This window comes from Anopheles arabiensis, chromosome 3 (assembly GCF_016920715.1).
Source record: "Anopheles arabiensis isolate DONGOLA chromosome 3, AaraD3, whole genome shotgun sequence".
NCBI lineage: Eukaryota > Metazoa > Arthropoda > Insecta > Diptera > Culicidae > Anopheles > Anopheles arabiensis.
The window spans coordinates 20,057,905-20,167,655 of record NC_053518.1 but is presented as its reverse complement, the minus strand read 5'-3'; the positions used below and the strand labels follow the sequence as shown (position 1 = coordinate 20,167,655).

The 109,751-nt window shown below is 44.3% G+C and overlaps 11 protein-coding genes and 1 long non-coding RNA gene across 23 annotated transcripts; 5 read left to right on the top strand and 7 right to left on the bottom strand.

The window, feature by feature from the left end:
• Positions 1-4,370: 4,370 nt before the first annotated feature.
• Positions 4,371-43,254, bottom strand: LOC120902437. 7 transcript variants are annotated; one of them, XM_040311162.1, is made up of 9 exons: positions 42,108-43,254; positions 37,835-39,153; positions 17,270-18,222; positions 9,385-9,556; positions 7,749-9,283; positions 7,284-7,585; positions 6,739-7,209; positions 6,501-6,661; positions 4,371-6,440 (listed from the first exon to the last, which is right to left on the bottom strand). In XM_040311162.1, the coding sequence occupies exons 2-9, from the start codon at positions 38,022-38,024 to the stop codon at positions 5,479-5,481; spliced, it is 4,746 nt and encodes a 1,581-aa protein (XP_040167096.1). In that variant the 5' UTR covers positions 38,025-39,153; positions 42,108-43,254; the 3' UTR covers positions 4,371-5,478. The 7 variants fall into 7 exon arrangements, with proteins under 7 accessions (XP_040167096.1, XP_040167098.1, XP_040167099.1 ...); XM_040311164.1 differs by having other exon boundaries at positions 17,270-18,219; XM_040311165.1 differs by having other exon boundaries at positions 17,270-18,216.
• A 2,608-nt stretch (positions 43,255-45,862) lies between these two features.
• Positions 45,863-46,396, top strand: LOC120904588 (cuticle protein 18.6-like). Its single transcript, XM_040314682.1, has one exon. The coding sequence runs from the start codon at positions 45,928-45,930 to the stop codon at positions 46,285-46,287; it is 360 nt and encodes a 119-aa protein (XP_040170616.1). The 5' UTR covers positions 45,863-45,927; the 3' UTR covers positions 46,288-46,396.
• Positions 46,397-54,036: 7,640 nt separating this feature from the next.
• On the top strand, positions 54,037-56,684 carry LOC120904589. Of its 3 annotated transcripts, XR_005739796.1 has the most exons (5): positions 54,037-54,127; positions 54,212-54,431; positions 54,615-54,772; positions 54,870-55,108; positions 56,375-56,684. It is a non-coding gene; the product is annotated as an uncharacterized LOC120904589 (long non-coding RNA). The 3 variants fall into 3 exon arrangements; XR_005739795.1 differs by lacking the exon at positions 56,375-56,684 and having other exon boundaries at positions 54,870-55,158; XR_005739797.1 differs by lacking the exon at positions 56,375-56,684 and having other exon boundaries at positions 54,212-54,435; positions 54,870-55,158.
• A 2,592-nt stretch (positions 56,685-59,276) lies between these two features.
• On the bottom strand, positions 59,277-60,271 carry LOC120904587 (ATPase inhibitor mai-2, mitochondrial-like). The gene is made up of 3 exons (XM_040314681.1): positions 60,120-60,271; positions 59,756-59,891; positions 59,277-59,674 (listed from the first exon to the last, which is right to left on the bottom strand). The coding sequence occupies exons 1-3, from the start codon at positions 60,167-60,169 to the stop codon at positions 59,546-59,548; spliced, it is 315 nt and encodes a 104-aa protein (XP_040170615.1). The 5' UTR covers positions 60,170-60,271; the 3' UTR covers positions 59,277-59,545.
• A 274-nt stretch (positions 60,272-60,545) lies between these two features.
• Positions 60,546-64,026, bottom strand: LOC120904577 (nucleolar transcription factor 1-like). Its single transcript, XM_040314669.1, has 6 exons — positions 63,617-64,026; positions 63,145-63,551; positions 62,940-63,061; positions 61,885-62,829; positions 61,700-61,804; positions 60,546-61,610 (listed from the first exon to the last, which is right to left on the bottom strand). The coding sequence occupies exons 1-6, from the start codon at positions 63,690-63,692 to the stop codon at positions 61,181-61,183; spliced, it is 2,085 nt and encodes a 694-aa protein (XP_040170603.1). The 5' UTR covers positions 63,693-64,026; the 3' UTR covers positions 60,546-61,180.
• Positions 64,027-72,750: 8,724 nt separating this feature from the next.
• On the top strand, positions 72,751-78,406 carry LOC120904576 (dynamin-1-like protein). Of its 2 annotated transcripts, XM_040314667.1 has the most exons (5): positions 72,751-73,130; positions 73,452-75,279; positions 76,474-76,685; positions 76,759-76,811; positions 77,650-78,406. In XM_040314667.1, the coding sequence occupies exons 1-5, from the start codon at positions 73,029-73,031 to the stop codon at positions 77,753-77,755; spliced, it is 2,301 nt and encodes a 766-aa protein (XP_040170601.1). In that variant the 5' UTR covers positions 72,751-73,028; the 3' UTR covers positions 77,756-78,406. The 2 variants fall into 2 exon arrangements, with proteins under 2 accessions (XP_040170601.1, XP_040170602.1); XM_040314668.1 differs by having other exon boundaries at positions 72,752-73,130; positions 76,759-78,406.
• A 189-nt stretch (positions 78,407-78,595) lies between these two features.
• Positions 78,596-79,631, bottom strand: LOC120904586 (actin-related protein 2/3 complex subunit 5-C). 2 transcript variants are annotated; one of them, XM_040314679.1, is made up of 3 exons: positions 79,521-79,631; positions 79,294-79,453; positions 78,596-79,187 (listed from the first exon to the last, which is right to left on the bottom strand). In XM_040314679.1, exons 2-3 carry the CDS (start codon positions 79,437-79,439, stop codon positions 78,872-78,874), a joined length of 462 nt encoding a protein of 153 aa, XP_040170613.1. In that variant the 5' UTR covers positions 79,440-79,453; positions 79,521-79,631; the 3' UTR covers positions 78,596-78,871. The 2 variants fall into 2 exon arrangements, with proteins under 2 accessions (XP_040170613.1, XP_040170614.1); XM_040314680.1 differs by having other exon boundaries at positions 79,294-79,450.
• Positions 79,632-81,928: 2,297 nt separating this feature from the next.
• Positions 81,929-83,731, top strand: LOC120904585. 2 transcript variants are annotated; one of them, XM_040314677.1, is made up of 3 exons: positions 81,929-82,053; positions 82,911-83,184; positions 83,279-83,731. In XM_040314677.1, exons 2-3 carry the CDS (start codon positions 82,996-82,998, stop codon positions 83,576-83,578), a joined length of 489 nt encoding a protein of 162 aa, XP_040170611.1. In that variant the 5' UTR covers positions 81,929-82,053; positions 82,911-82,995; the 3' UTR covers positions 83,579-83,731. The 2 variants fall into 2 exon arrangements, with proteins under 2 accessions (XP_040170611.1, XP_040170612.1); XM_040314678.1 differs by having other exon boundaries at positions 82,698-83,184.
• Positions 83,732-85,390: 1,659 nt separating this feature from the next.
• Positions 85,391-87,335, bottom strand: LOC120905235 (odorant receptor Or1-like). The gene is made up of 6 exons (XM_040316125.1): positions 87,304-87,335; positions 86,994-87,225; positions 86,784-86,935; positions 86,395-86,697; positions 85,879-86,083; positions 85,391-85,444 (listed from the first exon to the last, which is right to left on the bottom strand). The coding sequence occupies exons 1-6, from the start codon at positions 87,333-87,335 to the stop codon at positions 85,391-85,393; spliced, it is 978 nt and encodes a 325-aa protein (XP_040172059.1).
• Positions 87,336-91,095: 3,760 nt separating this feature from the next.
• On the top strand, positions 91,096-93,230 carry LOC120904580 (colicin-E9-like). The gene is made up of 2 exons (XM_040314672.1): positions 91,096-91,217; positions 91,819-93,230. Exons 1-2 carry the CDS (start codon positions 91,194-91,196, stop codon positions 93,031-93,033), a joined length of 1,239 nt encoding a protein of 412 aa, XP_040170606.1. The 5' UTR covers positions 91,096-91,193; the 3' UTR covers positions 93,034-93,230.
• A 1,872-nt stretch (positions 93,231-95,102) lies between these two features.
• LOC120904575 (AT-rich interactive domain-containing protein 1B-like) lies at positions 95,103-99,261 on the bottom strand. The gene is made up of 2 exons (XM_040314666.1): positions 98,924-99,261; positions 95,103-98,633 (listed from the first exon to the last, which is right to left on the bottom strand). Exons 1-2 carry the CDS (start codon positions 98,933-98,935, stop codon positions 96,042-96,044), a joined length of 2,604 nt encoding a protein of 867 aa, XP_040170600.1. The 5' UTR covers positions 98,936-99,261; the 3' UTR covers positions 95,103-96,041.
• Positions 99,262-106,574: 7,313 nt separating this feature from the next.
• Positions 106,575-108,024, bottom strand: LOC120904583 (zinc finger protein 512B-like). The gene is made up of 2 exons (XM_040314674.1): positions 107,899-108,024; positions 106,575-107,718 (listed from the first exon to the last, which is right to left on the bottom strand). The coding sequence occupies exons 1-2, from the start codon at positions 107,902-107,904 to the stop codon at positions 107,143-107,145; spliced, it is 582 nt and encodes a 193-aa protein (XP_040170608.1). The 5' UTR covers positions 107,905-108,024; the 3' UTR covers positions 106,575-107,142.
• Between the last annotated feature and the right edge of the window lie 1,727 nt (positions 108,025-109,751).

Here is a 109,751-nt window from a genome sequence, read left to right as displayed (position 1 = left end):
GAACAACTTCACTTAATACGTCCATACTGTTAACATTGGGTGCCTGAATATCAGACAAGCGTCATCTTCATTTCATGTATCAGATGAACTCATTGTTCATCAACAGCAGCAGCAGCGGTAGTCTATTTTTTTTAAATAAATATTATCATAAGCGCACATAGATAAATATTTAAAGGGAATGTTCAAACATCTAAATAAGGAAGATGCAATATTTACTACACGACACACACACACGCACTATTTGAAAGCCGAAACAAACCGGGCTACATTTGTAGCTGTATATGTATGATCTTCAAGCCAATTCAAGCCAATTTTGAAACCCCTGTAATCACTATTTCTATGTCTATTTATAGTTGATTTCGGTAGGTGTAATAATCATCAGCAAGTTCAGCATCAACTACACATTTTGGAAAAAAACGCTGTGTCATCAGCAGTTAAACACGTGTTGTACTTCTTCAGCGATTAAAAAAAAACATTTATGCGTCCGTATAATCTTACCATGGTCAGATTACAGTGATGGTGGAATGTGACGATAAACACTGTTTAGGTGACAAACACTCAACTCAAAAAGTTGTAGATCACATTTAAATTGGCTGAAAATGGCCCGTAAGTCGAAAGAACTGAAACTTTCAGCAAGAAGTAAAGGATTTTCCATCATGATCGGATCTATTGCAATCGTTTCATGCTCTCACAATCTCACTCAGTCAGCGAGCGACATACTCTTCAAGGTCGTACAGTTAGCACTACCAAGCCTCAGAAATGGCTCAGCATTTTTGTCTCTTTTAACACCCTACCATGTGCTTTAAAAAGGCCATTTACCGCAATGAAAGAATGCTTTCGGCCACCTCACTTTGTTAACCGGTCTATTCAGTCCAAAGATATTACCCAGAGAAAACTGAACCCTGAAGAATGATCGTTACAGATTAGGGCGTTAAAGCTTGCCAATAAGGAAAGGCCATGATCGATAGACGAGCTCGTACTTGACATATCATGTATTGATCTAATAACACTTCGTCATCTGACGGTTAAGACCACGATAGAACTTTTAAAACAGTCTCCTTCCCAGAAGCTTCCCAACAGAGCTCGGAACATGTTTGTAGACTTCTGTAAATGCTAGGACAACCTGAAAGATCCATTTAAGTTTCGTGGTTCTTCGTTTGAAAATGCGTGAAATGCGCTATATTTGCTCATCAATTAACCTACTTTCGATTTACTTATCAAACATGTTAACTCTAACGCGAATGGTAATTTGTAAGTCCTATAAATCCGTGCTTGAAGCGCTTGAAAGCTTGGGCGATCTAACCCCAATTCCAGCTCTCCATTTAGCCACCCCTATTATCTGCCAACTGTAATTGTTGCTCCACTTACAATTGCCAATTAAAATCACACTTTTGCACTACTGACAGTATCAACAATAAACGGGTTAGTGGGTCGTAGGGCGGTTCCGTGCGACACTTCAGCAAAGCATCAAAAGATAGTTCCTCTCTAAAACCAAAGGCAACGGCCATCGTCATCGTCTTCGGCCAAAACCTCTAATTAGCCGCCCCGTTTATACTAATCAAAGCCTACTACTAAAAAGCCACCTTCGTTCGCATCGCGCTTCACATTTGACCGAGACAGTGAAAAAAGGTGTCCACCAAAACCAAACAGCCAACAAAGCAAGCGCGTCCTCAGCGCGCGACGGTGCGCACGACGCAAGTCCTTTCAAGGATTGTTGCGCCTCAATTGGCTGCGTATTGTTGTTGTGGCGTTGATTGAAGGAGAGACAGATATAGAGCCGCCGCACTGGCATTATCTACGCGCGGGTTAAGGAACTAACCGTTTGTAGGGAGTTTTGTGGAAGAGGTAGAGTGACAAAAGAGGGTGCTGAGTGCAAACTAAACTAAGGTTCCCTCTCTCCTCTCCTGTTCTTATCCCCTTTTCCGACCATTCCCATGATAATAATGGGCGATATCCTTCTTCTAGCTCTGGTAATTGCGCCTGCAACCGGACTCGGCAAGCGTGGGGCGGCGGTGCGTGGAATTTAATCAAACAATTTTGCGCCCGAGCACCGGTTTCGAGTGGCCCCCCGTTCCGGTAAGTGTACTTCGTCGTCGTCGTGCGGCTGCTACCACTGCTGTAAAAAGCGTGACGTATTCGAGAGTGCCGGTTTGGCGCGCAGTGCCCTACGGGCGCGCGTAATGTCGGTTTGCGCGACCTTGCAAGAGAGGCAAGCAATGCAAACCACAAACAAGCCGCCACACAATGTGCGCGGTGCGTATCTAAGTATCGAGTAGGTGGGGGGAAAACACCGGCAAAGCGATGAACCGCGTGCTTCCGGATTGGTTTCCAAAAGAGGTGTCCCCTTCGGCGTGAACCATGCCAGCCAAAGCAGACTGATTGGTTATTCTTGGCGAGTTTTATTTTCGGTTACTTTTGCCATCCTTTAACGGGAAAGGGGGGAAGTGTCCGTTATTTCGGAAGTGTCTTGGCAGGTTGACCTTCTCACGGGGTGGAAAAACACTTTCGGTTACGATGTGGAACCGGTTCGTGTTCGCGCGCGCGCACGCTTACGCTCACGCTCACGCCAACCGGTTCATATGCGCTCAAGTGTTCCGTTTCGTTTGATTTGCGTTTATGTTCGTTTGATTAGGGGGCGACCGTTTGATTAGATGGCGCTCCAGCAAAGGTCAGCCGATCGAAGGCACGGCTGACGATGAAAAAACATTGTTTTGCGTATAATTAACATCCAATTTGCCAACCGGCGGCGTGTCTCCAGATGCCGCACGAGCAGTGCAAACGCAATCAGCTGATGGGGAGTTTAGCCGGCCGCGTTCACGACGGTGTTTCTTACGGTACATGTTGCGGAAGAAACATAACTCACCCACACTTCACACCGCTCTTCACAGTGATATGTTGTTTGCTTTGCGCGTATTCCACGCATGTCCGGCTGCACGCTGCACGCATTCGCATATATGCGCAACGCACGACGACTTGCATTCTGTCGATCAGTTTAAGTACGATGATACGCTTTAAAATAAAACACACACATGCACTCACTGATCGTAACGTGGGAGGACGAGGCGAACGAGACCAAATTTGCATGCGGCCGCTGGTAGAAATTGTTTACGGTCGACACTTTATCGCTTCCTGGGCACGGAACGCAGGTTTTGCTCTAGCTCTTGCTTGCATTGTCATAATTTAAATGACGACCAGAGAGGCATCGTGACAGCAATTTCTTTCCCCCCTCATCCTCCGTTTTCATTAGTGAACTTTGTATCCGTTCTTGAGTGAAGGTTAGAAACGGTTTTATTTTATGATGGAGCCTCTTTCTTCCGCTTACCGTTTATTTTGCACTTTGGCGAGCGAGAATTGGATTTGTCGCATCGGATTGAAAGTGAGTTTTTTATGATGCGTTTATAAATAGATGCTAATTTGCTGGCTGCTGCAAATAAATGCACGCTTTTAATTCATTTTAATGGTCACCGAAACCCCGTTATTGAAAATTTAAAATTTATATTAGAACATTGAAGTTTTTTTTTTAATTTTCTTTTTTTCACACCAGGCATGGTTTTTTTTTAAAAGAAAAAAAGGTAAATTTCCAAATTATTTATAGAAACATTATTTTACTGTTTTCAAACAGTTTTGATTGTATAATTTTCATTCAAAGGACAAATTATAACGTAAAAATATATAAATAATAATAATAATAAAATATGTAATAATCTGAAAAATAAATTTCATTTCCGCTCCATTGATTCTCATCCATTATATGCAGTCTTTTCAATGAGGATCTTAGCTGGAGCTGTCCGCTATGTTCATTTTTTTCTCAAAAGTTAATTTAAGGGCTTTTCAGTGCCTTTTGTTTAAACAAACATATTGTTTTACAAAGAATAATAGTTCATCTTTGTTAAGATCTTGATTGGGGCTCGTGGGCCTAACCATTGATATGGAAATTTAATTTAGGAAGGACGAAAACAGTATTTGAAAAACTTATATAAAAAAACATTTAAATTTTTAAAGAAAAACGAAATAAACAAAAAAGCGTTTTGTACTTTTCAAAACATTCAACCCATTAAAACAAAAAAAAATGATGCAAAATATGACCAGGTAATCGAGTCGATTGAGTCCATTGTGATCTGAAGCATTTATCCAAGACAACAACCACACAGACCGCACTTTTAGCCGCTTCATGCAATAGAGATAAAAGCTGCTTGAAAAGTAGATACGTGTAATACATTTATTCATTTTATAAACTGAAGATTATTCATAAATGATGATTGTATAAAAAAAATATACTTGTTTGAAATTTAAAAAAAAGTATATGATTATTTTCGGACAGTAAATATTTCACGAGCATTCTTCCGGGAGGAGCGTTTTTGTGTTTGGTCTTTTGTGGTTGTTTTGTGTCCATATATTTTTTCGCTAGAATATTTTTATGAATATATTTAAATAGCACATTATCCGTTCATAGTAATAGTAATAATAATAATATATATGTGTTACCTTTGTTTTCTTTCTGCATGGTTTTCTACCATTTCTTCTTCACCCTTGGGACGACAGAGTTTAGGCGTGTGCCAAAACACGTGTTGGCTAGCGCGAGCCCGACGATGCCGACGAGGGCTAAATTCTACATTACTTAATGGCACTAAAATCAGAATGGTTTTGTCACGTTCTTTGGTTGCGGGGGCAGCAGAGCAAGGTTATGCATTAGCTGACTAACGTTTTAGAGATGTAAATTATTTCGAGAGTAACAAATAAAGGGCGAAATGGGTGACTTATTTGCATGACTTAATAGGATAGTGGATTCTTTTCTATCTCTTCCCGAGAGGTTTCGATCGAACATTGAATTTTATTTTCTCCGTAACACTTCCCTATCATTTTTCCATCACCGTATTTCATCTGAAGGCAACTGTTAATAAACGCTAAGGGAATTGGTAATTCATTCTTGGAATAAATTGATGCCTTAATACAAATGTTGGACAAGGTTTAACATAATTCGCGTTCAAATATGTTAGAAAGGAAAGATAGTATAGGAAAAGAAAAAAAAAAAGGAGACGCAAAGGAAGCACACCATCTAGGTGCGCTTCAATTATCAATTCCCAGCCTGATAATTCATCACTTACTACTACGGTTTGCACGTTTTAGCAAAACACGAAAAATAGATTCGTAATCATAAATTATCGTCCTTATTGGATAAAGCATAAATAAATACTTAGCTGGAAGTTGTACATTGGAGTAAGACATCCATTTGGTTTGTTTGGTCGTAGATAGCATCTATCTATCATCTTCAAGGCGGTTATTTCACCACGAACAACTGTGTGCAGCGACCTAAACTTGGCTCTCTTTCTGATCTCTTGCATAACACAGACAACTGATGGCAATGGGGAAGGGCTTGGAGTCGCGGTAACAGTTACAAATACAATTGTAAAACTTGTAAAAATATCCCTCGCGCCCTAAACAACCCTTTTGCGAGCGAGGGCAGCTTTTTCCCCGAGCTTAAACCGTCGAGGTAAGCGTTAGCCCTATCTGTTCCGCTCCTTGGCCTCCTCCTCCTCCTCCTCCTGCCGAATGCGTTTTCACCACCTCCGTGTACTCTACCACTGCAGGTGGAGCAGCCGCCACTGGCCCAGCAGCGGCGGCGCAGGTTTTGCTATCCACGTTGTTCTGCTTCTGCTGCAGCAGCACGTCCGATTCGATCGGAATGTTCTTCCCGTACGGTGTGCTGTGGGCGATCGGTTCCACCAGCACCAGCTGCAGCTCGTTATCGACGGTCGAAAATCGTAAGGCAATATCTTTGGACTGTTTCTTGTCGATCATGTGATTGATCTCGAGGTTCGCGTTCAGCTGGCGGCTGTTTTTGTTCATGTCCACGTACGAAACGACCCGCCGTGGCTGTCGGCTGGGTGAATCGTACTCGCCGCTACTGTTGCCACAACAACCACTGGCACCACCGGCACCACCACCACCACCACTGGTGCTACTGCTGCTGCTACTGCTACAACAAGCCGTATCGCGATCAGCATTGTGTCTCGTGATGAAGGACGTTTCCTCGAAATGGTTTCGCAGGCAGCGCGGTGGACTGATCGAGGACGAGCGTACCGCATTCGTGCACGGACGGGAGTGCTGCCGATCGTCGTTCTCACCCGGAGAGGACGATCCGCTACCATTGCTAAGCTTTTTCGGCCTCAAGCGCACATCGTTTTCGTACCGCAGCTTCTGCTCGATCGTGGCCGTTTCGATGAGCGGGCGCGGCGTGTCGTAGCTTTGCAGTAGCAGCTGCTTCTTGTCCTCGTTTAGCTCCGATATGACGGCAGCCACGGCCATCGCGGAGGGCGTTTGGTAGCGTCCGGTCATTTCAGCGCTCGTCGTGTCCACCGTTTCGTACTGCGGTGGTGTCCAGAGGCTTTCCAGCCGGTCCTGTTCCTCCTTGCAGATGGCAAGCTTCGCACAATCGGTTTCTGAAAAGACAAAGGACGTTTGAAATTTGCCAATTTTTAAGACGAAAACGCCAAACTTACCATCAACGTTAACGCAATAGACCGGATTGGAGATGGAGTTCTGCTCCATATCGAGATACTTTGCACTGCGCCCCAGCAGCAGCTCAAACTGACCGGCCAAATGCTTGAAGCTGGGACGCTGCTTAGGATCATCGGCCCAACACAAACGCACGATGCCGTAACTGTTAAAAACAAGAGGAAAATTTAGAACATCAAACCCGTTTTAAAAGCCCTTTCTCCTCCCCTTGCTGCCACTTACATTTCTTCGGAACAGTTCTTCGGACACTCCATCCGGTAGCCCTGCTTCAGCAGATTGTACAGATTCTGGGGCGGTATGCCCGGGTAGGGCGACGCCCCGAGCGTGATCAGCTCCCAGCACAGCACCCCGAACGCCCACACGTCGCTCTTGGTCGTGTAGATGTGATCGGCCAGCGATTCCGGGGCCATCCACTTGACCGGCACCCGGTCCTTGCTCTTCTTCAGATACGCATCGTCCTCGTACACGTCGCGCGTCAGACCGAAGTCGGAAATCTTGCACACCTTACCCTCGGCCAGCAGCACGTTGCGGGCGGCCAGATCCCGGTGCACCAGCTTGATGTCGGTCAGGTAGGCCATCCCTTTGCTGATCTGCCAGGCGAACGATAGGATGTCCTTGACCGTGATCGGTTCGACCGCGTTCTCGTAGTCCGCGTTCAGCACCTCCAGCTTGCGGCTAAGGCGAAGGTAGTTTCTGTGGGGGGAGAAAAATGAGCATCGGAAAATTACGCTCCAATTCTACCAAAACTGCACACGTTCAACACTTACTTCAACGATCCATACTGACAGTACTCAATGATTAGCAGTGGCGTATCCCCTTTGGTGCACGCACCGAGCAGCCGGATCACATTGGGATGGTTCACCTCCTGCAGAAGCTGATACTCGGACAGTAACGCGAGCAGTTCGACGGAATTGGCGCCCGTTTTGAGCATCTTCACCGCCACGGTCGTGATGCCCGGCTTTTCGGGCAGATCCGTGGCAAACCCCTTCAGCACCTTGCCAAACTCGCCCTCGCCGAGCGTTGCGTCGAGTATTAGATTCGTGCGGGGAAATTCCCACTTTGAGTCGTACTGTGAGAAGGTGAAATGAAAATGAAAATCAATCCATAAAATTATGATGGAGGCGCCTAATCTTTTTCACATTTTGGTATACATTTTTTGAACCCGTTACTCTATACCACCTCCAAAAGCTTTCCAATTCACAAGCTTTCCAAACACACAATGCTCAACTTACATCGATTTTAAAGTTGATCTCATTGATGCGCGTCGTCAGCGGCAGTTCCACGTTGAAAATCTCCGTATCGTTGCTGACCAGGTTCATGCTGATGCTGTTCATGCCCCCGATCGTGCCGTTTGCACCGCTGCTCCCATCCAGCAGCTTGTTTTTCACCGTCAACTTCCGACTGAAGCAGTACAGCACGATCATCACGGCCACCACCATCGGTATCAGCACGATCGCGATCAGATAGATCGATGCGTGCGGTCCAGTGATCAGCCCCGGCTCGTACAGGCTGCCATCCCGTACCGCTGCCGGTGGGGCATCCTCCGACCGATCGCGGTGTCGCGTTCCGGCTTCGTTTTCGGTGCCATTTTTCGCACCAACAGAAAACACTTCCACCTCACCACCACCTCCCGTCGATGCGCCCTCAACGTACGACGGCGTTGTCGTGGTGGAGGTAGTAGTGGTCGTTGTAGTTGAGCTGGATGTTGTCGTTTTGCTACGCTTAAACGACGCCGGTATGCGCAACGTGTCGATGCAGCTACAGTGCCCCGACGCACGGCAGCTGCAGTGCCCCGATGCGGTCTGAATGCCACGCGCCTTGTCCGAATGGTGCAGCCCCACGATGTCCTGCTTGTACACACAATCCTGCGGACAGATGTGAATCTTCTCCCGGTGGCCCATCTCCTCCAGCGGATCGCACACCCCGTCCGGACAGTGGGACAGCCCGGACGAGCAGGTCGGATAGTCTTCAGTCCACAGGCCGGGCAGATCCGTCTGCGAACGATACTCGCACGGACCCTTAAGGCTGCCCAGCCCGCACGCACCCTCACAGCTGGTACGGTTCGGATGGGCGGCACAGAAATCTTCTGCCGAGTCTGGCCCGAGCGGCACCGCTGCACAGTGCACACCGTCCGGGTTTTTGCGCAACCGAACCAGTATGCTGACGGTGTAGTTTTTCCACGCCACCGTTAGCTCGTGCCGGCTTTCCGGCTTGTTCTGGAAGGCGGTCTCGTTCTTCAGATAGATTATGCCCGCAATCTTCGTGATGCCGAACGCGTTCAGTGGATTGCTCACGAGCCGGAAGTTTAGGTCGGCACTGTTCTCCTGGATCAGCTGCGCGAGCGCGTTCGGTTCCGCGATGCGAGCAAACTTGCGCGACGTGTCGTACACTATCGCTTCCTTCGGGTAGACAATCCTGGCCGGGTTCGCTGCTTCCTTTTTGCTCTTACCTCCGCCCCGGCCACTTCTGCCTTGCTTCGGTGCTTCGGCACGGAAGCCACTACCTTCAGCGTAAAAGGAAGGTGGCGCTGCTGCTGCTGCCTGGTGAACGTTCCCGCTGCTCGTCAGTGCTGCTGGCTGTGGCAGGTCGTACTCATGAATGCGATTCAGGTTGGTCGTCAGACAGATGGACGCATTTGCTGCCGTGTCCCGGGTGGTGGCGGAAGCCTCGTAGTGGTACGGAGAATACTCTACCGTTTGATCCACCGCCTGCAGCGTGACACAGTAGGGAGTTTTTCGCAGAATTCCGGACCGAGCGAAAATTAGCTCTGTGAATGAAAATACCATATCAAAGCAGGCGAGACGAGTATTAGAGTAAGTAGCGTGGGGATTTGTGAGTGTGAGAGAGACAACAGACGGTTTCACTTACTGCATCCAAAGACGGTCTGCTTCAAGCCTCCGTTGTGCTCATTTTCGTACATCGCACAGTCCGGATGGAACAGATCCATCGCGTCGCCGTGCAGTTTGTAGTGGACGCGGGTGTTGACCGGGATGGAGTCGTCGTCGGTGAATACGATCCGGAAGTAGCCTACACTATCGCCCTGCGGGGTGAAAGAGTGAAACAGTGAGAGTGATGTTATTAAAACAAGGCCAGTGTTCTAGGAAATGTTCATTTAATTGCTATTTTATCTACGGATGCGTGGTATCGGGCAAGGTACACCTTCAACGTTGAACGCATGGCGGCGGACCGAGAAGAAGACTCGACCATTCAACAATTCCACGAACGCAAATTTCTATTTGTTCCATTTTTTGCAGTGGAAATAACAGAACAACGTAAGTACAATGTTTTCCGATAATTAAAATGCATTTTTTTGTTATTCTAGTGAAACTTTTCAAATGAATTTATTACCGTCAAAATAGAAAGTCTGCACTCTATGGCGGCGGTGGATCAAAAATTGGATATTCATCGTATTCGGTTCAATTTAATGGCATTTCACGCGATGGGACCACATTTCCCACACACAATCACCAGCGTGTGTGTTGATGAGATGTGTTAAATTGTGCGATTCTGATAAGCGGAATAATAGATAAATACATTCAAACAAACGAAAAAAACCCCGTTCCATTTAATGATTGATGCATGAGTTTGTATAAAATGAAGCATCGCCAAAGCTTCGGCTGCGCGCAGCAGAGACTTCCATCGAAATCGAATTACAACAATATGCAACATCATCGGTGGAAGGTGCAAACAGTGGTGGTGGTGATGGTGTCGTCCCGCGGGAAATAAATTAATTTTTGCTAACGCTTACATCATGACAATGTCAATTGGAACACGCAGCAGCATTTTTCGCCTTTTCTTCTCATCGTCTTTTTAGCAGCAGCTTTTTCCTCGTATGTTTTGTTCACACGTTTATTGTGAGACATTTTATTGGCAAATTTGCTCACATGTGCGGGTGCTTTTATCGTGACTGATCACATTCTTTTGTGATAAGTAATGTCATGGAAAGCTTTTTAAAAACACATTACGATGGATCTCTCCTTTTTATATGAGTATAATTTGAAGGAGGGAGAACGAAGGGAGCTCGGCTTCTCGAGGATGCTCCATTTTAGCAGCTATTTTATGCTTAAAAGAATGTTTTCAACAGTATCCGAGTGTTTCAAAATACTGAAACTGAACTTAAACAAATACTTTTTATTAATTATTAAAATAAAAAATTATCTTAATGAACCGGGGAAAACAACTTATTATGTGCTATTAGATTTGGTAGATGGAATTGGAATTCGGCTGTCAAAATCGATTCCAGCGAGCTTTATGACTTTTGAGTCCCTTGTCCCTAGTGTAATAACGCGCAGGGAATCTGAAATGGAATTTGTTTCATTTTTTCTGTTCTGTTTTTGTTCAGCCATACTTTTAATTGAAAATAGGGTTTAGTTTTCGTTTTTTAGCTCTCTGACAATTAAATTCATCTCGGTAAAGAATCTACATAGGGCAATCCGAATTCATTTTTTGAGCCATGGTAACTTCTGTCAAACGTGCTTTGACGCAACGATTCCAATTCCATCTACCAAATCTAATAGCACCATTATCGTTTGATGCAGAAAATCTTATATTTTAGCCAGTCCTGCAAAATGTCATGAAACAAGATATTCACCAACGTAAACAATGAACATATCCGTGAGTAGCTTGATGCCGATACGCAATGCCGATACGCAATTGACAAGCATAATCATGGCTTTTTCTGGCTGTGAACAATGCTGCCAAATGCCACTGTTTCAGTCACTAACACTCATGATTGAAATGAAGCTCAAATCAGCTCACGTACACAACTAAAATGATCAGAGGTGAGACTCAAACAGTTGGTGGACCAATCACCAATACTTGGTGACATTTTTTTAGCACTCAACTCTTGATCACTCATGACATTTTGTGTCGATGAAAATCACGACATTCTTCGAATATATTTGACGTGTGGTTGCTTTCTCGCTCTGTCTGCTTTGATGGTCCGTCGGGCCAATCAGAGCGAGAAAACATGCTCATTTTGTTGCTAGGGACCCCTCGCACGCACCGCATTTGTCCCATGACTATAGTCATGCTCACCGAGTGAAAATGTCGTGACCAAGTGACTGACCAAAAGTTGGTTGCACAAAATGTCACCAAGGATGTAACGGTCTCAACTACTCTTTGAATCTCACCTCTGATCATCACAATAGAGCTCGTAATGCTGACATAATATTGTTTCAGTCGGAATTTGTCATGACTATATCAGTGACATTTTGTAGAACTGATCACAGTAAAAAAAATTCATGACATAGTGACTGATCAAGCACTGGTTGCAAAAATGGGCACGAAGCATGCATTTGCCACACTAATCGTTTTGAGTATCACCTCTGAGTACGTGACGCTGTCATGGATTATGATCAGATTTTTGTATGACATTGACAGTGACATTTTGCAGCACTGGTTTACGCACGTTTATAAACAATTATAATTGAAACCCTTAAAACATATTTGATGTGGTACTGGAAAGAAGCATACTACTCTGATTTTACAAGGATTTAAAATAAAATTTAATATAAATTTGTTTTTTCACTCTCTCCTAGGAATCCTTTTAAATCAGTTTAGAAGGTAAAACCAACTGCTCGAGTCAATACTACAAATATTAAAGAGTATTTTTGACTTAAAATAGCTCGAAATTCAAATTAAGAAGATACCTACAGATCCTTCTCCGGCTGATTCTGCTATCTCGAGTTTAGTAGAAATACAGTCCGATGAGTGTGAAAAATTCCCCAAATCTATTAAATCTTTTTCACTTGAATTAATAAGACTATTCTCATTCCACAGGATGGTGCTTTTCTCCAAAAAATCCATTAACAACTGAAATTCACAACCCCCTACCGCTACGTTCACCACAATCGAATGCTTTGTGAGCACAGTTTTTACTGAAGTAGATTTCCCGCAGGATTAGATTGTTGTGCAAAACCCGTCTGCCTCTCGAGACGGTAACACTCTTTCTTAGGAATATTTCGGTTTAGATGCAAACCATCTTGCTCTTGATGCGGGTTGGGTAAGTGAGTGAGCCGCACAACGTCTCAGTTTCATTGCGGTTGACAACATCGGAGGAGGAGAATACAGGGAGACCGGCTTGGCCAATGCTCGCGGCAAACAAATCGCACATAAAAAGGTCGTGTATAACAAATGAGCTCACTTTATAACCCTTGCTAACAACAATGATCCTTTCGCATCTTTCGCGACTTTTCCCGGGAAGGGGGAAGGAGGCAGGAAGGAAACAGAACACACACACACATCGAAGATGTTAGTTTTTATGAGTTCTTTGTTCTTGCTGTTTGTACCAAAACAACGCACACAGGGCAAACGATTTCTTCTGTCCCTTCCAATTTGGATGTTTACGTTCCTGAATCATTCCAATTTCCTTATATGAAGCGATCGTTGCATGCCTTGCTGTCTGTTTGCGCGCCACAGACGCAGGAAATATGCAAATTCATTTGCTCAAAATCCGAAAAGCGCACATGGGGCGATGGTCGCGCGTCTTTTGGAACGTGGCGGTGGAAACCTATAATGGACGGAATTGAGCGGCACGACGTTTATTCTTCCGACGGAAAGCATACCCACACCATCGCTTGATTCCGGTGTGTGCGTTTACTGCCACAGACAGGCGGGAGCGGCATGAATGGTCAAGTATGGTAAGTTATATTGCGCACACATTAAAAGATGTCCTTTTAAAAGTTTGCCCTATGGAAAGCATTGTCTGCAAGGACTGACTCCGTCTCAAATGCTTAAAGTCATCGAACTTAGTGCAAGGCTTACAGTGTGCCGGGAGTGTCCCCGAATGGTCAGCTTCTTGGGAATTAATCTAATACTGCCCCGGTCTGGAATACTGCACGAAAGGATTTGTGTGTGGTCGATCCCGTGCAAGCAGCAGTATGAGTATGCTCGTCCTCATCTCTCCGTCTGCCTGTCTGTTGGCCAGCCAAGAGGAACAAACCATACACGCTCTCTCCCTGTATCTCTAAAGAGGGAGGTCCTCAGTGGAGGTTATTGCCGGTTAGTTTGTTAATCCAAATGTCCCAACAAGCACTATCTCGGCTCTTTTCGAAGGTTCCTTTTCCCATTGCTGCTTCTATCTTTGCTTTGCGCGTTGCGTGATTAGCTTGCATTAATCAGCGTGATGGGTAAATAGACACAAGCACACACACACACACATGAGCGCCGAAAAAAAACGCAATGCTGTCTGGCACACGGGGAGAGAACAAGGACGATGTGGATGGACCTGTGTGCTGCTGCCTCACCCCAGTAGTAGTGTTGTGGTGGTCATAAAATCCATCCACCCACCCACCGTCCGACCATCATCATCAACATTAGCAACGGCAGTAGGTGTTGCTTCGGGTGTTCCGGTGATTGTTTTCGTCATACTGCCTGCTACGGCTACGCCACAAGTATCCCTGTAACTTGTGGCCACTTGAGTGGGTTTCAGCTGACTGGGGTGTCATGGTACTACTTTTGCCACACGACCGACCGACCAACTCCTACTCCGCAAAGTGGATAAATCTCGACGCAAATGAACATCCCTGTTGAGCTCGTGCGAGTATGTGGACGTTCTTTGACGGATGATGATGATGATGATGATGGTGACGGGCGGTGATGATAGTCGACAGCCGGCTTGGACTGGGGCTGTTGTTGAAGGATGAGTGATTAGTTTCTTTTTCAGAAGGTTCACGGTCAAAGTCAGGGTAATTTCACCCAAGCCTATAGAGGCGCACATGTGACCAATGTATATATACACACAAACAAACACACACGTTGTGAAATCTTTTGGACAAATATGCTTTAATGCTTGTCGAATTTGATATTTTGAAGAGATTTATCAAAATGGTCAGAAGCATTATACAAAATACTCAGTAGGGCTCAAAGAAATACTTCGTGCAACACACGCTACAGAGTCGTGGAAGGACCGGCTATTCAATTTCGTGATTTAAATCAAAGCCTTGAACTGCAGCACAAAGCTTTCTTGTTGATGCTCTGTATCTTAACATGAACGTTTTCCCATAACCGGGGCCATTTTAAAGGAAATTCTTCCCACATCACTTTCTTCTATCGAGAACGATTGATGCCTTTCATGCTTCCTGAGCCATGTAAAACGATTCAAATGGTCAATTTGGACGGTTTCCTCCTCCTCACCCTGATTTTGGTTACGCTTCTTTGGTTGCAAGCAATTTTTAAAGCTAATATTGATACAAGCAATACGGGGACACGGTTCTCGGTAACATCGGTCCCTCCTCGGCTCGGCTGCTACGGGAACTGTCGAGAGAGATTCCCCCTGTGTTCTCTTCTACACGAACCGAACACGAACCAAACCCTTTCCGACATGAAACCGGCAGCGTCGTCGTCGTCCTGCGATCGCTCACCGTGCCATTTGTCAACACAATTGTCAAACGCGGCATGCCACCACTGCACCCGTCGCATGAAATTCAATCACCATAGAGTTTTTGGCGGAGGCGGGCGCATAGGTAAGCATCTCATACCGCGCTCTCTCCACCAGCGCGCGATTGGTGCCGTAAGCGCGTGTGTTGTAAGTGGCGACATTTTCGTGGAAACCAGTCCGTACCAGTGAAGTCACGGAGCACAACAAACAACAAGCAAAACCAGGGGGGAATGGGAATATTTTATAAGGTATTTTTAAAAAAATGTATTGAGTTTCCAACGCCAGCCCCCACGAAGGTAACGAATCGGAAAATGGTCTTAAAATGGCAGCATTAAGGCGTATCGCGCGAAATTCTTACCGAATCGAGTACTCGAGTGGCACATGTCGGTTGGCGACGCTTTTGTAATGCTGTTGATTGACTGTTAGAGCTTAGAATGGGCTCAATGATATTTCCCAGTTACGAGAGCTTTCATCAATTTATGAGAAGATTCAAAGAATGACGAAAGAATAAGAGCTTCTCTGCACGATTAGGGCACAATGGCATTACATATTTAATGTATCTACTCAATTAATTTTAATTTGGTGAGTTTTCCACTAACGCTATTAATATTCCAACTGTTCAAATGCAATTGTTTAGTGAAAAATGTATTGGATTTTCCGCAAACTTGCTTGACCAATGAATAATAATAATAATAATAATAATGATGCACATTGACAAACAAAAATATTATTCAACAGAAGTTATACATTGACTGCCGTGCTATGTACTTTGCGGTGTATCTTGTCCTATCTATCAGCAGCACTGCCATCATTGCAACCGACGTGGCCATCTTTGTGGCTTGAGTAAGTAAAGGCGCGCTTTTTATCCCTTTTGTGTGCCATTTTCTACGTGTCGCTGTTTATACAACCGATGTCACTTTGCGGCATCAGCATCAGGCATCGGATGGCGATCACAAACGAGTAAGCCACCGTGTCCTCTCCCTCCCACCTTTGACCGCTTTGCTTTCACCGTCATAAAATGCTCCACACTCTCTCACACAACGGGCACAAGCAGATAGAGTCGCGGGACCACCAGTCATTAAACTCCAGTTTTCTTCAGTTTCCGCACCAGGATGCTCTATCGCCGGCACCCATTGACATCCATCCTTCCATCACTTATTTGTTTGATAAAGTCATTAAATTTTCATCACCCTCGGGACGCTAATCACCCTCGAACGACGACGACGACGGAAAACAATCCAATCTTTCCTTTTTTTCTACACCCACCGGACTGGTGGTTTCGATTGCTTTGGGCCTCGCGCTTAGGACACGGCGTTCGCGAGGCGCATCCTTTTTGGGGTCAACTCAAACGCAGCTAATTGAATACACACGGCCCGGCACCCGCCACAACACACAGCAGGGGGAGTTGTTATGGTGTAGTGGTGTGTTTCGTTCCGTACCGTCATCGCTAAACCGGGATGGTTAGAAAGGAGCATCGCTCATTACGAGCCAGCGCTTACTCGTACGGGGGCTTTGTTTTTTAGGGGCCGCTCGCACCCTAAGTTTATGATCCCTCGTCATGCCGTCGGCCGTCGGCGATGATGGAGTCGTCCCCCGCGCTACTATCTACTATCCGAGAATGACAAGAATTCGATACATTCTTAATTACGTTAGCCTGTCGCCGAGGCGTTCCATGGCAGTCTTTTACACGCTTTCTACCCCGTGGGCCTATGGCACAGTGGTGTCACCCTTCTAATTTAGTTTTACTTATAAACTTAACAGCCGCGCTTAAGGGAGAGTAGGTTTGGATCCGGCGTCGTGTATTAAAGGTTCCCCTACCAAGGTTGAGATTATAAAGAAATGGGTTTTATAGAGCTACGGCTATTAAGCAAAGTATAGGCACGAGAATGAGAAATTGACCGTTGTTGTCCGAGCAAATATAATAAACTTCAGGTTCGCTTCATTCTACGGGGCCAATCCGTTGCTGCAATGGGATAATATACCGTATCTTCAGGTAATACGTTTCAATTACGCAAATGGACAGCGAAAGTGCCTGTGCCAGATTGCACAGCCAGAGCATTTAGCTTCGTTCATGTGAGAGATTGTAAAAAAAACCCCACAAAGCAGTAAAAAAAGTATCTGAGCAGAGATTAGCATTATGTGCACCGGCGCCGTCATGATGGAAAGGAAGGTTGCATCTGGACAAATCGATTTTACGTTTGCACTTGAAGCTTCAAACTCAGCATGTATTAGAATCCAAAAATATCCATAGTATCATTCGTTGCTGATAGTGTTCAATCCAATATTTTAGTTATATCTGACGTGCATTGATTGGATAAAGCTAAAAATTAAAATAAAAAACTAAAACTGTTATCAACATTATCAACAACTTACCTGTTGAACATGTGGATCATCAATGTAAACCTGATAGCTGTCGTCTCTGGCATCGGCGTGGTTTAACTCATCCGTCCCATTCGCCACCTCCAGCCGGGGGAAGTTATCGTTCCGATCCAGCACATTCACCGTGATTGTTCGATCAACCGTTTGCGATGCGGCAGCCAAAATGGATCCACCATCCGCAGCTACCTGTTGCAGCGTGCACCGCACACCCGTCTGCACAATCGGTCCCGGTGCGTGTTTATCGTGATCGTACGAAACCTTAGTTCGCAGTGTTCCATCTTGCGGGTCTAGCAGCAAATACTCGCTGCTGCTACTGCTTCTGTTGCTGCTGCTGCTGCTGCTGCCAGCAATCGCCTCAGTCAGTAACTCGTACCGGGGACGATGCTGTGGACAAAGCCGCCGATAGAACGAAGGACCGACGGCACCGATCGTCCACCCCGGCGGTCCATTCTCAGCCACCCGATACTGGGCCGTGTCCCAGAAGCATGCCCGCTCGGGATGATGCTCACAGAAGCGGTCGAGTGTATCCTCCGCCACCGGCACCGGCACAATCGTAAGCGTTAGCCGGGCGGCCGGTACAACGCCATGGGCGAAGGGTGAACCACCACCGCCACCGCTCGCGTTGACCGCCACGATGACAAACTCGGTGACGTTCGACAGGGTGTAGATTTGGGACGTTAGCCACAGTCCGCCCGTGTGCGCGTCCACCTTCAGGTAGTCGGTGTCGGGCGGGCTCTCGATGGCGTAACTGTAACCGGTCACAACAGGTTGGTCGATGGCATTTGCGGTTCGCTGCAGTTCGCTACCCGTCACGGACAGCAGCCGCAAGTTGACGATCGGTTCGTTGCGTAGGATGATGTACGACTCCTTCGAGATGGGCAGCGTAACACGGAGTTTCGAGACGGAGAAGTAAAACCCGGTCGATGGTGATGCTGCTGCTGCTGCTGCTGAAAATCAGAACAGAAAGTGGTATATGAATGAAAAGGTTTTGACAGGAAAAGGTAACAAGAAATGGCATTTAAATCAAACATTAAACAAGACCCAACTTCTACGGAAAGAAGCCTAAATTAGTAACCGATTCGGATGGTTCGTTTTACGCTTTATACACACAGTCCTTGAAAAGCACTTAATGCTGCACGAACGAGCACTTACACGCCTTTGCTTATTGATTTGCCCTAGTTAAGGGTAAAGAGGAGTTCTTTTGCAAATAAAATGCTCCAAAAATCGAACGCGTATCCTGTTAAAGAGAACGCACACATACAGATATCTGTTTACTTAGGCCACGTGCGGCTGCAAACACATCGAATGAGGGTGAGCGGTCTTTTAATTACAAACATTTTAAGGCTTTTCTCTTCCCCACTTATGAATTATTTCATCATTGGAAACCGTAGAAACTCACGGTCCAGAACGTGCCGAAGGGCGGTAGAGAGAGAGAGTGCGCTGAGAATTAATTACACTTTACGCACAAGTGCGATAAATACACCTAAACAAGCAATTAACCTTTAACAAAGTGAGCCCAAGCAACGACTAGCGGCGGTGAATCGGGTCTATTTTCATATCATTTGCGTGTGTTTCAGTTTTCACGCAGTTAGATTGGATTTTTTTCTTCAATTTTCACGGTAGACTGAAATCCGATCACCTAGCAGCAGCAGCAGCAGCAGACGCAGCAGTTGATGGAGCGGTAAGCTTTCTCATCAATTAGAGTGTACCTTTATCGTTACATGGGGCAACTTCTTCCCGCCCAGTCGCTAGCTAGTTTTCTTATACGTGCTAGTGTAGTTACCGTGAAAAGCATTAAATGGGGGAACAACTGCGATATGATGTGCTAATGAGAATGTGACCCGAGATAAGAGAAAGGGAACTTTTCTCCCGCGGAGACGTGGTAATGGCACTGGTAAAGATGATGGAAGCTCAACACAGCAGGCGGCCTGCTTAGCCTTCATTAACACCTGCGAATGTGGAGAAAGGTTAGCGCAATATGCTCGTTTCAGTTGGCGTTGGAAAAGCGTTGCTAGAAAGCACATTACTCGGCGGCCATCACGCTAATGACGGGAAGCTGACCACTGTTTGCCATTCTTGCTTTTTTTGTTGTTCGCAAAATTGCTACGACCTACGTCCTCTGATTAGAAACTCATTGCATTAGATTAGCCATTTGCGTGGCGTCCCGGTGGGTAATGAGAGTCCTTTCCATACGGAAAGGTGTTGGCGTGAAGCGGAAAACCACCTTCAGAATACAACAAAGAGCGGACAAAAGATGCGCCCATTGTTTGAGCGTACAACAAACGAACCTTTACTCTCGGGCAGGAAGTAATAATGTGAGGCAGGGCACTAAAAGGATGATTTTTCCCCATTCCGAGATGGAGGAGCTGCAGGATGTTTGATGGAAATATCAATTAGCGTTACGCTTCTCGTCTGACAACCCGCTCTTCTGGGCATACCAAGCCCATCACCTTCCGTTCGCTTGTTCCTTTTGTTACGCTAGCAAACAGAGTAAGAGGGCTTGGGTACATCAGGCTTGAGTCAGGCCACAACCACCCAACAACAACTGACGCAGATAGGAGATGCCGTGCGGACGCTCCGTTATTAGGTAGAGGGGCAGCAGCAGGGGGTAATGTTCGTATAAGATTTCTAACCTCACAACCTCACCCACCTCAGCAAAAAGAAAGGGGTTTTCGGTGGAAAAAGGTGAACTTACACATGCAAAGAAAGGAAAAAGAGCACTAACACGTTTTCGTTGTCCGTTCGTCGAAATTTAATACACATGGCGACCGCACCACAGCATGCTTTACCACCTTTGGAATCATTTACATCACACATCGAAGCGCAAGCACAGAGTTGAGGTGTCAAAGTGTCAATGTGGGTTCTTTTTTTCGATATCAAAAACCCACAAAATGACTGTTGGGTGTGAGGTAGTGAGAAGGTAAGGGGGGAGAGAAGGTGCCAACAACTGTAACATACCATCAGCGTTTCCAGCGAGACTCTGGTGCAATCGAATGAAATGACGATGAATTCTTTCGTGGAACTTTGGTATCCATTTATGCGATTCGGGTGAATTTTGTCTGAATTCGTCGGCTGTCGTTAGAGGAGGACGGAGCAGTAAGGTCTCTTGATTCGAGCAAACAACGCATGCGATGTCCTTTAGTTTTCATATATTTTATAAGACTATTTTAGACATATTTGAGTTCGTCAGGGATTTAGAGCTAAACAGAACTACACGTCTACTTGTAATGAATTACCCATACACGAATATCTCGATAGCTCGCGAATAGACTTACGCCATATCTTGACAATTATCCATAACAGTTCAGGACCAGAAGTCATACTGTAATAAAGTTCAAAAAACGCTATCACACACTAACCTTAAAACACAAGACAAATTCTAAACAAGTTTTAAGTATAGAAGCGAAAAAAGAGTCTCAGAATTGAGTCTCGGATAATTAGTGATGACTAAATTGATAACTGATTATTGAATTGAAAGCGGTTGTAGCGCCGGATAAGTACAATAAATATAAAAAAAGAAGTTTCAGAAGCGAAATCAGCCGGGGAATCTCCTGATTCCATTCCGCAGTCCATTCCGGAGTCGATTTCCGAGTCAATTTCGGAGGCGATTCCGGAATCGATACCGGAAACTGATTCCGGACCTACTATCCGGAATCGATTCCAAAAAACTTTAGAGTTAGCCGAAGTCGACTGCGACGAAAACTTCATTTTTTCCAAACACTACTCTGAAGATTTATTTAGATTCATGGATCTAAATCTGAGATGCCCATCTCCACTCTGAATGAGTCACAATTGGACAGGAATTAACCTGTTTCAATGTTGTAATTTCACAAATCATATCATATTTTCTTAGTCATATAAAATTGTGTAGAAAGTAATGAAAAGCAATGTCAATGAAGTACTATTTTTCTTCCAATTTTTGGAAACTGCTATTATTGACCCTCCTTTTGATCCCGTCTTTCGCTATAAATGATGTTTTTCCTACCTAATAATGACCTCAACGCATCGTGTGCTGCGCGCGTGGTCTAGCGAACAGTGCTTCTTAATGTTCTTGTGGTTTCATTTCGCATGAAAAATAAGTTTGTAATTTGGGATTTAGATCCAGAGCGAGCGCTCGCGCCCGCACCTGGGCGTGTATCCTTCCTTTTTGTGCCTAATTTTTCGCTTACGCTCCCAGGAGGCTGACGTGCCTTCGGTTGGTTGGCGTGATGTAAATAAATAAGGTGCCACCACAGCGTGTCCTCGCCGTGTGTTGCGAAACAAGTTTGACCTATGACACGTCCTATGGTGGGCTAGTGGCACATGGGAACCATGGGCGAAAAAAGATACATCATGGCACCATGCTCCGGTTTATTCGTTTTTGCGTTCATCAACACCTCGAGATGGTTCGATGAAGAATGAATGGACACAATGAACAGGTGGGACGACGGACTATGGTGGTTCCCATCGGTGAGGTGATTAAAAAAGCTTTACCATTGCACTATTGCAGTTCTCGTTTCTAACGTAACGTACACTTTTTGTTCCTAGAACCACGAGAGCTTGGCAGACAAAAGAGTTTGCAGCGATTTTTTTCCATTTTTTTTTTCTTTCATATTCAAATCAATCAATTCCGTTACGGTGTGTGTTCTGCTGAATAGAAAAACCTGGCGTATAGTTGGTGAGGCTCACTAGAACGTGTAGGATGAAATAGCGATTGCGCTCATAGGTACATCTGTTGATGAAGCGTTGTTTTTCCCAAACATTCATATGGATGCATTCCGGAAAATCGAGCAACTTGTTTTATAATCTCTGTTCCTGGAAGGTTTCACATACAAGCAATTAAAACCATCATATGCCGATGATGAAAAGAGTGCCAGCGGAGGGTTGTGTTAACAGTGTTCGGCAAAAGTTTTTTTTTTTCGTATTTCCGCTACGTTTCCAATTATTTCTAATTAATAATTATTTCACAGAAGTGTCCCGAGCAAATAATAAACCACATATACAGCGTTTATCAAAGTAGAGTAAGCGTAGGCATATGAATTTGAAGGCAAATGTTGCAATTGTACGTGATATGCATGTGATCTCTGCTAACATTATGTTAACATAATGATTATATTAACATCAAGGCTGGAATACGAACACATTATTAGAATGATTATAACGAAGTAACCAAATAGTTCAAAACATTGACAACACCAATTAGGACGCATCTTTGGCAATTACGGTTGTTCAGTTCGATGTTTAAGTATAATAATAATGCCTTTGACTAAAATAGTTAAACCATGAAACGTAGTTCCTATATTTTTAGTTAGATTTTAGAATTGAAACTATAGTTTGATTGAACTTCAATTGACAGCAATACCCAATACCTGGGACTAGTTCATTACATCTGAATGAATCATCATCTCCAACTTCCTTATCTAACATTCGTTTTATTATTACTGTAATTATCATTAATTCGGTCACTAATGTCATTTCTGCGACAGCTGCTACAGAATGTGTCCTCAGATATGGCAGAAGTCGGTGCTGATAGCTCAAACACATGACGTGTCAGTTACAGGAGTCAATTCAGAAGACCAGCGAGCAATCTCGTCATACTGAAACCCAATGATAAACGATACTATAACCACATAGCTGTTTGTTCCTATGAAGTCTTTAAGAACGATACTAAAAATATCATTTCCGAAATATAGGGTAAATGTACCAATCACTGTGTCAGGAAGGACAATTTCTGAATATTTTAACACATAGCAATTGGAATATGTTTTATCCTCGCAATCACAATCATTTTTACCATGAAATACATCAAATTTACGAAAAAATACATATTTTTGTGACTGCTTCGTTGTACCTATAATGGTGGTATGGTTCCTATAGTCGTCGTTTTGTGTTCCTATAGTGGTGGTAAACAAAGATGCATCAAAAACAGCATATAATATCAAATATCACTTAGTTTCGAAGCTGTTTTCGTATGAATAGCAAGGTTTACTGCCATAATATAGGTTTCTTGCGTAATTTGATCGTAAAAAATGTATAAATTTGATCGATGAAACTATTGACTAAAGTACTGCATCACACCTGTCGTCAACCTACACCCGGAAGAGTGTGCTTGATTTGAAGTCAATTTTTCATTCAGCCATATAAGCGAATTTTGGCCTGTTTTTGATAAATTACCTATATAAAACTCATTTCTGTTGATTTTGGTGACAACAGTACGACATGTCAAAAATATCCTCGAAAAAATATAAATCGACCTGTTTTTATTGATTTTATAACTATAACCACTATAGGAACATGCCTCTTTTGTGTACCTATAATGGCACTATGGTAAAAAACACTTAAAAATGCATAAATATGGTCAAAAGGCAAATAATTTTAGTAAAACAATAACATTTCATAACAGTTATGTTGAAAAACTAGTAATTGCGTGGTTATGTGGTCATTTAGAATGTTAACAGAAAAATGAGTTTCGCTATGAAATCCTAAGGATTTTGGAAAAATGTTGACACGTTTCACAAAATAATGGATTTTTCGGTCACTAAGTAACGGAATGGCCCCATTTAACTTTTAAACCCTTTGTAAAAGGCTAAAGAACATTTCACACTAGCGTAAATCACTTAATTACTTTTAATTTGCCGTATGAACCGCATTTTAGTGCAATACCACCACTATTGGTACTAACACCACTATAGATACATTTCCCCTATCTGCTAGAATTCCAGGTCATGAAGAATTAAGATGGGAATGGGCGCTCGCTGCGCGTAGAGTGAAGAGATTAAATAACAAAGAGGTGTCATTTAGTGTACATTTACTTAGAGAAGATCCACAAAAGATTTGAGTACAACTGGTATGTTGAGAAATGACTTTACTACTTTTAATCAAAAACAGTCATCTTCAGTACATTCAGCTTCAAGCAGATGCGACCTGTTGCAACCAGAATTATGCAGAAACCGAAGAGACATGCCCTCTCCTCACTGCACGTCATAATTACAATAATTAACCCATCAAACTATAAATAGTGTGATCGACCCCTGCTGAAGGCATCAATCTTCCCACGAGTCGTTCAAAAGGGCAACCGAAAACTGTGCCAACAGGAAGCAGGTACGGTACAAAACGACCCGTTTACAGCTTAAGCTATAAAAGCCATAGCGATAGGTCTCACAGGGACCCGGGAGAAGAGTGCAGCATCGATCGATTATCGTTAACGGGACATGCACGCACATGATATGGAGCAAGCGTTCACATATCGCACAGGCAACAATAATATCGTACAGTAGAGGTTATCAATCATATCCCAACATCCATGCAAACACACACATCATAGCATAGCGCAGCGGTTTGCGCGTTTGTTTGGTTTGGACACGCGTCTTCTGCAAGCACTGTGTGTGTGGTGATAGGGTATGGTAATTCGATAATATATTTATTGATGATAACGATAATTGTCTTATCTCCTCTGGTACGGTTCCTCCACCAGTCGGTGGACAAAAAGTCGATCAATAATGAGCTGCATGAGGCTAGTAGTATTGTAGCTATACATTCGGTCTTGCTTTTTATCTCGATGTTTGTCTCTCCTGCTAGTTGACACGATTCCCCACTTTACCGGTCAAACTTTGAAACGCATTTGCTGATGCTTGTCGCCGGCACACCAACTCTATCATTTCGTGCAAGAAAAGTTTCTTTTATTTCGTTCCACTCCCACCCCAAACGCGCTATAACGTTTTGCGTCACTTTGCGCGACTCTCTTATTGCAGCAGCAGCAGCAGCACAAGCGTAACATGAGCGTCGTACACGTGTGTCATGGTGTGTTGTGATACAGGGGTTTTTGATGATTTTCCTAAAACGAGAGGATAAAGATGTGCTCCAGTGCTGGGAAATGCCAAACAAGAGCATAGTAGCATATAAAAAGCTTGTGCAAAGCGTGTTGGTGGTGGTGGTGGTAGTGGAATAATATTCAGAGCGGCACCACATTCCTTGAAATTGGTTTAACGAACTGTGCGCGAAATAAAGTTGTTTACAAGTGGGACCTTATTCTGGGATTCTGATAGCAGAGCAGAAAAGAAAAAAATACTTAAACCTACAAACAAACCTACAAAAAAAAAAGTTCTGCTCTGGTTCCCCCGCATGAGCTTTGTTCGTAATTATGAAGTTTGTTTTTTTTTAATATTTTCCGGGAAATTTAATCACAAGACAAACGCACTTTTCTGAACTCCATCTGGCAAGACAAGACAGTGCCCGCCGCCCCGTTTACAATGGGAAATCTTTGGCTCAACGTTTTTTTTTCTTCTTTTTCTTCTTCAACCCAACCAGTGCGTGAAAACAAACGTCAAGGTGAAGTAAAAAATCGACAATCCTACGAAGCTTTGTGTGCTTTTCTACCTACCCGGAGGGGATGAAATTACTCTAGAGAAAACATAATTCATTCATAAGAAGCAGTAGAAAAGGAGCTTCAGCCTCTCTAGCTGAAGGGGAAATTGTAAGCAACATTTCTGCCAATAGAGCTTTAAGGTAGCAGTAAACTTTAACGATAAAAAAGCAGAGCATTTTTTAGGTAGAGCAAAACATAAAGTGTGAGACTACTACATTAAACAGCTAAGCCGTGTTTGGATTAGTAGTAGAACATTCGCTTTTATTTTGAATCGAGATTGTTTTCTCATCACAATTCCCTTTTTTGTGTGCGTGTGTGGTAGTAAAAAGTGGATAAACGGTTAACGAAACGTACGCGAAGCGAGGAGCGGAAAGAATCAAATCCTCCTGTATCAGTGAAAATTAATTTCTGCTGATGATGCTTTTTCACAGCAAAATTGCCCGAAAGTTGATGTTTGGGGTCTTATTCTTTCTCTCTCTCTCTCTCTTACAGCCAGCCAGAGTACAAGGGAATTGCTTTTTGAGTGCCTTTTCCGCTTCGCCGATGTACTTTTTTGGGCGCACGGACGGTGTTGTAATGTAATCTGTGAAGTTTTTGCTTGTGACGCTGCATGAACAACAAATCAGTTTCATCACTTTGACGCCTAAATAGGTTTGAAGCTGATGCTATTGCTCCAAAGAAAAGGCCGCTTGTTTCATCCTGCCTTCGCGAAGTTTTGTATATCAAAAACACATTTCTGGGTGGTGAATTAGGTTCGAAAAAGATCAAACAACGATTCAAAAGTACGTTACAATAAAGAAAAACACAAAACATCTCATCGAGAAACTCGATTCCCGGTTTTGTACGCCTAATCCACACACACACCACGTGGTTTATGCCTCGAGCAGAACCTCCTTCGTCTTGTGTTTGATTCTCGCTTTCTTCTTAAAGCCTCATAAAACGGAACAAAAAACGACAGAACCGATAGCGCGTTTTGGAGGTATTAATATTCATTTCGTGTTTCGCTTTTCATTGTTCCGTCACGGGGCGGAAATATCTAATATCCTTGTTGTGGTGGATTACTTCTTCAAACAACAATCGGATCGAGAAAATCCATCGACAAAGAGAAGACTGCGAGAGAGTGTATGACTTTAAATCCGAGGTAGAATTTAATACCGATCGCTAAGCTCTTTCCAATTGAATGAATTGGAATTTTTGAAAAAAAAATATGTATCAATTTTACAACAGACAAAACCGATAAAACGACCAGTAAGATTTTTTTCAGCTAAACGGCTCAACAGCTAAAGGCAAAGCATAGAGGCATAAGAAAGCGGATGATTGAAATTGATCGATTGTGATGGCATAATAATCGAGGCGAATCAATCGTTTAAGGCTATGATTTGATTTAATTTTAGCTAGTAATAACAATCTTGATGCATACATAATATGTAAGGAATTAAAGTAAATGATTGCCAATATCAATTGAACATTTACTTTGAAGAGATAAAAGAGCTACGAATCCAAAAATAGTTACAAAATTTGTGATCGGTATCCTAAGTTTGAGTATCATTTATACAGTACAGGGTTTTTCAGGGGTTCTCATAGTTGTGGTATGATGGGAATTGGACTATAAGGCACCCTTTTTGGACAGGATACTGGGAAATTTCCATTGGATTTGTCCAACAAGGGTGCTACACAGACCAATTCCCATCACATAAAGTTCATTTCGTATAAGAAAGAGTCAATAAAATGTCCCACAGCTATCAGAACTCCTAGAAAACTTTGTAAGGGTCATATTACAAGTAAAAACCTTTAACTTTTCTGCCATATTTAATGAAATATTTTCAATTATTTTTTCTAGAAGCAAATTTTATTGAATTTGATGCACTGAGAGCTGTGTACGGAGCACAAGAGCCACAGGGATGATTGTTGGAGCTGAAAAGTGAGGGCTGGAAAGTGAGAGCTGCCAGCTTGCGCAGTGCTCTGGCATGTACAACTCTGCTCATCGAACCAAAACCGTGCATTGCAACCTCGATCATGGTGAGCTACATTGAGCGTGTATAGAGCTATTTCAAGTGAGTGGAGCTCCGGAGCGCGTGGAGCGTACAAGAGCTACATTGAGCACAAGTGGAGCGGCGTTGAGCGTGTGGAGCTAAATACAGCGTATAGGAGCCTCTTGGATTTGAATAGAACTCTTGGAACACACGTTTGCAGAACTCGTTGAATCACTTGAAAATGTACGGAGAATTTTTCCTCCTTTGTACTTTTGTACCCAGTAATACTTGACATTTTGAGCTTCAAGAAATGGTGCAAGAGGGCCGTTATGTTCAATCCACTGTTTAATTTGATTGAATTTCAAACCAGAATTGTTACACCATTTTCTACACGCTTCATGTCGGGTGGAGAAGCAATCACTTCTTGCAAGAGAGAATTCCGATTGCTTAATTTTTATTTACATTAATTTTGCGTTGTTTATATTGTGCCGTGTGTGTGTGACAACCAAACCGAACCCACAATGGCTCGAGCCATGTGCGGGTCGACAAACACATTCATAAAGATTACCAAAACGCCAAGACAAATGAGTTAAAAAAATTGCAATCAAACACACTCAAAATCCAACAACCCCTCTTAATCCCTGAAACGGTACCAGATTAGGTTGAGAGGAACCGTGTTGCCTCATTGCGCGCACGTTTCTGCTTTATTTACAAAAGGCAAACATACAGCATAACGATTGCAAATTGATGAATATGAAATTTATCAAAACGATTGAAGGGATGGTGGCAGAAAAAGATGGATATGGAGAGAACATGGAGAAAAAAACACAAAACCACATCCCCAGCCACATAACGACACATACACCAGCGCTTTGCGATATGATTAAAATTTATTTCCATTAATTGGTTCCACAAACGCCACGCTCTCCGCCGCACGTTTCTACTACTTTCTTCGTGCCACCCCCCCAAACGGCCACCAAAGGCGACAGAGTGTGTGCATGCGGCGCGCGTGCGTTTTTGCTTATATTTGCAAATAACCCCGACAATGTACCACGTAACACACACGGCCGAAAATCTACAGCTTGGTTTGATTTTATCACTTGGCGCGTGAAATTGAGACGTAGCCCACCGTCGATGGGAATTATCAATAAAGCCTAAGGCAATAGGGCCGAGAGCAGCAAGGGAGCAAAAGCCGGCACAGTCTGTGTAAATGTGTGTAATCCCACAAGAGATGGTCAACGTTGAGAAAACGCCGGTGGTGGTCCCGCGATCATCGATGATGATGTTGATGATTGGTTAGCAACTGTCTCGTGTAAACACACAAACCAAGTCGCGGAATTTGATCGTACACAGGGCGATGAAGGAAGTGTAACCAACAGAAAGTGATAGCGAGAGGGGGAAAGAGATGGTGCGCCAACAAAGCTTTCTGGAGGTTCTACACAACAACCTGACAAACTCAGCCAACCAGCCAGCCAGTCAGCCAGCCAGACAGACACGCAAAACAACCCACATCGTCAACATGGTCCATGGACCTAAGGTTGGTCGGATGAATAGACCGGGAAGTACTTCACAGCAGCATCCCGCCGCTCGACGGCGCTCGGCCCTCCGCTTGTGGACCGACCGCCACACGCGCTCGAAGAAGGGAAAAGCAGCTTCTCACTTTCGAAAAGGAACTTCCTGGCAGCGAAACGCGTGTGCTGGAACCTACGGGAGAGGAACGCAAGAGGCCGCCAATGGTGATTCGTTTGCGGAAACTAAAGTGTATCCTTCACGAACGATACACAGTGCGCCTTCCCCACCCTTCTTCTTGACGCTTAAGAGCTGGCCGAGAGGAAAGGCCGGAGAGGCCGGGGCCTATAATTTATGTGATTTATATGCCAAATCGGGCGCTCTCCACCTCTATCCCCAGTCCGATTTTTGTTTACTCATCGCCCGACCGCCGTTCAAGATCGTTTATCGCGCGCAATCATCACACACTCCCGGGCTCCTCCTAGCGCGCGGCGTTTTGATGATGATGGATTTTCGTGGAATTGATTTGCTCTTTGTGTGTTTAATCGGGTTTTTTCGTTATTGCACTTTGCTAACGCAAGAGTGTGGTGGGCAAATTTCATGCAAAACCGATGAGGCGCGCACATTTAGCGAACCACCACAACAGTACAGTGGTGGCTATGCTGGTTTGTGTGGCGATGTTGTGGGCTGGCTGGTTGTTACTGGCATTGGTAGCAGCAGCAACAGCAGCAACAACAAAAGGAAAGCATACTTATTCCGGTGAATTATTTTTTCAACCACCCCGTCGTAAGCCTGCCTCGGAGGAAGAAGCGCTAAGCCGTTCTCGTTAATCGTTTCAACCAACAGGAGAAACCCAAGGGAGGCTAACTGTTTGCATCCGTCGGGATCTTTGTGCTTTTTTTTCTGAGGTACATTTTCGAGAACTGAGGCAGCAATTGTGGGAAATGCTTTCTATTCTTTCAAAGGCAAATGCAAACTGATGTGAGATAGTACATAGCGTAGAAGATTCGTCGAGAGTTTGGCGTATGGTTTGGAAACCACAACAAATTTCCAAACTATGGAATAAATATTGATAGTACACTCGTAAACAAATGTTTGGAATTTGCCACAAAAGCTGTGAAACATCTCTAACGCAACAAAACAACTGTTATCTTCTGAGGCCTGTTCATGAGTTTCCCAATTTTTCCCAAAGTTTAGAAATGTTTGTCTAGAAGCTCCCTATCAACACAGTTGTTTAGAAACAAGGCTAAACCACACAAAAATGCACTATTTGACAGGTGTAAACATCTGTCTGATAATGTCAACGGATAAGCGGATCAATGGGTTGGAGAAGATACAACATACGACCTTGGATAATCACTCCAAAACTAGTATCTTTTTACGTGGAACTTTCACGAAACGAAGTAATTGACGAAGGAATCGATGAATGTTTAATTCAATTCGTACAACTTTGTCTTTTTAGTTCGTCATTGGTTGTGTGAACTTTTTTTAAAGTATTCTTTGTTTTTTTTCTAATTTTGCGCAACGACCTCAGTCGATCTAGGCCTGTCTAATCCGCCAATGAGCTTGGCTAGCTGTGACTTGTTGGTGTACTCGCAAGCAGTGCTGTGGTATTGGGGCTCGATCCATACGGCCCTTGAACCTATATCACCATTTCCAGATTCACTCAATTAAAAAACGGTGCTTAATGATGAACTTGACAAACCGCAAAACCGGCCTCGTGGCACAGTCGTCAACTCCTACGACTTAACAACATGCCCGTCATGGACTCAAAGCCCCAAATAGACCGTGTTGCCATATGTAAAACTGACTATCCCGCTATGGAGGGTAATCCAAAAAGTCACCGTAAGCCAACCCCACAAGTGGTACAGGGTCAGGCCATGACCGACAACGGTTGTTGTGCCAAATGAGGAAGAAGAAGCAAAACAACTGTCAAGAAATCAGGATATTGGAATACAAAAGGCTCTAAATGATCAATTAAAACAGGATTTCATTAGATTAATTCCACATCCTGGCCACAAGTGGAACATTGGACTTTATGAAATTTATAGTTCACTTAGATTTTTATTTTGTTATTCTTATGAAGCCTGAGAAGATCAGCTGTTCTTGTTGCTTCTTAACTATAAATTAAGAGTTCAAAGGTGGTAAATTTAAAGTACCCTGCCGTATTACCTGTAAACCCATCCAAAGTTTGATATTATCAACAGATAAATAATAACAATATCTTCAACTTAAGCTTGAAAACTGCATAAAAAACTGAAAAAAATAATATACTACGAATCCAGTAAGCCACTGGGTAGAAGGTCGTCCAATCATTTAGAGCAGTGCTTTCCAACCTTTTTAGGATTGCGGACCACTTGGCTTTGAACCACTGATTTAGACCACTGATTTAGAGAATAATTTAGGAATCTCCCTATTGAAAGAAACACTTTCTGGACCATCGAAATCTCTAGCTCAGACAGCTCTTATTTTAAGACGCAATCTTACCGCCGCTTACAATATCAAAGAGCGAAGGTTGTTTTAAGCACGATGACGTTCTGAAAACAACTGATGCACTGGTCTTGTCAAATGCTGTGGTTGCGTTTAACATTGCTACGCTTGCGAAATCAAGTTAAAAAAAAACCTTGTAAGTATGAAATGGTTCAAAATAAACTAAAAGGTATATTTGACCATATAAAGGTCAATAAAACAAACGAGCATCAGAAACATTCCTACCAAAGCGTGTAAAAAATATAAATAATGCGAAAGAGTTAAGCTCACTCAAGTGAACATTCTCAGCACTAATATGATTGAATTCGCTTCTAAAAAAATTATTAACTAATTTTCCTTTTCACCGCCACAAATGACGCCATTCCGGGTCGGATTCCCAAACCAGAAAGCAATTAGTAATGAGTGAAACCAAATTTAATACAACCGCAAACACAACAACGAACATAACACTCTCGATCAGCATACTTAACATTGCCCTACGAAAGGGAAGTAGAAAAGTAACAGGACTAAAAAACCACCAAGTTATTGTGCACGTGGTCACGTTCCGTTCCGGCACCGCACCGGGAGTACGAATGTGCGCGCGTCCCCAAGGAGCCTCTTTTGCCGATGGCCTACATTATAGGGGCAAGAGTATTTCCACTTTCCTGGAAGGAAGGTCAATCTATCGGGACTTCACAAAAAAAGCCTGACAATATGCTTGGAACGTTTTTTCCGCTTTCTTTTAGAAAGCTTCCTCCCATCACAAGCAAAGCTCAACATTGACAGGGGCAAATCGGCGAAAATAATCTTGCAACGCGAGGGCCTGCAGTTGTACAGTTGTGTGGGTATTTGCGTTGTGAATGAATCAGAAGCTAATATTTGTGGGGGGTAGACTGTTGTGGGGAAGAAAGAAGACGAGAGGGACAACTTTCGACCCCCAAATCAACTCCACAAAGCCCCTGGTGTCTCGATTCGTAGAAGCAAGTATGAAAAAAAATGTCCTTCCAACCGAACAGGCTGCTGCGGGAATTCTGCGAGCACCGTGACAGGCACTGGACGGAATTCCCCGACATTCGTCTGACAAGGGTCATGTGATGGGGCTGGCAGGCATGGAAACCCGCCCAAAGCGAACCCAAATATACGGGAGCAGCGCGCAACAGCAGCAGCAGCAACATCGTCTTGTTTTTCTTTGCCCGCCTATTTCCCTGAAGGGGTTTTTCTTCTTTGTGCTAATCGAATGGAGCAATGCTACTCTCTCGAGCAGACATATACACACATACAGAATCACACACAAAGTGAGAGAGAGCGTCGGAAATGTTTCAGTGTATGTAACTGAATGTCCAAAAGGGGTTGCAGGGTCGACAACGACGGGCAGGCGAAAAAAACGCATTTTAATCGAAAGCACTCCGCTGCTTTTCTTAAACCGGCGAAGCAAGCAAATGGTGCCCCATAATATCCGTTCGCGCGTTTGCAAGGAAAAAGTTTCACCGGTAAGATGTGTCGTCGTCGTCGTCAGGGGAGATGCAAACAATGCTGGCCGTCGGCCAACAATGGTTCAGAGAAGGATAGAGAAGGAGGTACTCTTCTCAGGCTGTAGGTTCATAGAAAAAAAAAAACTAAAACAGCGCTCTGTCTGACTCATCGGGATCGGATGCAGGCATCGAGACGGATGCGTAAGCATTGGGGAGACAGTGGATTTGTGTGTGAGCCATAAAAAATCTGGGTCTTCCCAGATCCAGCCAGGGGTTCAGTCAACTTAGGGGGTAAAGTAATTGATGCACCTCTGCCCAATACGCAACCAGTGTCCTAAATACACAGCACTGCAGGAAGGATGTCCCCAAAAAAAGGGGAGATTAAAATGGGGTTGCAACATCCTTGAACATGGCTTTTGAAGCTGAAAAGTAAATGCAAAGATTGCACAAATTGACAAATATTTGACTTGTTTAATTTAAATGATGCACAAATTTTGACCTTTTCTGACCACTTCTGAGCAACTGGGCTGAGAGTCTGGTTTTTATATGATTGATATGTTTCTACAATCAATTCAAAGATTGTATGAAAACAAGCATCAACTCAACTCAACATAAAACCAAACGGGCAACGCGCAACCATCGATAGCATCGTTCTCGAATCATAAACTACCGGGAATCCCCCAGGCCTGGTATCAAATCAACGCCCCCCGTTCAAAAATCCCCCAAAATTCACAAATATGCTGTGGTCCATCTTGAACGGTTTATCTTGAACGCCCTGACACAAAAGCCCGCAAGCGAGATTGGCGTAAAGCTGGTGTTGTAGGGCTAAAAGAGTAAATAAAACCACCATTATGATTCATTGGAAGTTTATCTAATCCACCCGTTTTGCAGTGGTTTTTACTGGTCAAACCAACCAGAACTGTGCCGGAAACGGAAACCAAAGCAACCGGAAACGTGATAAAAAATATGTGTTTTAAAAAGATCTTGCTTAACCGCCTGAAGGTATGCAATTTGATGTTAAATTGTTTTATTCGCTCTTTTTGGTAAGAGATTAAGTTTTGACTGCTCATGTGATGAGTAAATGTTTAAAAAAAATCAATCTATATATTAAAAGAAAGCAATAAACCTTAAATTATGCACGCTTCATCCATTTCAGCTCTTGAGCACAATTCAACCTGCATTGCCGGACGATGTTTAATATTAAATTTTGCCCCAAAAGTTTGAATTTTCTTTTTTAATTTTAGCCATCTTTCCGTTCAATCAACCTCTTATCACGGATAGCTTAACACAGCTTGAAAATCCGCTTTTGGGTGAGATAATCAAATAGTTGTTATCATGGCTTCAATTTTACGACCACGCCACAGTGGTTTGCTTCAGAGCAATCGGCGGACATTGCTATTTACTGTCAGTGTTTGGCCTATTTCAGTATCGATTGACTTTAGTTTCACATCTAATACAATTACAAAGAATTTTGAATTATATTGGACATCCAGATGGCGCCACTAGTCAATCTTTTTTAAGCTTCAGTATAACCCTAGTAAAAAAATAAACTTAAATAATAATCTTGATCATGTAGTTTTAATTTGAGTACAGGTAAACATTTTTAATTATTATTATTTTAATGTTTCCTGTTGCTCGTGCCTACAACTATTTATTAGCAATGACATAAATTTCAAATTAAAAAAATATTTATAAAATAAGTAATTAATTCATTCTTTTAATTTCAATCGTCGATTTTCAAATGAAATCAATTGATTAAAAAATATTGAACATACTATTTTGATATGAAACATATTGAAACACTTGATTTAAATTTAAAAATTGTAGATAAAATATAACAAGGGTAGTTAATTTCATCGTATACTTCATATAAAATTACATTTTATTATGTAATTTATAATTACATTTATTATCAATTACAAGACATTACTTTAATATTAAATTATTAAAAGTGTAATTTATTTTATATACCTTGTTCTAAATTAAAACAAAGTCGATTCCTAATAAGATTTATTGTCCACCAACTTATAACATATAACTTTTAACTCATATCCTGTATGAGTGGCTCATTCAACTTTTCTGAAGTGTCCATAATATTCTCAAAGGACTCCTCAAGAGGAGGTACATTTTCATTTGAATTTAATTGCTCAAACTAAAAGAAAAGTTTGACTTCCTCGCTCATTTTTCTTTGCACACGATTCTGCAAAGAAAGTGAACTAATATAACTAATATAATATAATAATAATATATCCTGGTGCTGAGTTGTTTATTTGAGGAAAATATTGTAATAAACATGGGGACAGTTATTGTTCGGACTAGTAAACCCAGGATAGATAGTAGAGATTAACGAACCCTTCGTATGATTATTTGCAATACAATACTTATAGCAAGCAACAGATAGTGTTTGCTGTTGCTCAAACAGAAGAAAAAAATAGATAAATGTTATCACTTTAATTTTAAATTGTTGGTTATTTAAAAACAGTAAGAAAAAAGGGGAACTAAATTTATCAATACAAGCACAAAACTATTCAATTATAGGTGGTTGAAAACAATAAAAAAACTTCTTCTTCTTATTTCTTATTTCTTACTTCTGCTTACCTGTGTAAGCAACGTTGCGGCTAAAATGTCTTTGACTGATTTGTGAGCCCATAACAAATTGACCAGGTTTGCATATAGTGAAGCAGGAGGAAGGGAGCTCGAACTTTACGAGGTTTGAACCCATGCAGGGTATGTTGTTAGGTTGTAAAAATTGACAACTGTACCTCAAGAATAACCACAGTGTAGTTGATCGGAAAAAAGTCGTATGTTTAGCTCTGTTTGTTGCATTTATTATTTCAATCAATCAACTTTTAATTTTCTGCAGCGCTTAGAGGGGACAAAAGGGGACCGAAATTTTTTCACTGAAGTTGTAGAAAGTGTTAAACTTTAATTCAATGTAGTTAGCAACAACAGGAAGTTACAGGAAAAAAAATGGCGCTCTATAATATTGGCTTATTTGTATATTTTTCAGCTTTTTCTATATATAGTTTGTAGTAACTTTTTTATTCGTCACAGTAGCTTAAGTCTATTAACATATTCTTAAAGACGAAGAAAATACCTTTCTAACGATGTATTATTTAAATTTATAGGTAAAACACCAACGAAGTTTTAAGCAAATACATTATGTCAGTGGATACGGCTTAAAAACGGCCAATTAGCCAAGACTTTCAGGTTCAAAGCGTCATAACTTTTGAACAAATCAATGAAATTCTTTAAAATTTCAACTTTATACTAAACAACTATCCTAGTTTAAGTTAAAAATAAAAGGGATAGAAATAAACAGAAAAAATACTTTTCCATAAAGTCCGCCTTTAGACCACTGTGCACGCGCCGCCATTCACACACCAATAATCCATTATTTGTTGGCAATGTCGAGCGGGGTTTCCCTCCGGTGCGCGGTGCCACCTTCTCGGCACGCTTTCCGTCAATCGAACTGCAACAAGGGACAAAATACGCGACTCCAGGGGCAATTGAACTTGTGCAAAAAAAGAAAAGAAGGACATCCAGAGTTCACATTGTGCTAAAATGTGTTTAAGGGTTAGATTAGGGAGACGCGGAGCGTGTGATACTGGCAGGGAAAGTTTTCAGCTTTAATTTCACTTGTTCGATTTGATTCGAATTCGATCTTGTGTCCGTTTCATCTCCACTTGTGTCCCCCGTCAATGCACGCGCGCAAACATTTTTATGTGGTTCGAGGGAGCGACCATCGATACGGACCAAGTTTTCTCGCTTTTTTCAATACTCCAATATCCTCTGTCAGTCAGGTCCTGGCAGTGGAGAGTAAGATTGTAATGTGTGCATTTGGTCGCTACTTAAAGGGCGCAAAACTTTGTTACGATAAAACTCGCTTCTAATCGGTTTGGTCCCTTTGGAAGTGTGCATCGTGCATCCATCCCTCCCCCTAGGACTACGATGGGAAAGTAGTTAAAAGAATTACACCCTACCCTACACACACACAGTGGAGCCAACCCTTCTCATCCGAACAGGGAAGGTTCCATTTCCGGGATAGGGGTTTTTTGTATGTGTGTGTTGCTTTTCAGGATAATCAAATGCTTCTTTTCTATCACAACGATTCAACGAAGCGGTGTGTCTCCAATAAACCGAACCGGGTGAACGGGTTTTGGGCGAGGATGTTTTATTGATCCGCTTCGGGAAGTTGTTGAATGAATCTTTTCGTCATCCTCCTTTTTGCCGAGTACGGGGGGAGAGGAGCGCAATAATCAAATCAATTCGTAACCATGGGGTGCTGATTCATCGCGAAAACATCACGCTGCAGGGATGCTTTTGGCTAAATGTCGTCGCTGTCAGCATAATTAAACCTACAAAGAACATCAAATGTTTATTGCACCATTTTTACAGTTCACACATTTCAAATTCCTTTGGCAGGGAATTAATTGGAAACGAAATGAAAGCAATTTTGCTTGTGTAAAAAAACACCTCCAAACTCTTGGAAATGTTTCGACCCATTATTTGTAATAATAATATGGTTTGTTTACAATTGGAGAATGCGCGTGTAGAGCGCAGAATAATTCCCACGCGGAGGCGGAGAAAAAAAATGCTTTCTTAAATTCTCTTCATTGTTCCGCGAACCGTCTTCGAACGTACCCCAATTAGCCCAATTGCACCGTTCATAAAGGTGCACGGTACGTTATGCTAAAACGAAAACAAAAAAAAACCTTTCCAACCCAAAGAGTCCCCATCCTCCCCACGAGAAGTGTAAATATAGTAAAAGCGGAATGCTGTCATTACTCACCGTGCGTCTTGGTTGGGAGGAGCAGGCAGAGGGCAACCGCCAGCAACACCGTTCCCAGCATCATCTGGCGTCGTCTTTCGCGGGAACTCGTCCGCTTAGCTGAAGGCAATTGTTTCCGCCGAAGGATGCGGTGATGATGCTCGCTGTCCTGCTCACGGTGAGCGGTGAAATGTCCTAGCAACGGCAGCATGGTGTGCCGGTTACTACGATACGACGTTTCCTTTTTACGCTGGCAAATTTGTGTTCACTCGAGTAGAACGGACTGCTCACTGCCACACTACACTACACGCTACTACCCCCCACTTGCACACAGGTTGAATTTTCCTCGGGGTTTTGTCGGTCCGAGAGATGTCCCCGGCCGTTCACGACACAAAAAGGAAGTCTATATAATTTCACACCAACCTCGGTATGTTCTAGCGGATGACAATTTTGTTCTCCCCTGTTTTCCGCCTCAACATCCAGCCACCACACCGCGCGCTACGTCCAAAGGACGAACGAATGTACCGAGAGACGGCCTGTGCATGACATCGACGCCGTAAGAATGTCTCATTCCGGAACGAGCGCGACACGGGACCCGGAGAGCAATCATCAAGCAATTATGGTGGCGCACACGTCATGCTTTTACGATGCATCGAATGCAGCTAGTGTGTACGTGTGTGCCTGAATGACTGCTGGACGGATGGTCCTTATCCTTATCTGCTCACACGCAGTCCTGAAGAAGCGATGCAATGTTAAGCGTTTTTGCTGCCTCCTTGAGCGTGTGTGTGTGTGTCCTACATTCTTTTCTCCAGCACCAGCAATGTGGCACAAAAAGGGATATGAACTATTAGATCCTACAAAGCAAAAGTGTAATCGCAACCGCCACGTTTGCCGCCCTTTTGCCGCCCTTTGACTGTCCGACAGCTAAAGCAAATCGATTAATTGCACACTCGGACAATTATCGAATGGCACAGGAACGAGATTAGAAATCTTGGCGACTTTTTGACCCCCGCCGCCGCAGACCATCGGGGACTGTGATTCTGTCCAATTTAAAAACCATTCAAACTGACAGATCGGACACGCAGACGGTGGTGGTGGTGGTGCGGGGCTGGAATTTTTGAATGACACTGGACGGACGGCCGGTTCTTCCGCTTGTTGCGTATTTGTCTTTGCCGTTGGTCGTCCTCGTGTTTGCTGATGATTTGCTTTGCTCCGGCGCTTCGGGGGGAAGATAATTTAACTGACTGGCGCCTCGCTTTTTCTCTCTCTATCTCTTGTTTAGGGACGTGCGCTTCTTGTCTCGATGATGATGATGATTAAATTTGGTCAAACAGTAGAACCTGCAATGATAAGCGGAGATTTGGTGTTTGTTAAATGTGTTCGATGCTATTTGCACAGTGTGACGACGGAGGATGGTGGTGGTGTAGTTAGTGATTGGACGCTCTTCTTTGATTATTAGGACACAGGCCAGACAAGCCCGAAAGACAGTTTAAAGCGCCAGTCAAGTTGCTCGAGAAGGCAATAAGTAGCGAGATGATTGTACTGCCACAAGCGCCATGGCTTCAATTTCAAGATCATCATCAGCATCATCGCCATCGTCATGAATGTCGTAACTTTTCTATCGAGTGAAGTAGGGGGGGCGCGTTGGTGTCTCGACTCTTGAACTTGAGAAAGACGATGTTGGTGGAGGTGGTGGTGGTGATGGGTGATACATTATTGGTTTTGTGTAGGCGCTTTACTGGGAGAAATGTGAGTCCTATCGCAATTTCAATTTGTGCCATGATTGGAATCGAAACGGTTGAAACATGATAGATGTGAGGTGTTGTTCATTTCTGTATCTTCCCGTGATTGTACCTCTTGAGGTGTGAAGAAGCAGTGACGCTCAGAAGGATATGTTCTGAACAAGACCGATAATCGGTGAGGAATTAATCAACTAACTAATGAGCGAGCAAATGAAACGTTAATTGAACAGACTATCTAACTATAATAAAAATGCTTGTTGTTTGATGTGCTAGTACAGAATTAGGTATTTTTCCGCAGTTTTTCATTTTTTTGGGAAAACTTATTAAAAAGAAGCCAAGACATACATTTTCCTATTTTACCATTTTTTTATATAAAAAGAAAAAACTTATGTAACTCCTGAACTTCCTGAACAACGATATTATGGATATTTTTCAGTACGATCTAAAAATTGGTAATCTGTAAAAAACAGTGATACAAAAACCAAAAATGGGGCCCTTTACGATTCTAGTCAGTTTTTTGTATCGAGTTTGACAGTTGGAGGCTGAAATCATGTGAACACTCCGTACAAAACCACACACAAAACTAGCCTGCAATTTTCAGCCTAGATTATTCTAGCCTCAAAGCTAGAATTAGATTCAAGTACCTACTCGAAAAATGGCAAAACAAGGTGGTGTTTACATTTATCCCATGTATAAATAAATACAAATTAAAGAGAACAGGTGATGGAATCCACAATCAAAGTGTATGTAGTCCAGGTGATCTCATAGCAAGTTTTTTTATAACCAAATTTGAATATCACTTTTTGACAGGATGGTTGAAAACTTTTGTTCAAACAAGCTTTCTGGAGGCTTGACGAATACACAAAACACTCTTAAAATCTTCATTCAGAAACAAAAGCGATAAAAATCAGCCTTATGTATGTATTTATTTATAATATACCTTGGGATAAGCCCACCTGTATATTATACCCACTTAGATAGCTGCTCGAAAACTGCTATACAACAGCTGACAGGCTGAAAGTTCAGCCTACGAACTTAAAACGGAAAGGGAGCCAACATTAATATTTTAGATCTTCTAAAGCTTTCAATGTATGTAATTGTCTGATTTACGCGTTGGTATTGCATGAAAAATGGAATGCAAAATAAGTATTTTATTAATTTGATTGAGTATTACGGCCGTAAATATGTTATTAATAGTTTTAAAAAATCAGTATCTATGATCCAAACATGTGATTTTAGCTAACTGTAAAAAATAAATTAATTGTTGTTTAATATACATATTACTTATCAAACAATCTTTCTATTCCTCTCTTTCATTGCAGAAAACCCTTCAGGAGATAACAGGATGCCGCACATCACACACGCATGACTCACACGAGAAGCGATCGGGAACCTTTGAACCCTCGACCGCCTTCTTCCTGCTTATCGTTTCCAACCCCATTCACAAAAAGGCGTCAAGTGATCTTCGAACCGGCCACAACAATCCACACACCCACACACACACAGGTAGAGGCCCCGCTCATCCCCTCCCCATTGATAGGCGTGAAGGTAGATAAGCCGCTCACTGCGAAAGCCACTGTGACAGTGAAGACTATCAGCACAGCAGGCCGGGCAAGGACGTTGCAAAGCAGCTAGGTAAGATTGGCGGTGACAGGCGGTGTGTGTGTGTGGGTAGGCGGTGATAATAAGTTGAAAGGAAAATTTCAGTACATGGGCTCGACCCCCGTGGCCCATTAAATTGTGACGTCAGTGAGACGAGAGTGCTCAAAACGATAAAGAAAAAAACAAAACCGGGCAAGAAAAGAACAATCTACAGCGGGCGGTGTGTTGTTATCTGGCCGGGTGAAAACATTCGCGCTCGTTCCTTGTCTCGCTAAGAACGTCCGCATTACTCTCCCTCCTTCTCTCTCTCACACACACACACGCACGCACTTGTCCATTCATTTCGCAAAGGGAACCCTCTCTCCCGCCGTTGCCTCTAGATAACGACGGCAAACGACGTAGGGGGGTTCGGTAGGTTTGTGTAGAAAACAATCAGGTGGTCGTCGGCCGGTGTGACCTTTGGCCCCGAACGAGCGGCTCCGAAAACTTCCCAGCGAATGCAAAACGTGACCAGGCGTGCGTTACTATTAGCAACACACATTGCCAACCTGATAATGGACACATGACCAGTGCTGCCTTTTTTTTGGCAGGTAGTGGTTGCACTTATCTGTACAAGTGTCATATAATTCGGATGATACGCGGGATATGATTTATTTGTTTAGAGATAGACAAAAACAACAAAAACGGTTATGCAGAAGGTAGCAAAAACTTGTTGCAAAATGTTGAGAGTAAACCATCGCTTTTGATGGATTTTGGATGACATTTGACAGCAACACCAGTGCGTGTGTGTGTGTGGAACAGTAACACGGGCAACACAATATCATAGTTATAGTTGACTAGATTCGAACAAAGCTGTACTTTGACCCCTCGAAGGTGTATCGACAGGTGGGCCAAAGGAAAGGGCTGCGAAAGCAATTTCACGTCAATATAATCCTCCTCCACACACTTACCCAGCGATTGGCTGTTAGGCTGCTGCTTAAGCCGTTTCGCCAAATCAGTCAATGAAGCTATTCAAGAGCCTTCCGCGAACGAAAACTCCACTCACATTCGTCTCCAAAAATTCATTCAAAAAACCACTCCAACCAACACCAACACTCACCCAAGCGCCGCGGAGGTTTGTGGATCTCGCAAAGGACAACACGGTTAAGCCACCCACACGCGTACAGGATGGACACACATACACTCTGGAATAACGGATTGTACACACGGTTTTGGGAGTGTGTTGCCGCCGTCGCTTCTGACGTTGTTTGCAAATTACGCTGAAATGCGCCTCCTCTTTATGCCTTTTGCACGATTACTTCTCCTCCTTCACCATGTACAAGGTTTCGTTTTTTTCTTCTTCTTTTTCCGTTTTCTTCACAAAAGCACCCACAATGCGTGGGGGAGCAAGCACAGAGCGTATTGAAGCAATTTCATTTCATTTCGCTCCGTTTTTTTCAAATTCTTCCACACCACGCTCTACACGCACAGTATATCTCGTACCCGAAAAACAAACACCGGAATACAAAAGCTGAACCACATGCACACACACACACACACACAGACAGAGGGGACGCGGGAACCGCACTGGAACCCCAAACAAAATGGATTCGACGGTTTGGTTTTGCTTTCGCGGGACACAATTAGGACGCGTTTTCAAACTGGCAACGGCATCTCCTCAATACAGCCGTCGCACTACTACTACTACTACGGCACAATACAAAGTGCTTCGCTTGCTAGGATTAATCCAACAAATAGCAACAACGGAGCAGTCACACGTTTACCCTTTACAACATCAACGTTTACGCATTGCACACTACAAAACCACGGCAAATCATCAAACTGGAGCGTTATTTGAAAAGGGGCTCAATAACAAAGTGCATGTTTTATTTCCTTCTACTCTTTTGTTCAACGATTGTGCACTACTTTTTTTTTACTTGCACAGACGACGCGCGTTCACTGCGGTGTGATTCCTCGAGAAGCAATGTTTTCAGTACAGTGCAGCTTCGGGGAAGAACGATTCGAAAACCAGTCTCGCGCGTGTATCCTGGAAAACTAACCGCTCGACACAAAACACATCCGTGCGCTATCAGTGATAAAACTATTGTGCTCCCGTTGCTCTGCTTTGTGTGTGCGTGTTGTCTGCCCGAAGCCGTCGTCGCGCGGCGCGTGCTGTCGCGAACGAAGCTCGCTCTGTCTCTCTCTCTCTATCTCTCTCGCAATGCATAGTGGTGCGGGTAGCTGACATATAGCCGAATGTGGAGTTTTAGGTTGTAGAAAAAATATATTATAAATTGCAGAACCAACACAAATGATCCGTTTTAATTTTTTCCTGCGACGTTTTGGAATGATTTATTTATTAAAAATAATATCACCGCTCAACAACACAACAACAACACATATCTGTTTTATTTTTGTCCTACTCTACTCCACTGTGATTTACCGACTCTCTCGCTCTCTTGCTTACGCTCCCGTTGTGCATGTATGCATCGCAGTTCTCTCCACAGGTAATGAAAACAACGAAGGAAAGATGCGTGCCCACGCGTGTGTATGTGTGTGTGGTGCGTTTGCATGTGCCGAAAGAAGCGAAAAAGCGATCACAACAGAACACGCAAAATCAACGCACTCGTGGAACCGCGCGCACACACGCCGGCACAATTGGGTGATACGAAAAACGTTGTTTGCATTAGCTCAATTTAGGGGCTTTTGAAGTTTTAACTTTTTCTACGCTTGGGGCTCGATTTTTTTTTTGCTGAAGGAAATAAATACCCATACAACGTGTTTTATGTAGCAGCAAATACACTTTCAGAGCAAGTGTCCCTATTTACGCATACAGCTTTATCTGTTTATCGAACTTATCCAACTTTTCTTAGATTTCCATAAAATACAATCAAAACCGCGTTACAATAAAAACGATATAAGAAAATCATCAGTAAAAGTAAGACCAAACCGTATTACTTTGTAATATTTTAATGATGGTAGAACATTGTTGGGCCGTTCTGGTGGTTCAGTCATCAACTTGTACGCCTCAACAACACGCCTGTCATAGGATCAATCCCCGAATGGACCGTGCCACCATACGAGGCACTGACTATCCCGCAATGGGTAATCAATAAGTCACTGAAATACAAAACCCACTGGTGGCACAGGCAGGCCTTGATCGAAAACGGTTGTTGTGCCATACAAGAAGAAGAAGATTGCAACATTGACACTATTGATTCAGGTTAATGACTAATTGTTCCAAAAAGAACTGAAATAAAAAAGAAAAATAATTTTTATTTAATAAACCACTACCTCCCGTTTAAACAGAGCTAAAAAATGTTTGCTCTTTTAAAGAACATGCAAAACCGTGCCAATCTTTGCATCATAGTTCAATGCTTTATACGATTTTTTCAAAATTTAACTCCAATATTTGCAGCATTATTTCATCCTTTAAAATGATAGTCGAAACACTTCGGTCAAAAAATACAATTAAAAATCAAGTTACAAATCACTTATATTTTGTAAACTTTTAGCTGAGTCAACAATCAATGGTGAAGTCTCTTCTCTGGGTCTTCTTTTTCCTTCTATCTAGAACCTCCGGCATTATTTATTACTCAACGAACAATTTAACGAGCAGTTAGAACAGCAATAGAAGATAGCATCGTGTTAGTGATATCTAACATCTAGGAAAAGCCGAAAAGTCATCCGGCGATTGAAGAATAATAAAAAGACATCCAAAAACTAACACAATCGCAACTGAACTGGTGAAGAACGTAAGTGTACTACTAGAACTATATTCGGCCTAGCTCAGCTATCTGTGAGTTGTTAGTTTTAGGATATTCAGCCTTACATATGGAGGGCATGGTTCATACCAAGCTAGAACCCATGCCGGGAAAGTTGCTAGGATCCTCTACTTTACGACTTTATCCCGGGATCCGTATAGATGTCAATCACACCAAAAACATACTAGGATTCAAAGAGGATTCCGTCAAGGAAAATCAACCACTGACCAAATCTTTATCATGCGAAAGATCTTAGAGAAGAGGGTAGAATACAGACAAAACAGAACCCAGTTGAGTAGTCAGAATGAAACAACAGATACTTATCAAATGTCGATAAGTTTCAATATTTATGATCATGAGTAAATCAGTTTTACTTCATGTTCATGTAAATATCTATATAGACATTTCATACATCTCGTATAAATCAATAGATTACGCTCAATCGATTATGAATTTTAATATTTAGATAATCAAAGTTTTAACAATTTGACCATTTGCTTACAATTTAACATTTAAACAGCGTTCCCAAAAAGCCATCAGTTTCTTTGATTTTACAACAGTAGCCCTACTTTATCCGGTTGACAGTGACATTACCCAATTTTCAGACATTGTGTAACACGCCGGCACACAGTAGGATGCGTCAGAACGTCACCGCCGACACCGTCGTACAACAGGTTGGCCGCCACCATATAGCACGTCCCGCGTACGATCACACGACGTGATCAGGTTGGAATGCTTAATCAAACGCATGCTACGCACCACGCAGTACCACAGAGTGCCAGACACTATCCCAAGAGCGGCCCTCACGATCCTCAATGACGTTCGATGACCGCGATACATGTACTGTTCGTCACGGTCTCTTACCCTCTCCCCAAGAGACGCGGTTTTTTTTCGGGGGGAACGTTACAATTAATCGGGAGTATAAATATGACGATCATCGGTAGCAAACGACACAGTTCACAGCCAGCAAACGATCACTGCTTCTACAAACCACCAAAACCCCAAACCACCACCACCACCAAACAAAATGTTCGCCAAAGTGTTCATCTTCGTCGCCATCGCCGTTGCCTGCGCTGCTGGCAAGCCGCTGACCGCCGCCGTCGTCGCCGCACCGGCCGTTGTGACCGCCCAGAGCTCGCAGTACGTCGCCCGGAACTACAACGGAGTGGCCGCTGCCTACACCGCCCCGGCCGTCGTGTCGGCCGCTTACACGGCACCGGTGGCCGCCGCCTATACGGCCCCAGTTGCTGCCGCTTACACCGCTTACGCCTCGCCGTTGGCTGCTGCCTACACTACCGCTCCGGTGGCCGCTGCCGCCTACAGTGCCCCGCTGACGGCCGCCTACACGGCTGCCTCGTACGCCCCGTACTACCCGTACGTGCTGTAAGGCACCGTCTCAGCATATCCTCAGCTAATGACTCAAAGGACTCCTGTTTTACCCCCGCCATGATCGTTTGTTGTAAATAATTACAGTTGAAGCATTAAGCAATTCAAAGGTCGCCAGTGTTTGTAGTTTCGCTTTTTGGTACGAAGTTGGGAAAGAAAATTCATCATTATAGGTCTGGAGACTTCCACTCCGCCGGAAGTTCTTATTCTTTCCATTGACCCACAGTGCCCTGCAGTGGCATTCAATGTTGCGTTTGAAGTGTCCAGCGCCATTGCGAATGTAACCTCCTTTTAGGGGAGAAAGTGAAGGGAGTGAAAAGATTTACGCTCGTTCTTGGTCCATTCATTGGGATAGCAAAATAGAAAGGGGAATTCAAGAATAGGATCGGTTCTATTCGCATGACGCACCGGACGCAATAAAGCCTCTTTAAGTATTGAATGGGAAGAGGGCCAATGGGTAGAGGGTGGTGTAAAAGTACACTTTACGGCGCAATGAAGTAGAGTGCAAATTGATCTGCTTCGATTGAATCGGTAAGCTGCCGAGTTCTTTCTATGTCACGGGTAGCAAATGTTTTCTTTGGAACATTTCTTGCTTTTATGATGGTCGGTGTATTGATTTTAGCTGGAAAGCAATTTTCTGCGCAATGACTCGTTTTGTACGACTTTTCGTCTCTTGAACTGGGGGAGGGAAGCTTTCTTTCAAAATTTGAAGTCAATTACTTACGACGTATGATGAAAGTTTTCTTTAAAGTTATCAAAATTCAAAAGGAAATCTTTTGTTCGCTCCAACAATCAAAATAAGAGAAGAAACAATTTTAGATACGAATTAGTGAAAGTATCTTAGTGTCTTATTTGATTATTTGAACACGATGATCGGATGACCACGTCCGCTCAAGTCATACTTATAATCAGTGCTGCAAAATGTCATGAGTATCACGAGATTTTCACAAACGAATACAATGAACATATCCATGGTGGCTTGATGCTCATTGCTGATACTCAATGAAAGTGCGTCATGACATGCCGAGCGTGACGTGCGAGTGCTTGAATCAAACCCGATACTCTGACTGACAAGCTGAACTAAATGCCGGCGCAAGCATAATCATGATTTTTTCTGACTGTGAACCGTGCTGCCAACTGCTACTGTTTCGGTCACCAACACTCATGATTGAAATGAAGCTCAAATCAGCTCACGTACACAGCTGAGATGATCAGAGGTGAGATTGACACAGTTGGTAGACCAATCACCAATGCTTTTAGCACTCAACTCTTGGTCACTCATGACATTTTCTGTCTGTGATAATCACGACATTCTTGGAATATACTTGGAGAGCAGTCCCAATCAACAAAATTAGCATGCTTTCTCGCTCTGTCTTGTTTGATTATCAGTCGGGCTAAACAGAGCGAGAAACTCATTTAGTTTCTTGGAAGCACTCGCACGCACCACATATCTCCCATGACTATCGGGATGATCACTGACAGAAAATGTCACGACCAAGTGACTGACCAAGAGTGGATTGCACACAATGTCACTAAGCATATGATGGTCGCAAAAACTGTATGAGGCTCACCTCTGATCATCACAGTAGAGCAGCTTTATCATGACCATGACAATGACGTTTTGCAGAATTGATCACAATAAAAAAAAGTCATGACATAGTGACTGACCAAGCGATGGACGCAAAAATGTCACGAAGCATGTATTGGTCACACCAATCGTTTTGAGTATCACCTCTGATTATGACAATTGAGTACGTGACGTGGCCAATTGGCTCAAAGTCTCTATAAAAAAGTACGTGACGTTGATATGGATTTTGTTTCAGTCAGACCTTTTTATGACATTTACAATGATATTTTGCAGCACTGCTTATATTTAAGATCCCTCTAAGTTGTCAGAGCAGCGGACCTCAGGCAGATCTCGAGAGCCTTTTTAAAACTATGGAAAATTGTATGATTGTAATGTCTATTCAAACCAAGATTTAAACATAAATGAATTGCGTAAAAATTGACCTCAAGGAGTGCACTTTAAACCAATAAGTCCTGAGCGCCGAGAAATGTTAAGACTGCTGCTACTAGAACTAGCTTCAGTGGACTATCAACTTATACATTTACAAAATGTATGTTTTTCCTCGTTCCATCGTCAAGGGCCGGACCTTCGACAGATTCAAAGAAAGTATCGAAAGTAGTCCAATGTATGTAATTATGTATCTTGAGGATTAAAAAACAGCTCTACGTAACGATTTTTTATCCTTAATTACAGAAAAATTCGAGAAAATATCCTGACATTTTTTGGAAATATAGACTCTTCATGATTTAATAGAATCAGCGAATTGGACAGTTTTGATCGAGTCGAATGTACTCAAAAAGCTCCTTTTCGAGTTGATCCTACAAATTTATGAAATAATTCTCGCATTTATTGGGAATTTTTCCTCGAAAGGCATCAAATGAGTCCAGTCGTGTAGATAGTAGATAAAATCCATTAAAAAAAAATAATGCGACAAATAAAAGAGTGTGAATAATGTTCCCATGAGCAGTGGCTTAGGTTGCTCGCCGGCAGCCAGAAGGTCGTACGTGGTTCGATTGCCAACCGGGAACCATTGCTTACATGCACGATGTTCACTTACTCGCCTTGCGGTTAAATTTAATCACAAAATGCCATTTGAAAATGGGGTCAGTCTGCTTACAGATTATGAAATTGCGTTTGTACATCGAAAACAGGGGCAATAATATGAACAACATTAAGCATATGCATAACATGAGCTCGATACTGGCTTCAAGACGCGATTGGTTCAATGTTGAATTGTTTATTATCAATTTTAAGCATACTTTTAATGCCTTATAAACTGAAGAGCCGTTCAAAAAAGGGATCTGAATCCAAGAAAGCTATCGTTACGATTGGAAAGAATTCATTCTGCTGCTAGCTGTGTCAGTGGTAAAAAGGCATCAAAAATCAATAACTACCACTAACTGTGCTAATACGCTGAAGACGCATTGTACCGCAAATGTACCCTTAAAGCACGTGGCGAGTTTTGCGATTACCTTCATCACCGAATACCTTGAACCGTTTATCCTCCGTTTATGGATGGGCAAAGATTATGCAAATGACACACCCCGCTGCCCCTCATCAAACCCCTCACTATCATATACCGACAAACCTCATAAAACCCGGTCATCTGTCATATTCATATTGCACACGTCCGGGGGAAGGAAGGAGGACAGGTTCCGGAATTCTTCGTACTCGGGGTTGCAAGGATATATATTCTATCTGGCACTCAGATCGGGTCGTCTTCACCCGATTGCTTAAAGTAGAAGCTCGGATCGAACATCCACCGCTTCTACGCTATTCTTATCCCTTTTGGCAGCATTTCTAAGACAAATTCCTTCGTCTTCGTGCGAAACCCGCACCTGCACCTTAGAAATGGCATTTTCATCGACACGTGCCAACCACACAAAACCCGCAAAGGACAAACGAACGACCAAGCGTGGAAAAATATTCTAAGAAATGCGAACAATTCTCATATTTAATATTCATACCCACCCAATAATTATGCACGGTACGCGGCTGGTGCCAACCAACCACCCTCGACCGACCGGATACCATCATCCTTTTCATCCTGCACAACCACACATCCTGCCAGCAAGCAGCAGCAGCAGCATCACCGTACCGTGGCTTGCGAAACAAACCATACGCATTAAGGTGCTTCCTTGCGCAAAAAGGGAAGTATGCGCCATCTCATGCCGTCGTCGTTCGCGGCACGGGGACGGGGCACCGTCGTGAACCTTTGTCTACCGATACGACGGTGTCCATCCTGTGGCATCGGCAAACCCATCGTTGCGCAAATACCACCGGTCAACGCCGCAACAACAGGTACGAGGCGCGAATTCAAAACGACTCGTTCGAGCCCGAAACTGAAACGCGCCACAGCAAACCAATATGTCATCACTCCAGCAGTTTTTTTCCCATCGGACGAGCTTTGAGCTGGACAGCAAAATAAAAAGCAACAGGCCCCTGCTAGGCAAGGGTGTGTGTGTGATATCGTCGTCCTGCTGGCATAATTGTGAAGCCATTGGGGTTGCCTCTTCCTGCCGCCCGAGCGTTCGTTCAAGAATGGAATCCACTCGCACGTTTGTGCACGCGGTGAATAGTCAAGCATTCCAACTCTGTTCCAACCATCTCGCTTTCCCCGGGGCACTGGATGATGCAACACCGGACGGACGGTCGGAAGCACGTGGTCGACGAGCACAGAGGACACCAGCTCTTTCTCACGGGGGGTTAGGGCATAACAAAAAAAAGGATGGAGGTGCTTTATAATTGCACCGAGTTATTGCCGGCGGAATGAGATTAAAAGGCTATAGTGAGTGTGTGTCTGTCGATCAGGATGTTTGTGGTAAGTGAAAAGAGGAAAAGCGAGAAGCAAAAAAATGGTGGAAAACACCAGTCAGCTCGAAGGGTGGACTTTGTGTGGTGCGAATGACAAAATAATGCCAGGACTCGCTTATGTGACCGGACGATTGACTTTGAACTTTGGCACATTGGGGTAAGATGAGGGAATTGAAGGATAAAAATGGTTAACAATTATTCCTTTGTTATATTATTTACCTAGTTTTTTTTAAATTATGTTGTAAATATGAGCACAAATGCCCTTTTTAGGGATATTCTTAAAATGGAATTAAGGATGAATCTAGTAAGATGTCTTGATCATCCGAGAAATTTGATAGAGTACAATTCTTCATATTAATAACGATCTATAGTGATCTTCACAATTGCTCAAAGCAGTTTTTTGGTGTTTACGACGAAGGTCTACAAAGAGACGGAAGGACTGGCGAACTGGCCCCCGTAGCAAGGACTGGCGAACTGGCTCGGTGCTACTGAATAAGTCTCGAAAGCCTATAAAGACCGCCATGTCCGCGTAGTACAATACGCCAAATAGAAGAAGACTCAGCCAAGAACATCCCATGCTCTCCGGGCTTAAAGCAAGGGGCTTTCATACGATTGTAAGTCACTGTTACTATCATGTTTTCATGCTGCTGTTCTAGAGCCTATCTGATAGAACATCTTAATACAACAGAACTTCGGCTTTTTAAGATGATTCACGAACATATACTGATCTTGCAACTGAATTGAAACCTATCCTAGTCTAGGACAGGGGCGGACTAACACAAGTGGAGACGTTAAGCGATCACACGAGTTAGCGGGGGTGGTCCTTAATTCGGGACCCCTCGAGACCTCGGGCCGCTTAGTTTGCGTAATGTTTATTCGCCCCTGGTTTATGAACTGATATAGAACCTATACTGGACTTGAAATGAATCGTAGATCGTAGCCTTAAAAATTATTACTAATGTATTCCTAGTTCGTTAACCTATAGCGAAGCTGATTAGGAAGTCTAAACGGGCAGATACTCATTTTGTGTCTGGAACTGGTATCCTGAAACTGGTCACGAATCTATGCCGGGCCTGACACAGACTGTAACTGATGGAGATTCTGATTGTAGAGCAACTGATCACCGAACTGTCCAAACGTCAGGGAATGATTGGAATTGCTTTTCTGGAAGAAATTTAGAGGTTTTAATGCAAGGTGTTACACATGCGAATATAAATTTCTTCCTGCTCCTTCCATTTGCTTATCCTAATCCAAGTAACCATTGTTTTGTCCTTCTAAATCCTTCCACGTCACAAAAAGTTTTTTTTATAACCCTAGCTATCCAGTCCGAACGGAAAAACGGGTAAACATGCAAGGGTAAAATTTCGTATAAAAGCAGGCCATGTTTTCAATAAAGAGATATTCAAACGTAAAAGCTCCTCAAGTAAACACATTTCATTCCAACATCCGAAATAGGACAAAGTCCCTGGAATTTCAAGCTAAACAACCTAAACATCCGTCTGCATAGGCATCCCAACTATTGGAACAGAAACAACTAGCGGGAAGGATTGGTTAGTAGGCAAAGTATCAAAGGCTCTGTCCAAAAGGCCGCTGTTTGTTTCTCCCCCGCAACGACCCTGCGACTCTTGCTGAGAGCCAATTCTTCACGTGGCCTGCCGGAGAAGATCGGCACGGAACAGTAAGAATTTGTGAAGTGCGCCAATATCTTCCCAATGATCGATTCGAAAAATTCTTGAGTAGTTATGTTTTTTAACACTTTTACTAACAAACAATCCCATTGTTCCCGTCATCGTACTCACTTCCTGGCTATGGGTGCATTAGAAAAAGTAAGTAAACGTCGAACTGAGGAAAAAAAACCCCTACCTCACTCACCCGCAATCCGCAATCCACAGGAAGTGTACAGAAATTGCGTCCGCTAAAGGGTTCTGCGCCATCATCCATCATCGCGCGCGCGAACCCCGTTCGACAGTGTGTCCCGTCGCCACGTGCGCGGTCACGGCTTGGCACTTTCTGCTGCATTTTGTACCGTTCATTCTCTTTCTTCTTGTGCAATGAATTGCCACTTCCCGTTCGAAGATGGGGAACACTCCCCCGGGACACCGCCGGAAGTCTCCGTCTTCCTCGAAACCTCAGCCGCCGTACGAAATTATGGCACAATGAGACAAACGGTACACCGTTTAAAAAAAAAAGAGTTTCTTCCAGTTTATGTATCCCAAAGGGTAATCCTGATCCTTGTGCACACACACACACACATACATACCGAACGCTGGCTGGTCAACGAACTCAAGCGCCGTGTGGCCCGTTTTGACCATTCATCAGGCAAGTCTAGCCACCGTCATTGTTCGGGCAAAGCGCGATAGGCCATCCTTTTGGGACCGCAAGCGCCCTGTTTTCTCGGAGTTTTTTTTGTGGTTGTTGCGACTGTCAGACACTCACACGTGGGCGTGGACTTAATTGGCGGGAGGCTTCCTGGTGGGTTGGAACGATGAATAGAGAGAAAATAAAATTAAAGCACAACGTCAATAAACGAACGGCTGGGACGCGCGCTGGTGGAGGCCCTTTTTAATAAGTGCTACACCCTTCTATTTCGCCAACTCCAATCATACAAACAGAGATTGGGAGGAAATGGCACGAAACACGAGTTCCCCCGATCGATTGTAATAAATTTACGATCAAATTACAATCGAGATCAAATTACGAGTACGGGGAAGAGGCCGTAGCACATAAAAGCAGGGGGTGAGCTTTTATGTACGTATTTGTGCGGGCAAAAAGGACAACCCTTCTAACGATACCACCACCACCACCATCACCACCAATCGATCATACCGATAAGGGTGGCGCGACAAACCTCGATTTGATTAGGGCCGAGAAACCGAATTGTTGTAAAAGGATAATCAAAACGAAGTCCCATTTACAGTTACCGACCTTCTGCCAATTGATTCATCGCAAAGTGGATGTGACGGAGTGTCCTGCAGGCACACAATGCGGTGGTGGGGATGGTGCGAAACATTCCTAGGCCGTTCCGATTTTTCACCGTTCCTCAAAAGGGGGTGCTTCTCTCCGTGCGTGTGTGGTTTCCTTTTTTTCTGTGTGTGTTATTGCTTCATCTATCCTGTTTCGTGTTTCATCGAATTAGGTCACACGTCGAAATAGTGTCAGATTTACTGTACCCGTACCCGGGTCGTGCTTTCCACGCGTGTTTTCTTTTGTAACCTTTTTTCTTGTTTTGTTTTGCTCGTCTATTTGGCTTGCTTTGGCTTGCTTTGGGGGGAAAACGTGCACACGAGATGAATGGTAGGCGATAAATCGAATTCCAGGTAGGCGCTGAAGATGATTTCATCTGTCAAAAGGAATCGGAGTAGGCGAACTATCCTTTCCCCGTGTCACGTGGAACGAGCCAGAGCAGCAAGGTGCTTTAAGGTAGAAAATAAACGTAAAATAAGATACCTCTCCTCCAAAGGTAAGTAAATGCTATATCACAAAACCTAACAGATAAGCGAAATCATGTGAATAATGTCCTTTCTTATCGTGCGTGAAATCACAGGAGGAACCTCCAAACCTTACCCTGCCGTCCCGTGTCTGGGTGGATAAAATTATAAGGGTCACCACGTGCGGCCTTTTTAGGACAATTATGACGTAATTTTGGTCACACAGGAGGTGCCCCTATCTGGGTACGCGTGTGCCTGTGTGCGTTTATTGCACTTCACCGCCATACGCCGCACGAACGCGGGTGCGCCACCTACCTCGAGGACCGACAGCAGCACGTAGGTACACACACACACACACCGGTTTATATGGGGGCTGTCTGGGAAATTTACATTTCCGAAGGGACGCCGCCGGTAAACCATCCGTCAATTTAATCACATTCGGAGAGTTTCGGGGATGAGTGGGGTGATGCCGTTATTATTTTTTTGGCACTCTAATGCTTTATTAAATAATGATGGCAGATAGGACCGACAGACAGACAGAACCGAGCCAGACATGCAATAACGTGTTGCACTGAGAGCGGAAGACGGATATTCGGGGCAAAAGAGGCGTGATTGTAAATATTACAGCTACACGAAAAAGGAGGATGTAAATTATGAAATTCTCGTTCGAAAAGAAGGTGAGTGCATCGAACAGCTTAATCATGAAAGTTAAGCACATCCTTGTTGATACTAAAACTGCATCGCTAATATTGATTTTGATTTTCTCCCCCAAAGGTCCTTCCAGCATTAATTGATTGGTCCGTTAAATTGTAATCCCGCCTGGTGTTCCCGGATGGTCTTGAAAACTGAACAGCACACACCACGAATGCCTGGTCACGTTCGGTTATGTCCAATAAAACGGACCGGCTAGCAGAGACCTACTGTGGCACGTGCCACGACCACAAGGGTGTCATGTGCAGCGCACACATCGGAATACGTAGAAGGTGGACTCAACAGAGCAACAACAAAAAAAGGTAGGATCTTCTCGTCTTTCGGTAAATTTAATACCTCCACCAAGCACGTGTGTGTGTTTGTGGGAGAAAGGGAGTAGAAATAATAAAGTAATAAATAGGAATAAAAAGCGCACCCCTAGCGAGTAACGCAAGGGCCCATCTTTACGCGTTGCATACGCAAATGGTGTGCGTTCGATGCGGACCCTTCTACTTCAACATAGCTTCCCCCGTTTGCCATCAGCTTAATGTGTCACACACGATCCAGTTTTGATTACTTAATTTGTTTTACATGGAACAAGTTTAGCTGTGGTGCTGTGGTGGTGGTGGTAAAGATTTACAATTAATTACAATATCGAACGTGTGTTATTAGAGGGGAGAGCGACGCAAATCTTCGTTTTAATACACTTAAACAATATCGCAGTCCTTTGACTAATACTTCTAACGTACACTAGTGACGATAAAGTTGCGCATAGTTTATCAAACAATTTATGCAGGAAAGTTTAACTTCTAGGAAAAGCGTATCATGCGTTAACCTACTCCCCCATCATATATCGATTTGTGTGTATGTGTGTGTGGAAAACGGCGAACGGACACCCAGGCAGTCGTCGTTTCTTTCCACTCTGCTACGGTGTGGTAAGCAGCAGGGACATTATTTAAATACCATCACATACTTGACATAATTTCGTCCCATTCCCACCCCACCACAACATGCTCAAATGCCCCTGCCGAAGGATAAAGCGGAAAAGTAGTTCTAAGGACAGTTCCCCATCTAGTCCCAGCCCAGCTAGCCGTTTCGAAGGCCTTCCGGGGAGGGGCGTACGGGAAAAAGGGGGACATTTTATCCCCTTAACTTGTTCTTGCTTTTTCTGTTTCTTAGGCTCACTACTTCTTTCAATCATCGTTCCATCTTTTGCAAAGACACGGGGACTGGGCATTCCCTTCTCTAGCCAAAGTTCTACATATCTCGTACATCGGTCATGTGGTGCTTGCAAATGCAGATCGTACACAGTTATGGAGGCACAGTTTCGAGGACTCGCATTACGCATATTGATGCCATTTTTTTCTGTATTAAAGTATGCAAAGGAAGCAACACATATCAACTGCACGGGACGTTGTGATAAGCTATCTTAAAGTGTAAAACCTTCTATTTATTCAAAAACATTCAAACAAAAGCTGGTTGGCTGGAGAAATTTGCACAGCAGGAGTGATGTTTCATGCCCTACACAGGCGCAGCACACCAAACGTGAGGGATTTAATTTGCCGAACCTTCCGTTTAATTAATTCCAGTTCCATTTCGGACACGGACGGGTTCCGGGGAGGAACAACAATTATCACACTGGGTAATGATGAGGTTCGAAACAGAGAAGACAAAAACTCCCAGATGTTATCGAATGCGTCGGATGTAGCTTTCGGGAGTAGCTCGTTAGCGTTGCAACCTGGCTCGTCGGCTCCCTGAGGAGGACACATTTTGGTCGCCGTTTTTGTTTGGCGGATCGGTAATTAATTCAATGTCAGGGCACACACAAGTGCTTTTCGGTGCTTTTTGGGCTAGGCGCTTTCAAAGGTAGTGCTATATATGATGTTTGCTAGGGAAGGTGAATGTTCTCCAAAACATGCTTAATGAAATAATTGTTGTGCTGGGCAGGCAGAAAGGGTTTATCTTTTTTTTTAATGGGACATGATGTTGGTTTAACATAATTTGTTTGCTAAGTTACTAAGTGAACAAAAATTAGGCCATACAAATCATTCTGCTATGATTCCATTCAATTCATAGGATGGACCACACACAGCTCATCCAAGAACATTGAAAAGACTAGAACGAAATGAAACATAGCGGTCGAGGAAAGAATTTTCAGTTCGAAATGATCGATTAGTCAATTAAATACGTTTTTACATAACTGATTAGCACTTTAGAACATCTGTTTTGCAACAAGCGGTAGAAATTGCTTTGAGAACGTCTTTCTGTAAGCTTACTCATGAATAGGGCTTAAAATGTCGCTTCTTTAATCAATCACGTATGTAAAGTTGGTTCTGTCTGATAGGTTCGCTACAAGAAATAAAACTTGAAATTGGAAGCTAGAGATGCTCTTGAAAATATTTAACGCAATTAATGCTTGGGCCTGCATGTTTTTCGCATCTACTTCTACATAACTTTACGATTTAAACGATTTAAAACTTAAAGCTCCAGTATGGGTTTGGAACGAGAGCATTATATTTTATTCTTTTAGAGCCAGTTAGGATCTGGTTTCGTGGTACAATCATCAAATCGTACGACCTAGCCACGTTTCCGTGGTGAGTTCAAGCCCCGATTGGAGCGTAATCCCCATACAAGTACAGTCTGTTCCCGAGTTACACGGTTCTCGACTTACGCGGATTCGGAGATACGCGGTTTTCTAAATTTGACAGATTAAATGTCAAATCAGTACAATTTGCTTCAAGTTCGGTATAAATTCCATTTTTGCTAACATATTGAAACCGCTTAAAAGCCAGAAATATTAGAATTTTCTGCGCGAATCATATCAAGTAAATGATAAAGAGTATAATAATACTAAATTAGATAAAAAAAAAACTCAGAGTAATCAATAGTATTTTAGCCAAAAATCGTGAAATTCGACTTACGCGGATATTCGAGTTACGCGGATTCGTCGGGAACGCAGAAACCGCGTAACTCGGGAGCAGACTGTAGGGCTTTTGACTATCCTGCAACGGGTAAAATCATTTCAGGGTTTTCCAGGAGTTCTCATAGCTGTGGAACACTTTATTGACCCTTTCTAAAGTGAAACGAACTTAATGTAACGAGAATTGGACTCTATCAAATAGGAATCTATATAGAAAATATCAAATAGGAATTTCCAAGAAGCCTGTCCAAAAAGGGTACCATCGAGTCCAATTTCCATCATATAAAGTTCACTTACCATAAGAAAGATTCAAGGAAGTGTGCCACAACTATGAGAATCCCTGGAAAACCCTGCAAGTCACTGAATGCCAAAGCCCACTGGTGGTTACAGGCGCAAGCCTTGGCCGACGACGGTTGGTGTGTTGTGCTAAAGAAAAAGAAGAGAAAACATTAAGGTTAATCTAATAGACAAATAGAAAAAAAAGTCAATCATATTCTTAAAAATCGCCCAAATTTTAAACGGAATGGTTATGTCTTATAAACACATCAATTGAGTCTGGTCGCTGTTTTAACACACGTTTCTTGCATTTTTTTCAACCTAACCATTGTATTGGTGAAAATAGTTACGTTCATCATAAATAGGCATAACCGTACAGATTCTTCTTCTTCTTTTTGGCTCAACAACCGTTGTCGGTCAAGGCCTGCCTGTACCCACTTGTGGCCTTGGCTTTCAGTGACTTATTGATCCTCCCAGAGCAGGATAGTCAGTCCTACGTATGGCGGCACGGTCCATTTGGGGCTTGAACCCATGGCGGACCGGCTAAAACCGTACAGATTATCAAAAATAAATATTAAAATAAACGCTAAAAAAACAAAATACAAGATGTTTAGACTACATGCATAATAACGTAAGCACACGTGCAGCAGGTGTGGGTTTTCCAAAGCAAAGAATGGAAATGGACTAAAAAAATAATACAAAAAAATAATTAAAATAGTTCCATTTACCTTTCACTATATATAGCACTTATGGTTGCCGGATTCTAGAAAAAAAACCTACTTTAATAATATCCCTTGTCTAGAACCATTAATTACAACAAGGAGAAACATTACCAAATAGTGCATTTAGATATAATAATTTTCAAAATAACTTCCTTTTGCGTAAGAACTGAGCTTCTAAGGGAATAGCAGAAAAAACATGCTGAAAATAAAACGTGACAATTTCCAAGATAATTTTGTATAATAAAAGCGTCATCTCATGAGGCAATTGTACTGCAACGGTGCATTACTGACGGAACGGATTATATTAATAGCTCTACCGCTTCTTTGGCTGGTAAACACAGATGACGTAGGTATATCTGTAAAATTTGTTTTCTCCGCGCTTCAACTACAAACGAAAGCAGCTGCGTATTTCACATTGAGTGAGTGACAATTTTAATAATGCAATGTGATATCAGTACACGTTAGAAAGGTTAAAAATAGAATTCTGCTTCAATCGCTTTTCGCTTTCTTTCCCGATACAACATGTTGCATAAACGAATGCAATTTAAACAAAACGCACCAAAGACGGGGCAATTAAAATGATGATTGAACTCTCTAATTTATTCTAACAAACTGTCATCTGAAAACCATCACCACTACGTTCTTCGGGGGACAGGAGAGTACAAAGGCATTGGTTGGGGGATAATACTACAAACATGTTCACCTTCCTTTACCATGCAAACAAATGCACATACAAGACACAGACGCCGCACAAACGTGTTAAGTACTCATGGTACGATCATGATATGTGTGATGCGTGATGATATCACTCTCGATCGCGCTCCAAACGAGTGAAGCTTGATTTACTTCTTCAGCTGCTCGATCGCTTTCTTGTGGCGTGCGATCGCCTCTTCGTGATGTTTGATCGATTCCGAGTGGAAGTCTTCCTGGTTGATGGCTTTCTGCTTCAGCTTGGCCAGCTGCTCCTGGCGCTACAATAGACGGGGGAGAGGAGAGTGAGAAAGAGAGAGTTACTAATTGATGCAGCCATGCAAGCCAAATTATCGACTTACCTGCTTGTAGAAATACTCCTCCTCGTGGGCAACCTCCATCTTGCCGAAGGAACCGCCGGCTTCACGGATCGATCCACCGCCACCGCCTCCCTTGCCAGCACCGCTGCCCATCTCGCCGGCGCTCATGCGAGCGATTCTGGAAGGCAAAACGCACATTGGGCATATTAACATCGAAATCACACTATCGACATATCGTGCTTGCACCGCACTCCCAAAACGATAAGCAATTGCACCCTCCGTGTGTCCCGAAGATAAGAAATTAGGGTAAGAAAACGGTCGTGGCAACCATTTGGTTGAATACCATTTCAACCTTCAAAGTAGGCTCACAACGCAAACGGAAAATATCAAGCTTGAGGAAACGTACCTCATTCCGCTGGGAATCATCCAGGTGGTAGTTTTGCGCAGAGATTGCATCTTGAAGCAGATCCTCCTTTTTGTTGAACTGTTTGAACAAACACGAAATGACGGCCGTCCGCCTCGAATGCAAGGCACCGAATACAGCGGAAAGATGGACGATCCCACACAAGCACACATACACTTTCACACAGACGATGACTTTGACGTTTTTGACAGCGCATCCACGACAAAAGTGCATTGCAACAGGTAGGGTTTTAGGATGCAATTTTAATCTGCCCGTTCGGATGACGGTGGACGGGTTTGAATCATCGTTACGATGCACCCGTTTTTTTGGAATTCATTTTTTTTCACTTTTATTCGTTTAAGTAAGATAAATTTTTGAATTTGCAACACAACCGAAACGAAAAAAAATACGCATTTCAATGCAGTCAAGTAAATTCATCAAAGGAGGCACACGTCACTTTCATTAGAACAACACTACTAGATGCTACAAATAAAACACGTGTTTTTGTGTTAGGATTCAACGACGTGTATGCACATGCGGAAAGGACCCGCAGGTTGTACCTAGTATTTGGCTTGCTCCAAGTCTTTTGTTGAGCTTCTGAGCTCTGCCACTACCCGTGATTGCAATATATATTGCAATATATATTCGCCCCTCTTTGTGTGTGCCGCGGGTTAGGCCAGCGTTTCCTATTAGAAAGGGAACATAATTATGGTATCTTCCTTGCCCTAAGCGTCCTGTTGTTGGTTCTCTTTTTAGTTTGTTTTCTGTGTGATGCGTTTCTTAAGTCAAACACAATTGTCTCTATTTGCTTCACATCTAAGCGAAGGAAGGATTGGTTTATAATGGCGTTATTTCAAGCTGGAACTCCCGGCTTCATGTTGCATTTTACTGCTTAAATGTTTGCTTATATACACGCAACGAAAAATCCATTATAAAAAAGAAGGACGTAAAAATAAGGAAGGAAATCCTCGAACGACAGGGAGCCCATTCCACACAACGGAACGGGGACACGAAGGGGAACTTCCGAAACGGGAGCATAATTCCATATACACCTACTACCACAATTACTCATCGCTACTATCATCATCGTCGTCGTCATCATCATCATCATCATCATTGTTGCCATTCGTACCCGTCGTGGCCGTCGTTGTCGTCGTCTCCTCCTCCTCCTCCTCCTCATCGCTGTCGCTGTCGTTGGGTTCCTCCTTGGGGATCTTTTTGGGCACCGTGGCGGCTGATACCGATTCCTCGTCGCTTGTAGCATTCAAACGAGCCTCGGCCTTCTCCCTTTCCATTTTCGCGAGATATTTTGTGAGGCCCTCCTTCGGTACCGTTTTGAGGTACTTCTGCAGGTCCTTGAAGTATTTCTGCTTTGCTGCGCGCATTTCCGCCTTCAACGTTTCCTTCCGGTGGGTGGAAAGGTTCCGGAACGACTCCTCGCACTTCTCATCCTTGCCGAGGTAATGGAACTGTCGGTAATACTCCAGCAGGTTTCTGAAATTTCGGGGAAATGGTTGCAAATAAGTAGTACTGCCATCGTGGCCCATTACCCGCCAGTGTGTGCCTGCCCCCCTGACACTTACTTTGGTGGACGTGGTGGCTCTTTCCTTTTTCCGGTTCGTCCGTTTGAGTCCACTGCTGCACTGCTGGCCTTGGAACTGGTGTTGTTTGCTTGCTTTTCCGTGTTGCTGTCAAATAAAGGGAAGAAAGCTTCACATTAAACAACCATCCCCGCGCCGCTAAACCCGCACAATCTGGTCGCCCTTACCTATCCGATTCGCTGCTCGCAACGGAGACCTTTTTCTTCTTCTTCGGCGACGGTACGGCGGCTTCGTCCGACACCACCTCCTGGTGGACCCGTTTTGGGGTCGGGCTTTTCAGGATCGATTTAATCGGTTTCGGAATCGGGCTGCCCAGGTCTGCTGCTGCCGGTGCCGGTGCCGGCGGCGGTGCTGCCAGTGAGGCCCCCTCGCCGCCATTCTTCTTGGACGCTTTGTTTTTCTTCACTTTCTTGATCTCCTTCGGCACGCTAATGATCGTCGATTCCGCGATCGGTTGCGTCACGTCGTACACCTCGTTCGATTCCACCAGCGACTGGAACGGCCGGTTATCGAGCTGCTGCTTTTCCTCCTTGTCCAGCTTGGACTTGATGAACGTGCGCAGCTGCTCGATTTCCGCTTGCCGCTCGGTCTCGTCCTCCAGGTTGGTGATGTACTCCTGGTACTTGCTGACGTACTCCTGCTTCGCGTGCCGGTACTCGATCTCGAGCTGCAGCTTGCGCACCTTGGGCAGCGCCCTGTACTCGGCCAGCTTGTCCTTGCGCCAGGCCGCCAACGACATCGACGGATCGTGCTCGGTGTAGCGCTTCAGGTAGTAGTCGGACACGCTCCGCGGGATGGGTTCCGGCTTGCCGGCCGCCACCTGCAGCATGGACTGCTCCTCCTTCGTCAGCTTCAGCTTGACGGTGCCGGTCTGGTCCGACTGGCTCTGGAATGCCCGCTGGATGTACTTGACCTTCTGCTGCACGTCCAGCTCATCCCAGAGCTTGCGCAACGCCAGGCCGGTAATTTCGTCCATCTCGCCCTGCTTCTCGTCCCGGAACAGCCCGAACGGCGTAATTGCGGTGGGTTGGCGAACCTTTTTCGCTTTTCTGGGAGTGGATTCTTTTTTGGCCTTCTTTTTCTTTACCGGCGCTGCATTCGGATTGTCGCGGCTGGTGGGGGGATGGAAAGAAAAAGTAGCGAAAAACAATGTTCCGTATTAAACACGGTCTTCCGAAAGGAGAAGTTGTGTGGGAAGGGGAGGGGGATTCCGATTACTAACTAGAATTGTGCCAGCTCCTGCTTGTACTGTTCCTTCGCGGCGGCGGCCACGGCTTCGTACTTCTTTTTCTTTTTCTCCGACAGGATCGCGAACTCCTGGCTGAGCATTTTCATCATCTCGGGCTGTAAACGAGTTGCAATTGAACGCAGGTTTGCAATTAAAAATGTCTTTGTAAAGCCTTTGAATTTTTTATCGCTGCACTTACGGCCGATGCGTTAGGATGTTTGGCTTTCAAGGCAGTGAACTTTTCCTTCACGAAGAGATTGTACGCGGTGAGCGGATGTTTGGGTTTGCCAACCGAGTTCAGCTCCAGCGACAGCTGCTCCATATCGCCCATAATCTCGGTCAGGGTACGAAATTTGCGTGCCTTCTCTGCCAGCTGTGCGGTGGTCTGCTTGACATCCTCCTCGGAGTGGCCCTCGACCACCACCTTCTCCCAGGGGATCTTTTTCAGCGTGATCTGATACTTTTTCGTGTCCTTCCGGGGCAGCACGGTGCGCAGCTGCTCGAACAGCTTCCGGTAGTCCGCCACTCCCCAGCCGGCGTTGGGCGCGTCGTCCGCGATCTCTTCGATCTCTTCCTCCGAATCGCTCTCATCCACTTCGGACGATACTGTAATCAATGCGGGATGCAGTTAGTCGATGTGTGTGTACGTGTGTGATAGAAGAAATCGTTACCTCCTTCGAACTTTTTCGTCATTTCCTCAATCGAGGGCGCGCGGGCGAACGCAACCGAAAGCGAACGTTTCCTCATTTTGCTGCCTGAGATTTCAACAAAACTGCCGCTTTAGACACACACACACACACACACACAAACAAGCACAACACCAACTACTCAATGTTGATAAAAACGAACGCGTGCTGCAAGAGGTAGGTTAAGTTGGGTTCCCTCCAAATAGCTATCGAAGGGCCGAGCGGGATTACGCTCTATTTCGCTATCGCACTAATTAGAACAGATTGTACGCAACCGGTACAGAAGGCAAGCATGCTCCTGCGAAACACACGCCAGCTTTTATAAACACACTTTGTATTTCAAAAACAAAAGCGTGAACCGGCGTGGTGCTGAGAATGCCCTCGCGAGTTTTGTTTCGAACATGCGTGTGGCATGGACACCAGTGTGGCCAGATTATTTTGGCGGTTTTCGGTAGGCGCATCAAAATTTTATCGGTAGTTTTCGGTAAGTTAAAACTCGAAACTTAACTCGAGTTGAAAGAAGTGAAAGCGAAAGAAGTGTTAAGCGTGATGGGGAGGGGGGGGGGTACTAATGCGCAAAATTAAAGTTCCATATCAAAAGAATATGCATCCTTTACTTAGGATATGGATTAGATTTGGTTCAGCGGTTACACAAATGAAGGTCTTTCTGAAGTGTTGATCTGAAAATAGTACTAGGAATTCTAAACCAAAGAATAACTAAGATGCTCATTCTTTTTTCTCAGTGGTGGCAAGTTCTTTTTCTTGGGGCTCAACGCGACCGCTTAGGGCCACTGCAGTGCTCCATTGGATACGATTTTATCGTACATGCTGTAATTTGATTTTCGCTGGATTATTTAGATTGATTTGATTGTTTGACTGAGTTTCATCGTTCAATGATTACAAAAAATTGAGATTTTTTCCTTCAAACCCAAATATATATACATCGGTATTTCTGGTCGCTTTGCCCACAGGGCAGGCGAGCTTTTGGCGGCCACCGTCGCAAAACCGTCGCAAAACGTCAAAACCGGCGTCGCATGTACTGCAAACCGACGTCGCCAGCGAGCGAAACTCGCAACGATTTCGAGGCGCTGGCGACGGTCGTTTTTGACGTTTTGCGACGGTTATTGACCTTTCGAGGGAGCTTTTGCCCTGCGGTCCAGTGTGGCCAGATTGTATTGGCAGATTTCGGCAGGAGCACTGTTGAGAACGCAACCATTTAACCGTCTTGTGTACGACCAAAAAACTTTACGTAATCGTACTACCACCTACCCGGGTAGGCCATACAATTTGTATGGAAGAATTATGTTTTTTGTGATTAAAAGAGTATATCTTTTGAATTTGTAGTAAGATTTGAATGTAAACTGTCTTATAGGTTCATAATAATGTTTTATAACATATCGTTGTAAAATTAGAATTTTAAAAATCCTATCAATATTTTTTTTAATCAAAAATGTGCAGTAAGGCACGTGTCTGTGCTCCATCGCATGCGATTGTATCGCACGTGCTGTCAAACGCTTTTTCGTATAATATTGCGATTATTGGGATGATTTTAATAATAAAACGATTATGAAAAATTAAGTTGAGATTGTTCCTACAAAACACCACACATTTAGTTTGACAGATAAAATCGGATGCGGCGTCCGACGAAATAAAAATTTTTTGATTCCGTCGTACGACGAAATCGCACGTCCGACGTTATCTGTCAAATCTCATATAAATTTTTGACAGGCCTTCCGATAAAATCGCATCCGATGGAGCACAGACACGAGCCTAACTCCAACACCCCAACCGGCCTTGCCGCATGTTTTAAGTGGATGAATAGTCTTTTTCTAAGTTTTACTTACGTTTCTTTCAAAAGTTACATACATTTTTCAATTGTTTTGCTTGTTGTATAAACATATCCCAAGCGCCACAGTTTAAGCTTAAACGACTGGAAAATTGAATATCCATAGAAAAAAAAATGAAAGCTCTACAGCTTCGTTGGTTTGATCAATAGATGGCGTATTACAACTCATCATTATATTGCTGTCCTTTTCTTGCAATGTGTTTCGACAAGTTTCATCTTATCATGACCTATATAGCCTTCTAACTTTCTGAGCAAAAATCTATATGAAAGGTCGTGTGGTCAGATACGTTGGTATCAACACCAACGACCATTATTCAAATCTCACTTGCTTCAGTGCTGGTGGTTTCCGTTGGAGTTTAGTATTTAAACAATCGTATCGCCGTTCTAGTTCTAGCGATGCATAACTTCAATGCGAAACCATACAACAGTACCTAGGGAATGAGAAAGCTCTCCTCCAAGCGATGAAGCTCAACTGGTTGGGGTATCCCACCAACAGAGAGCTCCACCAGCTTTTTCGCTATTTTTAGAATGCATGAGTCGTTTGCCGTCTGCTAAACGAAGTCTTTCTATATTCCGTGTAGGTAGAGAACTTGAGTCGTTTAGAAGCCGTTTAGTGGTCGTTTAGTGGATTTGTGGCACTTGGGGGAGAGCTTTCTCATTCCCTCGGTACTGTTGTATGGTTTCACATTGAAGTTATGCATCGCTAGAACTAGAACGGCGATACGATTGTTTAATTACTAAACTCCAACGGAAACCACCAGCACTGAAGCAAGTGAGATTTGAATAATGGTCGTTGGTGTTGATACCAACGTATCTTACCACACGACCTTTCATATAGATTTTTGCTCAGAAAGTTAGAAGGCTATATAGGTCATGATAAGATGAAACTTGTCGAAACACATTGCAAGAAAAGGACAGCAATATAATGATGAGTTGTAATACGCCATCTATTGATCAAACCAATGAAGCTGTGGAGCTTAAATTTTTTTTCTATGGATATTCAATTTTCCAGTCGTTTAAGCTTAATCTGTGGCGCTTGGGGTCGGTCTATTCGGGGCTTGAACCCACGACGGGCATGTTATTAAGTCGTTCGAGTTGACGACTGTACCACCAGACCGGCGCTCTCTTGCATGCCTTTAAAATACACGAGGCGCTCTCACTGAAAAGAACGCTCGCTCGCGCTGTTTCATTGTATTTTCCTCATACCCCTTCCTTTCCGTTTCTTCCCGAACAAGCTGCACTAGTGCGAGCGAGACACCGATACCACCATGCCGCTGCGAGAAAAACAAACTGAGCGCGCAGGCTGAAAGTGAACGCACACATTCACACATGTATAATTGTGTGAGTGCAAAAACTGTGTGGAAATCAAAACACGCTCGCGGCTCTGCGTAATTCCGTGTATTTCCAACCGTCTCCCCCTGCTTCTACATGCCCCTCGTCTGAAAGTCGCACACTTTTTCATTCTCTTTGCTAGTAGGATAATCATTAAAATAATTGATTTAATTTAAATTGTTGCGTTCTGAACAGTGCTCCTGCCGAAATCTGCCAATATAATCTGGCCACACTGGTCCGCAGGTCAGGCGAGCTTTTTGGCGGCCACCGTCGCAAAACCGTCGCAAAACGTCAAAACCGGCGTCGCATGTACTGCAAACCGACGTCGCCAGCGAGCGAAACTCGCAACGATTTCGAGGCGCTGGCGACGGTCGTTTTTGACGTTTTGCGACGGTTATTGACCTTTCGAGTGAGCTTTTGCCCTGCGGTTCAGTGTGGCCAGATTATATTGGCAGATTTCGGCAGGAGCACTGTTGAGAACGCAACCATTTAACCGTCTTGTGTACGACCAAAAAACTTTACGTAATCGTACAACCGCATACCCGGGTAGGCCATACAATTTGTATGGAAGAATGATGTTTTTTGTGATTAAAAGAGTATATCTTTTGAATTTGTTGTAAGATTTGAATGAAAACTGTATTATAGGTTCATAATAATGTTTTATAACATATCGTTGTAAAATTAGAATTTTAAAAATCCTATCAATATTTTTTTCATCAATATTTTGTACAAAAGTTCTAAACATAAAACTATTGAAACGTTAGTCCACAGCCGTTGGTCCGGAGCCGTTGATTCATCGCCGGCTCTGAGGCCATTGATTCGCCGCCGGCTCCGGGCTGTTGGTACGAAGCCGGCTCCGGAGCCGGTGGAGCGGATCCGGCTCTGGAGCTGTTGGTGTAGATCTGGTTCTGGAGCCGTGGGTGCCATTGGTGCACTCCAAAACACCCATTCCTATTCGGTAGTAACACTATGACAAAAGTATGAATGTATGTGTTAACTTTCAGCCAATTATATTTCGTTTGCCTGTAGTGGTTGGTATCATTTTAAAAGAGATGATTTCAGTGTTAATTTGAAAATATTGTTACACATCATGCAATAAAATTTAACTGTACACAACTGTAATACAACATTTGAAAGAAAAGAAAAAGACATAAGCATCCACTTAAAACATGCAGCAAGGCCGGTTGGGGTGTTGGAGTTACTGCACATTTTTGATTAAAAAAAAATTGATAAGATTTTTAAAATTCTAATTTTACAACGATATGTTATAAAACATTATTATGAACCTATAAGACAGTTTACATTCAAATCTTACTACAAATTTGTTGTGGGCAGCCGTGCGTGCCGACCCCTGGACTTGCCGTGGCAGTTGCGCTGCCACCGGTCAACGTCCAGGGGGACGACAGTGTGTACACGCACACTGTCGCACACACTAAGCGCGCAAGGCTTAGTGTGTGCCGAGCGCCGAGCAGAGTGTGTACGAAGGCCGATCGAGCAGGAGCTCTCGGCAGGGGCGCTCGGTGCGGCTGGTGCGCGGCCCATACAGTATACGTTTAAAGTGTTTGTTCATTATGTATTTTATTTATATCGTACGTTTAATAAGTGTTTAAATAAAGCAAAAGTGTCAAACATAACAAAATTCAAAAGATATACTCTTTTAATCACAAAAAACATCATTCTTCCATACAAATTGTATGGCCTACCCGGGTAGGTGGTAGTACGATTACGTAAAGTTTTTTGGTCGTACACAAGACGGTTAAATGGTTGCGTTCTCAACAGTGCTCCTGCCGAAATCTGCCAATATAATCTGGCCACACTGGACCGCAGGGCAAAAGCTCCCTCGAAAGGTCAATAACCGTCGCAAAACGTCAAAAACGACCGTCGCCGTTGCGGAGTTTCGCTCGCTGGCGACGTCGGTTTGCAGTACATGCGACGCCGGTTTTGACGTTTTGCGACGGTTTTGCGACGGTGGCCGCCAAAAGCTCGCCTAACCTGCGGACCAGTGTGGCCAGATTATATTGGCAGATTTTGGCAGGAGCACTGTTCAGAACGCAACAATTTAAATTTAATCAATTATTTTAATGATTATCCTACTAGCAAAGAGAATGAAAAAGTATGCGACTTTCAGACGAGGGGCATGTAGAAGCAGGGGGAGACGGTTGGAAATACACGGAATTACGCAGAGCCGCGAGCGTGTTTTGGTTTCCACACAGTTTTTGCACTTACACAATTACACATGTGTGAATGTGTGCGTTCACTTTCAGCCTGCGCGCTCAGTTTGGTTTTCTCCTAGCGGCATGGTGGTATCGGTGTCTCGCTCGCACTAGTGCGGCTTGTTCGGGAAGAAACGGAAAGGAAGGGGTATGAGGAAAATACAATGAAACAGCGCGAGCGAGCGTTCTTTTCAGTGAGAGCGCCTCGTGTATTTTAAAGGCATGCAAGAGAGCGTCGGTCTGGTGGTACAATCGTCAACTCAAACGACTTAATAACATGCCCGTCGTGGGTTCAAGCCCCGAATAGACCGACCCCAAGCGCCACAGATTAAGCTTAAACGACTGGAAAATTGAATATCCATAGAAAAAAATTTAAGCTCCACAGCTTCATTGGTTTGATCAATAGATGGCGTATTACAACTCATCATTATATTGCTATCCTTTTCTTGCAATGTGTTTCGACAAGTTTCATTTTATCATGACGTATATAGCTTCTAACTTTCCGAGCAAAAATCTATATGAATGGTCTTGTGGTCAGATACGTGGGTATCAACACCAACGACCATTACTCAAATCTCACTTGCTTCAGTGCTGGTGGTTTCCGTTGGAGTTTAGTAATTAAACAATCGTATCGCCGTTCTAGTTCTAGCGATGCATAACTTCAATGCGAAACCATACAACAGTACCTAGGGAATGAGAAAGCTCTCCTCCAAGCGATGAAGCTCAACTGGTTGGGGTATCCCACCAACAGAGAGCGCCACCAGCTTTTTCGCTATTTTTAGAATGCATGAGTCGTTTGCCGTCTGCTAAACGAAGTCTTTCTATATTCCGTGTAGGTAGAGAACTTGAGTCGTTTAGAAGCCGTTTAGTGGTCGTTTAGTGGATTTGTGGCACTTGGGGGAGAGCTTTCTCATTCCCTCGGTACTGTTGTATGGTTTCACATTGAAGTTATGCATCGCTAGAACTAGAACGGCGATACGATTGTTTAATTACTAAACTCCAACGGAAACCACCAGCACTGAAGCAAGTGAGATTTGAGTAATGGTCGTTGGTGTTGATACCCACGTATCTGACCACAAGACCATTCATATAGATTTTTGCTCGGAAAGTTAGAAGCTATATACGTCATGATAAAATGAAACTTGTCGAAACACATTGCAAGAAAAGGATAGCAATATAATGATGAGTTGTAATACGCCATCTATTGATCAAACCAACGAAGCTGTAGAGCTTTCATTTTTTTTCTATGGATATTCAATTTTCCAGTCGTTTAAGCTTAAACTGTGGCGCTTGGGATATGTTTATACAACAAGCAAAACAATTGAAAAATGTATGTAACTTTTGAAAGAAACGTAAGTAAAACTTAGAAAAAGACTATTCATCCACTTAAAACATGCGGCAAGGCCGGTTGGGGTGTTGGAGTTAGGCTCGTGTCTGTGCTCCATCGGATGCGATTTTATCGGAAGGCCTGTCAAAAATTTATATGAGATTTGACAGATAACGTCGGACGTGCGATTTCGTCGTACGACGGAATCAAAAAATTTTTATTTCGTCGGACGCCGCATCCGATTTTATCTGTCAAACTAAATGTGTGGTGTTTTGTAGGAACAATCTCAACTTAATTTTTCATAATCGTTTTATTATTAAAATCATCCCAATAATCGCAATATTATACGAAAAAGCGTTTGACAGCACGTGCGATACAATCGCATGCGATGGAGCACAGACACGTGCCTTACTGCACATTTTTGATTAAAAAAAATATTGATAGGATTTTTAAAATTCTAATTTTACAACGATATGTTATAAAACATTATTATGAACCTATAAGACAGTTTACATTCAAATCTTACTACAAATTCAAAAGATATACTCTTTTAATCACAAAAAACATAATTCTTCCATACAAATTGTATGGCCTACCCGGGTAGGTGGTAGTACGATTACGTAAAGTTTTTTGGTCGTACACAAGACGGTTAAATGGTTGCGTTCTCAACAGTGCTCCTGCCGAAATCTGCCAATACAATCTGGCCACACTGGACCGCAGGGCAAAAGCTCCCTCGAAAGGTCAATAACCGTCGCAAAACGTCAAAAACGACCGTCGCCAGCGCCTCGAAATCGTTGCGAGTTTCGCTCGCTGGCGACGTCGGTTTGCAGTACATGCGACGCCGGTTTTGACGTTTTGCGACGGTTTTGCGACGGTGGCCGCCAAAAGCTCGCCTAACCTGCGGACCAGTGTGGCCAGATTATATTGGCAGATTTTGGCAGGAGCACTGTTCAGAACGCAACAATTTAAATTTAATCAATTATTTTAATGATTATCCTACTAGCAAAGAGAATGAAAAAGTATGCGACTTTCAGACGAGGGGCATGTAGAAGCAGGGGGAGACGGTTGGAAATACACGGAATTACGCAGAGCCGCGAGCGTGTTTTGGTTTCCACACAGTTTTTGCACTTACACAATTACACATGTGTGAATGTGTGCGTTCACTTTCAGCCTGCGCGCTCAGTTTGGTTTTCTCCTAGCGGCATGGTGGTATCGGTGTCTCGCTCGCACTAGTGCGGCTTGTTCGGGAAGAAACGGAAAGGAAGGGGTATGAGGAAAATACAATGAAACAGCGCGAGCGAGCGTTCTTTTCAGTGAGAGCGCCTCGTGTATTTTAAAGGCATGCAAGAGAGCGTCGGTCTGGTGGTACAATCGTCAACTCAAACGACTTAATAACATGCCCGTCGTGGGTTCAAGCCCCGAATAGACCGACCCCAAGCGCCACAGATTAAGCTTAAACGACTGGAAAATTGAATATCCATAGAAAAAAATTTAAGCTCCACAGCTTCATTGGTTTGATCAATAGATGGCGTATTACAACTCATCATTATATTGCTATCCTTTTCTTGCAATGTGTTTCGACAAGTTTCATCTTATCATGACCTATATAGCCTTCTAACTTTCCGAGCAAAAATCTATATGAAAGGTCGTGTGGTAAGATACGTTGATACCCATGTATCTGACCACATGACCAATCATATAGGCTTTTTGCTCGGAAAGTTAGAAGGCTATATAGGTCATGATAAGATGAAACTTGTCGAAACACATTGCAAGAAAAGGACAGCAATATAATGATGAGTAGTAATACGCCATCTATTGAGCAAAAACCAATGAAGCTGTGGAGATTTCGTTTTTTTCTATTGATATTTGATTTTCCAGTCGTTTAAGCTTAATCTGTGATGCTTGGGTTTCCTATAATTCTTTAAAAAAAAGTGAATTCCGATGTCGGAATGTCTACTCGTGATAAGAAATTAGTTTGATGTATGTTTTTCAAGGTTTTACAATAAAGTAACTTATGAAGAAAATTTAATTCGTCAAATGCCATATTGGTTCCAATAGAACGTCCCCGTGAACGTCATACAACAAAATCACAACAGTGGCAGTAAGACAGCAATGGTACCAAAGGATTAAAAAGACGCTGTAGTGGCTTTTTAAGTAATAATTTAAATTATTAAGAACATCAGCATGATTTTAGTTTTTGTGGTTTTATATCCAGCAAAACTAAACTGTCAGTGGCCATGCCACCAACTAACGTTACTTATTAACAAAAAAAAACAATTTAATTTGCTTTGCTTGATTAACTGCCAATTCAAAAACGGCGTATCGTGTAGACGCAGCTTCATCACAATTGATCGCTTTTCCGTCAGTGCGCTTTTGAAGTAACGGTAGAAAAGGAAAAAAGGAGGGGGGAGCCAAAGACAATCGCCAATTTTTCAGCTCGACGCGAACGCACAACGACGGAGGTGTGTGATAAAAACTTTGCACCTTTTGCTTCACCATCCACCATCGGCTGCAAAAACGGTCGTACGGTCGCGAACGGTACAAACGCTTCCGCACAGTGAGCGAGGTGTGTGAAACAGACGGAAGGGGAGCGTGTGCGTGCGTGCGTGTGTGCGTTTTAGGGCAACAGCGAAAGGGCAACAGCAAACAAGCCGCGACCGTACCAGCGGGGAAATAGCGATGGAAGCCCTCATTCCGGTGGTCAACAAGCTGCAGGATGTGTTCAACACCGTCGGCTCGGATGCCATCCAGCTGCCACAGATTGTCGTCCTCGGCAGTCAGGTAAGCGGTTTTTTTAGGGGCGTAATGTGGGGTTGGAGCGCTGCCTTTGGTTTCCAACTGGCGAGGACAGAAGGACATGTTTATGCATTATCACAGGCATGTCTTTTTGTTGCATATCGAACAACTGATTGGAGAAATTATGTAACGAGCAAAATTTGGAAACCATTTTCACCGCTTGCTTCGCTCACTCGTCTATTATTTTGGTCGATGAATAATTCCGACCGAGTCAAAGCAAACACTGACCGTCATCATTTTTTCTCTCTTTTCCATTTTTATGTCTCTCTCTCTCTCCCATTCCCCTCTTTTTTGCCCTCAACACAGAGCTCGGGCAAAAGTTCGGTCATAGAGAGTTTGGTCGGGCGAACGTTTCTGCCGCGTGGTACCGGCATCGTGACGCGCCGTCCGCTCGTCCTGCAGCTCGTCTACACGCCCCTGGACGACCGCGAGCACCGATCGGCCGAGCATGGTACGGTGGCGGTGGAGGAGTGGGGCCGCTTTCTGCACATCAAAAACAAGGTGTTTACCGACTTTGACGAGATCCGGTCGGAGATTGAGAATGAGACGGACCGGATGGCGGGCGCCAACAAGGGCATCTGTCCGGAGCCGATCAATCTGAAGATTTACTCGACGAAGGTGGTCAACCTGACGCTGGTCGACCTGCCGGGCATTACGAAGGTGCCGGTCGGCGACCAGCCGGAAGACATCGAGGCACAGATCAAGGATCTGGTGCTGAAGTACATCGAGAATCCGAACTCGATCATACTGGCGGTGACGGCGGCCAACACCGACATGGCGACGAGCGAGGCGCTCAAGATGGCGAAGGACGTCGATCCGGACGGGCGCCGCACGCTGGCGGTGCTGACCAAGCTCGACCTGATGGACGCCGGCACGGACGCGATCGACATCCTGTGCGGGCGGGTCATCCCGGTGAAGCTGGGCATCATTGGCGTGATGAATCGCTCCCAGCAGGACATCATGGACAAGAAAACGATCGACGACCAGCTGCGGGACGAGGCCGCTTACCTGCAGCGCAAGTACCCGACGCTGGCGACGCGCAACGGCACGCCCTACCTGGCCAAAACGCTCAACCGGCTGCTGATGCACCACATCCGCGACTGTCTGCCGGATCTGAAGACGCGCGTCAACGTGATGGCGTCCCAGTTCCAGTCGCTGCTAAACTCGTACGGCGAGGACGTGACGGACAAAAGCCAGTGCCTGCTGCAGATCATTACCAAGTTTGCGTCCGCCTACTGCTCCACGATCGAGGGCACGTCGCGCAACATCGAGACGACGGAGCTGTGCGGCGGTGCGCGGATTTGCTACATTTTCCACGAAACGTTCGGCAAAACGCTCGACTCGATCCACCCGCTGACGGGGCTGACCAAGATGGACATACTGACGGCGATCCGGAATGCGACCGGGCCGCGGCCGGCCCTGTTCGTGCCGGAGGTAAGCTTCGAGCTGCTGGTGAAGCGGCAGATTCGCCGCCTGGAGGATCCGTCCCTGCGCTGCGTTGAGCTGATCCACGAGGAGATGCAGCGGATCATCCAGCACTGCGGCACGGAGGTGCAGCAGGAGATGCTGCGCTTCCCGAAGCTGCACGAGAAGATTGTGGACGTGGTGACGCAGCTGCTGCGCCGCCGGCTGCCCACCACCAACTGCATGGTGGAGAACCTGGTGCAGATCGAGCTGGCGTACATCAACACGAAGCATCCGGACTTTCACAAGGATGCGGCGCTGGTGCCGAGCCTGATCAAGACCGACTCGCAGGACCAGTGGATGGGCCACCAGACGGGCAATCCGCCGAGCCGGCGGCCGGGATCGAACCGGCAGCTAGCGCTGGTGGATAAGACGGGCATGCTGAACTTAAACCACGATGCACAGCAACAGCAGCAGCAGCAACAACAGCAGCAGCAGCAAAATCACGTGTCCGAGCAACCGGGCGGTTGGTTGGGCAGCATTTTGCCACCGAACATGGAGGCCATGATTGGGGCGCCGGGCAGCGAAAGTGGCAACAGTACGGCGAGCAATACGCCGACGCACGGTGTGCTGAGCCCGACCAAGCCGGTCAACCTGCTGCCCGACGTGCCGATGAACCATTCGTCGCGCAAGCTGACCGATAAGGAGCAGAAGGATTGTGACGTCATCGGTAAGTGCGGGGCGAAGATAGGGGCGATGTTTTACATTTTCTGTTATATCACGGTGTGTGCTCGCGGTGTAACAGCAGAACATTTGTTAGTGGTGGAAGTTCGGATTCGGACCTACTCGATTCCGATTCCGTGTTTGGAATCAATTCCGGAGTCAATTCCGGAGTCGATTCCGGAGTCGATTCCGCAGTCGATTCCGGAGCCGATTCCGATAGTGAAATCGATTCCACAGCCGATTCTGGAGCCGATTCTAGAGTTAGTTCCGGAGCCGATTCCGATGGTGAAATCGATTCCACAGCCGATTCTGGAGCCGATTCTAGAGTTAGTTCCGGAGCCGATTCCGAAACCGATTTCGGAGCCGATTCCGGATTCGATTCCGGAGCCGATACCAAAGTTGCCGATACAATTCCGGAGCCAAATCCGAAGCCGATTCCGATACTGGAATCGATTCCGGAGCCAATTCCGGAATCGATTTCGGAGTCGATTCCGGAGCCGATTTTGGAGTCGATTCCGGAGCCGATTTTGGAGTCGATTCCGGAGTCGATTTCGGAGTCGATTCCGGAGCCGATTTAGGAGTCGATTCTGGAGTCAATTTCTGAGTCGATTTTAGAGTCGATTCCAGAGTCCATTCCGGAGCCGACTCCGGGGTTCATTTCGGAGCCAATTCCGCAGTTGACTTCTATTCGAATCGACCTGGAAATCACAATTTGCTCCGGTAGCAGAATCAGGATCGATTCCAGAATAGGAATTAGCTTCAGAATGAGAATCAGTTCTTGAATTGAATTAATAAGAAGTTTTAGAAGCGAAATCACTCAGGGAATCTCCAAGCGAATGGATCGTTTACAAGTAAATTTTGATTCTTTGCGACTATCAATACATATCATTATTGTACCCCAACATCAATACATTGTAATTCCGATTTCGGTGTCGATTCCGGAACCAAATCCGGACCCGATTCCGGAACCAATTCTGGAGCCGAAGCCATTTTTCCCCATCACTAGTTTGTATGTGCACAGTGTGTGGCTTAAAGCTTGTTTCACTTTAACACGGTCCAGCGGGTTGGTTGGATACCGAGCGTAGTAGTGTGGTTTGATCTCGTTGTTATGACGAGATTAGAAAGCATATTTCTTTAATTGCCGTGAATTAACTTGCTTTGTTGTTTGTTATGCCTCCCTCCCAACCTCCTCCTTTTCCAGAACGCTTGATCAAATCGTACTTCTACATCGTGCGGAAATCGATCCAAGACTCCGTACCGAAGGCCATCATGCATTTCTTAGTCAACTTCGTCAAGGACAACCTGCAGTCGGAGCTGGTCACGCATCTGTACAAGTCCGACTCGGCGAACGAGCTGCTGAACGAGTCCGATCACATCTCGATCCGGCGCAAGGAGGCAAGCGACATGTTGAAGGTAAAAAGGCCAACATTCCTTACACGGCGTTGGAACGACTGTTGTTTTTAACCGCGTTCTTGTTTTTTTGTAGGCACTGACCCGCGCCAACCACATCATTAGCGAGATCCGGGAAACGCACATGTGGTAAGCAGTCTCGCGGTCGCGCTCGCCGTTCTCTAGTAATGCTATTTATTCTCGCACACCAAATACACCAAACAACGCCACACCACGCGGAAGTGGCCGTTTTGATGCGCGTTTCCGGTGCTGGTATAAAAAACAAAAAGATGGAGAGTGATACCGTTAAACTGTAATGTGTGTTGGAAGCCACATTGTGTGCGCTCGGTGGAAGAGAAAGAGAGAGAGAGGGTTAATGTGTGTGTGTGTGTGTGTGCATAGCTTAAAGTGTTTGTGCTTGGACACACGCGCTGCACCTTCGTTTGTAGTTAAGCATCTTACGATGCGATGAACATTTTTGATTAAATTAGAAATCATACACACTGCACACGCGCGCGCGCCATACAAATGACGGAGGAATAGGTAACTTCTTTTCCCGTAAAACCCCGTTTGAGGAGACAAAGATAAAAGAGAGAAAGTGTATTCGTTGCGTGACGCATTCGTGAAAAATGTTAAATTCTATAAATATTGTACTTTGCTAAATTATATGACACGCAATGGAAGGAAACAAGAGAGTACGCAAGTACACAGTGTCATAAACGGGGCAAAGGAGCAGCAAGTAGCGCGTATGCGTAATCTTTAATGTTATAAAACACGCCGTTTGATTTTTCGAGCATAATTCTGTAGACAAACGCGCGCGCGCACGCCCTCCAAAGCGTTTAGATAACGTAGCGAAGGGGCGACACTTCCTTTAAAAAATATCGTGTTTCCTTATCGTGCTGTTTTCCCATCTCCCTTTTCCCTCTCTATTGTCAAACTGCACTCGATATTACACTACCAATCTATCCGCCTTCCGATTACATTGCAGCATAGAAGAATGGAAAGCGAACGCGGCGCAAAATGTGCTGCAAATCTGCGAACGTATGGCGGAAATGCTTTTACTAGTCCAAACACACCATCCAGATGCTACCTAGGGCCAAATTTGGAAGGGTGTACAGATACAAAAAAAAAAAAACGATTCCATTCCCCCAGTCATCTCCAGCTAAAAAGGGTCATTAGGACCATTTCCATTCTTCCAGTTTGGTAAGCACGGAACATTTCGCTCTCTTGATTTGGAAAATCTGAACCTTAGACACAGCAGAACATCCTGGAGTTCTAAATTATGTGTCACTAAATTATGCTCCCCTTCCTGGTCGCACTTACAATACATTACGCTCCAATCGTGGGTTTTGTGTGTTAATTTTGTGAAAATCTCATCGCTTTTGTTCGCACCATACCGGGGAAAAGGGGTGGTCAGTACGGTTTTGCAAAATTCTAGTTAGCTCAATGTGTAGTGACAGTGGAATAGTAGAACGAAGAGGAGCGGCATTTTTGTATGGATAATCTTTTGTCTCCGTTTCGTGCTGTTTAGTACCGCAGGAAACCAGAGGGTCTGGGTGCTATAGCTGTTTGGCCTTTTAATTGTGACTGTGCATTTCATTTCTGCTGTTTAAATAGATGCTGTAGGAAAGTTATTAGTGGAAGACACCAAAAGACAGTAAAAATCGCGCGTGACACTGTGTCCCCCTGTGAAGGCAAGCCCTAAAAACATGAACCGAATAATATAAAACATGATATTCAACATTCGTTTTTCCTTCCTCAATCTCCGCTAGTAGTGAATGATTTAAATGAAATTGAATTAAGAAAGAAAATATGCTCGATCCCATGCTGGCAAATGGGACATCTAATTTTCCCTTTAGATTACATTTAATCGGTTCTTAAGTTTGTGTCATCTTTAATGCATCATTTTCCCCCTAATTTCACAATCTTTGTTCTCCTGTTTTCAATATATCGCCTATTTATTTAACAAATTCAAAATAAACCACAATCACAACCGCCGCGCCTATCTCTCCTTTATGCGGCTGTCGGATGTACGATCGAGGAAAAACTGTACGGCAAAAAGAAATACTTTCACAAACAAAATGCTAAAACTGTGCAGCAGCTATCTAAAAGGAAGAAATAACTTTCAAAAAGATGAAAAATGACTTTGTTCTCTCTCTCTCTGGTACGATTGCTGATTTCCAATTCCTCGTAGAGAAAATGAAACCGACTTATGCGCGTGCACTATCCGACAGCACCCGGACGATGCTTCCTACTCCTCCCTTGGCGAACACTTTCTCGTGCCAGGTCAGCAGGTGTCCGCTCGAACCTTCCGAGGGAATTTCGAACCCGCGGTAGATGTACTTCATCAGCACGTCGCACAGTTCCGGATCGTCCAGCGACTCGATGGCGGCATCGATCTGGGACGATTTAATCGACAGCAGCACACGCAACGTGAGGCTCAGCGCATTGTCCTTCACCTGCTGGTTTTTGCACATCAGCGGTGCATTCTGGAGGACGGTTTTAAGTGCATCAATATTGCGGCCCGTGCAGAAGAGGAAAGCGAAATATTGAGTTAAGGAAAAAAGAGATCATCTCGGGCATTTGAAATTGTAGTCAGAAATCAGAAAGATTGTGCTTTGGAAAAGGATATGAATTCAGCAGCGAGTTGATTTCGGCCTCATCCGGCACAATCATCCCGCTGGAGGCCTGATCCGCGTCATCCTCCTTAAAGTTGTCCTCGTTGTACTGGTCAACGTCGATCTTTCGGAACGCCGAGCTGGATGTGTTTTTGGCCATTGTGACGCTTGCTGCTGAAAGTAGCACGCATATATTAACAATACTTTTTCTTGCTGAAACACTTTTTTCGGAGGTAGTTACATGAGATAAACTATCGGGAAACGATCACACACACCCAAGAATATGATGAATCAAGCGATAGACTTTTTTCTTTTATTTTTCACTGCAGTAAAACGTCAACAGACCTTTGGTTGACAGCTGGTGCAGCGACCCAGGCAGCGAATATGATGTATGTTGCATGAAGGTACGTTTACACCAAAAGAGAATTGTAGCGAGATTTTGATATGTGCTTAACACTTTCACCGCTGGCCTGACGTCACAGTTTATCGAGTGAGCACGTAGGGCAAGGCAAGAGAGCGATGAGAGCGACAATTTCTCGTGCGACTGTTATCACTCTTTTATTTCATTGCAATAACCCAAGCGCCACAGCTTAAGGTTAAGGGCGGTGGCAACGCTTTTTCGCATGCGATTTTATCGGACGGTTTGTCAAATTTTTATATGGGATTTGACAGATAACCCACAAACAGATGGCGCCACCAGCTTTTTTGCTATTTTTAGAATGCATGAGTCGTTTGCCGTCTGCTAAACGAAGTCTTTCTATATTCCGTTTAGGTAGAATGCTTGAGTCATTTAGAAGCCGTTTAGTGGTCGTTTAGTGGATTTGTGGCACTTGGGAAGCGGCGTATCACATCTCGTACTCGTTCTCTCTTTCCTACCCCATTCGTTCTCAAGAGAATCACTGAGGGCGGTGGCAACCCAATCGGCCTTAACCCACTGTACACTCTCTTCAAACCCACGTGGGTTAGTGGTGGTCGATTCAGTCGTCAACCCACCAAATTTTAGAACAATTGAGGCTGTCATTTCTAATACACCTGTTCTCACTTTCCTCTGAATCGTTTTCCGGTTGCTATGGATCGCAATCCATGAGAATGGATCGCAATCAACTACGTCTGAATCGTTTTCAGCTACGTTTGGATCGTTTTCAGCTACGTTTGGATCGCTCTCAGCTACCTTTGGATTTTACGTTAGCTCGCGCAAATTTTGTTGCGGCGCATAGTTTATTTAGTGACCGCTTGGCGTACCTCACGATTCACATCATAACAGACGATATGAAAAGCAACAATTTCATATTGTTCTTTGTTTGAACCCAATTGAGAGCTTCTCATTGAATTCTGAAACCCCATTTTTAAGCAATGAATAACATTTGACAGATTTATCGGCTTCTATGCATCAGAATAGATTCCCAACCAGACCGTCCCTCCATAGCAAAGAAGGAATATCCGGCTAAATCTCGAAAGCCTAAACAGGACTGAATGACTACGTATGTCGTCACGCCAAAAAGAAGAAGATTGTGCATGTTTGTTCGGAAAAGTTTGGTCAAATAATCAATAAAGTATGAATGGTGATGTAAGCTTCACATAAAAAAGTGATTAGATTTTACAATTGAATGCATTAATTATTTAATTCTTTCCTTGGAATGCAAATGTGTCCCGCGGTCACTGAATAAACGGTTGCGCCGCAACAAAATTTGCGCCAGCTAACGTAAAATCTAAAGGTAGCTGAGAGCGATCCAAACGTAGCTGAAAACGATCCAAACGTAGCTGAAAACGATTCAGACGTAGTTGATTGCGATCCATTCTCATGGATTGCGATCCATAGCAACCGGATAACGATTCAGAGGAAAGTGAGAACAGGTGTAAGATGTATTGACCTTGCCCACGCTTGAACCACCTTTTCCAAACATGTTGACATGCGGGCTAGGGTCAAAATGCTTAACAGGATTTTTACACATCGAACACTTTAACTCATTCACTTACATCACAGCATAACTTCGTCAATATTATAAATCTAAAAACTGTGCACTGACCAGCGAAATGGATGAGTCCATTTGCAAGTAAACAAACACACAAAAATATGTTTTACAACAAACGAAATTAAACTCACACGTTTAATCGCTTCCTTTGCATAGTTAAACACATTTTGGGGTGAAACATGTTTAGCAAATTAATTACCCGTGTATAAAAACCTACTTAAACATCATTGAAGTGGCCGCTTCTGTGGCCGTATGGTTTAACTCACCAAACCTGACAGTGTTTTGGCTTTGTTCGATGCAACTGGATTTTTAGTACATGAAATAGGTGGCGTTTTCCGTATCTTGGTTTTTTTGGGCAGTAATAAGCATTGGAAACGTTATGACTCAAACGATAGAGAAGAAAGCATTGAAAAATACACCTCACAGTCGATTTTAAAGGGCTTGTTCTAAAAGTTCCTTGAACTGGTTGCTGTTTAAGGGATGTTTAAGGTGCCAGTTTAAGGGAAATAGCTCAAAACCCCGATTTTAGAACTCGAAAATGTCAATTGGGAAAGGTTAGCGGTGCAAAGAAGATCGAAATAGATCAATTCGGATGGGATCACATCACGGAACAAGGAGCTGGGACGATCGACCATCACTACATCAGAATACCTCATAAAGCTAGTTCAAAGCAGGACGCGCATCGAAACAGATCGCGGACGACTGACGCTTCCACACATTTCATTGTATCACATTTGTTTCGGTTAGTGACCGGTGCCAGGACCTGGTTTTGCGATTGGTACCTTTGTCGGAACTGCTAAGGTATTAATTTCAACACTGCGTTATTTATTGAAAGTGCATTGGATCGATTGAAATAATTCCGGGACAAGTATCAGGACCAGAACAGATTATATTAGACATGGAAGCACCGTGATTTACCTTGATAAATTCAGTATGACTACGGAAACAGGTCTAGGATGGGAATAGGTTTTGAATCTGTTTTGAGACCTCGGGGTCGAAAGTTAATACCGTGATGATTATTGAGAAAATTTGACAAACATCTGTAATCGACTCCGAAAGTCCAACACCGAACGCAATACCGCCGGAACCGCCCATAGCCGTTCAGTGTCGGAGTCGTCTAGGAATCGGAATCGGTCTAGTTGTCAGCTTTAGGGGTTGGTATCGGAATCGATAGCAGTTGTCCGAAATCGGCCGAACTCAGTTGGAATGTTAAACGAAAAAAACCTGCTCCATCGTGTTTTTGACTTCGTCTACGTTATTGGTTATCATAAAAAAACATTATTTTTTATTATTATTGATACATCAAATCTATACATTCTATGGGAATTAATTCAAGGCTAAGAGAATAAATTCTTTCTGATGTCCTTAAAATCAAGCAGTTCTTATTCTGAGCAAATAATCTTTGCTACAGACTATGCTTATCTCACTGTCACTCCCATTTACAGGGTAGTTGGTTGTATCTCAATAGCAGTTACTTCCACACGGGGCACAATCCCACCTAATTCCTACGGAAACGGAAACGGAGGCTACATATGCGCAAATATTCCTGCGCAACAGGAAAAAGATACATCAAAGGCTAGGGCACTAGTGGATGACGGAGACACTGCCACACAAATACGCTACCTCTGTCGTACAAATATGTTTTTTCATCCAAAAAGGTAAACTTTTCGGGCCGCAAAACAGCGTAAAACCCCAAACTGTCTGCCGGAGCAGTACAGTGAAGAAGTGAGGAATGCGAAAACGATGGACTACAACAGAGAAAGAAGGAACGCAATGCGTTACAACACTGCGAATGCTACGACACGGCGGTTCCACGGCGAAAATGCACGGCGAGATACTTCAACAAATCAAAACATGTCATCGGAATCCTCATTCCAACCACGATCGACTAGAAGACGTCGTCGGTTCCGTCGTCGAAGAAACTGTAATAACGTAAGTGGACATTTTAGGAAATTTATAAAAGGGGTATACACTTTGAAATAGTTAAAGTAATTTATTCTTTATGCTTTCTCTCCTTTCTCTTTAGGCAAATCGAGCAGCGTTTCCGGACACCAGCAGCTCACCTATTATGGAAGCTGTTGCATCGCTTATAAACGGAACGCAGAACGAGGACATACAGATGTGTATGTCCTTGGCAACTCTTTTTCGCCGACTACCATCTGATCGCAAGATTGCAGTGTACGCATCCATACAAACATACATCATCCGTCAACTTCTTGGTGCAGAACACCATGATGTTGTTAGTGATCCATGCATCGTAGATGTATCTACCCGTAGGGAAGATTTGAATAGTGTAGAAGTTAAAAGACCGCCCGAGGAACGATAATATTTAATAAAACTCTTCTTGTAATAATAAAGTAATTTGAAACAAATTTAATTTGTTAGTTTCAAAATTTGAAACTTGATTGTAAAAAAAAAAATCCTTACTAAATAGCCGATTGGTTTTTAACAGATTAAAGCAATAGAAATAAATCAATGGAATGTAGCTATCATTCTGAACTTTATAAATTACTGAATTATCATTGGGTTTTTTTATAATTAGTTTAACTTTGAAAAATGATGTAATTTGAAACATTATTAAAAATTATTAAAAATAAAAAATAAACGTAAAAAGATAAAAAATATGTATAAATTAGCTGAACTATGTTTTCACAAGTTTCTCTTTCTGGTAGTTTCACTCAGTTTTGGATGCATGAGAACGAAATATTCGGACGTACTGGTGAACTCGTTCGTCGAAAAACATTCGTCGCTCATAACTGGACAGGGTTGTAGCACTAGGTTGGGCAGTACAAAACCTGAACGGGTTTCTAATTTTTAATCTAGAGCAGGGGCCTCCAAACTTTTCAGCTCGCGGGCCGCATTGGTTCAAAAATAACTATGTTTAGGGCCATATGACGCTACCTTTAACTGATGAGTGAACGTTTAAATCTCGTTTTTATAACAATATACTAACGATACTTGTACAGCTTCTTGTTACTAAAGTTTGATTTTTGTCTAAGAAAAGTAAAAAATACAATTTTATTAGTAAAAGTCAAAATAACGTAATATTTATTTTAACTCTGGCAAAGTCATCGTGGGCCGCATACTACGGCCCGCGGGCCCCATCAAGGGCCTGTAGTGCAGGCCGGAATTGAATTTTCAAAAAAGTTCAAATTAATCGGCCGTATCGGCGAACTCGTTCGTTCCTGGGAACGTTCGCCACGTCGCTCATTTTTACTCATTTCGTAGCTCTCTATGATCAAAAATTAGAAAACCGTCTCGTTCGTCGAAAAACATCGGTCGCTCATGAGTAGACAGGGTTGTACCAGTGGGTTGGGCAGTACAAAACTTGGACGGGTTTCAAATTATTGATCTAGAGGGCTATGAAATGAGTGAAAATGAGCGTTGCGGCGAAAGTTTTCTGGGAACGAACGAGTTCATCGATACGGTTGAATTTGTTTTGAACAAACGCAACGGTCTCTCTGATTTTTCAAGCTTTTGCGTTACTACAAGCGTCTAGATGGTCTAGATGTAACGGTCGTTTGATGTAACTTTCGGTTTAACAATATTATTGTTATGTTTGAACTTTTACTATTTTATTTCACAACATACCAAATAAATAATAAAACACAATTAACAAGCAATTAACACTTTAAAATCACAAGTACGGTAGCCGTGCACCAGCCGCACCGAGCGCCCCTGTCGAGGGCTCCTGCTCGATCGGCTCGCAAACACACTCTAATCGTGCGCTCGGCACACACTAAGCCTTGCGCTGCTTAGTGTGTGCGACAGTGTGCGTGACACACTGTCGTCCTCCTGGACGTTGACCGGTGGCAGCGCAACTGCCACGGCAAGTCCAGGGGTCGGCACGGCTGCCCACAACAATTATATTTTATTTTACTACCGCGTGTCATGCTCCTCGTGTGGGTCTCGTGAAAGTGCACGAGGGTCGGCGCATCCGATCCTTTCTGACCTCGCAACGCACTACTACTGTTCCAATATAACCTATAACTAAAAAGGACTATTACAGGGTTCGCTCGGTGAGTTTGGCAAGGGCTGCTGGATTGTGTTTGGCGCTAGGTGGCGCTAGTCACTACAACTTCAAGTTCAACGCACGTGATCTCGAATCCAGTCCTCGCACTTCCGAATAGAAACGAGCTTAATCCGTCATCGATCTCAATACTGCCAAATACGAGTAGGATGTTTTGAGTATCTGTGCAAAAAGAGAATTATTAATAGCGCGTTTCTTCTAATACGCTTGCCCCTTACCATTGATTCTTACCGTTACAAATGTCTCCATGCTTAGTTGGATTGTAAAAACATACTTTGCACTACACTTTATTCCAACAGCAGTGCTGGAATTGGTACAAAAGAGTGTTAAAATTTGAAGGTTTTTAATACTTAAAGCTTTCGAAAGCTTACATCTGCTGAAAAGCTATTAGAAGCTTTCTACATTTGATGTTCATATCCGGATAGTTCACAAAAGCGGTCGCTCGGTGTACCTTTTGGGCCTTAAATTGTAGTAAATGCAAATAAAATTCTATCTACATTCTTCTTCTTCTTTGGCACAACAACCGCTGTCGGTCAAGGCCTGTCTGTACCCACTAGTGAAGTGAGCTCTACATTCTTTCTTACCTAAATACTTACCATATAGTTGATTTCATTGCCAAAGTAACAGTATTGTGCCACTTGTATGACAAGGCACAGCAAGTAAATTACCGCCTGCACCGTATCTGCCATTGTGTTCACGTCCGTGAGCAAACGAAACTCGGTAATGCACAGGATAAACACGGAACAGTACAGTTGTGCAAGCAGCGGTCCACTGAACAGGTCGAGAACTTCGCGAAGAAATCTGCCGAAGAAATGGCGAGAATGCAACGGACAGTTTGAAGGACGATTTCCGGGCAATTTATCCCTTTCTACTTATCTATCTATCTACCCAGTGACTTCCTGATGAAAGATAATGCATTGCAGTAGTTCGTTGTATACTTCATCTGCATCTGATTTGATTTGAACGCTCCGAGCATTATCATCCAAGGAAGAGACCGCAATCATACGCCTCTTAGCATCCTTCGGCGGATGTAGATAGTTCCGATGTCCTAGCTAAAAATTAGCATCTATATTATTGCCAAATCAACTCAACCCTCTTTCCCACCTAGCTACATCACCTTCATAAGCTGTATTTGCAGTCGATGAAGATGCGCGTTAGTGAGCGCTAACAGTGCTGCCACGAACGAGTCCCATGAGATGTTAAACGAAGCGTTAAGAGCAATTGCCACATACTGATGTAAGATCACCATTAAATATACCCAGTACGGTGTGGTATGATCTACGACGGGCCACACCGGCACTATCAAAGTGGTGAGCGACAGCGATATGACTAACCACTCCGTAGCCAGCCCAACGGAGAACATGAAGTACAAGGTCCAGAATATGGTTGACTTCTTGCGCGCACTCACCAGCGGCCTGTCAGTTGGGAACGGGCGAATTGGAGGTCATTGCATTGCATGATAGTAATGAATCACGTTTAAAATAGCACTACAGCTACTTACATGTCTTCCTCAGCATTTCCCGACTGGCGATACTGCTTGCCGTGCAGTCTTCGGATGAGCTGCTGAATTTTGGACACATTTTTGTAGAAAAACTCCATCTTCAGTATCAGTACGAGCTGGGTAAGCAGCACAAACATGCCAGCAAACAGTTCCTGTGCAGTAAAATGACTCATTTTAAATAACTTACATTTTTAGCACACATCTACTCACCTCACGACTGGTGACCGTGAAGTTGTAAGCCAGCTGTGCTGCTGCTGAAAGATATATGAAAAACGTACGAAACAGCACACCCTTTGCACGGTACCACCAGAGCGCATTTGGCGCCAAACTTTGCTCGTCCGGCCACGCGTAAAACATTCGAAAAATGAACAAAATCATACGCAACGACGGTAGAAACGCTTCCGGCTTTTCATTATTCTTGCTTAAGAGCTCAGGGCTCACTCTGCAAATAGTAAAGCAGTTTGGTTTTGTTTGTAAAACTTGATACAAGCACAGTAGTTTGTAGTTCACTAGTACTTACCTTGCTTTGCAGCAGCGGAAAAATTTAACCATGGCTTCACACCGCTCAAAAGACGCTTGTGAAATGTCCTCGCGTTATGTTGCATTTGCAAACTGCACTTCAAATCCTTTCGATATATGTTGATTGGACCAGTTAGGTACGGTTTTTGTTGAATTATTTATCATGCAAGGGTGACACCACACGGCGGCGATATGATTATTGATATGAATATTTTAATGCTGATTCTTTGCCTGATAGTTTTTAGCTGTTGATGAGTACAACCGGGTGCAGAGCATTGGGGGCGAGATATACAATATACGATATAGATTCATTCTGTTTTTATTTATTTATTTTTAAGATATAAATTAAGATATAAATACCTTATCGATTGCAATTTCGACTCGACGAGATCGAGGGCGGTTGAGAATGGTGATAGGTAACGTTGACAAACATCCGGAGTCGACTCCGATTTGACTCCGATAGTTTCGGAACTAACACCGGAAGGTAGGTCCGTCCAGCATTATCCGATTTCGTTCGGAGTCGACCTTCGAAATGCACGCGCAAAGTAAACAGAACAGAATACATAAACACAACGATATGAAATGCCTGCTCACAAGCACATCTCCAATTGACTCCAACCGACTCCGATCGTCTCTGGACGACTTCGAATGACTACAACTCCGGTCGACTCCGGCCTACTCTGGACGACTCCGAAGCCGAGCGACAGAACAGAATACATAAACACAACGATATGAAATGCCTGCTCACAAGCACATCTCCAATTGATCTATTATCCGGAATCGATTCCACAAAACTTCTGAGCTAGCCGGAATCGATTCCGATGAAAACTTCATTTTTCACATCATTAGTGTTTATTATCCCAGAAAGCTGTAACTCCGTATCTTGTCGAAATGGTGCGCGAGCTTCCTATCATCCCCGTTCCATCACAACTCCCCCATTGCTTCCTTCCTTGCAAAATTAGAATAGTTATTAAAGTTCCCATTGTTAATAACTGCTGTCACACTAGTCACGCTAAACCAAAGGCGAGTGGAGCTTCAAGCTTTTCTTTTCCACTCAAGAGCTACCACGTGCTACTAATTCCACCGCTGTCGCGCATTAAAAACGAGGTGTAAATTTCATCCTGTTAGTTGTGGATGGGTTATTTCTTCCATTTCAATTTTTATCCTCCCTTGGAAGCAAAAAGTTATAGTAAACCCTTATCGGGGTTTTCAAGGGTTCTCATACTTGTAAGATACTTTTACGACTTTTTCTTACACGAAATGAACCTAATATGAAGAGAATTTGACTCTATGGCATCCTTTTTGGAGAGATTATTTGGAAATTCCTATAGGCTTTCTCCAAAAAGGGTGCTATAGACTCCAATTCCTTTCGCATACATTTCATTTAAAGTATCCCAAAAGTATGAGAAACCCTGAAAAATTGTTTAAGATATAGAATAAGAAATAGCTACATGTCGTTAGCATTAAACAGGAATTTTTGAACCGGTTCGCTTAGCAGGGTGTCACACTGAAAATCATCGCCTAAAACGATCGCTATGCGTTGTGGCGTCAAAGCCTGCCGCGATTTCCGCTTACTGACATGTATGTTCCTTTTTTCCTGAGTACTTTTTCACTGTTCCGCAGGTTGCATCGACCTGCCGGCCAAGGGAATGCAGTGATGTAGCCACTTTTTCCTCGGTCATCATCTGTCTTTGGTGCTTCTTGAGCTTCTGAGGATCGTTGGTCATTCGGTCAACCGGACTATCATTCGGTGTTCTGATTGTTGTTTAATACTGGTTGATTCTTTGCGCAACTGACTGAAGTTCACTTTTTTAGCCTTCACCGTTAGATCATGACTGATAGAGCTTTAAATTTTTTAGCTACTGACTCATAGGTTACAATTATTGAATGTGAAATTATCATTTCGCCAGTGCGGGTTAAGGTAGATTCAATGAAAAATCGACAATTTTAGTCAAGTTTTTAAATGCAAACGTGGATATCTTCTTCTTCATTAGCACAACAACCGTTGTCGGTCAAGGCCTGCCTGTACCCACTAGTGAAGTGAGCTTGGCTTTCAGTGACTTATTGTTACCATAGCAGGATAGTCAGTCCTACGTATGGGAGCACGGTCTGTTCGGGGCTTGAACCCATGACGGGCATGTTGTTAAGTCGTGCAAGTTAACGACTGTACCACCAGACCGGCCCAAACGTGGATATAAATGTTTAATTTTTTAAAAAGCTATACAACGATCGTTGTAGGTTTAAGTCAGTCTAACGACCAGTAAATTGGTTCGCCTTCTATGTCTATCATTAATTCGCAATACATAGAAAAATATCATGTAGATTCGACAAATAAGGTCCTGTAGGAAGTGGTCTGAAATTTGAGCTGGAGTTCCTTTATATTCTATTTAATTTTTAAGGTATTGTTCCATTCTGTCATATGATATTTGAAATTAAAATTGTTTAATATTGTGCTTTTCCTCAATTAAATAAGAGCATCTTGTGCCCGCCACGATCATATCTATGCACACGTGTACTCAAGACTGTGAGATAATCATCGATCTTGTGCGATAAAAATCGATCCCGCCCAGCATCTCCCATCGACACGACACGATGCACCAAAACACCATACGCTAGGCCTTTGACTCTGTGGCCAATCAAACGTGTGTTAAACCGTTCACCATACGTATACGTCCATTTTCCGGACGACACCATTCCACCCGGGGGTTTTCGCTCCATCACCGCCGTTGGGTGCTGTATGACAACTTTCATCTAACGATCACCTGCACGCGTGCCAGCCAACCAACACGCGTAACGTAAAATTTGCATTGTACCCCACCGGGAGGAATTAATTTATTTTAGGCCACTTACGATAGGGCTGGGTACACACCAAGGAACTGGATCACCGGCTCCCTGTGTGTGTATGATCACCCAACAAAGCCAACAAGTGTTGATCAGCGATCACCGTTCGTTCGTTGCGATCATGTCACGCGCTTATCATTACGCAACGCAATCGCAATGGCTGGCACGGGGATAATGATTGAAATCATAACAAATTAGCGTTCCATAATGTACCGTAATGGTGCATAAGGAGGTTAGGTGCGTAGTTTGAGGGAAAACAAAACTGTCACTTTAAAGATAAATTCAAACAAAATCCATCAGAGGTAAAGTGTATTTGGCTTCACTTCCTATTCATTGTGGTGAGGAGGGAGGGAAGGAATTTATGCAATCTGACGCAGCACTCTGGGCGCATTGACTCATACGGCCCCGGTTGGCCTAGTCTGGATTACATCCACGCCCTGCAGACACGCACGCACGCGCGGTAGAGCCCGCAGGCTGTCTGCCAGGAATCCCCAAGTCCATCAGTCAACTTGATGTTGCTGCCCCATGCAACAACTACTGGCTGCAGCTCTTCAGTAGGTAACTAGTGCGCGTACATGGCCAGACAGACACTAATCGCCCGGCCGAGATCGCATTGGGCGGGGATGGTTGGTTGGAAAGGGACAGTGCGAACAAAAGTGCAAGTGATCAGCCGGCAGTCTTGGAGGAAGCTGTTTGTCTGCCGATCTGCTAGACAGTCCGCCGTTGCCGCCCTCCGGTTCTCCGGGTGGCGGCTCTTGCATGTACTCCGGGGGGAGGTCGATTAAATCGATGCAATTATATGCAAATCTGTCAAAACGCGTCAAGCCTTCCTTGGTATCTTGCAAGTCCACGCTGTCCAGGGCGGATGGATGGATGGATGGATTGGTTTGGTGACAGACAGGTTAGTCTGGGCTGGGATCCGCGAAGATCCTGGCGTGGCGTGGAATGTATAAAGCGAGCGTTTCGCCTTCAGTTAACCATCAGTTGGTCCGGAGCCGGTGATAAGAGCGGTTTAGCTTGGTTTTTGTGAGATTGTGCGAACGTGGAGCAATGGTCGAAATGAGCTACCTGAGGGTAAAGTGTTGCAAGTGTCTTACAGAGGGGTTTTCACGTGATCTGATACAGTTTGGACATACTTTCTGAGTTCTGAGTGACATTAAGTGAATTGCAGTCTGTTCCTGAGTTACGCGGTAGACGCATTTTGATGGCACATGCGTAGGATCCCTGAAGATATCGATGGAATATCTCGAATACATTGGAATAATGGGAATTTTCGATTGAAATTTCTATTGAATTTTAGTAATTTTAGGTAATTCAATATGTTTTCCAATTCGATTCGTGTAGAAAATTGGAATATTTTGGTCTATTAAGTGATTTCCAAATTTTATTACAAAATCCAATTTGTTCAGAAAAAATTGGAGCAAATTGTACCAGATTTATGAACAAAGCTGTGTATCGCCTCGAATTCTCTTAAGACGAGAACCGAGTAACTCGAGAGCATACTGTATCCATGCCTTGTTTGTGATTCTTGACCTATCCATTGCAAGAAGTTCAGAAAGTGTGCTACAAGTATCAGATCAGCGGAAACCCCCTGCATCTAAGTGTGCCGTGAAAACCAAGTGCCCAGTACAAGCGTGTGTGTGTGCTTTTTTTTTGTTTTTCTTCGATTTTTTAGATATTTTTGGCAGTGTTCGCCCTCGGCTGCATCGGTACGATCGATGGCGAGGAGACGGGCGGGCTGGGACAGTCGGCAGAAGTGGCCCAGCGACCGGGGCAGCAATCGATCGAGCCTAGTGCCGGTGCACCGTCCTCCGAAGTTACCGGCAGCGTGCAGGGCGATGGCAAGCGAACGGCAAAGCGACATCTTTCGTTCGGCTTTGGCCATGGGTACGGTGGAGGCGTCGGATTTTCGGCCGGCGCTGGATACGGATCGGGCGCCAGCTTGGGCTACGGTTCGGGCGCCAGCCTGGGCTACGGTTCGGGCGTTGGCGTTGGCTATGGATCGGGCCTCGGGTACGATGGGTACGGCGGTGGATACGGTAGCTACGGGTACGGTGGCGGTTACGGTGGATCGCTGGCCCGGTTCCGCGGCTTTGGCGGTTACGGTGCATCGTACGGTGCGAGCTATGGCGGTGGATACGGTGGGTATGGCGGTGCGGGAGGCGCCTTCCACGGGTTCCACGCGCACTACGGCAAACCGATCGTGACGGCCACGATCAAGGAGCACATCCCGATCGCCATCCCGAAACCGTACCCGGTGTTTGTGAAGAAAACCGTCCCCGTCCCGATACCGATCCACAAGCCCGTCCCGTACCCGGTGATCGTGAAGAAAACGGTCCCGGTGCCGATCGTCGTGTCGCACCCGGTACCGGTCCCGATCACGAAGCACGTCCCCGTGCCCGTCCCGCAGCCCTACCCGGTGTCCGTGCCGCATCCCGTGCCGGTGAAGGTACCGACGCCCGTCGTCGTGACAAAGCCGGTCGTTGCGTACTCCCCGATCGTTAGTACACCGATCGTTAGTACACCGATCGTGAGCACGCCAATCGTGAGTGCACCGATCGTCAGCACGCCGATCGTTACGAGCGCTGGTCACATTTCCGTCAGCGATCATGGGCTGCACCAGACGCACCACTCGCACCACAGCCAGTACGGTGCCGGTGCGTACAAGGCGTACTCGGCCGGATCGGCTGGACTGTACGCGGGCAGCACGGGACAACACTACGGCAGTGTGGGTGGCCATTACGGGGGTCATCTGTACGGCAGCCTGGGATCGGCCGGCGCTACACACTACGGTGCGACGGCGGGACACTACGGAGCGGCGCACTATGGAGCCGGCACCGGTCACTACGCGTCCGGGGCGCTGACCAGCGGAGTCCTGTGCGATCACTAAGAGGAAGTTCGCTCAGTAGCATGTAGTTTCCCTCCGTTCTAGTTGTGTAGTCATCTATAAAATGTTCATCGTTCAGGAGCGGCAGCAACTTCGAACACGTTTTGCAACTCACGCACACTCTCGCGCTCGCTCTTTATTGCCATCGGGCAATGTAGATGAAATGTTAAATAAAAATAGATTATTTTGTTACAAGTTTATATTCATCTTTTTTATTTTCTTAAACATTAAACATAAAATATAGAAAGTTATTGGACTGGTCAGCTCTGTTTTAGTAGGATTACTGGTAAGTTGAGCGAATCATTCGTTAACCAACTCGATAGCTTTGGTAGACAAATCCAACCACATTCGTAAAATAAAAGTTCTGAAACCTTTCCAATACCTTTCAAATATTCGTTTAGAGTTACATTTCCCATGACTACTCTCGAGAAAGTACGCATAAAGAAAATGATTTATTTAAACACTTTGAGTGTCATGGCTATCGTATACGATAGCCAAGGGCTACTGACTAAAAATCTTAATACCTTGTAACAGATTGGGGGTATTATCATGAAATTTTGCAAAAGATCAACAATGTTATAAACTAGTGATGGGAAAAATGAAGTTCTCGTCGGAATCGATTCCGGCGAGCTCCGAAGTTTTCTGGAATCGATTCCGGATAGTAGGTCCATAATCGGCTCCGAAATTGGTACCGGATTCGGCTCCTGAATTGGAATGTGCTAAGGAAATGGTTCCGGATCGGCTCCACAGTCGAAATAAGCTCCGGAACTGGCTCTGGAATCATAATCGGCTCCGCAAACGGAATCGGTTCCGGAATCTAAATCGGCTCTGGACTCGGAATTGGCTCCAAAATCAGAATTGGCTTCGAAATCGGAGTCAGTGTCGGCATCTCTTGGAGACATTTGGGTCCAATGATACTACGTATTGATACCCGCAAAGAACCAACATTTACTTGTAAACGATCCATTATTATGGAGATGGACCGGATTGATTTCGTTTCTGAAACTTCTGATTTGAATTCAAGAACTGGTTCTCATTACGGAGCTAATTTCAATTCTGGAGGCAGTTCTGATTCTGTTACCGGAACAAATTGCAATTCCCAGGTCGATCCCGATTCTGGAGCCAATTTTGATTCAGAAACCTATGCCGATTCCGAAAAGTTTTTGCCATAGAGAGTATCAATTAATATATTGCTTAATTATTTGCGTTCGTATTCAAAATGATATACTTTAATTCATTCTTATTTTTAATCAACGTCATTGCAAAATTTAGCATTTTTTAAAGTATTTTTTTTAAAGATGTATACAATATCTACCTGCATTGAATAAAAGAGCATTATAAGGAAAATAAGGAGACTTGGTGAATAATTGCAGTACATATGAGTGTATTGTGATATCACTACTTATATTTTGATACTTATCACGGATTCAAAAACTTTTTTCTCCCAAACAAATTAAACACATTTAAAATTCCTTTTCCCAAATTGTTGTGTTAACTTTATTACGAATTTTGTATCAACAGTTTGATGTTCATCATGTTGAGAATGAGGTTTATAAATGTGCAAATTTCAAATCAATAGCAAATTCCCGAGCAGACAAAATAGTATTATATAGCCAATTACAACCACATCTTCTTCTTCTTCTTTACCACACAACCGTTGTCGATGTCAAGGCCTGTCTGTACACCACCACTAGTGGGGCTTGGCTATCAGTGATTTAGTTACTACCATAGCAGGATAGTCAAGTCCTACGTATGGGAACACGATCCATTTTCGGGGCTTGAACCTATGAAGGGGTAAGTTGTTAAAGTTGTACGAGTTGACGACTGTACCGCCAGACCGGCTCACACATCTCACCGTTAACACATCTAGATTTCCCAAATCGTTCCGGGGAAATAACTTTCCAATTGAAATGCTCAAATTTAAAAGTTCCATCGTAGTTCAATTAGAAAGTTTATAATGTAGTTGGCACACATCATAGCTCTTCCCATGAGATCCGACTATATTTTACTTCTTGCAAGGTTGTCATCATACCATTTCATTTGCAAGAAAAATGAGCAAATACACCATATCGTTTTAGCAATGATTAGATTTTCGACTTACAATTTATTGACGGCATGCGGTAGGGCCCAGTGCCAGATTTTTCGCAAAAACACAACCTGGCGCGGGGCACAAACTGCTAGTTGCCCCTTTTAATTATACAAGGTATAAACGTAGCGCAAAAAACGCGAAACATTAGTGTGAGGCGTAAAGCTCGCGGACCGTTGCCAGACCAGCCCACAAGCGAATGGGGCGAACGGTGTATACATTCTTAAACCACTAATCAACAACACAAAACACGCTAACACGACACGCACACGGTTACGGCGCAGAGGGGTGTAATGTTTAAAAAAAATTGGAGGAAAATGAAGAACTAAGGAAGGAAGTGTTTAACAAAACAAAAATACAACGTATCAAACACAAAATATAACAAAACAACACGCGTTGGCGGGAAAACATGATCCACTGAACGAAAACGATAACACGGGTGACGTTCGCTTCCTTTTCTGTGTTCAGCGCTTGCCTTGCTTCTTACATCATCATCCTTACACAGCAGGATATGATGCTACAGTGAGGGTTGGGTGTAGGGTTGGGTTATGATGGCGAGTTTCCTGGTACAAGGCAGGAAAGGGTTGTGTTTCCCGGTAGATGGCAGCACCCTTTGGTTTATTCAATGCCTCTTATGCGTGCGTAACGCTGGACGCGCAACGGGTAGTTTGGAAATTGAAAGCTTGTAGTACATGCGCATCACGCAATCACGCGTATCAATGCGCATGGCGATAGAGAGCAGTCGCTAAGCAATAACAAAAAAAGATGGACATTTTTATGAAGAACTTCCACCTGGAAGTTGCGAAAAATAAATAACTCCGAGGCATAAAAGGTTTAAGGGGTGTGCTTTCCACTCCCCAACGCCCAAAGAAAAACGGCAAAAAATGGAGTCAATTTTCCCGCCAGACCCCTAGCTGTCGAGAGATCAGGGCGAGGAGTGACCGTACTGGGTCGATGCCCCTGCGTACACATCGCTCGAAGCGGCCGCCGATGCGTCGTCGTGGAAGTGGAACGCGCTGCCGCTGGCAGGTGGATCGTACGAGCTTACGACACTTCCGTCCGGTCCGGCAGCACCACCGCCGTACTCGGCGCTGGCGTGCCCTCCGTGGACGGCTGTGTAGTGGTGCTCACTGGCGGAGGACTGCTGCTGGTGGTGGTGGTCGTCGTTACCGCCTCCAATCGGGTGGACATTGTGGAAGTGATAGTGGAACTTGCCGGTAGTACCGTGGTCGTCGTGTCCACCTCCCTGATGGTGGTTGTCGCTGTGGCTTCCGCCGTACTCGGGATAAAGGTGTGCGTCACTGGGGACACTGTAGACGGTGGGCTTGGCGGGGTAGCTGCCCTTGTACTGCTGGCCAAACTGATCGCCTCCGTGCTCGCTGTGGTAGCTGGCGCCTGCGTGGTGGTGATGATGAACGGCTTGCGCGGCCCGATCGCCCGTCGAGGACTGCGCGTGTTCCCCGTACTGCTGGCGGAGCTGATAGGATGGTCCTGCGGAAGGGGCACCGCCTGCACGATACGATTCGACGCCAGCCCGTACAAGATGGGGATCGTGTTTGGTGGCGTGATAGAAGGGAAAGCGGAGTTGTCCAGAAGATCCGGCGCCGTCGTCGTCGTCGTGGTTGTCGTGGTGGGCTTGATCACGAAGATCTTGATGCGCTTCCCCCGGTAGGTGCGCTGGATGTGGATGCGTATGATGGTGGCCCGCGGTGGATAGCGACGGGTAAAGGGACCGTTCCCCCGGTACCGGGTAACCGTGGGTGGTGGCGGTGGAGGTAACGGTGGCAGCGGTTGGTACGGGTCCGGTTGCAGCAGCAGGTCGGTGCGACTTGGCAAAAGCTGGGTGATCGTAGGCTTCTGATAGGACGCCGCCGGCACTGCCTCGTGCGTCTCCCGCGGTGGACTGTGAGGGTGGATAGCGGGCAGCGTCGGGCTTCTCATACCGTGGGTACGACTCCCGTACGGTTTGGAATGGACGGGGCGTACGGTCGTTGTGGTCGTAGGCTTTGCCGTGGTGGTAGTGGTGGTTGTTGTGGTGGTGGTGGAGGTCGTCGTGGTCGTGCTGCGCACCTTTTTGGGCTTCTTGGTCCGCTTCGAGACCGGCTTGGAATCCCGCCTCGAGTCCCGCTTGGTGTGTCGTTTCGAGCCCGGCCTGGAATCCCGCTTCGAACCCTGCCTGGAGTCGCGTTTCGCCTTCACTTTGGTAGCGCGGTACTTCTTCGACTTGGGCGTGCGCTTGGAGTGCCGCGTCTTCGACGTACTGGACGTACGAGTGCGAACCGGTTTCGGGGCCAGCTCCTCCGACTCCTCCGACATTTGCTCCAGCGAGTCCAGCTCCTCCGTCAGATCCTGATACTCGTCCAGATTCTCCCGATCCTCCGACTCCTCCAGCGACTGGGACTCTTCCACCGACTCCTCGATCGTATTGGTGAGCCGCGAATCTTCCTCGCTGCTGGAATCGCTGCTGCTGCTGGTGGAGGTGGTGCGCGGTGGCGAAGCGGTACCCCTCACCGATGGCCGATGGCGCTGACGGCGCAGCCGATGAAGGTTTGCCTCCGGCGACGCCTGTCGCAACGGTATAGGGCGTATCCGGGGCACGGGCGAACGCGGCCGAGTGGAGTTGGCTAGCGTCAATGCCGAAGTCATACGGCTCGGCCGCCGGCTGGAGCGCATCAGGCTCAGGTCCGTACTGGCCAGCCGGATGCGCACCGGCTTGAACTTGAGCACCACCGCCATATCGTTGGTCCCCGGTGCGTCCCCGGTGGTACTGTTCCGCGGCCTGATCCAGTCCCGGCGCCGTTGGCTTACGATGCTGCTGAGGATGCTGCCGCTTCGGCTGCTGTGCGGGGGGGCGCTGGTGGGAGTGGTAGTACTGTGGAGGGTGCTGGTATTCTTCCAACTGTTGAAGTGAAGAAGGACTTGGTTTACTGAACGTGCTCTCAGTAGGGGATGCAGTGTGTTCCGCTAGTGCGAGACGGTTTCCTTCCATGGGATTGTAATCGTCGCCAGCGTCGTATACAGAGTGTATGGGAAACGAGTGTACGTACTCTTGGACCTCCTGGGCCGTGCTCGCGTGCACCTGCGACGACGCTGGGTCCGCGTCCGCCGGCTCGGCCGACGGACTCGGACGCCCGCCGTCGTCGGTCGGGGAGGAGGCCACGGTCGCCACCGTACTCTCGACCGGTACGGCGACGAGCGTCGGGACGGGCACCGGGACGGGCTTGGCGACCGGGACCGGCACCGGGACCGGTTCCGGTACCTTCACCGGGAACGGTACCGGCACCTGGACCGCCACCGTTTTCGTGATCTTGACCGTTTTCGGGGGCAGCTTGTGCTTGCCGACGTAGAACCCGAGATCGATCAGCTTTTCGCTCGCCCGCTCCAGCTCGGTAAAGTTTTGATTCATCTCATTGATCAGTTCGTGCTGCTCCCGCACGACGTCCTTGTAGTAGTTGCCGAGTGCCGCTTCACCCAGCGCCCCGCCAACCAGTACCAGCGCACACAGTACCACGAACACCTGCACACCGTGGAGAAGGATAGGGGGAGTCGAGATATGTGTGAGTGGAGCAGAGAGCGGAGAGAGGGAGAGCGAGAGCGAGAGCGGATGTAAATGTGAGAGTGAAAGAATGGGAGAGAGTGAATGAGAGAGGAACAAAGAAGGAAAGAATTAGTACAGCTCATCATCAGATGCGAAGGTCACTGCGCTTCGCGTTGTAACTGAGAGCAGCTGTCAAAACAAGCACTACACTCTAAGCACACACTACGATCGCAGCTCGTCGCCGTACTCGTACAGAACGAATCACTTACAAAATTTAACATTGTGTTTGTGTGTTTTGGAACTGCGTGTCTAAAAGGGTAAACCCGCTCCAAATCACGTCAAGTCGGGATTGGACGATCGGGTTGCTGCTGCTTTCGCTGCACTGCGCTCGGCGGTCTTCGGTCAGTTCATCGATCTTTCTGAAAGCGTTCTTCAGTGTTCTTCAGGCACTTTCACTCTTCACACACAGCACTATCACTATCGGTGTACTACTATTAGAGTACTATCAGTACTATCACTATCACCCACACACACACAGGTTCTCACAAAAGGGTCTTTCACACCACACGAGCTTCGGTCGAGACAATAGGACCTGCTCGAACGGATATCGTACTCCACACTGTCTAATGGCCGGTCGGTGCTACTTTCTTTTATACTATTTGCACCCAACCCTCGATAACAATGCACTGGCAGGGTTTTTTTTCTTTCCTTTTAGCCACCTTGCCATCACAAGTTGGCGGAAAAGGGTTTTTGATAGTGTGTTTAGTCGCAGTCCCTACGGTAACGCAAAGGGAGAGAGTGAGTAGCGAAAAGGAAAAAAAGAAGAAAAACAGAGAACAACTGTTTACCGCCAACGCTTGCGGGGCCAGGAAGCGCATCGCGTTGAGCGCATCGCGTTCGCGCCATACTCTAATATGAAAAAAAATTACACGCCAACTGCAACTACGGCGCGCGCGGTAACTACCCAAAGGGAGGCAAGAATGCAACGGAAGCCCCGACGGGCGGACACGCCAATCCCCCCGGTTGTCCAGCGTGGTAGCAAAACTGAACCACGTCCGGCCACAAAACCGAAAGCGAAAGGCCAACGGACAAAGGGCCGGCCAGCCGGCCAGCTCGGTGCGCAATTTGTGCGCAGCGAAATTGTCCAAATTACGCAATGGCCTGCCTGGTGCGGAGGATTTTTTACGCGGAACTGCCAACGGGAGCACGCGTCGATTTGATGAGGTTTGCCCTGCGCCTCTGGTACGAAGTCAAACAGACGCGGTTATACCAGGGACGGTGGTGAGGCATTTGATATCTATTTTTGCGTTTCTGCCAGCCAGTGAGTGCAATCAATCAAAAGGGCTAGATGGTTTTTGGAGCTTCGAGTCGAATCGGTAAGTGGTTACTTTTGCCATTGGGGTTTATTTGGGAAAGCACTGCAGTTATAGGTATTATGATACTGCTGGCTGATGCTCTAGTTCCATGCTTTTTGTAGTAAACAAATGTCTGGGATGTCTATTTTTCACCTAAAACGATCCAAATACATATTGTTCAGCTTATACTCATCAAAATCCTATTGGCATTAGTGAATTGATTCCTGTTCTGTCGGAATTGTTTGGAGGCAAAAATGTCGGAACATCAAATTCCAGTTTGATCACATTTGAATATGTTCAATATTTGTCAAAATTCCGGAATTTCTGAAATCAAACCAAAAAATAAAATATCTTTCAGAGCTAGAGATATACTGACTTCGAAGACTCAAGCAGTCACTACGTTTACCAAGTGCGTGATTCGAGTCTCTGACAGTGTAATTTAAGATATTTGGAAGGATCTAATGCTTCACTAAACGAGTTTCAGCTCCTCATAGTTCCTCATAGTAAGTGAAAGTTGTAATATCATAATACAGGGTTTCCCACGATTTATTGGTGGGTTCCCATTAATTTTTGGTGGATTCCCATATTTTTTTCGTGCGTTCCCACGATTTTTTGGTCGTTTCCCAGAATTTTTTGGTCTAATTGTATTGATATCCAATCGGAAAATACCAATAAATTATGGGATCGAACCAACAATCTATAGGATACGACCAAAAAATCGTGGGAACGCACCAAAAAATCATGGGAACTGACCAATAAATCGTGGGAAACCCTGTAAGCTTCTTTTAATGTTGGGAAAGTTAAAATATTTCATTTTTTTTTCGAGATTACAAAACATTCAAATATTGAACATGAAATTCTCATAAAAACATTATTATTTTCAATAATTAAATCATACATGAACATCAACATAAATATCAATATTGTTGACCAAACATCCCTGTTTGTTCAATACCAATGACAGAACAAGGTGTCATCTATGCAATGAGCTGATCATTAGTTCAATCTATTTAGTACAGGCAGCTCCAAGCAGTCCCCATCGTGAGCTTAACTTCAAAGCTTTGGTTCAAAATATCTTAGATGACTGCAGTTTTCTCTTTACATTGTTCATAGATAACATTATATATTTTAAGATTTTTTTTTACTTTAATTTAGTATTGAACTATTCCAATTGTTCCCAAATTCTCATCCATGTGTTTTACATACTTACCTTCTCATTTTTCCGATGTTACAACCTCTTCGCAAAATTGGTCTACTGCAAGAGTTTCGTTATTTTTATTCATTTATCGTTAGAATTGAAAATATGACAACGGTCATTAAAATACTATAAATTGCATCTTTGAGCCATTGTTAATTAGTATGACTTGAATGAATAAGTAGTCGATTGCTTGAGCATTATTGTTCGGATATACAGACTCAATTATTTAAGCAGGGAAGTAAGCTTCATGCAGCCTCACTAGTAAACCAACCACAGAAGGTGGTAGCTCGTAACAACGTGGTGCGTATAGCCAAGCGCAAATAGCTAACGATTGAGAGTACAATGCGTAGTGAGAGAGTTTTCTCTAGGGATATTCGATCTCCAGTCCAAGATTCGATCTCCAAGATGATCTGCAAATAGATTTCATCACATAATTTGTAGTTATTCAAATTTCTCAATTATTTTTTGAGACTATCTAAAGCTCAAAGGTCACTGGAATAGACATTTGACAGCATAATAGAAATTAACTATTATGATAAAGTTTATACTAAATTTATTCTTCGGATCAAACTAGCTTTAATCAAAATAACAGTTTCAATAAGTGCTCACATTCATCATAACAATGCGTTTAAGCGGCTCCACTGACTCCTCATGACTTTGTGAGCATTTTCATATTCCGTCGGCAAATGAATGCTTCATTTTTGCCACCAATTAATTACATTTGTACCAAACCACGAACAGGTATGTGAACGAGCCATGCCATACAGCTCGTGCGCGGTGCAGTTCCGTCGGCCGTCACACTCGAGCGCACACTCCACACCACATCCAAAATGCATGCATGCTTCCGTTTTTGACCACTTTGATGCACCACATTCGAAGCCTTCCACGCGTGTAAGTGTTGATTTTGGCCACCGAACAAATCCTGGTACGCACAAGCACAAACAGTACGCCAGTTTACACTTAGCAAGGTGGGGTGAAAATCTGGGCCACTTGCACGTTAGGCTAGTCGGGCAGGGAAATACAGTGAAGTGGATAAGGAAAAAAGGTGGCTTCCTCCTTGCAACCACACCACCGGTACCGGTTGGCCCTTTGGCGCTGCGAATCGTTACGAGAGCAACAAATAAATGCAAAACCAACACCACCACCACCACTGTGCGTGTGATTGTTGTTCAACGGTGGGGCCGATAGGAAAACTGTTCCTCCTGCTCGGCATACCCAACTCACAGGCGCACTTATATCATACACCCTGAAGAGGAAACACTTGAACAGTTGACCGGACTTGGATGATTTTCCACCCTAACTTATCAGCCCCCCATCACTACCGAGGTCATCATCGTGCAGAGAAGTGTAGTAAGTGTGTAGACTAACTTAATTACACTTTGACTGCAGGTGCCTGCAGGTGGTCTCCTTGGCTTGGGCGTAGACGATGCATCGTTTGAACCGGTTTCGTGAAAGTGTACTTCGCTCAACTTCGCATACCGAGGGGCAAGGGGGTACGCTTTAGTCGTGTCTCAACTCCCTTTTCTCCGTGCATATTCAATCGATTAATAATTGGTGGGCTTCACGCACCTATCCGGTGTTGATTGGAAGATCAAAAGGGATGTCCGTCGCTCAGCCAGTGCTCTGTCGTGGACCTTTGGCTCGTGGATTATGAGCGTGGAAGCGTGCAGCAGCAACTTGCACTGGTGCGGTACTTCCGCATGCTTACAAGTAATGCGACGCTTTTAGCATTGGAATGTGATCGGAATAGACTTGGAACGGAGGTACTCTTAACCGGTTTGATGGCAATAATTGTTCAATTATGCAATATCTGCCAACGTGTGACAAAGTTATTTTTGATTGCACGTTAAGGGATGTTGTTTGAAATGCATCGGGAGCTGTCTATGAGTGGCATTAGGGAGAATGTGTTGAAATTGACATGGTTAGTGTTGGTTTCTTGGAGTTGGCCCTAATGTGTTTTTCTATAAAGCACTTTATTGTAATATTCAGTGCATCCAGGATCAATGGTTATTAGAGTAAGGAAAAGGTACAATTTACTACAATACAAAGATCGTCTCATAGTGGAGTATAATGTGTTGATCTGCCTGGCTTTATATATCTACTTTACACCCCAAAATTCAAAGAGGTGAATGATGCCAATTGACTTAAAATCTCTACAAAAAATCTTTTTTCTATGTGGAATGAATTTGATTATATTTGAACAGAAGACTCTGCAGTGTGTGTGTGGCAAAGAGTTTGAAAAGACATTTGTTGTGAGAGTTCTGTTATAATTCAGTTTAAATAATTGGATTTTTAGCAATATGGAATGCAAGAAACATTTTTGATATTTCAATGTGTTCGCATTGGGTTAGCACACGCATAGGGGCACACACATAGGGTCCGAGCTAATCGGAAGCAAAGCAGACGTTTACTTCCTGTCGCAAGAACCACACAACAAGATCGTCGGTTCTGCTGAGCGAAACATCGCAGAACACATTTTATGCTGAGTAAGCATAAAATGTGTCATACCCGATCTTGCAGCGATCACCAGCATCTATCAGAAATGGAGCATCCGCCAAAAGACAACATCATGGAACACAAGTCCGAAGTGTCCGAACATCGTGGAGTATCGGCGTGATAGGCTTACAGTGGTTGGTATTCAAAATCGGACACTTTTTAGGAAATTCACATCGAAGTCCAGCCGCTGTTCCTACTTTGCGATCGATACAGCATTTTCCTAGAATTATAAATCGTCATAAAAACTGTGCAGTGGGCTTCTTTTATTACCTTTCTACACGGGAATGGCCACGGAATGTACACGTACATGTAAAAATAAAATTTTGTATAGGAATAACGGGGGGAACATTCTTCATAGTATAAAGAGTGTCCGAATTGGAAGTGTCCGATTTGGAATACCCACCACTGTAGGTTCGAACTAGTTAGAACTAGGTAGTTTAAGTTAGATCAGAATGGTAGCTCACCATTAACCATAGACTTGCTAAGTTGATTGAGAATTTGTTTTAATAAATGAAATGAATTTAATGTGACAGGGTTTCTTTACAATTTTTTTTATACTTTTGAAATTTTGATTTTGATGTTTTTTTCCTCTTATGTTATAATATGCTTCAGTATGTATGTAATTTTTCTCAATTATTTTTATAACATTTATATTTTATATCATTGTTGGGCAGCGTAACCAAAAACATAATTCGGTAAACAGTTAATAGTTTGTGAAATCGATTTAATTTGTTTAAAAAAACACTAAAAAATGGTAAGACTGATTCCAAAAATATGTGGGAATTAGTAAATAAGTCGTGAGACGATAAATACTAATCGAGAAACATTACCTATGATTGGTAACTCTGTAACAACCATAATTGAAGTTAAGAAAAGAGTAAATAGGAATAAACAAAAAATAAAAAAATAAACAATAAAAACTAATTTTTGGTTTAACTACCCGAAATAATCGTACGATCGTATCACGATTGTATCTTATCTTGAACTTGATCCATCTTGACCTTTTTTCGTACAGTTAACACCTTTACATAGTACATAATATAAGATCTTTGTTCTGATAAGGTCATAATTAAATCATATTGATGATCTACTGCATGCTAAACCATCTGATTACCACGCTACAAATAGCTTAATTAAACATTAAACAATTATCGAGCCATTATCTAAGCGCCCTTTTTATCCTCTCGCTTGTTGCTGCAATAGATCACACTGGCGAACGACGAGTGCACTAATTGTATGTTATCATCTAAGATCTGTACCGTACCGGGGCACTTATTAATCACTGCAGCAGCTTTTGATCGGATGTAGCAAAACATTTTATCTGATTTTAAAGTGCGTTGGGTGGGAACCATTTGAGCCATTTGCGCTTGCCGTCGCAGCTAGTGGACGTTTAGTTATGATTATTAGTACGCTTAGATTCCATCTAATGATAGTGCCGGTGTAAACATGAGCAGTTCCATTGAGCATAAACAATGCAGGTGTCTCGTGAGTCATAGTTGGTGGGAGTGTTGAGCAAACGGGTGATTTGTTTGTTTACATTTTGCGATGGGGGGGGGGGGGGATGGGGAAATTTGTTGGTAAGTTTGTGGCATATGACTGTGATTAATTGAGCAATTGGGTTTGTTTTGTATGAATTTTCCGACTCACTTACCTGAAAAATATTTCCATCACGGGCCGTCCGTGGGAAATTCGGATTATCCATGCGTAACTGAAAAGCGCCTAAATGTCTGCAATATGTACTACAGCTATAAATTTATTATGGCACACTACAAAGAGAAGGTCGTGTTCATAGGAAAAATAACTAAAAATGTGGAAAATCTCTGGATGATTTCATTGTGGACTGGACAATTGAAAATGCTATTTGAGACAGAATTCTCATGAATCAGATGGGAATATGGAAAATTCCCATTCGGACTTGAATTTCCATTCGAAACTAGCACTTGTCAGGAACTGGTCAGACGTAGCGCAAATGACACGACTGCTTTTGACAAAGAAGTGTATAATACTTTTATGCTAAAAATTGTAAAAACAAGGTTTATTTAAAGAAAATTATTACTGTAAAAATTCCACAAACAAAGAAGAATTTCAACAGCGGGTCCATTATTCAAGATGCAGCCGTCTTCTGAAACCCCTTCTTTGTACATTCTTTATTGTACATGAATTAGCTACTGTTCATTAGGCAACAATGCAATGCAATCATCCGCTCCCTGGGATGCGCTCCTCTGCTCTACAAGCCGTCTTCATCTAGATGGCCCTTCAAAGCAACGCATAAATTGCAATGCGCCACAGCACCACCACCACCCCAACCCAGTGGCACTGGCATAATTGATGCAAAGAGGTACGGTTTTTCACTTTCAAAATCCATCATCCGTCGCGCACGTACCTTGACCTCGCACAGTGGCAGTAGGTCCCACCAAAACACGGGCTAGGTTGGCGGGTTACGGCACCATTGTGCCGAGGCGAGTGTGGCGATCCGTGCCTGGGCATTCCACCGAAATCGAGCGATCGATCGGAAGACATCCATCAGATCGTCCAGTTGGTGTACGGGGAGACGACTACTGGTGTAGGAGAGTGGACGGTTGGTGCCGTGCATTGTGCTGTCGATCGTTTGCACCTTTGGAGTAGATCCATCTTAATGGTAAAAGGTCGTGCCAATGATGAGTAGCTCGGTAGTGTAGCTAAGTAGGTCATTTGTTGGACTTAAAGAGCATAATTAGCATAGCTCAGCAGTAGCAAGAATTTGAAGAACCTTTATTGCTGTGGCGAAGAAGATGTTAAGGTAATTCCCAACAAGAATCAGAGGATGGTTTTGGAATTCGATTGTGATACATTCTTTCTGTTGCGAACGGTTCAAAGACTTAGTATTAAATATTTTTATATTTTTTATTACATTTTTTAACATGTCTCATCTGTTTCTTGGGAAAGTTATCTTTTTTTTACATGTGCCCTTACACAACCGTGTAAGACAGGGTAAAATAATTTATGTACAGCTGAAGACAACACGCTGCAAACTGGATGAGGGAAGACGCGGTCCGGTCGACATTCTCGGCCATAAGAGCTTGGGGATTGCTTTGGGCATGCTGGTTGGAGGTTGGAGATCACCTAGAAGCTCGAGATTGAGACAGCTGAGCGGGTGCGTTGTAGATCAGGGGACAGAATTGCACTATAGAATGAGCAATGATCGTCGAGATCGTTGAGAGAAGATGCGTGTAAGATGAGCATAGGGGATGTGCAGTACAGAGTCATCACAGCGAGGAACGTTGTTGCCAAACCGAGGATCACAATCAAACGGTACTGGTGTGTATGTGTGCGTGAGAGAGTGTGTTGCTGTGTGTAATGGTGTGAGTGTTTTGGGAGGATATGTTTGGCGCATGTTCACCATTCATACGGTGCAACATCTCACCCAGGTGGATGGTTTAGTTACCAGTTGGGTTGGAATTTACCACGAGTGGAACTCCGAGTACGAGTGGGAATGAGGCTCCCAGCCGTGCGACTTGACCACCACCGGAACATGCTTCTCGACGTACACTGGCTTCTTCACGACGACCGGGACATGCTTCTCAACGTGCACCGGGTACGGCTTCGGCACCTCGACGTACTCCTTGTGCACCACCTTCACCGGGACCTTGACTGGGTACGGCACTGGACGGTCAACGTGCACCGGCACATGCTTCTCAACGTACACTGGGACCTTCTTCTCCACCACGACTGGCACGTGCTTCTCGACGGTGACCGGGTACGGTACCTTCACCGGGTACGGGACGTGCTTCTCCACCTCGACCGGGTACGGGACGTGCACCTTCTTGGTGATGGTCGTCACATGAGGCTCCTCCCAGCCGTGGGACTTGTGCGAGTCCCAGCCGTGCGATTCGTATCCGTAGCCCAGATCCCACAGGCCACGCTTTTCCTGCTTCTTCTCGCCGTTCGCTTCGGCCTCAGCCGGCGCCTCAGCATCCTTCTTCTTGATCTCGGCACTCGCCACCAGAGCAATCGCCATCACAAACACTACGAAACCCTGGAGAGTGGAGAAATGGAGATGCAAAGGAAATGCATTGTATTAGTTTTGGAGGTTCATCACTGAATGCAGATCAATGTTGGGAAGCTGTCCCGTATTAGTATGTCACTCTTGCACACACAGGAGCAATGTCACTTGATTGGGGCACATTTGATTCTTGGGAAACAATTGCAAACACACCTTCATTTTCAGCTGCTCGTTTTTGCTTCTTCTAAATATAACTCGTTGTACTCGGAGGGTAAACTCACTGAACTGGATGTGAAGACCGAATGATGCTTTTCCAAAACTAACTGGCCATATTTATACGGGTGATGTTGGCGAGTAAACGACGACCCGCCGAGATCCCACACTTCGATGCCACCGAAAAACAATCGGTTGGGGTGTTGTGTTGTGTCCTGCGTCATTCTCTTTCTCGCTCGCTCTCTCTCTCTCTCTCTCTCTCTCTCTCTGTGGGGCACTAGTGCTAGCCTTCGCCATGCACCAGCAGAAAAGGGAGAGGGCGAACATTTGTGGCAGTGTGTCGTCAAATTATGCCACCAAAGATCACTTGCACTTTGCCCCACCGCGCGCGCGCAACAAAACCGTAGCCGTGCTGTTTGGGGGAGCCTTCGGTGGTTGGCCCGCCGAACGCTAGAACGCGTTCGCATCTCCCTCTTTCGAGCCACACGGGGCCCCCCAAGCATTGGGGCCAACCAGCTCTATAGCAGTGTGTGTTCGTGTGTGTGTGTGGGGCAACTCATGTGTAAACAGTTTTGTCGGTCCCGGTCAAGTTTTTGGCGCGCATTCGCTGCCTGACGTCCGAGCCGAACCGGTGTGGTTTGTGGAGGCGCCACACAACCAGAGTGGGGAGGACACTGGAGAACACCTCCCTGGCGAGGCACCCCCAAATCTGCATGGAATGACACTGTAACGTGTAACGATTGCTCATCACCTGGAATCAGCTGATTGTGCTCCTCACCCCACTGTGTGTCTGTGTGGCTTATCTTTTCACTTTCAATTCAGCCGCGATCGTCACTCGTTGTGTGGGGAGGGGTGAAGAGAAGCTGTCGTTTTCTTTCCTCCACTAACAACCTGTGGGGTGTGATTTGGCGCGCACAAAAACAAGCGCACCGGGCACCCTGGCTTTGAATGCGAAATGTAGCTCCCGGCACCCCGGTTTGGGTTAAATTTAGGCCAAACAACTTCACGCTGGCGGGCGGGTTTCTCGGTTGGAAATTCGTTCGCTTTCAGTTTCGTTCCATGCGGCGAGGAAGAAAGAGGGGAGGGAGAGTATGGGTTGTAAACGGGTTCTGAGGTCGTTTGCGTATCGGGAAGCGATGCGCGTGCATCGGCGATTCGCTAGGCTCGCGCCAAAGATCAGTCGATTGGAGGTTTCCGTATGCGTTAGCAGTGCGTAGCCGGTGTGTGGTTGCTTTGTTATGTTTGGTTTTTAGCATAAATGTTACATTTCGAGCTGTGCACTTGCGTTGGTAATGCAGTTTTTTCGACAGCATTGCAACATTAACGCTCAATTGTGTGTTTAATTGATCGATATGTGTTAGATCTTGTTGAGTTGGATTGGATAGTTCGAGTTTTGTGTGTTAGAAATTCAGTCATGTTTTATGTTATTGTTTGTGCTGAGAGACTTATTTACTGTTACTGTGTGAGCAAGGAGTGTAATTTATAGTACTTAAACTTTATTTTTATTTTTAAACAAGTCAAATTATCCACTTAGGTAAGTGGGTTAACCAGAACATATCAAACATTTTGCAGTATTCTGTATCGTATCACTACAATGAACTTATAAAATATTTAATGTAGATTAAAATAAATTCCAACATAAAACGAAACTCTGAGCAAACAATTAAAATGATCAAAAAGAACTTAAACATATGGACAACTAAGAGATACATTAAGAATTTAAGAATATTTCATCAAATATTCGTGAACAATATACGCAAAAATCAGGTTGTGAACACTACCAAGCATTTAAAGAGCAAATTAGATTATTCAGACTTGAAATTACATATCATGAGATTCAAGCTATAAAATAT

Coding starts and splice junctions, on each gene's coding strand:
- LOC120904586 (XM_040314679.1), bottom strand. CDS start 79,439: ATGGCCAAAAACACATCCAGCTCGGCGTTCCGAAAGATCGACGTTGAC. Junction 79,188..79,293: donor ATCAACTCGCTGCTGAATTC/ATATCCTTTTCC, acceptor CCTCTTCTGCAC/GGGCCGCAATATTGATGCAC.
- LOC120904576 (XM_040314667.1), top strand. CDS start 73,029: ATGGAAGCCCTCATTCCGGTGGTCAACAAGCTGCAGGATGTGTTCAAC. Junction 73,131..73,451: donor TTGTCGTCCTCGGCAGTCAG/GTAAGCGGTTTT, acceptor CCCTCAACACAG/AGCTCGGGCAAAAGTTCGGT. Junction 76,686..76,758: donor AGGCAAGCGACATGTTGAAG/GTAAAAAGGCCA, acceptor GTTTTTTTGTAG/GCACTGACCCGCGCCAACCA.
- LOC120904585 (XM_040314677.1), top strand. CDS start 82,996: ATGGACTACAACAGAGAAAGAAGGAACGCAATGCGTTACAACACTGCG. Junction 83,185..83,278: donor GTCGAAGAAACTGTAATAAC/GTAAGTGGACAT, acceptor CTTTCTCTTTAG/GCAAATCGAGCAGCGTTTCC.
- LOC120904580 (XM_040314672.1), top strand. CDS start 91,194: ATGGTCGAAATGAGCTACCTGAGG. Junction 91,218..91,818: donor TCGAAATGAGCTACCTGAGG/GTAAAGTGTTGC, acceptor TCGATTTTTTAG/ATATTTTTGGCAGTGTTCGC.
- LOC120904587 (XM_040314681.1), bottom strand. CDS start 60,169: ATGCAATCTCTGCGCAAAACTACCACCTGGATGATTCCCAGCGGAATG. Junction 59,892..60,119: donor ATGATTCCCAGCGGAATGAG/GTACGTTTCCTC, acceptor TTTGCCTTCCAG/AATCGCTCGCATGAGCGCCG. Junction 59,675..59,755: donor AGGAGTATTTCTACAAGCAG/GTAAGTCGATAA, acceptor CGTCTATTGTAG/CGCCAGGAGCAGCTGGCCAA.
- LOC120905235 (XM_040316125.1), bottom strand. CDS start 87,335: ATGGTTAAATTTTTCCGCTGCTGCAAAGCAAG. Junction 86,936..86,993: donor TCACGGTCACCAGTCGTGAG/GTGAGTAGATGT, acceptor TTTACTGCACAG/GAACTGTTTGCTGGCATGTT. Junction 85,445..85,878: donor GCAATGAAATCAACTATATG/GTAAGTATTTAG, acceptor CTTTTTGCACAG/ATACTCAAAACATCCTACTC.
- LOC120904577 (XM_040314669.1), bottom strand. CDS start 63,692: ATGAGGAAACGTTCGCTTTCGGTTGCGTTCGCCCGCGCGCCCTCGATT. Junction 62,830..62,939: donor CAGGAGCTGGCACAATTCTA/GTTAGTAATCGG, acceptor TCCCCCCACCAG/CCGCGACAATCCGAATGCAG. Junction 61,805..61,884: donor GCGAGCAGCGAATCGGATAG/GTAAGGGCGACC, acceptor TTTATTTGACAG/CAACACGGAAAAGCAAGCAA.
- LOC120902437 (XM_040311162.1), bottom strand. CDS start 38,024: ATGCTGCCGTTGCTAGGACATTTCACCGCTCACCGTGAGCAGGACAGC. Junction 9,557..17,269: donor ATGATCCACATGTTCAACAG/GTAAGTTGTTGA, acceptor TTCACCCCGCAG/GGCGATAGTGTAGGCTACTT. Junction 9,284..9,384: donor GCAGACCGTCTTTGGATGCA/GTAAGTGAAACC, acceptor TTTCATTCACAG/AGCTAATTTTCGCTCGGTCC.
- LOC120904588 (XM_040314682.1), top strand. CDS start 45,928: ATGTTCGCCAAAGTGTTCATCTTCGTCGCCATCGCCGTTGCCTGCGCT.